Raw genomic sequence first — 144,179 nt, forward strand, 5'->3', positions numbered from 1 at the left:
TGTGTATTTTGGCCTCAGGACAATTAAAAGTCAGTTTCCCTATCTGACGGGGTACGACGTTGCCGTGTTAGACGGACTTACCTAACTAACAGTACCAAAACTATTGAATGCCAAACTTGTGCACTGATGCACATGTCACTTCGTACTTTTTACACCTCTGGAAATGTTTGTTATTCGCACGCATGTATTGGCGTTTGTCGCGTCACAAAACGCTGCCCATTATAAGCATTCCCTGTTAAAAACTTGGAGAAATCATCTGTCCACTGATGTGTGGCTTTTTTCTGTATGTCTTTTAGTTTGTGCGAAGCTGTTTCCTTAAACCCCAGATATACTAAACAAATGCACCTGTATTGGATGTCATTGTCTGTATGTCAGATAATAGTTAAAAGAACAAGAACAGTCTGTTCTTGTCTCTTTAGTGTGTCCATAAAAGTGTTTCTGTAAAGAGTAAGAACGAGTTTTGGTATAGTACTCGTCCGTGACATAGCTGAGTTATTAAGGAGAGAGAGCCAAGTATAAGTAAGCAAAATGAGTTATGGAACAGCGCTCGTCTTTTGAGCCTAAGAATCAGTATCATTAGAGTAATCAGCAGTTTGGTATAACGCTTCTGTCTCGCGAAGGAGTTAAGCCAGTGAGCCATAAAGTAAGGTCACAGTAAGACACTTATCTCACTAAGGTATAAAAGTTAAATAAATTTCTAACCTGTTTAAACACTACGCGTTTGAAATTCAGAATACTTTCTAGTCCAATAAAAACGCTTCTCGCTCAATTCACCTGTCCTATAAAACTGAGGAAGGCCTTTGCACCCTCTCACTTCTTTCAACTTTACGAAAGAGCCTGCGCACAAAAACCTTGTTGTTCAAGTACAGTCCGCAACTTACGCGAACCCGACAACACAATATCTTTTAAAATATAACATACATTATTAAATCTTCAGAAAATTTTTGACGAACATTGTTAAGGTACATCAGAGGACGCTTTCTCTTTCCTAACATCATGGGATCAACAGAGAACATTTGTATAGAGTGCACCAAATGTCACGAAGGGGCTATAACAGTGAATAACGTTTTTATTTATCATTAGCTTCCGTTGCCTTTTCACAGACTTTATAACATCTGTACGTACGTTGTGCCAAATATGACGTTAACGTACACTATGTGTTACCGCAGAGAGGAATTTAGAAGCCGGCCGAAGTGGCCGTGCGGTTAAAGGCGCTGCAGTCTGGAACCGCAAGACCGCTACGGTCGCAGGTTCGAATCCTGCCTCGGGCATGGATGTTTGTGATGTCCTTACGTTAGTTGGGTTTAACTAGTTCTAAGTTCTAGGGGACTAATGACCTCAGCAGTTGAGTCCCATAGTGCTCAGAGCCATTTGAACCATTTTTGAATTTAGAATTGTTTGACCGTACGTTAACCTAATGGACAGAGGGTATCGAACATGGATTACTGACTATGGCAGTTAATAGAAAACTGGAAGACTTTAATTTTGTGAGCAATGAAAGCAGCAAAGTTCACGTAAATGAAATACTAAACGGTCGCCAGCCCAGTTAGGCATAGTACCTTGAAACATTAAGTTTAAAGAAAAATGTTCGTGGATTGCTGAAGAGACTTTTCCATTAATGCTCCATTTAAACAGTGCAATTGTTTCACGCAACTAACGTACGAACTACGTAGTGGGTAGCAATAGATAGCTTTCTACACAAACCAGTAAACATAGAGAACTAAATAATTATTCACTCATAGTGATAAAAGTTACTATTGCAATCATTAATTAATTCAGTACTAAGTCAACATTAAGATGTTACTAAAGACACACTGGACTGAAATTAGTCATCGAAAGTTTCATAAAATTTCAAATTAAGTGCCTCTTTCATTACCTGTCAAGCAGGTGATTTAACTAGCATCATTTATACACTGTAGCACTGGAACTTTGCCACATTCAAAGTAGAAACAAATCACTGACTATTCAGAAACAGGATACTCGGTCCTTAGCACGTCCAGGATAGGACCATGCGTAGGTTCCATGATCAGGGCAATTTCAAAGCTCAAACACATACTTTTATCACTGAAATTATTATTGAAAAAACACACAGAAATATACTGGTCCATACTGAAATACGTATCTGATATCCTGAATTTAGCTGAGCAGTGGCGCAATAGTGGTTCCAAGCACGTGGCGGCGGTCTGGTCTCACTTCTTGCAGTTTAAGGCTCTTTTCAGATTTCATTTTGGCGACGTATCAATCATTTCAGAGCCATTCCATAATACAAGAGCACCATATTTCAGCCGGAACCACATCCGAGGCAATTTTGACATAAATCGGCTTCCCAATGCCTCACTTGGAACCTACAGGGTTGACTGTATAACTGCTAGCCACCGACTGCGTAATGTGCTCTCTCTCTCTTGCCGCCCAGATTGACCGCCAAATCCACCTTTTCCCGCGTGCCAAGCCTCTTCCGAAGCAAGGGGTTCCCTACACCTTTTCCTTTACATAATACAACTTTGCGTGCCTCAGCAATACAGATAGCAGTACCGTAGGTGCAACCACAACGGAGGGGTATCTATTGAGAGGCCAGACAGACGTGTGGTTCCTGTAGAGGGGCAGTAGCCTTTTCTGTAGTTACAGGGGCAACAGTCTGGATGATTGACTGATCTGGCCCTGTAACACTAACCAAAACGGCCTTGCTGTTTTGGTACTGCGAACGGCTGAAAGCAACGCGAAACTAAAGCCGTAATTTTTTCCGAGGGCATGCAGCTTTACTGTATGGTTAAATTATGATGGCGTCCTCTTGGGTAAAATATTCCGGAGGTAAAATAGTCCCCCATTCGGATCTCCGGGCGGGGACTACTCAAGAGGACATCGTTATCAGGAGAAAGAAAACTGGCATTCTACGGATCGGAGCGTGGAATGTCAGATCCCTTAATCGGGCAGTTAGGTTAGAAAATTTAAAAAGGGAAATGGAGAAGTTAAAGTTAGATATAGTGGGACTTAGTGAAGTTTGGTGGCAGGAGGAACAAGACTTCTGGTCAGGAGATTATGGGTTATAAATGCAAAATCAAATAGGGATAATGCAGGAGTAGGTTCAATTATGAATAAAAAAATAGAAGTGCGGGTAAGCTACTACAAACAGCATAGTGAACACATTATTGTGGCAAAGATAGACACGAAGCCCACGCCTACTATAGTAATACAAGTTTATATGCCAACTAGCTCTGCAGATGAAGAAGAAGTTGATGAAATGTATGTTGCGATAAAAGAAATTATTCAGATAGTGAAGGGAGAAGAAAATTTAATAGTCATGAGTGACTGGAATTCGACAGTAGGAAAAGGAAGAGAAACAAACGTAGTAGGTGAATATGGATTGGGGCTAAGAAATGAAAGAGGAAGCCGCCAGGTAGAATTTTGCACAGAGCATAACTTAATCATAGCTAACACTTGGTTCAAGAATCATGAAAGAAGGTTGTATACATGGAAGAACCCTCGAGATACTAAAAGGTCTCAGATAGATTATATATAGTGGTAAGACAGAGATTTATGAACCAGATTTAAAATTGTAAGACATTTTCAGGGGCAGATGTGGACTCTGACCACAATATATTAGTTATGAACTGTAGATTAAAACTGAAGAAACTGCAAAAAAGTGGGAATTTAAGGAGATGGGACCTGGATAAACTGAAAGAACCAGAGGTTGTACAGAGTTTCAGGGAGAGCATGAGGGAACAATTGACAAGAATGGGGGAAAGAAATACAGTAGCAGAAGAATGGGTAGCTTTGAGGAATGAAATAGTGAAGGCAGCAGAAGATCATGTAGGTAAACCATCGAGGGCTAGTAGAAATCCTTGGGTAACAGAAGAGATACTGAATTTAATTGATGAAAGGAGAAAATACAAAAATTCAGTAAGTGAAGCAGGCAAAAAGGATTACAAACCCCTCAAAAAAGAGATAGACAGGAAGTGCAAAATGGCTAAGCAGGGATGGCTAGAGGACAAATGTAAGGATGTAGAGGCTTATCTTACAAGGGGTAAGATAGATATTGACTACAGGAAAATTAAAGAGACCTTTGAAGAAAAGAGAACCACTTGCATGAATAGCAAGAGCTCAGATGGAAACCCACTTCGAAGCAAAGAAGGGAAAGTAGAAAGGTGGAAGTAGTATATAGAGAATCTATACAGGGGCGATGTTCTTGAGGACAATATTATGGAAATTGAAGAGGAGGTAGATGAAGATGAAATGGGAGATAAGATACTGCGTGAAAATTTTGACAGAGCACTGAAAGGCCTGAGTCGAAACAAGGCCCCGGGAGTAGACAACAATCCATAAGAACTACTGACAGCCTTGGGAGAGCCAGTCCTGACAAAACTCTATCATCTGGTGAGCAAGATATATGAGACATGCGAAATTCCCTCAGACTTCAAGAAGAATATAATAATTCCAATCCCAAAGAAAGCAGGTGTTGACAGATGCGAAAATTACCGAACTATCAGTTTAATAAGTCTCAGCTGCAAAATACTAACGCGAATTCTTTACAGACGAATGGAAAAACTGGTAGAAGCCGATCTCGGGGAGGATCAGTTTGGGTTCCGTAGAAATGTTGGAACACGTGAGGCAATACTGACGCTACAACTTGTTGTTGTTATTGTGGCCTTCAGTCCTGACACTGGTTTCATGCAGCTCTCCATGCTACTCTATCCTGTGCAAGCTTCTTCATCTCCCCGTACCTAATGCAGCCTACATCCTTCTGAATCTGCTTAGTGTATACATCTCTTGGTCTGCCTCTACGACTTTTACCCTCCACGCTGCCCTCCAGTACTAAATTGGCAATCCCTTGATGCCTCAGAACATGTCCTACCAACCGATCCCTTCTTCTAGTCAAATTGTGCCACAAACTCCTCTTCTCCCCAATTCTATTCAATACCTCCTCATTAGTTATGTGATCTACCCATCCAATCATCAGCATTCTTCTGTAGCATCACATTTCGAAAACTTCTATTCTCTTCTTGTCCAAACTATTTATCGTCCATGTTTCACTTCCATATAAGGCCACATTCCATGCAAATACTTTCAGAAATGACTTCCTGACGCTTAAATCTATACTCGATGTTAACAAATTTCTCTTCTTCAGAAACGTTTTCCTTGCCATTGACAGTCTACATTTTATATCCTCTCTACTTCGACCATCATCAGTTATTTTGCTCCCCAAGTTGCAAAACTCTTTTACTACTTTAAGTGTCTCATTTCCTAATCTAATTCCCTCAGCATCACCCGACTTAATTCGACTACATTCCATTATCGTCGTTTTGCTTTTGTTGATGTTCATCCAACCACTGCTTCCCTTTCATGTCCCAAGACACTGTCCATTCCGTACGGTTGCTCTTCCAAGTCCTTTGCTGTCCCTGACAGAATTACAATGTAATCGGCGCACCTCAAAGTTTCTATTTCGTCTCCATGGATTTTAATACCTGCTCCGAACTTTACTTTCGTTTCCTTTACTGCTTGCTTAATATACAGATTGAATAGCATCGGGGAGAGGGTACGACCCTGTCTCACTCCCATCCCAACCACTGCTTCCCTTTCATGTCCCTCGACGCTTATAACTGCCATCTGCTTTCCGTATAAATTGTAAATAGCATTTCACTCCCTGTATTTTACCCCAGCCACCTTCAGAATTTGAAAGAGAGTATTCCAGTCAACATTGTAAAAAGCTTTCTCTAGGTCTACAAATGCTAGAAACGTAGGTTTGCCTTTCCTTAATCTTTCTTCTAAGATAAGTCGTAGGGTCAGTACTGCCTCGCGTGTTCCAACATTTCTACGGAATCCAAAGTGATCTTCCCCGAGGTCGGCTTCTACCAGTTTTTCCATTCGTCTGTAAAGAATTCGCGTTAGTATTTTGCAGCTGTGACTTATTAAACTGATAGTTCGGTAATTTTCACGTCTGTCAACACCTGCTTTCTTTGGGATTGGAATTATTATATTCTTCTTGAAGTCTGAGGGAATTTCGCATGTCTCATACATCTTGCTCACCAGATGGTAGAGTTTTGTCAGGACTGGCTCTCCCAAGGCTGTCAGTAGTTATTACGGATTGTTGTCTACTCCCGGGGCCTTGTTTCGACTCAGGTCTTTCAGTGCTCTGTCAAACTCTTCACGCAGTATCATATCTCCCATTTCATCTTCATCTACCTCCTCTTCCATTTCCATAATATTGTCCTCAAGAACATCGCCCCTGTATAGACCCTCTATATACTCCTTCCACCTTTCTGATTTCCCTACTTTGCCTAGAACTGGGTTTCCATGTGAGCTCTTGATATTCATGCAAGTGGTTCTCTTTTCTCCAAAGCTCTTTTTAATTTTCCTGTAGTCAGTATCTTTCACACCCCTTGTAAGATAAGCCTCTACATCCTTACATTTGTCCTCTAGTCATCCCTGCTTAGCCATTTTGCACTTCCTGTCTATCTCTTTTTTGAGGGGTTTGTATTCCTTTTTGCCTGCTTCACTTACTGAATTTTTGTATTTTCTCCTTTCATCAATTAAATTTAGTATATCTTCTGTTACCCAAGGATTTCTACTAGCCCTCGTCTTTTTACCTACATGATCCTCTGCTGCCTTCACTATTTCATTCCTCGAAGTTACCCATTCTTCTTCTACTGTATTTCTTTCCCCCATTCCTGTCAATTGTTCCCTTATGCTCTCCCTGAAACTCTGTACAACCTCTGGTTCTTTCAGTTTATCCAGGTCCCATCTCCTTAAATTCGCACCTATTAGCAGTTTCTTCAGTTTTAATCTACAGTTCATAACCAATAGACTGTGGTCAGAGTACCTACGACTTGTCTTAGAAGAAAGATTAAGGAAAGGCAAACCTACGTTTATAGCATTTGTAGACTTAGAGAAAGCTTTTTACAATGTTGACTGGAATGCTCTCTTTCAAATTCTGAAGGTGGCTGGGGTAAAATACAGGGAGCGAAAGGCCATTTATAATTTGTACAGAAAGCAGATGGCAGTTACAAGAATCGAGGGACATGAAACGGAAGCAGTGGTTGGGAAGGGAGTGAGACAGGGTTGTAGCCTCTCCCCGACGCTATTCAATCTGTATATTGAGCAAGCAGTAAAGGAAACAAAAGAAAAGTTCGGAGCAGGTATCAAAATCCATGGAGAAGAAATAAAAACTCTGAGGTTCGCCGATTACATTGTAGTTCTGTCAGAGACAGCAAAAGGACTTGGAAGAGCAACCGTACGGAATGGACAGTGTCTTGAAATGAGGGTATAAGATGAACATCAACAAAAGCAAAACGACGATAATGGAATGTAGTCGAATTAAGTCGGGTGATGCTGAGGGAATTAGATTAGGAAATGAGACACTTAAAGTAGTGAAGGAGTTTTGCCATTTGGGGAGCAAAATAACTGATGATGGTTGAAGTAGAGAGGATATAAAATGTAGACTGGCAATGCCAAGGAAAGCGTTTCTGAAGAAGAGAAATTTGTTAACATCGAGTATTGATTTAAGTGTCAGGAAGTCGTTTCTGAAAGTATTTGTATGGAGTATAGCCATGTATGGAAGTGAAACATGAACGATAAATACACTCCTGGAAATGGAAAAAAGAACACATTGACACCGGTGTGTCAGACCCACCATACTTGCTCCGGACACTGCGAGAGGGCTGTACAAGCAATGATCACACGCACGGCACAGCGGACACACCAGGAACCGCGGTGTTGGCTGTCGAATGACGCTAGCTGCGCAGCATTTGTGCACCGCCGCCGTCAGTGTCAGCCAGTTTGCCGTGGGATACGGAGCTCCATCGCAGTCTTTAACACTGGTAGCATGCCGCGACAGCGTGGACGTGAACCGTATGTGCAGTTGACGGACTTTGAGCGAGGGCGTATAGTGGGCATGCGGGAGGCCGGGTGGACGTACCGCCGCATTGCTCAACACGTGGGGCGTGAGGTCTCCACAGTACATCGATGTTGTCGCCAGTGGTCGGCGGAAGGTGCACGTGCCCGTCGACCTGGGACCGGACCGCAGCGACGCACGGATGCACGCCAAGACCGTAGGATCCTACGCAGTGCCGTAGGAGACCGCACCGCCACTTCCCAGCAAATTAGGGACACTGTTGCTCCTGGGGTATCGGCGAGGACCATTCGCAACCGTCTCCATGAAGCTGGGCTACGGTCCCGCGCACCGTTAGTCCGTCTTCCGCTCACGCCCCAACATCGTGCAGCCCGCCTCCAGTGGTGTCGCGACAGGCGTGAATGGGGGGACGAATGGAGACGTGTCGTCTTCAGCGATGAGAGTCGCTTCTGCCTTGGTGCCAATGATGGTCGTATGCGTGTTTGGCGCCGTGCAGGTGAGCGCCACAATCAGGACTGCATACGACCGAGGCACACAGGGCCAACACCCGGCATCATGGTGTGGGGAGCGATCTCCTACACTGGCCGTACACCACTGGTGATCGTCGAGGGGACACTGAATAGTGCACGGTACATCCAAACCGTCATCGAACCCATCGTTCTACCATTCCTAGACCGGCAAGGGAACTTGCTGTTCCAACAGGACAATGCACGTCCGCATGTATCCCGTGCCACCCAACGTGCTCTAGAAGGTGTAAGTCAACCACCCTGGCCAGCAAGATCTCCGGATGTGTCCCCCATTGAGCATGTTTGGGACTGGATGAAGCGTCGTCTCACGCGGTCTGCACGTCCAGCACGAACGCTGGTCCAACTGAGGCGCCAGGTGCAAATGGCATGGCAAGCCGTTCCACAGGACTACATCCAGCATCTCTACGATCGTCTCCATGGGAGAATAGCAGCCTGCATTGCTGCGAAAGGTGGATATACACTGTACTAGTGCCGACATTGTGCATGCTCTGTTGCCTGTGCCTATGTGCCTGTGGTTCTGTCAGTGTGATCATGTGATGTATCTGACCCCAGGAATGTGTCAATAAAGTTTCCCCTTCCTGGGACAATGAATTCACGGTGTTCTTATTTCAATTTCCAGGAGTGTAGCTTACACAAGAAGAGAATAGAAGCTTTCGAAGTGTGGTGTGTTATATCCTAGCCAGTAATGCCACCCGAGCCCGCTGCCAAAAGGTTGGTAGCATCAAAGTCCGGACGTCGTCCGCATAAGCAGCGCCAGCGAGACAGGAAATCGCCGCAAGTCTGCGCGCGCCACCGCTGGCTTCTGGCTTCTTAAGCGCTGGAGTCGCGAGCGCTAGGACAGTTCTGTATTCGCCGCTCAGTTGTATACTCGCCACCGAATTGTGTACTTGCTAGTCAGTTGAGTGTTCATCGCTGCAGAGTTGTTGTTTGTCGTCAGCCGACGCTGACCTAGCCGCTCCGACTCGATCTAGACAGATTTCTGTAGACACGGAGTTCACTACTGTGTTAATAAAGATAAGTACCGACTTTTATTTAATCAGTGTTTGGGTTTTCATCTTTCTGTTCACTGTTCCAGCGGACCGGTCGGCCCGCTATTAAGTGTGGCGGTGACTTCGTAAGCCGTTTCTACAGCGAATTGCTTGTCGCTACGAACACCGCCACAAAACTGGCGACGAGGACTTCCGAACTCGTGTGCAGGGCTGGTTCAACTTGTTTCTGGTTATACTAATTATAGCGATAAAATTTTGGGGGCTGGTTTAATTTGTGTTCACTATGTCTGCCGACTTACAACAGTTGATCTTGTTACAGAGTCAGCAAATACAAAGTCTGGTGGAAGCAATCGCCAAACAAGCGGCTAATCCTCCAACACAAAAGGAACAAGCACAGGCAGCACCACCTTTCCGTGCTTTTGATGCATCACGAGAAGAATGGCGAGAATATTTCGCGCAGTTGCAGGCGCACATGACAGTCTACAAAATCACAGGTACTGAGCGGGAGCTTTATTTAATTTCCACTGCAGGCGTGGAAGTCTATCGACTACTTTGTAAGTTGTTCCCGGAATCCCAGCCAGAAGCTTTAGACTATGACGTTGTTGTTAACAAGCTTGCTGAGTATTTCGAGTCGCGAGTTCATGTGGCAGCAGCCAGATTCAAGTTCTTCAGATTAAAGAAACTGCCACATCAATCTAATAAACAGTGGTTAACAGATTTACGGGGCCTCACCCGTCAGTGCCGATTTAATTGTGTGTGTGGAGCTTCCTACAGTGATGTCATGTTATGAGACGCTATTACTCAAAACATTGCAGATTCTCGTATTCGTGCTGCTATCTTAAAGTTGCCTGACCCGTCATTAGAGACTGTGATGAACATCATTGTAGCCCAAGATACTTTTGACTATGCTGAGTGTGAGTTAGATCAGCCATGTATTTCTCAAATTGCCTGTGCTAAGCAAGTTATGTCACGCCCGCGGCCCCACCGGCAGAGTCAGACTTTAAACACTAGCCGGCCGCGTGTGCAAAATGATAGAGTTAAGTCTTGCCCTAAGTGTGTTCTTGCTCATCCTCGTGAACGTTGCCCGTTAAGAAACGCGGTTTGTCACTTTTGTCAAAGGAAAGGACACATCCAGACTGTTCGTTTGCGTAAACGCAGGAACAATTCTAGTGCTGCCCAGCCCATGGATATTCATGTTCTTCAAAGCCAGCCCGCCCAGAAGGTCGCGTTTAAAGACTCTTCCACGGTTCGTGTGGGTAATAAACTTGTTCGCAATACGCCACCCACCCAGCCCTCTGCTATGCGACCCAAGCGTAATTCAAACGCTGTAAAACGTAATGTACAAACTGCAAGTGAAGCGGGAGTTGTTGTTCCACCCGCCCAACCCACGAGTTATCGTAAGCAGGGAACACGCGCTAAACGCGCTGATTTTGTGTCTTCCGCCTCCACTGCACCGATCCAGAGACAGTGTAATAAACTATTTGTGAAGCTACGCATCCAGGATCAGACCTTCAATTTTCAATTAGACACTGGTGCGTCTGTGACTCTCATAAATAGTGCTACGTATGCGGCTATCGGCCGCCCTAAACTTTCAGCGGCAAAACATTCTTTGGCTACTTATAGTGGAGAACAAATTCCTGTGTTAGGTGTATGTAGCGTGCCAGCCACATTCCGTGGCAATACAAAAACAGTTTCATTCACAGTGCTCCGCGCTACAGACAGTGTAAACATTTTCGGATTAGACTGTTTTGACTTGTTTGGCCTGTCTATCCAAGACAATGTGTTGCAAATTAATGCTGTTGTTGTTCCTCAAGACAGCATAACCGATTTGTGTAAACGATACAGTGACATATTTAAAGACGAACTAGGTTGTGCTGCGAACTTTGCCGCTCATATTACGTTAAAAGATAATGCTCAGCCTCGATTTTTTCGTGCTCGTCCAGTGCCTCACGCCCTCCGGGCACCTGTAGAAGATGAACTTCGTCGTTGGCAAAACAACGGTGTTATTCAACCCGTTTCAGCGAGCCAGTGGGCTTCTCCCTTAGTTATTATAAAGAAACCGTCTGGCAAGTTACGTTTGTGTGCTGATTTTAAGTCGACAGTTAATCCTCAGACTGCCATTGATTCTTTTCCTTTGCCTAGACCGGACGAGGTGATGGATAAGTTAGGGGAAGCTCGTTTCTTTTCCAAAATTGATCTCCGTGAAGCATATTTGCAATTGCCCCTCGACGAGCAATCACAACAGTATTTTGTCATAAACACGTCGTTGGGGTTGTTCCGTTTTCTGCGTTTGCCTTTTGGTTGTGCGTCAGCTCCAGCTGTTTTTCAGCGTTTTTTGTCACAACTTCTGGCTAATGTGCCATCGTGTTGCAACTATTTAGACGATATTGTTGTGTCCGGTCGGACGCCTGCTGAACATTTCCGTAATTTGGAGTGTTTGTTTAAAGTGTTGTCTCAGGCAGGCCTACGTTGCAACATCGATAAATGTTCATTTTTCCTTACGGAGATGGAGTATCTGGGACATGTTATTAATGCTCAAGGCATTCATCCCTCCCAGTCACATTTAGCAGCTATTCGTGATTTGCCCGCCCCTCGCAATCTGCAGGAATTGCAAGCAGTTCTTGGCAAATTGACATATTATATTAGGTTTATACCTAATGCATCACAGATTGCTGCACCGTTGCATCGTCTCCGCCGTAAGAATGTTCCGTTTGTGTGGTCAGCTGATTGCCAATCAGCCTTTCAGCGGCTTAAAGAGGCTTTATTGAATGATCGTTGTCTGGTCCATTACGACCTTAACAAGCCTCTGGTGTTAGCTTGTGATGCCTCTTCTTTCGGCCTCGGTGCTGTGTTGTCTCACAGAGTCGGTAACACCGAACGCCCTATTGCGTTCGCATCTAAATTGCTAAACAAAGCTCAGTGTAATTATAGCCAATTGGACAAGGAAGCGTTGGCTATTGTGTTCGGTGTCAAAAAATTCCATCACTACTTCTATGGTAGACCATTCTATTTAGTAACAGATCACAAGCCCCTGACGTCACTGTTTCATCCGTCTAAACCAGTTCCTCAGCGGACAGCTCAGAGACTACAACGTTGGGCTCTTTTGTTATCACAATACCAGTATGAGATACTGTATCGCCCTACAGCTCAGCATGCAAACGCTGACGCGCTTTCTAGATTGCCAATTGCTGCGGATGATGTCTTCGATTCCTCTGACGACTCTTGCCATCAGATTGACGCCGATGAGCATCAATCCCTCCGGGATTTTCCGATTGATTATCGTCAGGTGGCACGTGAGACAGCTACGGATCCTCATCTGAGTTTACTATTACGTTTTGTTCAACGTGGTTGGCCGTCCAAGGCAAAGGACATATCGGATCCTGTGGTTCGTCGCTATTATCCGCAACGTCATCTGTTGTCTGTTTCGCACGGAGTTTTGCTGTTACGCACCGAGAATGACCAGCTTCGTGTAGTGGTTCCCCAAGTGCTCCAATCCAAGGTCCTCGACTTGTTGCATCAAGGTCATTGGGGAGTGGTCCGCACCAAGCAGCTTGCCCGCCGTCATTGTACATGGATCGGCATTGATAAGCAGATTACGCAGATGTCTACAGATTGTTCGACGTGTGCCGAACACCAAGCTGCTCCGCCTCAACGCTATTTTGAGTGGGCACGCCCTGCCGGTCCCTGGCAGCGAGTACATATTGATTTCGCTGGTCCATATTGGAATTCTCGTTGGCTCATCGTGATAGATGCATTTAGTAATTTTCCGTTTGTTGTGCCCATGCAGTCTACAACGTCTGCACAACCTATACAGGCGTTGACTTCAATTTTTTGTATTGAGGGTCTTCCAGAAGTTTTAGTGTCTGACAATGGTCCACAATTTACTTCTGCTGAATTTGCAAGTTTTTGTTCTGCCAATGGCATTCGCCATGTTCTTACTCCGCCGTTCCACCCTCAATCGAATGGTGCAGCGGAACGTTTTGTACGCACATTCAAGGATCATATGGACCGCCTTCGTGCTACGCACTCTCGTCAGCAGGCCCTCATCACGTTCCTGTCGTCGTACCGGACCACGCCACGCGACGGCCCTTCGCCTGCGGAGCTTCTCCACGGCCGTCGTCATCGCACCCTACTACGGTTGTTGCACCTCCCGGATCGACCCGCCGCTTCTGAGCATCGCACGCGTTTTCAGCGCAAAGACGCCGTTTTTTTTTCAGAGTTTATAACGGTCGCCGTCGTTGGGAACGTGGTACCGTGATAAAGTGTCCAGGGTCGCGGTTTTTATACTGTTCAAGGTGCTACTGGGGTGCACAGGAGGCATCAGAACCAGTTGCGCCGCGCTGGCCGCCCGGATTCTGCCGCTCGTTCTTTGTCCACAGATTTGGTCCGCGGCGGGTTCCAGCCGTGCCTTCCGACTTCGCTGCCGCCCCCAGGGCAGCAGCAGCAGCCGTCGCCGCTACCACGCCGACAGCCCGTCCCGTTGATGCCTCCCGCGCAGCTTCATCCGGGAGCGCCCCCGGTGGTCGCTCCGGCGCCTGCGGTCCCTCTTCAGTCGCCACCGCCTTCGGAGCTGATGGACGTCGACCCCTCAGCCGGGCCGCCTTCCCAAGCGGTGGCTGTGCAGCCTGTCCTGCAGCCGCTTTCCTTGGGCACCCCCAAGGAGTCTGACCCCGCAGCGCCTTGTCCGGCGCCCACTCAGCAGCCGTCGACGCAGCGTCAGGAGACGCTGCCTCTCTTCGTGGGTCCCGACGCCTCGTCGCGTCCAGTACCAGAAGCTGCGCCCGTGGTCACAGGCGTGCACCTTGACCTCGGTTTTCAGTCGGTGTTTCCCGAGGCCCCGCGCAGCCAATGCTGGGGTGCGGACCGGGGACTGCCACCGACAACAGTCTCCGCCCCGGTCTCTTCTGCTACGCCTGCGGCCAGACCCCTCCCCCGCCGTCGACGCTCGCCACGTCATTATTCAACGACGGTGCAGCGATTTGGGGGGGAGGAGTGTTATATCCTAGCCAGTAATGCCAACCGAGCCCGCTGCCAAAAGGTTGGCAGCATCAAAGTCCGGACGCCGTCCGCATAAGCAGCGCCAGCGAGACAGGAAATCGCCGCAAGTCTGCGCGCGCCACCGCTGGCTTCTGGCTTCTTAAGCGCTGGAGTCGCGAGCGCTAGGACAGTTCTGTATTCGCCGCTCAGTTGTATACTCGCCACCGAATTGTGTACTTGCTAGTCAGTTGAGTGTTCATCGCTGCAGAGTTGTTGTTTGTCGTCAGCCGACGCTGACCTAGCCGCTCCGACTCGATCTAGACAGATTTCTGTAGACACGGAGTTCACTACTGTGTTAATAAAGATAAGTACCGACTTTTATTTAATCAGTGTTTGGGTTTTCATCTTTCTGTTCACTGTTCCAGCGGACCGGTCGGCCCGCTATTAAGTGTGGCGGTGACTTCGTAAGCCGTTTCTACAGCGAATTGCTTGTCGCTACGAACACCGCCACAAAATGGTGCTACAGAAGAATGCTGAAGATTAGATGGGTAGATCACGTAACTAATGATGGGATATTGAATAGAATTGGGGAGAAGAGAAGTTTGTGGCACAATTTGACTTGAAGAAGGGATCGGTTGGTAGGACATGTCCTGAGGCATCAAGGGATCACAAATTTAGTACTGGAGGGCAGCGTGGAGGGTAAAAATCGTAGAGGGAGACCAAGAGAGGAACACACTAAGCAGATTCAGAAGGATGTAGGCTGCATTATGTACTGGGAGATGAAGAAGCTTGCACAGGATAGAGTAGCATGGAGAGCTGCATCAAACCAGTCTCAGGTCTGAAGACCACAACAACAACAATACAACATTCCTAAGTATGAACCAGTAATCGAAGTACAATTTCGTTTTTACGAGCATACATATTTTATGAACTTTCATTATTTTAAACATTATTAAATATTTACAGTATATACATCATAAACTTCCACTTCCCCTCTGACAATTCAAAGATCTTAACTAGTACAGAACAATCACTTCATAGTTGCATACACAGAATAACACTGTATAGACTAGTTACAGTCGATAATGGTGTTACAACTTGAAGACCAGGGATGAGAATTGCTTAGAATTGCGGTATCAGTCTCTGAAATAAGAGAAATGAGAAAAGAATAAATAAAATGGTTATTCACATTTATAAGCCGTTCGTGACTTTTGATCCACTCTGTCCACGAACAGAAATCTGGAAACCTTACTTGAGCAGGAGGTCATAGTAAACATTGAAATATGCGTGTGATATAAACCCGTATTTGTCTCTAGGCAATCTGTCTGTCTCTTCCCTGATTTCTTCGTAGTTTTCGATTTCTTTAATCAATTTTCAAACACTACCAGATGGCAGTAGTACATTTTTTTTTTTACTACTTATTTTCTCGACTCTACTACAGAAGTTCAACAGTATGCTCTCTTAAGTTAGTGCCGCGTCTACGTTTTCTGTGTTACACATTGATATGAGACATGTTTTATTTTATTATTCTATAGAGGACTGAATTTCACATGCCTAATTAGTTAGAAGTTTTAATTTATATTTTTAGATCTGCAGATGAGTGCCTCATAGGTCGAAATCGGCACTGAAAAAACGTCATTTTGACTCGAAATAAAAGTAATTTTTACGATAATGAAGGCTACTTCACTCGATAAAAATGTCTTAAATAGGTACATTACCGGCTATGACGCTCAGCCCAAGGCAGTTAGAGTGCAACGTTTCGTTCACCACGACGCGAAGGTAGTCGGGTGGCAAACCCATCGTCCCCGTTGCCATTTACTCCAGGAAGACATCGGTGACCGCCCCTATGGCCATTCTGGAGGGTCTGGAACGAGTAAAACGCCACTCTTCTACCCAGGATAGAACCTGGGAATCCCACAGCCGTAGTCTAGCACCCTACACACTAGATCACCATGACCACTTACTTCATAAAATGTGCTAGACTCCATACAGGAGTTTTAATCGTGCTGAAAAAAATCAGAAAAAGAATTAGTCACATAGTTTTTAACTTGATATGTGGGTAATACGATTTGAATGTTGTATCACTTCACCACCTAGTTCAGTTCCTGACTACTATGTCTACACGGAAATACTGAAATATTACATCGTAATCCACGAGAACTGTGAAGTCAGAGATCCTAATCACAAGGAAGATTTTGATGTGACGTTGGGCACTTATATCTCTGAGTGTATCCTTTTCATATCGTGAGCTGCTCGCGTAGAAAACTAGCTTGGGTGAAGGGGAGGTGAGCCAGCCACTGATCGGATCCGGGCTCTCTATCATCGTCCTTGGAAGTGTTAGCCCAGCCATTCCGGAGGTGATTTTTAGCTTTTTTCTACATCTTTTTAAAATGAACGTCGGACTTATTCCCAACGTCAAACTCAGAAACACAAGACGCAAGCACTAAAACGAGAAGAAGATTCTGTCGCCACACACACAAGTTCTGGATCCCAACGCGAAAAGTCTCATTAAATGGACATCCTATAGAGCGCGTTAATAGGTACAATTCAGATCGGATCCTTATGAGAGAGTTGTCAGCTAGCAGTAAATACAGTATGTTTCAAGTACGGCGCAAGCGTTGCGCGGGATCGAATTCGGAGAAGGCAAGCTGCTGCCGCCGCATACGCTCCGAGCCGTTCCTCAATCTTTGATGAACAGCGTATCGCCTTTACCTGAACTCGATTAACTGGGAAGGGCCTTGGAAAGAAATTGTAGAAAATGTTAGTGCCAGTTAGCACCTGGGACTGATGTGACACTTGCACTTGCTTGCAGAACTCACAGAGCAATCGAAATTAGAGGTCTGAAAATCGTCATTTAGTTAGATCGATAGTCTCGGCACTATGTAAAAACGGGAGTATACAGTTCTCTTGACGTAATACGAGACCTCACTCTTTTTATGGTGCCTTTGTCTCACATCTGCTCAGGGTCGGCATAGTTGTTTACCGTTTTGGGGCATGGTTAAGAGGTGGCCGGATGCCATTCCTATAGTGACGGCATGTAGTGTATTTCACGTGTAAGTGTGAGTAAGTTTTCTAAATTTTTGCGAATCGTCTAACTGAGGTGAGACTCGGGGACCAGTCCGTTATTGACCTAGATGGTTGCGGTAAACAGCCTAAGAACGACAAGCAGACTGGCCAGCACACCGACTCACGTCGTTAGTCTGCCAGGCGGATTCGATCAGCGGCCAGCACACTCCCCGTCTGGGAATCGACACATTAACAGGCACGACTATTGCCGCGAGTAATTAACGTAACACGAATTATTGGGCTAATGTCTGACCACCGAACTATAGCATTTGATAGAAATGTGGACAATGTACTGAAACGTTAATGCAAGCCAATGCAAGAGTACACACCAGCAGTTCACCAATGATATAATCATGCGATGTTTCTGCTGATGGCAATCACCTTATATTACTTATCAAAAAGCCGATATAAAGTGCTTGCCCAATGCAAGACATCCTCCATGTGAGTACTGAGACTGCAGCATGTGTGTGTATGTGTAAGAATGCTGTGGCAAGTCTACTTTGGAGATGTCAGCGCTCGCACAGAGTATCTACACATGCCATATTATTTTGACAACGCATATGCCGCGTGTAGACCGGGCATACGCTAAACATACGCTCCTCGTATGCCACACACACGCTATTTATACGTCACCGATACGCCGTACGTACACCGTACATATGCAACGCATGTGTCTCGCCGACACGATATGAAAGTATCACTACCTACTTTGTCTTTGTGGCACAGGGGCTGATGCCGAACACGTACCAACCGGGCGATGGTTCTCGCTTCTAGCTAAGAGCCACAGCCGCGCATCCACTGGACGTGATTCAACATGCAGCCAGACCGCTTCACAGCGTGTACAAGCCACCAAGAACACTTAAAACTTGAAACAACGTCTTTCAGTAAAAATGTTTAACCACTCGTCACATAACAATGTCATAAATTAATGATGCTTTAGGGGTTCCTGCTCTTACGCAAGTTAACAGTAATGCAATAATCGTGTTTATTGCCTTAATCATTTTATATTAAAACGAATGATGTCGTTTAAAGTTGCATATACACTGAAGAGCGAAAGAAACTGGCACACCTGTCTAATATGGGGTAGGGCCCCCACAAGCACACAGAAGTGCCGCAAGACGACGTGGCATTGACTCGACTAAAGTCTGACGTAGTGCTGGAGGGAATTTATACCAAGAATCTTGCAGGACTGTCCATAAATCCGTAAAGGTACGAGGGGGTGGAGATCTCTTCCGGACAGCATGTTGAAAGGCAACCCAGATATGCTCAATAATGTTCACGTATGAGGGATTTCGTGTCAGTGCAAGTGTTTAAACTCAAAAGAGTGCTCCTGGAGCCACCCTGTAGCTATTCTGGACGTGTGGGATGCAGCACTGTTCTGCTGGAATTGCTCAAGTCCGTCGGAATGCACAATGGACATAAATGGCTGGAGGTGATCAGACATGATACTTACGTACGTGTCACCTGTCAGAGTCGTATCTAGTGTCAGGGATCCAATATCACTCCAACTGCACACGCCCCACACCATTACAGAGCCTCCACCAACTTGAAAAATCCCCTGCTGAGATGCAGGGTCCACGGATTCATGAGGCTGTCTCCATAGCCGTACACGTCCATCAGCTCGATACAATTTGAAACGAGACTCGCCCGACCAGGCAACACGTTTCCAGTCATTAACAGCCCAATGTCGGTGTTGACGGGCCCAAGTGAAAAGTACAGCTTTGTGTTGTGCACTCATCAAGGGTACACGAGTGGGCCTTCGGCTCCGAAAGCTCCCATCGACGATGTTTCATTGAACGATTCGCACGCTGACACTTGTTGATGGGCCAGCAATGAAATCTGCAGCTGTTTGTGGGAGAGTTGCACTCGTGTCACGTTGAACGATTCGCTTCAGTCGTCATTGGTCCCGTTATTGCAGGATATTTTTCCGGCCGCAGCGATGTCGGAGATTTTATGTTTTACTGGGTTCCTGTAATTCACGGTACACTCTTGAAATGGTCGTACTGGAAAATCCCCACTTCATCACTACCTCGGAGATGCTGGGTCCCTTTGCTCGTGCGCCGACTGGTAACACCACGTTCAAACTCACTTAAATCTTGATAACCTGCCATTGTAGCAGCAGTAACCGATCTAACAACTGCGCCAGACAGTTGTTGTTTTATATAGGCGTTGCCGACCGCAGTGCCGTATTCTGCCTGTTTACGTATCTCTGTATTTGAATACGCGTGGCCGTCCGGAGTGGCCGTAAGGTTCTAGGCGCTACACTCTGGAATCGAGCGACCGCTACGGTCGCAGGTTCGAATCCTGCCTCGGGCATGGATGTGTATGATGTCCTTACGTTACTTAGGTTTAATTAGTTCTAAATTCTAGGCGACTGATGACCTCAGAAGTTAAGTCGCATAGTGCTCACAGCCATTTGAACCATTTTTGAATAGCATGCCTATATCAGTTTCTTTGGCGCCTCAGTTTGTATTTACAATTGTCGATAAAGCCGCTGTCAGGAAACCAAGGAATAGTATTGCTTACCTTGTGTGCGTGAGTTCCTATCATGGGGTATCAATTGTGCTGTCTTGCATACCCCCATGATGCTAAAGTCCGATCTCTGATAAGCCACAGAAGAGGAAAGCACCCCATATGATAATATATTAAAAAACTAGAAATCCGCCTCGACTACGAAAAAAGCACCTAGTGTTTACCTAGGTTTCGGCGTAGATAACTACACCTCCTTCAGAACAATAAAACCCACAAGTACCTAAAAAGACCTTTGTCAATTATTAAAAGAACATCATGGCTATACATTTTTAAACGAAAAAAGGGAAACACAAACAGTACATACGTATAAAGTCTAAACCGTTACTTAATGGTGTAACCTCCACCTCACACCGGCTTGTGTTCGATGGGCCACGGCCCGCCATACACTGCAGCTACAAATGGTCGCTCACTTACACGCTCGACCCGCTACCTATGCACATACGCAAGACAAGGGAAGTTGCTTGAATGCGCATGCGCATACTAATACGTGAAAGTCTATACATGGGTCATGGCCAAATAGCCCTTATATTCCCAACCATGGATCAACGTATTTCAAAAATAGAATGGATAGGATGAGTGATGAGCTACATAGGAGATGAAGCTTAAAAATAACCGCACACGGTTGCTATGCTAGGAAAGAAAAATGTATGAAGCTATCTATGATAACAGATAAAGATATAGGGATAAAACGTGAGGTGTTCAACGGGCTAAAATCATCTTCATCGTATAGAAAATGACGAAAAATGAAAAGATGAACAGCTTCACCAACCGCGCTCGTCAATCAGCACACGCATGTGAAAATACCCAGATCATCAGATTTACAAGTATGAAGAACAAATTAAAGGTGCGAAACCTTCAAAAAATTTTCTGATTCTTAGTAGGAGTTGGTCGTTAAGGATATTGTCTTTATCATGTTGCAGATGCTTAAAAATCTGCGTTTCTTCCAAAACATCCAGTTTTAAACCCTTAACCTCGGCATGAAGTAACTCGATATTAACTGGAGGGCTCGGCGCATGAGCCGTTTGCACGAGATGTTCCGCATAAGTAGAGCATTTAGTACCGTCACCGCTTCTAGTAGGCATATGCTCTTTATACCTGAGACTCCGAGCTCGTCCCGTTTGCCCGATGTAAAATTTTGGACAATCCCTGCATGTAATTTTATATACTCCTGATTGGTAAAGTTTATCGCTCTTATTGTGCAAGGAGTGGATTAAATTCCTATGTAAACTATTATTAGTAGAATAGGCGACTCTGAAATTATGGGCTCTGAGTAGACGCTCCAATTTGTAACTTATATTGCCTATGTAAGGGATAGATATCGTTGCCACTAGTTTGTCATCTAACGCATCCCCTAGGGTGGAAGACATTATATTATTTTTATTTATTTTCTTGTTATAGATCTGTCTTACCAACTGAGGCCTATAGCCATTATTTATAGCAATATTCTCAAGTGTGACCAGTTCAGTTTCTACCGCATCTGGTGCAAGAGGGATAGCTGTAACTCTGTGAATATTAGAGTGAAAAAAGGCCATCTTATCGGCGTACGGATGGGCAGAGTCTGCAGGTATAATATTGTCGGAAAACGTATTTTTCCGAAAAATATCAAATTTAATGCGGTTGTCAACCACAGTTAAAGTGAGGTCCAAAAAATTTAATGACCTAGTATCGGATTCTCGCTCAATCGTAAAACTGATATTATGGTGAAGCTCATTAAAAATCGAAAAAATATGGTCTACATCACTTTGAGAACCATCAATGATTAATAGAATGTCGTCAACATATCTTTTGTAAAGTTTTATTCTCCTAATAATCTTTCTGTCACTGGCAAAAAAATTAGACTCTAGGTAGTTCATAAAAATTTCTGATAAAATCCCAGCTAGGGGGCTCCCCATAGCCAAACCTGCTGGTTGTAAGTAAAATCTCCCATTAAATGTAAAGTAGTTGTGTTTTAAAACGATCCGTAGCAGTATCATCAAGTCATTGACCTCTTTATCCAAAAGTTTTTTATGGTGACGCAAATTGCACTCTAGTATTTCCAGTGTGTGGTCGACCGGTACATTAGTATATAAACTTGTTACATCAAACGATACTAGTTTAGAATCTTCAGAACAAGATACCTCGCGTAAAATGAATGGAATTTTTAACGGAATAGTTTTTACTAAAAACGAAATTTTCTTTAATCTTAGTATGCAAGTATTTCGCCAGCTTATGATAGGCACTTCCCGTACTGTCAACGATAGGGCGAATTGGGTGATTTAACTTATGAACTTTAAAGTGACTTCTCAATTTAGGGGGCTTGGGATTCATGTTTATCAGCCCCTTCTTTCGGAACTCTCCTATCAAACTTTTAGTATTTTGGATCCCAGCTCTAATTTCTTTTTGGAGAGTAATAGTGGGGTCTTTGTTAAGCATACCTATCCCGTTGTCATTGAAAAAAGCTTCGGTCTTGTCTACGTATTCTTGCTTTGTGGATATAACTACGGAGTTCCCCTTATCGGCTTTAGTGACAATAGCATCATTTTGTATTAGCTTGCGGTTAATATTCTTTAAAACCTTATTTGTGTTATCCTCTTTATGTGGACTGTGTGCGACCTTAGTCATAATTTTGTAGGCCTCATACGCCAATCGGGTTTGTTTCTCGTTAGGCATTTTGGCATAATCTAGACCGATTTTCAAGTCAACTATTGTGTCTTCTAGAACTTTCGGATTTGCGGTGCTAGGCTCGAAATGAAATTTTAATCCTTTAGAGAGGAGAGACTCCTCTTGGGGCGAAAATACAATTTCTGTCTTATTAATGACGCGGTCAAAGATTTTTTTAGGTTCAGCTGTAAAATTATTGTGAGTCATTTTGTTAGCACGTTCCTGCTTCTCAACTAAGTTAGCAATTTTTTTGTCATGTCTGTTAGCAATCTCTTTTATTTGTAGAGCCAACCACTCATTTGCCATAAACCAAAAAGCATCTATTTGAAAGTTAAAGTGAACAGAATAAAACTTCGAAATTTCTAAGTACATGATATATGCTCTTTCATTCAAAATATCCTTCTTGGCATATAAATCGGAGATTCTAGCATTAAATACCTGGCAGCGCATCTTCTTTCTAAGGACTGGCATTTTACTGCAGAATTTACCTAGGAAACCATCAATAAAACTTGGAGAGAGGTTGAGCACCCTACACTGTTTAATAAAGTCAATAGCCATGCTTGCCTTAGCTCTTTTCAGAATAACATCTAAGTATCTACTTGCTGCATCCGACACCTCGGCTGGTACGAATTTAAGAACCTTTTTCGCAGTCGAGGCGGGTTTCTAGTTTTTTAATATATTAACCAACGACTGCTGACTCGCTGCAATGTTGAAGGTTCCATATGATAATGCAAGTAAATGAAAGGAAATGCACTGATCTGACAGAGAATTATGACCACCGACCTACGATTTATATAAACCCGTCCAAGCGATACCAGCGGCACCTGTCGAGGAATGACTGCTAGTCAGACACACACACGGTTCATGTAGTAACAGTGAGGTGAGCGTGCTGGCCGTGTGTAGAATGAGGAACTCGCGCGATTTGCCTGATTTTGGCCCAGGGTAGGTTGTGATGATGCGGAGGTTCAGCACGTGCACTTCGGAAAGTACAGGACTTGTCGGGTTTCGAGGAGTGCTGTGGTGAGTGTTTTCAGCACATGGTGAAACCAAGATGAAACCACGAGCAGACATCGTGGGGTTGGGTGGGCACCCCTCATTACAGATGTCGGACGTTGCAGGTTTGGCACACTGCTAAAACAGGACAGGCGGCCAACTTTGGTGGAACTAACATCAGACTTTAATTCTAGGGAGAGCACAAGTGTGTCTGAACACACAGTGCACGGAACACTCCTAACGACGGGCCTCCGCAGCCGACGTCCCTTGCATGTGCCAAAGTTAACACCATGACATCGGCGACTACGACTTGAATGGACACATGACCGTCGGCACTGGAGGTTGGCGCAGTGGTAGAGTATTGCACGATCTGACGAATACCGATATCTTCTTCATCATGGCGACAGGAGGGCGTGAATCTGTCGTCTTTCAGGGAAACAGCTACTTGACACATGTACTGCAGGCGGAGACAAGCTGGCGGCATCTCCCTTACGCTCTGGGAAACATTCGTGGGTCCAGTGGACCTCGTCCAAGGCACCGTGACGGCCAAGGAGTATCGTAGACTGGTTGCAGACCACGTATACCCTTTCACGACGATAACACTGGCATTTTCAACAAGATAATGCGCCATGTCACAAAGGCAGGAGTGTGATGGAAGGGTTCAAGTAATACAGTGGTGAGTTCCAATTGATGCGCTGGCCCCTCAGCTCGCTAGATCTGAATCAGATCGAACACGTCTGGGATGTGACTGAACTTAGCGTTCGAGATCATCTCTCTCCTCCCTGGAATTTGTGTGAGCAAATGTTGCTCCAACTCCCACCAGCGACCTACGAAGGCCTCATTGCTTTGATTCCATGACGTGTCGCCGCAGTCATCCGTGCTAAAGGTGGACATACTGTCTGTTAGGTAGATGGTCATGGTGCTCTGGCTGATTAGTGTAATAATACCGTGCAATGGAAACACCTTGTTAACAATAATTAATAGGGGTGACCCAATGAAACATGCAATTATGGGTACAACACCGCGCACATCGACAAATTAATGAGAGGAAAGACGACGTCTGTGGTTTTTGGTATAAAAGGTTAACTCAATAAATCCAATAAATAGAGTGCTGTTAACCTGCGTTAAATCACGACATTGTTGTACGTACGAGTGTTTAAACATGTTTACTGAAAGAGGTCGTTTCAAGTGTTACGTGCTCGAGGTGCCTTGTGCACGCTGTGAGGTGGTGCGGTTGCATGCTGATTCACGACCAGTGGATGTACAACTGCGGCTCTTAGCTAGAAGCCTGTCACTTAGCGAGAAGCATCGCGTAACTGGTGCGCTACCTGCAACAGTCTGAGACGCAAAGGAGTCATGCATTTACAATGCGTGCTGCGTGACATACGTGCGGCATATGTACAGTATGTTGTATGCACGGCCTACACGTGGTATGTAAACACTTGTAACACTTCTGACACTAATGTAACTGAGTTTTCTCTTTTGATGCTAGTCAATTGTCAGGATGAGCATTACTGCAAAGGGTATTTGATTCTAAAGCATTATGTCAGAGTGGAAAACACTGAATAAATTACTTTTTCTCTCTTAACAACATGTGGGCAGGGTGGGTTCTTCCTTGGCTCGGGTATGAGGTAGAATGAAATAGCATTTCTACATAAGATAACTTTTATTGAAGATTTGTACAACGGTTTTCTTACTGGATTGACCTGGTTGGGAGAGTGGCAGCTGTGTTGTTTGCGAAGCCTTCATGCTGCGTGAGCGGCGGCGTCTGATTACGCCTGGCGGTGTGTATCTCGTGTCGCCGCCTCGTGAGGTGGCCCGTTTACTTATCGAGAACGAAGTCGTGAATCGGATGGTGATACCTTGGATGTGGCGTCCCAGTGTTTCTCTCTCTATGCGGCCGCGTGTGACAGTGTTGTGCGTCGGCCAGCGGAGCGGCGCGGCGGGGGAAGGTCAGTGTCCCGGACTCGAACAACGGACTCCAGCTTGCCAGTCTTCGGCTGTCAGATCTTCATCACCAGCTCACAGGTGACTGCTGATGTGAGGCCGTCTCCTTCCCTTCCTCACGAGTCACCCGGGTACGTAAAAATCAGTCTTCGAATACCTTCTAACTTCTGTCTTCTGGCGGCGAGGCTGCTGCTTGCTATTCCATTCCAGCGGCGGACTTGGTACTTCTGTGTACGATGTAGTCTCTTCCTGCATGACGGTCTTCAGCCCCGAAACTGAACTGAAAACTACTACTTTTGTCGGGCCCACTGCGTCTCGCGTATTTATTCACTTCAATTCACTGGAGGTGAACGACTTCACGGTCATTGCCTCTTCCGTCACGTCGAAAAGCTTCTCGAAGAATCTTCTTAACGTCGGTCATTGGCTCTTGGAATGTATGCGAGGGCCTTTGATCACATGTGACAATTGAGAGACACGTGAGCCGGTCGGGCGATGCCCTGACGGCTGAATCGACAGCTTCCGCTTATGTGGGGAGGGCGATAGCTTCTCCTGATTGCGCTGACTTTATGCTCAGTGGCTCTTCTGTCACTGCTGCTCTGTCCGCTGTTTGCCAGTGTGTAATTCTTCTAAACTAAACTAAGGTTTTCATTTATTTTCTAATTTGTTTACCTCTCTTAAGTACCACTCAACACACTATATGTGTGGCGTATTTGCATCGTAGGTTCGGCGTATTTGCGATATATATATATATATATATATATATATATATATATATGCGGTGTTTGCGGTTCCACAATGGCGTGGGATCGCATTGCAGTTAATCGTAAATTATCAGCCATCCATGTGTAGACACTCTGGCTTGGAGTGCTCGCACCTCAAAGCTAAACTTCCCATATTATCTTTACGCACATACGTCCAGCATTCTCAGTACTCACTTCGTGACTGTCTTGCATTGGGCAGGCACGTCACATCAGTACTTTGGTAGGCCTAAGTAGTAGAAAGTTTTTTATACTTTCTAGTTCCAGTGCCGCTTATCAAGGTAAGGGGATAGACCACGACAGAAATTTTTCTTTGAGCCTAATTTTTTATTCGCTTAAAATGTTCCTTCGGTAGTCCGTTTTTAAGATTCACTCATATAAAGTGAGCCATAAATGTTAACATATGTTAAAACCGCGATTTACTGCATGAGGTTTTGGCCCACCCGAGCGCTCGAATGTAGCCGACTTAATACTATAATAGTTACCGAAGGAATAGGGCTCCTCTTGGTTTCTGATGGTACTACAGAGGACATTAGTATCAAGTAAAATTTCTCTTCATAACACGATTCGTTTATGGTAAAGAGTGTGATATCACGTGTTCGTCTCGCATCTGCTTAACTTGTTATTTAGTTTGTTTCTGATACGAAGTAAAACGGGAGTGCTTGAAAATGAGAAACAAAAGTATTTATTTGGGCAAGAAAGGTCCGAAAACTAACCCCCAACGTGCAGAAGACGCTTAAATAGGAAAGCGGAAGCCACGTTAATGTAATATTTTCGTCAAAGTGAGAACGTTTCGCCACCGGCGAAAAAATGCCAACTGTACGGTGCTGATGAAACGTTTATTCAGGTTCAGTATCAAGAACACAATTCGGAACTTTACATACGTGTTTCTTTCAAAGCATTTTTCAAGGTGTCGGGAGCTATAATACAAGAAATATGCATGCAGTTTCGTTATACCTTTTTGTAATTTGTGAACTGGCATTTCTTCTAGTGTATAACGTAGGAGTTTACATTTTACATTTTAATTTCGATTTTTGGTGCACGTTTTTATACTGACTACCTTCGTTGTTGAAAACCAGTTCTGAAAATATCGAGAAGTGCTGCAACGGACAATGTCATCAGTTTCTACGCAGCTTTTGAAATGTCGTTCTAGGTGGAAAACTGTGGCATTTAGAGCTCCCACCAAACGCCCTCGCACCTCGCGAAGGCCTTTCGTCGACGTCGACGTCGTGTAGCGTTCTCTGGGTTGAATTGTTTTTATTTGAACAGTATAAGTAATATATTCTAAAGGGTGTATAATAAAGATCTATAGTCAGTTTATTAATTTGTCTGTTATTTTATTGAAAGACGTAATGAATGTCGTGATTCTTCAGTTTCTCCCTGGCCCAGGCGCGGAGCGTCCAGCATCCGTGCAGTTCCCGCTTGCTGGCGGCGTCTTCTTAGCACCTCTGCCTGTTCTCGACGTCATTTCGTGGTGGGATGTCTTCTTTCTCCTTTTAATCAGATTCAAAATGGGTTCCCGGGCCTTACTAAGGATGAACCGCTTCTCTTCTTTTAACCAGGACACCCAGAAAGAGAAGCACTCCATCCACTTCAACTTTCACGGTAAACTTGATGTTCTGGTTATGGATTTGAGAAGTATGAGGAAACCATTCAGCTTGACTCTGCCATGTGGCCATATTACAAAGGTGTCGTCAACATAGCGGAAGAAACAGGTAGGTTCCCACTGCGCCGAATCCAGGGCTTCCTCTTCGATATCTTCGATATGTTCCATGAACAAGTTGGCGACGACTGGTGAAAGTGGACTTCCCATGGCTACTCCTTCCGTCTGTTCGTAGTATCCACGGTTGAAGAGAAAGTATGTCGACGTCGGGAGGTGCCTAAAAAGATTGGTCGTCTCTGTGTCAAACTTCTGATCAATAAGTTGCAAAGATTACTGCAAAGGTACCCTCGTGAAGAGAGAGACAACATCGAGACTCACAAGGATGTCCGAATCAAGAATTCTGAACTTGTTAAGACGCCCGACGAAATCCACTGAGTTGCAAATATGATGTGGACTGTTTCCAACGTAAGAGCTAAGCATATCCTTCAGGTACTTTGCAAGCACCAGTTTGCTGACAATCGGGCGTAAAGGCACTCCCTCTTTGTGTGCCTTCGGGAGTCCGTCAAGTCTCGGGCTCTCCGTCGTAGCTTCTTTACAACATCGTCTGGCAAGCCGGATTGCCTGAGAAGAGCCATGGTCTTCATCTCTACTCTCTTGGTACGATCGGTGGTGGAGTGCTTCCCTTTCTGGATGTCTTGTTTAAAAGAGAAGACGGCGCATTGGACCATAGCATGTACCGTAAGAAGACACACACCGACCTTCACTTACATGCAAACAGCTGCCACCATCTAGCGTAGAGGAACAGCGTCTTCAAAACATTGGGTCACAGGGCCCACACCATGTCGGAAAATGAGAATCTTAACCAATAACTTGAACAACTGAGGCTACACAGAGAAGCAAATTCGGACAGCTCCACGTCCCACACCGATTGTTCAACGGGAGGGGACAGAAGAGGGACCTAAGCAGGATGGGGAATATCATTTATTCCGTTCTACGGCGCTTTATCGGGAAAAATAGGTCGATTACCTCAAAAAGATCATGTGAACACACTCTTCCGCCCACCAATTACGACACAGCCACTGCTTGGTAATGTCAAGAACGATTTACGACTACGGAAATCCGGAGTCTACCAGATTCCCTACAAATGTGGAATGGCTTGCATAAGTCAAATGGGGCATACTATCGACGATCGTTGCCAAGAACATCAACGGCAACCAGACTGCAGCAGCCGAACAAGTCGGCGGTTGCTGAACATTGCCTCTCGGAATCAAACAGAATGAATTACGGCCAGACCAAGATTCTGAAACAGACGTGCAAATACTGGGACTGTGTCATTAAAGAATCTATCGAGATTCAAGTGGGGAGTCGTCGATCAATCAAAATAGCGGTTACATCCTTAATAAGGTCCGGGAACCCGGTTTGAATCTGATTAAATGAAGAAAGAAGACATCCTACCAAGAAATGACGTCAAGAACAGGCAGCGATATTAAGAACACGCCGCCAGCAAGTGGCCCTTGGCGTGGACCGCGCGCGGCCTCATTTCTTCTGGACTGGGCATTGTGTAGCCCAAGTCTATCTGGAACGTAGGGTTTATCCAAAAGGGCATTTCCTGCCACTGCAGTGGAGTGTAGGTGGTGGTGGGCTTCTTGGTTGATGGTGTGAATCTCGGAGAGGAGTCGGTGGTGGTGAAACTTCCATGTTGACTTGTCTATTCGATCAGAGCAACAGGCCGCCCGTAGTAGTCGTGAATGTCATTCGGTCGTCCCAGCTGCTGAACGCGGGGGTTGTTGGAAGTGCTGGTGGTGTTATAAAACCGGCGCGCCGCTTGCTGAAAACGCTTCTTTACTAGGGTTTCTTCTGCAGCTTCAATGAAGAAGACGGTGAGGAAAGTCGTTTGGAACGTGGTAGACGCGTCTTTGAATCTTGTTTTGCAGTTGTTGGAGCTTCCGTATGTGCGAGTGGGCAACGGTGCCCCAGACTTCACACGCGTAATCCATGACTGGGAGGATGCAGGTGCGGTAGAGGCGCATACCTGTGTCGATTGGGAGCGAGGAGGTTGCGTTAAGCATGGGGTATAATGCTCCGGCCCTCTGAGACGTCTTCTGGTGGACGGCGGCGATGTGAGCCTTCCAGGTTAGATGGCGGTCGAGGAGGACTCCAAGGTAGGTGGCCGTAGATGTCCAGGTGATGGGCTGGTTACAAAGAACCAGTGGTTGCATATCAGGTGGGCGACGGCGGGTAAGTATGATCCCCTACGTCTTGGTGCCGTAGAAGCCAATCCTCCAGTCGGCAGCCCAATGCTCGAGGTCTTGCAGAGCGGATTGTAAGCGTCGGAGGACGGCATCAATGTTCCGATGTCGCGAGAAGAGTGCCGTGCCATTCGCGTAGATGGCGCGACTGACTCTCGGGGAAACTGGCAGGTCAGAGGTGTAGACGTTGTACAGGATCGGGCCAAGAACACTCCCTTGTGCTACTCCAGCGAGGACGTGGCGGACAGAGGACGTCGTAGTACCGACCCAGACGACAAAAGTACTCCCTTCGAGGTAGAAGGCAAGGAGGCGTAAGAAGCACGATGGGATGCCAAGATGGAACAGCTTGAAAAGAAGGCTGTGGTGCCAGACTGTGTCAAAGGCCTTAGACACATCCAGCAGGACAAGGCCGCAAAACTAGCGATTGTTGAAGGCCAGGGTTGCCTCCTCGACGACGTGGAGTAACTGCTGAGTAGTAGAGTGATGCTGCGGGAATCCGAACTGCTCCCGTGGAATGATGTTGTCCTGGTGAAGCAGTCGGCCGAATCTGGAGAGTAGGGTTCGCTCAAACACTTTACTCAACGTCGGAAGGAGGATGATGGGGCAATAATTCGCCGGTAAGGTCCTGTTTTTGCCCGGCTTCGGGACCGCTACTACGACAGCCGTCTTCCAAGCATCATGAAACCGCATTTGTTCAAAGATGTCGTTGAAGGGACCCACTATATACAAAATGGCTAGCCTGGGGAGCATGTGGAAGACTCTGCCATCAACGTTGTCATGTCCTGGGGCCTTCTTCTGGGGCAACCGTCTGATGTATTCAGGGACCTCCTGTTCAGACGTCGGCACAATGCTGACGTCCCCACGGTCTCCGTCGAGGAAGGCAGCAAGTCGGGTCTCGACAGTTCGAACGTTCTCCAGGTTGACTGGTTCCTCAAGCGGTCGGATCTTTGCCTCGAATGCCGTTGCTTTAGCTGCAAGTGTGGAGGCAGATCCGTCCGTGGTAGTGAGTGGCGGCTGTTATGGGCGATTCCTAGTGAGTGTACAGACAATCTCCCACATGTCAGCCCCAGGATCAGCTGAAGCAAACCTCTCCTCTCATTGGCGTGTTAGATGGGCAGCAAGTGCAGCCTTGATGGTGAGGCGAAAATGGTTGATTCGACGCTTCAGCTGAGGCTGGCGTGTTTCATGCCAAACTCTGTGGACCGCGAACGGGGCGGTTCGTGGACGCTCCGCGCCAGGGCGCGGACCGCGTTCAGAACAACTGGAGGGAAGGGGAGGGGAGCAAATAAAAGCCTGGCCCCGGCGCCTCGGCGGTCAGTTCATCAGCGCATCTCATGATGCCAACGTGGTCGCTTGACGAGATATTGTACCCATTGGACAGTAACACCCGGCTGTTCGTCCGTGAACTCTTTCGTCATCATAAATATCGGTTCCAAAATTGAGCATCAGCATGGTCTATTCTCTTAGAGGCAGCCACCAATTATTTTACAGCCTTTCACACTTGACAAGACATACCTTCATTTTTGGTGTCCATATTTGACGGTATTAAACTGAAAAATTGTACCTCCTTCTGCTTTAATTAACTCTAGCACAGTGGAAGAGGCGCTGGATCACACACGGTTTGAGGTAACGGGCGAGTTGTGACGCCCTGAAAAAATTCTAAGTTGAGAGTTGGCGGCTACCGCTGGGGCCGCTGGGCAAGCCGCGGCTCGTTAGCAACCGCGTGATGCCGCACAACGGCCAGGCAACGTGCTCCGTCGGCCACGTGGCTGGGAACTCCATGCTGACCCTGTGTCCATGAAGGAGATATGCAGGGAGTGCCAAAGATGGCATACTTCTTGAAACCTCAATGGCAGACATTTCACAGTTCGTATAGAAATTAATAGTAGCCAGAGGAATCACGATACCTTAAAAAGAAACGTGTACATTATGTAATATTTCTGGCTTATTCAGCCACCATATTAGGCCCCAGGAAGCTATTCCTAGGACAGTGGAGAGATGAAGCAATGTGGGATGAGGTACCGGTGACAGATGTTAGATTCGGTACCATTCCCGTGAGAAAGACCGCCTGCACGATGCTGTTGCTCTGTGATTGGCTGCTGTGTTCGGAGGTAGGGCGCCAAAACGTTAAACTTTAGTTGCTATTATTAATTAAACCTGTCATCCAAATTACTTCATTTTTTAAGTAAACATCTCTCAACAGCCAGCTATCAATCAGTCATTTCAAAATTATTAAAATCAAAGTATTACTATAACAAAAGACTGACGATATTACTGCCGATGCACTTCGGTGGCGTTCGGGTCACGCCTTGCTGGCTTGGCGCGCGAAATGTCTCGGGCAGTCCGGCTCTCCAGTTCTGACCGCTCCAGTAGACAGACATGTGGTCTGTTATAGCAGTATTTGTTTCGTGGAATTTTATTTACTACAGTTCCGACCGTCGCTAGGTACAGACATGTTGTCTGTAATAGTAGTATTTTATTCATGTAATTTTATTCTCCAGTTCTGACGTTTCCAGTAGACAGACATGTTGTCTGTGGCAGGATGCATTTCATGTTATTTTGGCCAGATATAATGACTGTGGAAAGATATGTTTAGTACGTTGTGATCAAGAATAGTTTCTCGTGTCTATATCAATAAAAACGCGAGTGGCATCCCAAATGAGTTATAGTTTATTCGTAGTAGCAGTTCCTTGCCAAGTTAATTTCAGCCTCAAGAAAAAGAATCCACGACCTGCGTGCTGTTTTCTGCGCTGGGGACATCATCATCATGAAGACAGCAAGTTAGGGGAGTGTACGAGAACTTAACGTATTCCACACAGGGCAGTGGAAACTACTAGGCACCTCACGTGCACTGCATGCACAGTACAAATGTGCTCAGTGACACGTCATCTGCAGTAATGCAGAGGAGATAAAGAAGGATGAAAGTATTAACACTATCTCACTTTTATTCCCCTTTTCTTGCCGTACATGGTATCCCTGGCGGGAAAATCTTCGATGGTTGAGTGCTTTGGAGATATGAGGCTTGGTTATTAGCGAGGACTGTGAACTGTGAAAAATTCTCCGAAAAATTCGTAACACCTAAACTGACTGTTCTGCTACTACATGACAATAGAAATGTGTAGGACCTGTTTCAAATTATTTTTGAACTGTGTTTGAACTCTTTTGAACTTTAGTTGAACTTTGATTTTTGATGCCACAGACACGTTTTTTATTCACGAGAACATAACGTCCGTGTATAGTAGATGCTGAAACTGTTAAAGTGCAGCCGGCCGCGGTGGTCTCGCGGTTCTAGGCGCGCAGTCCGGAACCGTGCGACTGCTACGGTCGCAGGTTCGAATCCTGCCACGGGCATGGATGTGTGTGATGTCCTTAGATTAGTTAGGTTTAACTAGTTCTAGGTTCTAGGGGACTAATGACCTCAGCAGTTGAGTCCCATAGTGCTCAGAGCCATTTGAACCATTTGTTAAAGTGCAAGTGACAGAAAATCAAATACGTGTGCACGGTCCGTGGGATTACGTTTTATTTTCATCGTGCTACGAGGCGACGCAGCGCAGCGCGGGGAGGCAGAGCCAGCGGCCGCAGTTCTCCGCGTCAGGTGCGAGGATCGGCAGCCAGCAGCGGGCGAGGTCAGTAGCAGCCGCTGAACAGGGTGTTCCAGCAGTACGACACTTCAGCTTCAGCAGCCAGAGCAGAGAAGGAGCTTCCCGACGGCAGCACGCAGAACAGCATCGAAGAGTAAGTGTTATCCTGGCACAAATAGCTAATTTCTGTAACGGACAGTAGAATAATATTGTAACTTCAAAGTCTAAAATTAATCCCTTTAAACATATTTGGCTAAAATTTGTAAATTATATTAAGTGTAAAATGTCTGACAAAATTGAAAAAAGATATCCTCTTAGAAGTAGGAAAAGGGATCAAGTAGATATTGTCGGTAATGATCCTTCAGATCAGCCACAAAACTTGCAAATAGATAACATTGTTGATGATCTATCAGATAATTTGCAAAGTTTAGATAATGAAACTGAAAATGTTTCGGAAAATGCTGATTCTGTGTTAAATGTTCGTACTGAAAATGTAGACACTGTCGCTCCTGACCACACCGACATAGTAGATTTGGATGATGACGTAAGACACACTGAATCTGACGTCAACACTGCAAATGAGCCAACAGTGGAGTCACACAGATTAAGTCATGGCACTGCTTCAGCTGAAACATTGCCAACAGTAGATAATGGGGAGATAGAAATCAGCAAGGAGCAAAATACGTTATCTGTCTTATAATTACTTTCAAAAGAAACTAACGAAAAAATAGATAAAATAGATAAAGGGCAAAATGACACTAAAGAAGAGATAAAAGCCGAGTTAAGAGAAACAAAAGGTGATGTTAGGAAAGCATATGCAGTAATGACTCAAATCAATGGCAATTTTGAGGCTTTAGAACAAAAGGTATGAAAACTTGGAGCTAAAACTGAAGCTTGTTCCAGTAAAATAGATCGAGAAACAAAAGAATGGGGTAAGAAATTAGAATTATGTAAGCTTGAGATAAATTAGAAGTTTGATTGTAAAATTAAAAAGCTGAATGATGATATGGGGGCTCAGGATTGTGTAACATCAACAATAAGTAGTAATGTTAGCCAAGTAATAAACGAGCAATGCAAGGCTGCTAAATAATGTAATGATAAACATGAACAGCAGTTAAGTGAGTTAGAAAACATCAAAGATGAGCAGCAGGTACTTAGTCGTGAGGTTTCACAAACAGGTGCTCATTGTAAAGGTACCACAGATGCGATTCAAGATAAATTGAAGGATTTGAGCAGGCAGTTAAGCAATTTCCTGACAAAAGTAAGGACAGAGTGTGTGTACATGCTAGTGATGTAACAAATCCCACTATTGTTTACCATCCTTTCTCTAGTAGAGGTAACATACATCCAGTTGATTTTATTAAACAGTTCGAGGGTACACTTCCTGAAAAATCTAACAGAACAACAAAAAATAAAAGCTGTGCCAAGTAGATTTCAGGGAGACGTAATATCATGGGGAACCGGGGTCAGTAACACATGTACCACATACAAGGAATTTGCACAAGCATTTACTGTTTTCTAGAAAGCACGGAGACATTTGGCTACTGGGTTACTGCTGTTCTGTTCCTTTGATATTTGTTTACTTAATTTGTTTATGTATCTAGTAATGTGTGTTAGAGAATGTTTATGGTCCAGCCGTAGGAATATTTATTAAATTTCAAGTTATTTAAATGTAAATCCAGTATATGGAATGTGAGTGTGCTTTGGCTTGGAGACATGATAGGAGCGCTACCGCCAATCACAGTGCTCGTTACTAAGGGAGGCTATTACCGATGTGAATGCAGGGGGAGTTGTGAACAGTGCGGCGCGAGGGACAGTCGCACAGGACACGAAGAGTCCTGCACAGTACGGCGCGACGGACGCACAGACGCGGGAAAGACTTGAAGAGTGGTTCAGTTTGCGTGCGGTCGCGGGAGATAGAAATATTTCGTAGTGCCGGCTTGTGCACTTGTGAGACTTCCGTGGCTTCTGCAGTGAAGACGTAGTATGTGTTTAGAAGTGAATGTTGTTGTTCATTCCTAATTACGTGAAGTAGGTATCTATTGTTTCCCTGTTATTGAACTTATATTTTATTTAATTGCCGACATCGACACCAATAAGTGTTTTACAGTAATAAAGGGCAGTCTTAAAGTTACTTCGGCTGTCGTACTCATAATTTAAAGTCGTTAAAATAGTACCTGCAGAATTTATTTAATTTCAATCTTTCATGTATAAATGTCTATGTTACGTTCAAAATTCGTAATTGCCGAGTGATAGGAACCTTCGACGATTGAATTGATGTGTATATTCATATTGTATACTCTAGACTCAGCAGTATTTGGCGTGTAATGCGGCAGCTACGTATCCCAGCCCCTAGACAACGAAACCAGCCGTAAACTTTTAATATTTCAACTTTGAGTCAGAGGGTGCGTAGCTGAGTGCCACCACCCCATTTCATTTTTAATTGAGAGCCCACAACGGCGGTATATACCTGTAGCATGTGCGTCTGCAACATGTCCTGACAAACTGGGACTTGGAAAAGTACTTAGTCTATGCTTCTAGCAATCACAGACTTATTAGAAAAGCATGTGTGTAGGGCAACAAAAGCGCAAACTGCCTAATCGACATGTACGAGTATGTCAAACAAAATCTTTAAGAAGCCGTAGTTTAACATATCGGCGCCTGTGATCCAGTCTGTCTGTAGCAACCATTAATACACAACAATCGGAGATATTAATATAAGTGCTCATCTGCAGGAATGGGCGTATTTAAATGTCCATATAAAGTGTTCAATGCTATTTTGGTTGATACATCTGCATTTTGATCTGGTCTAGCGATTTCCGGATTTGTTGTCCTACTAATGTGCCAGTTTCTGGATTTAGCGTCCTATCAGTTTTAATACGATGAAAACGGCATACTACCTCACTAAGTACTATATAATAAGAAATCAATATTGATCAATGTTAAACTTACACACTACTCTACAGTAATTCACCAGGAAGCACTTTATGCAGCAGAATTTTTAACTCGGAACAAAAAGGCGATTATGGATGCATTGGAAATTACAAAAAGAAAAATCCTAAGGAAGACTATAGGACTAGTTAAAGAGCAAACACTATACAGAAGACGTCGTAATAGTGAACTTCAGACCCATATTAAAAAAATTACTGATATAATTAAGACAAGAAGAATAACTATCTATGGCCACATCCAAAGGATGAATCCCAACAGACTGACAAAAAGACTGTTCACTTCAGTAAATTAAAAATGGATAAGACGCGGTGCAATTAAGTTTAAAGGGACATTGACGAACTACAAATTGTTCCACAAGATCTTCATGAATGACTGCTACTCAGAAAAAAATTATACGATTCCCAATGTTTCTATGAAAAACCCGAAAACAAGACAGGAGCCAAACCACTTGGAAAGAATGAAGCAGAAACAATCATCGACAGACGATGAGAGAAATGTGGAAGGAAAATAAAGGTAAACAGTTTAAGTAACCGTAGTCCATAGCGCCTCATAAGTAAAAGGAAGAGACGCGATTTAATATAACCAAACGTGGCCCGATTAATTTCATCGTTATTGTGTGCTCTTTTGAGTGGTGTTCTCAGTATTATAATACGTAGCACCAAATTCGACTAATGTTTTTATAAATAGACAAATGAATAATTGCGCGAAAGCAGGTAAATGCAACTGAAATCTACAAATATTATACTTTTGCAGAAAATGGTTGGGTAGAGCAAGATAATTAAGTATTCATATTACGCCGCGCGGGATTAGCCGAGCGGTCTCAGACGCTGCAGTCATGGACTGTGCGGCTGGTCCCGGCGGAGGTTCGAGTCCTCCCTCGGGCATGGGTGTGTGTGTTTGTCCTTAAGATACTTTAGGTTAAGTAGTGTGTAAGCTTAGGGACTGATGACCTTAGCAGTTAAGTCCCATAAGATTTCACACACATTTGAACATTTTATTCATATTACGTGTTGGAGTTCTGGCACATTCGTATAATAAGATGAAATTAAAATGTGCTATAATATTGATTGCTCACGATATTGTACACCAAAATAATCGTGTTAATAACTGACATCTTCACATTTCTCTGACAACTTGTTTGCGATCGTTACTACAACCATCTGGATGCTGCTAATTTTTATACATATTTTGAACAAATATTGATTTATGTGAGAGGTTATGACAACAACTGATTGTTCATCCGAGGAAAGAGGAAGGAGTCACGTGTGCCATGTCAGGAGAAAGTTTGGTAGCCCAAAGAAACAGCATTTGTTACTGTGTCCTGTACAGAATGACGTGGGTGTTTGTCGTGACTTCTACAATTAACGTCTTCCCCAAGTCATCGATTGGTGGTAACATGTATTGCACTGAAGGGTGAATATTAAGTGATCATCCATTCTTCTAACGTCCTCATCCGTTTAATGGTCAAACGTAGGAAATACCCTGTATTTTACTCTGATGAAGCAGGTCTCATAGACGAAATTCACCATTTCAGCCTTCATTTCATTTTCCTCCGTGTCGATGCTGTAATGGCCAATGAACATTTAGACACACGACTATGATCCGGTGACTGATTTTCCATAGGGTACACGTGAAGAGTGGAGCACTCAGCAGATAAGATATTTTTTTACACAAAGCCTAGAGTATATTACATTTTTGTTGATATGAAGTAAGATTTTGTTTTCTAATTCATTGACCTCTTTTCCGCAGGCTCTCCTTACACTTGTTTTTGGTTAGTTTCACTTTTATATGTCAGCGAGGCTTTGGCTTCGGTAGATCTGCTGTACAATTCTCTCTACTTACTTAGTAACTTTCAAATGTTATTACTGTATCATGGGGACCTTTCTCTATCCATCACTATCATGTAAGGTACCAACTATTCTCACGCGGAACGTATCTCACTCACTCTCGTGTTCATCTCAGACGTTTCCTTAATGTCCCCTTACGTGACGATATCAACACTAACACAGATCTAGCGTCAAATAATCATTGCACATACTCCATTTACAAATCGGATATCTCGAACACAAGTCAGTAGAAGACAATGGTAAACCACATCCGCTACAAACGTTGTGTGAGCATAGCAGGATCTCGCACATTGTCGAAAAATCTGGTAAAAAGTACATTAGCTTGCACTGGGGACGGAATGGCAAGGAAATCAGCCTTTTCCTTTTCGGGGGAAGCGTCCCGATATTTGCCTGGGTAACTTAAAAAACCTACGGGAAGGGAAACCAAAATTTCAGATGTTGAATATAGAACTGAAACCAAATTCCTCAGAATGTTATTCGAATGTGCTAACCACAGCATCACCCCGATCGGTGATATTTTGTTAAAAAAGCTCCACGTTTAGGAATATGTTTTCGCGCTCCACATAAGATCAAACAAACGTTCCATTCTAAATGCATCATTAGTATACTACATTTCATGGATAGCCTTTGAAGCATCAGACGACTATGGGTTGAAAGTTCATAATGTTTACGACACCAAGTTTTCAGAATCGAGCTGAGCTGGGCTCAGCGATTGTCCCCTTTCCCTGTTCCACTAGCGACAACAATAGTACAACGCTCCCCAATTGGTGCCGTCCTTTTGTTTAACGAGACACTCCGCCTCAAAGTCTGTTGTGTGCTGTGGCTCGGCGGATTAAAACTAAGAGTATTACGCGGTTTACTGGAAGTACTGCCGCCTAACCAATTTATGGGCCCACACACACACACGCTGCAGGCAGGTTACGATGAAAGAATGCCTTTGTTCACCATCCTGTAGTGATCCCACTGGAAACTTATTCCTCCTTTTTACGTCATACCGATAACTGCACTGGAATTAAATCTCAAATGAAAATGTGGTGAGTAAAGTCACGTGTATAGATAATGGCACCACAGGTTTGTTGAGTATCTCTTGTAGTCTGAAAAAGTACAAATAAATTTAATCTGTACTGTCGGCATTCTCAAATACCAATTAGTTTGCAAGGAAGAAGATATATCTTGCTAATTCTAAAATTGTCGTAGTTCTAAAATATAGGGAACAATTTTTATTACTTACCAGTTGATCTTTGCATGTACATAGTTCTCTCAAATACACTGTAATATCACAGCAAAATAACAGATTTATTTATTTTTCAGAACTAATGTTACTTACGATATCCTTGTTGAATTTGCAGTTAAAGGCTGCGGATATGGGTTAGATATTTTGAACGGAGCTTGCAACATCCCGAGAGCGGAAAGAAATCGAGCACGTCACTATCTTCGAATACATGGATATCATTTTGAACATGTCCCGCAGTAAATGTACAGTACGTAATTTTGTTGAATTTCGGATCCCTTCGTGTCGTTGCTTCTTGAAAAGAATTTATTTTCTGTTGCACTTGTAATCCCCATTCAACTACATAGCTCTGAAATAAAGAAATTTGAGAAAAAACTTTATTTAACCCTTTACTCTCGTTTTGATGCATACATTACATCCTCGGAGCGAGTACAGTTACTTTTGAATCACCCGTTATACACTGCCAATCCCGTAGCTTGCATCACTTTAAATGTAATCAGGTTTCCCTTTATTTTAAAGCTATGATTAGAGTTTGAACGTCTAAAAATTATGTGATAGGTCATTTAGTGTACCTTCAATCGAATGGTATTGCGGCGGGACGGAGTTGGTCTGTCGTTCTTTCGTCTCATTACTAGCTCTCTCTGAGTCACTTTCATCGAACAGTTCACCTACCTCTATATGTCTTCCTTCCGACGTCCCTTCACTGTGCAGTAGAAGGTACACGCTAGGCGGTGTAAAGCAGCGTTGATGAATCCACTACCTAATACCTACCACACAGAGGCCGCGAAACTCAAGTTGCAAATCAGTTCCTGTAAGTTCATTTTCACAGATTTCGGTCGGTAGGAGAATGCAGTTCAATTGCATTAAGCATTAGAAAATTCTATTAACGTCTTTTTATTCATAAGGAAGCACATGAAATGGCTATCAAGTCCGTATTTAATAATGCAAATGCTCTATCATTCCAAGTTCACCGTCTATACAACATATTTCACACGAGAAAAGCAGCCAGAATTTCTGCAAGTCCGACCCGATTAATTTTGCGATCCAGCAGTCACCGACCCACCACTATTAGCGAGTTGAACATTCCGTAATTTCAGTGGTCTTCTGTGGCAGAAGTGCTCGCCAAAGTGTATCATAAGGAACACAGAATATGCCATGAGTAATTGTCACTATGACAGAAAATTTCACACGTTCATTAAACTTCAACTAATTAATGCATAGCTATCACACTTTCATCAAAATGTTCGTAACTTAAACCGTTTTAGTCACGACACGTTCTATCTGAAATTACCTCACTAGCTCTTCATTTGACATACTATTTTCGCGGAGATTTCTAGCATGGTGTTACTCGGAAGCAGGTTAGCGAGCCGATGCTCCTCTCCTCTCTGCCTGTCTACCTATCTGCACGCGGGAACCGCTTAGTTCTGACTGGCTATTGATCTGAATGAACAACTAGAATGATCTTTCTTGCTTTAGCCAACCACTAATCAGATAGTCATCTACGTCATTACAATTTCTAATACAGAATATTGTTTAATAAAATAGAACGAAATGCAAAACACTCCTTAAATCAATACAGAAACTTATTCCGCTTCAGACTTTTATTCTGGCTGGCTGCACATATCGACAAACGTCATCAGCATCGTAGTTGAAACACAATTTTCCCACGGTTGAATTTTATAACGTTTTACTTAAAATCACATTAAGCTTTAACGTATGTCCCACATACACTCTCTCATTCATTTCCATGTTTTCACACAGTAAATTATAATTTTGAATGATTTTTTATACTACGTAATGCAGAGTAATTAAAGTTTTGAAAAGAAAATTATAATTAAGTGATTTTATACACTGAGATATTTGTTATGACTTCAGATGATAATTAAAGACATTTGGTTATTGTTGCTAACTGAGTTTTGAAACGTAAGTGTCGGTTTTAGGATGTTTAAGTAATTTTCTCAATCTCTGTAACTATAATTGATAAAAATCTGAAATTTTGACAGGATCTCTTCCTTAATAACATAAGATTGTGTACCAAGTTTGAACAACATCGGATGATAATTACTACGGTTTATTTAAGTTCGTAGGGGGTATGAATTTGGGTACCGACTGAATGTTACTTGAGACCTTTCACACGGCCGGTAGCGTCAGCTGGGCTTGCGCTGTGAGACAGAGTGAAGAAAAAACGTAGCCATCCTGAAGCCACCGTGCTACACGGCTGCGTGCCTTCCGACATCGAATGTTATCTCGGTATAGCTTGATACGTTACGCATCCCCTAACAACCTAAAATAACTCTTGAGTGCATTTGAGGTTCTTACAATGGCAATGTTACTACTGAACTTTGTAGTTACACCAACACATTTAACTATGGGGCTTCTAATGAAAGTTGTTCCTATTCACAAAAAAATATTTTCAAAAGAACAAAATATCAAAAATTACATTATAGTTTTCTACACTGTCACATCAAATGTCAGAGGTTTGGACTTGATAGCGAATAACAAAATTAATTTACACAATTTCCTTTTTTTCTTCAGAAATCATATTTTTCATACAAAATTCCTCATCTTAACATTTCCAAAAGAAGTTATTTATTATAAAACATTTACATTAGTAAATATTCAAATTTTCCTCGAAATTAAATTTTTCTTTGAAGAATTGCTTTACAAGTTTCTACATTGTTTTGAACAGAATCAAACATTTTACAAGTCGCTATGGTAGAGCTCATGAAATTTAGTATATTGCTTTTAATCGCTCTGGTGGCCGTCGTTTTTATATCTAAGCACTTTACAGTCCCTATGTTAGCATTCATGTAACCTAAAATTATATTTTTTAATCGCTTTGAGAAGCGTCCTTTATGCATATACATACACTCTACTTTTAGTTGAAACATATGGCATATAACTTTAGTTTTCACACCTACACTTGGGTTGCCTTGAAGGCACTTCACTGAGCTACATCGTCCAGCCCTCAGTCCTAGATCAGATTTCCTGTAGTCTTGTATCGGGTTCTTCAAATTTTCGTACCTGAAACGTACAGTATGTCTAAGTCTCCATTCTTAATGTCTGCACCCTAACTTTACACATATATATTTATCATAGTCCATAATTTTTTTTCTCTAATTCAAAGGAAAAACTTTACTAGGAATCTTTCAAAATTTTTGTGTACTGAAAGCTTAGTGCTTATTTTTTTTCACGAAACTTTTTCCCAAGACAACTCCATATTCATTGCACCTCTTGTATACAGTAGTTTCATATACTACAAATTATTTTCAGTAAAAATGAATTAACCATTATTAAAAAACACCAACAGTACCCAAATTGGCACTACTATGTTACTCTTTTTTCGACAAATCATTTTATACCATTCTTTGTGAGAGATTACTTAAGCAAGTTCCTACTGAAAGCACTACTTACTCCTAACAATTGAACAAACTTTTTCTCTATTAACCTTTTCTGTCAGAAAAAAATATTTCACGACTTTATATAAAATACGTTATTACACACATAGAATGCGAAATTACAAAAACTGTTGAATATATTTAAGCTCATTTCTGAAGCTCTCAAATACACATCAGATATATATTTCGTTTAGTTATTTCTAATAAGCACATTCCTTAATCTTTTACTACAGCCTCGTCCAATAATATTTATACATGTTTCAAAAAATTGCTTAGTCATCACCTTTTCTGTTCAGTACCACTTTCGTTCCACATTTATCCATGTTAGTTTTTTAGCCATCTATTTCCAAAACTTGTCCCTCTTATGCCTCTTTACCTTATTCTTTACTACAATAGGGAAGAAGAAAAGAAGATAGCAGAAGTTCTGAATGATGAAGAGTTAGGTTGACAATACGAAACGGAAAGGAAATAATATTCCCAGCAACTTGGTATGCCTGGTGTGCCTTAAACACCTGACGCACGCCCCCTGAGGCTTGTTATTTACTACTGTCGCCATTGTCATTTTGTATTTCACTCAAATTTGATAGTTCCTGTATTTTTTTAACATCAGAAGAATCTACTCCCTTCCTTTCGCCATATTCATTATACCCCTCAATATACTCTCTCGTCCTGCAATAACTTATGGGTATGTCACATTGTTCATCGGATACATATGGCCTTTTTCCAGTGAAAGGAATAACTATTGTTCATCCATGTACTACTATAACCGCTTCATCACTTCCAAAATCTACTTTTCCTTGCTAAGAAATCTGCAGCCACCAGCATTTCAACACTTAATCCATTTATTATCAAAAAAATTTGGTCGAGTTCTACCTCACCAATCCTGACCGGTCGCATAATTTCACGTTTAACTACTTCTTTACTTTTCCCTGTGGCTACCATAATATTTATGCCACTTTCTGGGATTATAACTACCTCTTTACTAGCAGGGAGAACATTTACAAAACCCTGTGACACTGCACATACATTGGAATCACTATCCAATAAACAAAGAACTTCTTCATTAAAAATCGTCACTTCAATTATAGGTTCTCCTGTAGTTTCTTCTCTGAATTCAGAATCTGGTTCTTCTAACAAATCCTGCACTACATCACGTCTATAGAAACCCACACCTCCTGTGGAAATTAGGCACATGCTTACTGGTGTTTTATTCTTTAACTGTGGCAGCTTTCATTAGTCTGTCCACTATTGATAAATCGGAATACTTCTTTAAATACTCCCCTTCTTTAATAATATCACCAGATTCTGCAACCCTCTAAGCGCTTCAGTGTGGAACCGCGTGACCGCTACGGTCGCAGGTTCGAATCCTGCCTCGGGCATGGATGTGTGTGATGTCCTTAGGTTAGTTAGGTTTAAGTAGTTCTGAGTTCTAGGGGACTGATGACCTCAGATGTTGAGTCCCATAGTGCTCAGAGCCATTTGAACCATTTTTCAGCAACCCTTCCTACGGTGTTGTCATAATTTTCAAAATTACTCCCTGCTTCCTCCTCTTCTGTTTCTTCTTCCTCATTATCCGAAACTACTCCATTTAATCTATACAAAACTTTCTCTCCCCTATTATTCTCTTCCTCCGGTACCTCCAATACCGTTTCCCCTATTATTGAGCTAATTCCACAGTTTATGGTAAGCCCCTCATCTGCTCTGCAGTGCTCGTTTACCTTCACATCCTGTTACTTTCTACTAACTGTTCCTCACTAACCTGGTTTCTTGAGTCACTGTTTTGATCTTTTCTCTCACAAAATTCGACTACATTTTCCTGAAAAACACAATTTTCCACAGTGTCCCTCTCCTGAGCAATATTTATCTTTACCACATCACCACCAAGATGTTCAGCTGGTGTTTTTCTTGCAAAAGGTTTTGCTGGCGGTACATGCATTACAGTATGTTTCAACCTCATGCTTATCATTCTTTGCTTAGGCCAATGGCGGATATCTGCTATAGGTGATGGTGGCAGGGAGAATGAAATTTCCATGCTATTTCTTATAAACGTTGCTAGGCAGCTTAAATGTACTTAATGAACAGCATCGCAAAAAACCCAGGAGTTGCTGTAATGTGTCATTACATCAGGCTACAGAAGAAAGGTTCCTTGACATCTTTAAATTTCCCTTGCTTATAATCCAAAGTGAAAGAAATAGAAGAAAGGCTGACTTACCTATGTACTCACGAAGAAGAACCTAGGGAATGCTAGACACAGTGAAGTTAACTAGTCCGTGGTGTAGTTTGCTGTGAAGCCTATGCATCTCTGGAGTATTTATAAAGCCATAACGGTTCGTCGAGGCTTTCAGTGAATAGTGGGAGCCCTGTTTTATCATTGCTTATGAGACAACCAATCAGACGAGTAAAAAGGTAAAAAGTGTCTCAAGGAACAGGAGTACGACGTGAGTCTCTATGTGTCAAGGTTAGGCTGGTGTGGTCTGCCCGAGTCTGGATGGCGAGTGCTGAGCGCGTCCAGAAATATAGGGGTAGCGAGAGAGCAACATAGAGGAAGTGGTTGGCAGTTTTTCCTGGAGCGGCTGGAAAGGAGAGAGTGCTTCGCAGCACAAGGTAAAGTGCTGAAGGGAACTCACCGCAGTTAATTTAAGGGTGGGAGGAAGACGTTGTGTTAGCTAGAGGACTGGAGGACTCATAGTTTTATTTTAAAGTGACTTGTTTCCAGAAGTGGTTCAGAGGTATCCTTCTTCTCTTTAAGCATTTTCAGTTACTTTAAATTGTCACTATATTCCATTGGACACAGAAATTTTTGTGTGTGCTGCAGATATAAGTGTATGGACAACAGGATTACCATTCCGTGTTAGTTACTAACTGCATTTACTATTATCATCCGGCGATGATGAAGCTGTAGTTCACCGATATTAATGCACAGATGGCGGGTCTTCGAAAAATGAACGGCTAGAGGCGCATAATCACTCATGTTAGGAAATTATATTTGCCTCATGGAACGAACATGTTAAAATACGCTGTCGAATCCATTGCTTTCGGTTACTGGTATGGAGAGGAGTGTTGGAGGTATTTTATTTAGACGGGGGTGGTGCGCTACAAGTTTCAAAAAATGTTCCAAAATTCAGACAATATCTTCTAAAATGAGAAAACCTGAGACTGTATTATCGAAGTTGCTGTAAATTCCTTGATTCCAATTGCAAGTTAAATCAGACAAATGTAAATTGTGATTGTAAATCGCTGGCTGCAACCTAGCACTCCCTATTCTTAAGATACTAAATGTTTCACCAAAATACTGTTTCAGTATTGTGTCACTTAAATGCTCAGTGAAAAGAAAACTCGTAGCTTGTATGGTCTGCGTCAAACGCAGGTATCTGTTTCAAAACAAATATATTTCAGTTTACGTACATGACAGAATGTTGACCAGACGGTTGTAATTAATGTGCAGCTACTCATGGAGGTCCAGTGTGGACTGTAATTATCGTTGGCAGCGAAACGTGGTAGATATAGTAATGAGTTAACGCGGAACTGATTTACGATGGAGAAAAATTAGTTCCCATTTTGGCTACCAGATGCTAATCTGGCGCTGTATAGCATCTCTTCGACGTCTCCGGTGCTCGTATGGAACAAATTGTGTAAGCGGCAGTTAATAATAAAATCAACATTGTGTCTTTCTCGCTTGTTCTGCCCACATCCCACTCCTAATCCATTACACGTGGAAACGTTTCTCAACCTCTTTGTTACATTCACAGCGCCAGATTTGCACCTGGGGGCTAAAATTTGAACTACCATTTTTTTCAGCTTAATTCCGTTCCTCATTAACGCATTCGAATGTCTACCAAGTTTGACTGCCGTACAATAATTACAGTCCACACTGGACCGCCATGAGTAACTGCACTTTAATTATAACCAGTCTGTACATGTCGTAACAGAGGTCCCCCGTACTTACGATTTTTTAGAAACTATTTGCTAGGAGTCAGGCACATTTGGATATCTATGTTGTCACACTCCTACTGAAAGTAAATCTAACATCTCGAACATTTATTACAGTTTAAATAAAAGGAACATTTTGTAATACAAGCACCACAATGCTGTAAAATTGAAAAGATCATTTTAGAAATATGACCATAAACATACATAATGATAAAATGTACATGACACTTGTGACGTCTACTAAAAAAACAGCAACAAAAAAAAAATGCGTGCTGCAAGTGTTATCTACACACTCTGTTCACAGCTCACATAATGGTATTATGGCGTGGTTCACTGTTTGTCACATAAAGCATTATCCTGCCTTATTCTTCTCCACAATTCCGTTCTGCCTCTTCAGTACATTTTCCGATATTACTTTCGCACTCAGAGCGATGAGTGCTGTTCTAGTTATGCATCGTTCCACTCGCTGAGCGGTCGATACGCGCACCGAAATTCAGTGTGCCATGGTAGCTACGCAACTCGCATTCGTGTCAGAACACAAACAACCCCTGAGCCACAAAACCGAGACAAGTACGTGAAGCAGCAATTCACATAACGCTTACAAGCTTCCCACGTTACTGCGATATTATAATGCTAGCAGCTAAAACATTAGGAATGGTGTGGCAAAAAAGTATTTATGTTTCAGTTACAGTCGTTTCCACAGCAATACACAATGCGCCATACACATTACTTGCAATCAAGCATTTCAGTCCTTTTTATAAGATTCGTCGTTTAATTTCTAACAAACATTTATGTTACAAGTTTTTCAGAGATAAGTAAATGTGAAACAATAAAAGTCTGAGTATAAACAATGCCTCCCACCAATTCTGAAATATACTCGTACATACATGATACATTTCAGAACTAAGTTGTACAGTTTATCATTATCAACAGTAGGTTATCTTTCTATGTTAAAAATATGGTGTGTATTATTATTACCTTGAATGATTATAACATTCAAACAGATTTATCGGTTAATAATCTCACAAAATATCTGTTGTTTTCAAGTAATTAAAGCTTAAAAATCATTAAATTTCAACCTTCGGTTACGTGATCGAAAACTTTCTGTTACTGGCCGAAGCTCTGGTGACAACACAGTCTAGGAGTAGGATGAAGCTATACCCGTGTTATAGGAATGTTAGCTAAAGTTCCTAGTGTCTTTTTGTACTGTTTCTGCAAGCAGTTTAGTTATTTGGTGATAGAAAAGGCATTTGCAACTCTTAAATAACAATGAAAAGGAAGTTAGTGGAGGATGATAGTGGAAACATTCAGAAAACTGATGCGCTTATGGTCTCTTCGTTCTTCAAAATAAGCCCAGCTTTTTTTTATGTTCCGGAAATAAAAATGATAAAAAATGCATTGCATGGCGACTGAGACAGAAGTACTGCGACAGAGCAATAAGTTGAAGAACTGTGTTAAAAGTGAGTAATTGCTGTCGTTCTTGTCTTCGACAACTTTACGCATTGCAGTTTTTCTGTTCCTCCAGGTTATTAATTTACACCACTTTATGTTTATAAAGTGTATTACAATTAAACCTTAAAGTACCTGTTGTTCTACTGCATACTTAAATGCTGATGAAACATTGTTATTTAAAAGTGCTTAAGCAGAACCAACTTTCATTTGATCGTATTGGCCTGATCTTATTACATTTACTTGTTGGTTCGAAGCATAGTTCAGTTTTTCACTTCGTCAAAATCGTTAGCTTTACAACATGTTCAATGGAGACCGTTTGAAGTAGCAAATTATTGGCTTCAACGTCTTGTTTGGGAAGAATAAAGTGGTCTCAGATTGTTAAATGGTTTCTCAGATCCTTCATAAAAAGAACTACATCAGGCATGAAATACAGTTTCTTAACACCTTCCTTGTGATTTATTTCAAATTGATCAGATGTAAAATGAAGGCAATAAATGTAAATTGATATTAAGATTTGGTACGACACACGATTTAAAGCTCTTATATAACTGTATTACGAATAAGGTAAACTTAGGAATAGGAATAAATATATAAAACAAAGTTACTCTGAAAGAGAATCAAACTTGTGAGCATTGCTTTAACAATTCGACACGCTACCAATTACGATACAACCACCAACCAGCTTACATGGCTTGTTTACTTACATTAAAAAGATCCTCCCAAAAATAAACACGTATAGTGAGCACTATGTCATTTGGATCTCTAAGAGAGAGTTACAACGACGTTTTATGTATCTCCTCAATCTTTGGAACACTTAAATATATTTTTCAGGCGTTTTTATATATTTTTTTGTACGATGTGGTACTACACAGCGTTTGTAGCCCATTTTCCGAAACGTAAGTTTCAAAACAAGATATCACTGTGAACGGGCTTCACAACAATAGGAGCAGCGTGCTTTTCAGTGACAACACAGAGATCACATGACTGAAACGGAGCGTTTTAGCGGGCTTTCAAAATATTCCGATTTCATTTCCATTTGTTATTAAAAAAACTGGAATCCATGAGGAAAAGAAGCATATTATGAGAATGAAATGAATAATTAGCAATTTAAGATGATCTCCAGAACACAGTCAAATACCGTATTCCAAGCCCAGCACTGTCCTCGCACTCTTAATCAGCGGGAAATAATCCCGGTCCGTCAATATTTATTAAGAGTTTTCATAGTTTTTCTAAATCCGTTAAGGCTGCGACCTATCCTTGCCACAGCAAGTCTTCAAATAAATGGGACTATCGCGTCTCCAAAATTGTTTTGTTAGCTTGATATTCGCTTGTTGTAGTTAGATAGCTTTTGGAAACTCTGTTCAATCTTTCCCACACCAGGGAGTCTGTGGGTGAAGTGTGTATGACACCCAGCTTCTTTAATGACTCCAGAGAGTGGCGAATATGGTTTACATTGATAAGTGTAAAAGTGATAGCTAGGGAAGACTCACATTTCTGGTGCGATTGACACTGTTTCTTATCAGTTATTGATAAAATAAGCTGGTAATACATTTAAAGTGCATTAAAAATATTAACTTTGAAATGTCTCTGTGAAGTCGTTTCATAAGACGCTTGTCGAATTCGGTACAACTTATTCACTTTACTACCTGATTTTAGCTCAATTCATGAACTCTTCCAGAAAGACTGAGCACTCAAATAAGGCCTATTGAATATTATATGTGTGTTTTAATGTGGGGTTTCGGTTTTGTTTTGTGGGAAACGCTGAGTTGGTCATCATCTGCTGGGAGATGATGTTGCTTCTCGTTCGAAGGAGAGCACAGGATGACCAACTTAGGTTTCCAATACCTGAACAGAGATGTTTACGCATCTTAATCGAAAACTGTGTCGTAGGTTGTTTTTGTGTGTGAGATTGGTGACGGAGGGTAGCTTCCGCTGCACGGGAAGCTAGATAATCTCGAAAGGAAAAGCGGCACTCTTCGGTGAACGCTTGGTGAGTACAGATCGCAGCTCTTAAGGGGGGTTTCAGGTGATAGGAAGCAGGTTGAGTTAGGACTTCATTATGTTTAACTGTTGAAATACTTACGAACTTCAGCTTAACTGAAGCGTGTGAAGCGAGTTATTATTCCAAATGTGTATTAATTATTATTAAATTGCTTTAAAAAGGCAATTTTTGGGTGCTTGTGTTAAAAGTGTGGAAGCTGCTTTTGTCTTTGTGTGTCGATTTTGTGCCACGTGTTTGGTAATCAATGAACCTTCTGGTCCACCACGGCACCGCAATAGGCTTTATTTTAACAGTTTGCTTGGTTAATGATCTATAATTTCTGCAAGAATATCTGTTCTTTCGTGCGCTTTCTACAAAGCAGCAGAACAGTTTGATTCGGAATGCACCACGGGCTCTAGTTCGTCCGTATGCAAGCAGCAGACGCAGTTAGTATGTTGAATAATTATCGCACAGCCTCGTGCATTGGTTAAAACTCTGTCCAGAACAGCGAATGCGTAGAATCGTAATGCGAATCTCACTGAGATATTTTTATGGTATGAACGCAAAGGAGATTATAGTATCATTGTCTCCTACCCCCGTTTTCTGTGTGTGTTCTTGCTGTAGTTAAATTGTGCTCTGTTATATTCTCAAGTAATTCTTATTTAAATGTTTCTAGTCAGGCACCAGTTACGTGTAGTTAGGATGTGCAGTCAATTACTTAGATACTATAAATAATCTACGTGAAAGATAAATTCTGTGGAGTTGATCTTACCCACTTTCTCCGATTTCCAATCCTGAATTAATCAAGCTGCTTCATGCACGACACGGAGTGCTGTTTTTCTGGCTACTTAAAGAAAATTTGCATACTTGTAATTAAATTATTAAAGTAATTAAACTAATAATTTTCCAGCTCCGTTTTTTTTTTCAAATGGTTAGGAAGGGCTTGGGCTGGTGGCAACCCTGAATTTCTGAATTTTTATCATTATTTGTGTGAGAGAAGCAGCTAGAAATGCGAGATAACGTATATGGCTCGATGAGAAACGTCGTAAACATAGTAATACGTTACACATGGCCGACCCTGGCCTAGGATGCGCTAGACTTGCGAACTTCTGAGAGATTAAGCTAGATTTAACAGTGTATTAATTTATGCAAAATTTTTTTTACAGCGCTCAAGCAACTTCTGTGTTGTTTGAGAGAGAGTATTTCTTTCGACGTTGTAAACGACGTTGTTTGCTTTTTATTGCATATATGTATGTTTTTTTAAATTTGGGATGTGTTAATATGTTATTTGTTTGCGTGTGACGAAATTAAGTGCAGGCCACGTCCAATTTGTGTTCTTTTTCAGTCACGTAATCGTGTGCTCTCTTGATTAGGCGACAGGTATGTTATTTTTGTATTGTGTGGATTTTTTTCTTGAACTATAAAACTATGGATACGCACAGCCATGTAAAAAATAGTAATCGGGATAATCAGGATGGCAGTAGCAACAGGATGAATGCAAATGATGAGCCTGTAGAACACGTGGAAAACACGATGCTGAACTCAATCGAACAAACGGAAGCAGTAAAAAGTCGCGTCGATCCATATTGTCACCAAGTACAAGACATGGAGGATCTAAATAGCAAACAGAATAAATCCAGTATGGAGAAGGAAGGTAATGAACGCACCAATAACCAGTTTAATAGTATGGGAGTAGACATGGGGGTGCCCTTACAAAATTTCATAGGGCAATTTGCCAAGATCGACGAGATTCATAAATCTATGATAGAGGCTAATCAACAGACACAAAATCGATTGGAGGTGAATGAGAAACGATTTGAAAAACTTGAAAATAATGTTGTGAATAATGTAAAGGAATTTCAGACTACATTACGTGAAGAAATAGCCGCAGAGATAGGGAATACGGTCACTGTTGTGGAGCGACATATCGGGCACGTGGAAAATGAACAACTAAGACTGAATAACGTGGTCGAACAGCAGGCGCTAATCATAACGGAGAAATTCCAGGCTTTGGAAATTCAGGCGGAAAGGGACCGCGCGGAGCTATTGTCTATGATGCAGCTAGCGGAACCGCCGTGTCCAGAGGCCATTAAGACCCAAGTGGACCTCTATAGCAGCACGATTAGTGCTCTGCAAGACGAGTTGGAGAAAAGCAAATAGGGAAACGCTTCTGAAGCCGAGGATATAAGAAACGAGCTCGCGAAGGTCGCAGAAATGGTAGGGAACTGTTCGGCGGCAGGTGCTAGGGAAAACACGGAAGAGGTGCGATCCTTGCTGAAGTTCCAACATGGACAATATTTAATAAACCAACAGCAAGCAGGAAGAACCCGTGATTTAGTTGAACGTATAGGGGATCTTGAAACACGTGTTGAACGTAGTCGAAAGGTGCCCGGACGCAATAAAACACACGAAAGTGCGGAGAAAGACTCTGAGCACGAGGACGGGTGGAAAAGAAGCGAAAACGAGGACGCAGGAAACTCATGGTGGCGAGCAATGAATCTACACGGACGTTCTCCGTGAAGAGAAAGGGGGCATGTGGATTTCAAACACTTTCTTTCGATGAGAAAGTTCGATGTGTTTAGCAACGCAAGTGATGGGATCCACCCCGTTGCTTGGACGCACCAATTTGTGTTTGTGTTGCCTCCGTCGTGGCCCAGCACACACAAAAGGGAATTTATGTGCAGTTTTCTAATAGGGAAACCTGCCGTAAGAATGAGAATCGTGGCGCGTAGTTGTGGCACAGTACGCGAATTCACGGCAGCTTTCCTTTCGGCCTACTGGTTAGAAGCCAGACAGGACAGGATAAAACATAAAATATTCATGATACCTTTCCTAAGAAACTCAGGTTTTACGAGCACAGCTCGGCTTTTTGATCATATGGTATAGGCGAATCAGTATCTGTATGAACCGTTTGGACCAGCAGAGCTGATCCGGGTTTGGTTAACTAAACTGCCGGCACATATGCACCATATCGTAATTGCTGCGAGATGCAAAGATGATGTGGAGGCTTTCAAAGGAATTCATCAGGAACTTGAGGACGACTCGGAAGCGTATACATCTAATTATGCAGGTGAACCCCGTAGTGAACAAGTACAAAAGTCGAATTGGGGCGCGAACGGAACCGATCACGGATTGATGATCGACAGAACAGAAACAATAATAACGGGTTGCAAAACCGTGGGGATAACTGGAAGAATGGGTTCAATAGGAACCGACAATTTGGTAATGAAAGAGTATACGGAAATCATGTTACGAATCCCGGAAACGGTGGAAATCGTGATCAAGAATCCAGAAATCAACCAGGCAGAGAACGCAATGCGAATAGGAACAGGGGTGCGCGAGTACCACCAGGGGTGCAAATTAGGCCGCCGAATCCCGCACACAATCACCAAATTGAAAATGAGAGGCAAGAATTTTGACACCAGCCTGGCGCGGAACGGAGCGAAACTGCAAATAGGATGGACACAAGTATTTTGTACTTGGGGAACGAAGACATACTGGACGATTTATTATGGGAGGTTCCAGGCAGAGAAGTGGCGGTAATTACGCCCGTTGTAACGATTTAAATTGGTGAATTGAAATTAAGATGCATTCTGGACACAGGGAGTCCATATTCAATTATTGACGAAGACACATTCACGCAGTGTGAGGAGTGGGGAAATTGGTCTATTCTTCCGGTGCGAGGGACAAGATTAAGGGGAGAGATTCACGGGAAAAGCGTGGAAATCAAACGGCGAGCTCGGATTAACTTCACACGAAGGATACGAGTTTGAATTGAATTTTTATATTGTACCGCTCATGCGGGTGGCGGTCATTCTGGGTGTAATGCTATTGTAAATATAATACTGCCATTAATCTGTATATTAAAAAAAATTTTTTTTGTTCCATAATAATTTTGAAAAATTAAGCAAATACTACAACAAGAGTAAGCTTTTGTTAAGTGTAGTTTATCTGTTTAAAATGACCTCTTTGACGTACGTGGAACAAATGTATTAAAAAAAAATTTGTAATTAATTATGTATTATTTCAAGCGCAACTGTACTTAATTAGGTCAATTTTGTATGTTATGTTGTCATGCAATTGTAAATGATTCACACATAGGGTTTCTGTAAGCAGAAGTGTAAATTGAAAAGGTGTTGGCATGCGAGTAGCATACAGTCGGTAGCTGCCCTGCAAGTGGGGAACACGCATTACGTTGGTCAAGCACTAGACGCCGCGAATTTACCTGCAAGACTGGGTTTTGGCCTCGGACGTGTTCTACGTGATTGGTGCAGTACGGCAATAAATTAATAGCTCAGAAATTAGCAATTTTATCGTCGCCACCAACAGGAAGACAGAGCTATGTACATCAAGAGCCGTACCTGCGCAGTGTTACTACGCAGCACCGCCTCACGCCACCTTCGACATCAGTAACAGGCAAAGTACTTTATTTAGAAGTGTATCACAGTATGAACCATCCATCATCAATCAGTGGAATATAAGTGTTAAATGTACCTTTGGGTTTAACTGTGATGTTCCTGTGTCATTTACCTCAGTAGGATCCTTACCTAAACGAATTTATTCCGAGTATCCTGATGTTTATTGAAGCCTGAATAATAGTAAATTACTGGCAATGGTACTGTTTTGCTAGTAAATTCTGAAAATCATTATTAAATACTAAAGTTTGCACTTATCAGTTTAAGGGCCAACGCCTTGCGTGACCATGAGGATTAGTTTTCAATAGCATTTCTGAAAGTAATGTACCATAATTGTTTAACTGTAACAATCTTAACAGTTATTGTTTGTGTTGTTTCTCCATGTCAAAGAAAGCCAGACAAATATTGGTGTTAGTAAAATGTTAACAAATAACAGTCCTATAGAAATGAAATTTAGTCGTGCTAAATAATAGTTTTGGTCATACGAATGTTAACTATAAGTTTAATATTTTTTTGCATCCTTGCTGAAACATATGTGTGTCTTCTTTTAAATGATTACTGAAGTATAGTGATAAATTCGATAAGTAACAGGAGGTGGGATTAATAGTACTTACTGCCAAGTGACCGTAGTAAATGGAAATTAAATGGTTGTGATTAAATTACATAGGAAGTGCGACATCATGTTTTTGTGAAGACAATGTGCACAATTTGGGCTGGCAGACGTTTTATTAAGCGAAACAGTTTATTGTAATAGCATGAGAGGCGGCAGACGCCCCCTCTCATATTTCTATCTTACTCTGAGTAATTCGATTTTCCTCTCTAATTGCATGCAGTGATTAGTTGCTATTCCTTCACATGCGGACTTCCCACACAGCGTCTCTCGTCAACTGGGTGGTCCGGTGACAGGCGGGCTCTGCTGATCTTGAAAGGGTTAAGCCGACGGTTGTGAGGGTGTCGAGTGACTGCTTTCCAGACGCCGACATTGTCATAAAAGCGGCGGAGACACGCCCGCAGAAGCCTGAAGGAGCGGCTGGGCTAGAGATTTCGTTACTTCGCAGAAATTTAGCGAAAACACTTTCTGGCGGGCTACCAGCGAGGCGTGGGAATGACTTGTGTTGCCAGGCAGTCTTGGCGGGAAAATTCCCGCGTTTTCTGCAAAATCGTAACTGTGATTGGCTTGTTCAGGGCATAGGTCCGTGACGTAGCAAAATCGGCGCAGAAATTGGCACCAAGAATCTCCATTGATGGAATGGTAGTGCTTTGGCAATAGAGTGGAATTTTCCACCGGTTTTCGAGTTGCTGATCGGAACGTTTAACCACGCCACCGTCGTGGGGGCGGGAATGTTATGTTTTCAGTTTGTATGGGTGCTCTTGTGGGAGGTCGGGACGGCTCTCGCTTTTCGGTCGGAGTAGGTTACAAGACTGAGCTCTCGCTGCTCTTGGCAGCCTGCCTTCCGTTGGCTGTCTAATATACTTTTATTTGGTTGTAACTGTTTAATTAAGTTGCTGAAGCTTCGACTTCAACGTAACTTTCCGAGTACAGTTGGCAATTGAGCGTTCTGCGTGGAAGCGGCCTATGTTGTCTGTCTTGGGTCGACAAGTACTAGTAATATTAGTGTGGGCCTGCACATTTAGTTGTTCATCCAGTATAGCGTCACGCACCATGTACAGTAGTGAGATCAGTCTCTACACAAATATCAAGGTAAATTATTTCCACGTCTAGATTAGATACACCAAGATTTTGTTATAATGATAGCCATAGATTGATAACTATAAAATTAAAATAAGAGTGTCAGAAATGACAGACCATCAATGTATCGTTATGTAAATTTATTAAAACATAAAAGGTCATGGGAAAAAGTTAGGCATAAGATTTTTGTCAGAATTGTGCAGATGACAGGAATCGCAGCAATGCAGAGGCCAGCCGAAGCCAAACCAAGAGGTCATTGGCTACCTGCAAGAAGGGGAGCGTCAGCGCGCCACCTGACGAGAAGGGCGCGGGAGTGTCTGGTCCTACAAGCTGACAGCCACCGGTCCGTATACCTGAGGGATTAGGCAGGGGCCAACCGTCGCCGGGCCACAAGTGAAAGTGAGGCTGGCCGTTGACACTGACACGCGAACAGCACGCAACAGCCAGCTTGCTTTCCGGACACGGCAGCCATTTGGAGGGATTCCCTGCAGCAGACCACGTTGTCGTGAGTACACGAAGAAGATCACATAAGGTGTCAGGACCTGCGCCTCATGTGCCTCAGGACAGAAAGGGAAGCTATATAATCACCTGTTTGAGTTCTTACCTCTCACTAGTATTGGCTGATCTGCATACACAAAGCAGTATCGTACCACAAACTCTAACAAATGAATTGTCTGATTTATAACTTCTCCTCTCACTTAGAGAGCAGGTGTAGCAATCGTCGCTCCTAGTTCGATTCTGTCTGGATGACCTCACACACTTGTGGAGTCACTCCACGTGCCATCATACCTCGTCGAACTGCAATATTGGGAAACGTAAAGTACTGTCCAGGGAGAGAACAGACCTGGACTAGTGATGTATTCCAATTAGTAGACCTCAGAGACAGTTACTCGACGTGAGGAGAGCCTATCACTACGTCTTCCTACCGTACTACCGTGATCATATGCGTGGGTATTGCTGCAATGTCAACAGCGTATTGCAGATGGTCCAGCACACCCTATTGCTGTTGCAACAACGTAGCAACAACACCCGACGTTTAGCCCTATGTGATGTCAGCACTGTTGCCCCATCCCAAAAGCCCCCCACCGATGCTCAAGCCATGGAACCACGTGCTTCAATGCATATGACTCAACATACCAAACCCCTCAGAGAAACTAATGAATTTGTGAAGTGCTTCGAATATTTCTAACAATGTGATTTAGTGCCTCATTCTCAGCACAGTCGTGAACATTGTGCAATGTGCAAGCACAACTTGATACCCCATGAATCTTGTTTTTTCTCTTAAATTTCTTTCTCTAGTGTTGTTTTTGTAATGTATGTTATACCTTGTATGTGTTGTGAATTTGCACTGTAATTTTTATGTAAGTGATAGAGTAGGGCGCACAAATTACAAATTACTGTATTGTTCTCTACACCATGTTTCTTTTTTTTTGTATTCTGAATTTTTTGTTGTGTGTATGCAAACAGTGTGACTGAAGTCCCCATAAACTGAAGCAGATACCACCACTGTCATTATGAATGGACCATTGTGTAAAGGTTATTCTTGCTGCAGGGAGACAGAATGAATCGGAGGTTGTAATTAGATTCTGAAAGCTAACAAAGAGATTGTTAACTTAACTGTTATCATGTGTGATTGAGTTCAGGTTAGTTTAATGATTGAGATTGTTGTAACATCTTGGGCATTTAATTGCGGAGCACTCCAACTCTGATTGTAAAGAAAAAAATTGCTCCATATTTGGCTCACGTGCCCAGGCCATGTTTAGAACGCGAATGTCTGTCTGAATCAGTGTTTGGAAGGGGCTCCTTGGGAATAGATGTGTGATGTAAGTGTTAGAGTTCCATATTAAGAAGGTGAAGTTGGCTACATCATAAATAATCCTCCCTCTATGAGCTGCATTTTTCAGTTGCAGTGAGTTTTTTATAGAGTGCAGCATGTGGAGTTAGTTTGCAAGATTGTACTTGGGCGATTGACTCACTGCCTTGCTCCTAAGTGAGCCAACCGCTCACCAATTACAATCTAAAATGGCGTAAGGGCTATGAGAGGTGGCAGACGCCCCCTCTTATATTTCTTTCTTACTCTGAGTAATTCGATTTTCCTCTCTAATTCCATGCGGTGACTAGGTGCTATTCCTTCACACGCGGACTTCGCACGCAGTGTCTCTCGTCAACCGGGTGGTCTGGTGACAGGCGGGCACTGCTGATCTTGAAAGGGTTAAGCCGACGGGTGTGAAGGTGTCGAGTGAATACTTTTCAGACGCTGACATTGTCATAATAGCGGTGGAGTCACGCCCACAGGGTCCTGAAGGAGCGGCTGGGCTAGAGACTCAGTTACTTCGCAAAAACGTACCGAAAACACATTCTGGCGGGCTACCAGCGAGGCGTGGGAATGACTTGTGTTGCCAGGCAGTCTTGGCGGGAAAATTCCCGCGTTTCCTGCAAAATCGTAACTGTGATTGGCTTGCTCAGCAAAATCGGCGCAGAAATTGGTGCCAAGTATCTCCATTGGTGGAATGGCAGTGCTTCGGCAATAGAGCGGAATTATCCGCCGGTTTTGGAGTTGCTGATTGGAACATTTAACCACAGCCACTGTTGTGGGAGCGGAAATGTTCTGTGTTCGGTTTGTATGGGTGCTCTTGTGGGAAGTCGGCTCTCGCTTTTCGGTCGGAGTAGGTTACAAGACTGAGCTCTCGCTGCTCTGGACAGCCTGCCTTCTGTTAGCTGTCTAATATACTTTTATTTGATTGTAACTCGTTAACGAAGTTGCTGAAGTTTCGACTTCAACATAACTTTCCGAGTACAGTTGGCAATTGAGCGTTCTGCGTAGAAGCGGCCTATGTTCTCTGTCTTGGTCAGTTTTGGCTAAAGTTGACTGTATCGGAGTTACTGTGTGACTTTGCTTGTTAAAATCACTGTACCGTCAGTGATTGTGTGGCGAGCCTTCTTGGTCTCCCTCAGAGGCGCATTTGTATTGATAGGAAGTCTTTAGTCTGGAACAACCAGACCAGGACTATTTGTTTCAGGCTATACTCGCGACATTATCATCACCAAGACGGGACTTCGAAGCAACCAACCATCGCTTCCGGTACGCCAGATCGTGTCCCTGCAGTTAAGAAGACAGATTGGTAATGTATGTCCGTAGCACCGGCAGACTAGGGAATTTTCACTGTGGTAATCAGAGCTCAGCAGAGCGCGCCTGTTCGTCTTTTCTAACTTTGTTCTGTCTTGGGTGTTAATTGTCTGAGTTATCACTACAGTAGCAGCAAGTAATGTTGAGTTGGCCGGGTGTTTCTCTTAAGATGTGAGTTGCAAGGAATTGGCTCCACATACCACTTCGTCATAAATGTCACAATCTAGTTTATGGGCAACTTCACCTTCACAGCATTTATTTGAGTATCCAGTTTGATGTATTGTAAATGTTTCATGTGTTTTGTTTATCATTTTGAGTTTATTCATAATAAATCAAATTGGTATTTTGGACAGAACTTTCATGCTGTTAATCGGTAGAGCAACCCTTTCATTTCTCACTACATCACTGAAACTTTCCTTTATTTAATTAATGTCTATCAAATTAAATTACTGCAGGTGCCAAACTCTTTTCTACTCCAGATGCAGTGTCGATTACAGTCAGTTCGCGTTTCTTCTTAATCCATGCGCAACAGCAAAATTAGGAGTTAGAAAAGGGGGACATAGAGCATCATTTCCATATGAAGATTCTGGAAGAATTTAATGTTAAATACACTGCTAGCCCCGGCACCTTGCAAGCAGGCTTTGTCTGATAAAAGGTTTCCAGAAGTAATTATTCTCACTGCTTTTCCTACAAATCGTATGATTCGGAGAAAAATAGTTCGATACCTTACCATTGCGTTGAACACGGTTAAAATCTCTCTCCGAGAGTCGATGGTTTGGAGTGTTTAGTGCTTCGTGATTTTGTGGTGGTGTTCCTGCTGCTACTTGCTACACAGTTCTGACATTCCGAATCGCGGATCTTCCGTCTTTACAGTGGTAGAACTTAAACGTTCTGGTACCGTATTGACGAGAACGTGTAAGAATCGTTGCACATGTCGCCGTGTGACTGGACTTTTGAGGCGGCGAAAGTCTAGAACGAAGGTCCAGAGACACGAATTTCTAGCAATTTAGGAGGTGTGAGTCAGTTATGGGACAATTAAAAAATAAACTGTTAGCTGTATTTAATAAAATTATAGATAAAGAAGTAGGCACGAGTACGCCAGTAACAACAACAGGGAATGTAATTGAGCAGGCGGAAATGGACAGTCAGACAGACAAACATACAAAGCAACAACAAAATATAGCAGGAGACAAAGAAAGGGATTATGACATCTGCGATATGTGGCGTCCATCAACCATTAAGAAAGAAAGAGTAGAGGAGGAAACTGTAGAAGAATCGGGCTATGTAACTGAGAAAGCCAAAATTGAAAGTAGTAGTGTATTGGACATTCACGACTTACTGAGAACATTAATTCAACAAAATAGTAACCTAGAAAAGAAAATCGGTACAAATTAGAGCACAAAATCAACAAATTAAGGAACAGAGTAACCAAATTAGTAAAGAGGGAGGATGTATCATTAAGAGAATTGATGGTATGGGCGATGTATTAAATATAGTTATAGGCGAAATTAAAGGAGTGAAAACCAGAATGCAAGGGGTCGAGGATAGAGTAACAACTGTAGAAAGTCAAGTCAAGGGAATTAATGTAAGTTTAGACTCCGAAATTGAACAAATTCAAGAGAATGTCAAACCCCTCATTAATGCGACTATAACCGAGCGGTTTGAAGAAATTAAATCTGTAGTACGTATCGAATGCCAAACAGATGTCTCAAATTTGAGAGAAACTGTTTGGAAGTCTGAAAAGCTGTTAGCAGAGAAAGTAGACAATTGTAAACAGAAGTGTAATAGCAACACCTCCAATATTCTCAGTCATATTAATGAGCTGGAAAAGAAAATACTGATGACCCCTAGTCATGTGGTAACTAAAGTAGAGTATCATACGTTACTGGAAGGGGAGGAAATATTCGATCCTTCCAACATACATAATGGGTGGCATCCATTAGACTTTCTGAAAAATTGTGAAAGAGTTTTCCCCGGAAATCTGAGTGACCAAGAGAAAATAAATTTGGTAATTAGTGCTATGACAGGAGACGCCAAAAGAGGGAGTCTCAATATAGAAACTGAACGTATGTCTGTTGATGAATTCAAACAGCAATTCATCAACGAATACTGGTCAACACAGAAGCAGGATTGCTTGTGGCGTGAGTTTATAATGGCTACAATGTATGACAACAGGGGCAGAATGTCTATGAAAGACTTCTGTGAGTCGTGGTACAAGAAAGTGATACATTTAAGGGGTCGCAGATCCGATTCCGAAATTGTCTGGGAGGTTTGGAAGAAGCTCCCGAAAGACTCGAAAAGATACATAGGAAGCAACCATCACAATTTCACGATCTTCCTAGAGCGCATTGAAGACGAAGACCACTCGAGAAATAACCGTGACAATCGACCGAATTATTCTAATAGGAATTATCGGAATGTAGACGATGATAACCGGGACGGACAAAATGATCGCGGGAGAAATTATGGCCCGCGAACACAAGAATTCAATGAAGAGGAAAACTAAGGCCCGCGTGGGTGGAGGGTCGTCGCCGCGCGGAAAGGCAATATAGACCCGATAGAGAAAAGTTTCAGCCGCTGGGTAGGCTGCGTATGCAAAGTAATGGAGAGCGCAGCCAGGCGGGCAGAGCGCTCACAACCCGCCAGTGGAACTCGACCGGCAAGCCGTCACTTGTCAACAGGGACTGGGCGAGAAACAGTACAGAGATACCTCACAGAACTACCTACCGCCATACCGCGTCACGAGGCGGAGCAGTTAACAGCTGTGCGTGACGACACGGGAGAGTTCGGTGAACTCGTAACCAGCAGGAATGATCCGGTACGCGTGAAAACAAAGCAGAATTGCAGTCAAGTAAATCGTGCTCATATCAGCACAGCAAATAAATATGAAACAAAAGATACGCAGAATAGTTTCCAAAGTGGAAATGGCGCGAAGAAACGAGTAATTTAGTCACAGGCTTAAAGCAATATGGATGGGAACAGGCGACGAAGGAAGAGTTAATGGAGGTTGAAGAAAAGGAAGACGAAAAGCAGTCCGTCCAAGAGGAGACGATGCTTGCTAATGTTACAAATGAGGAAATAATAGACACAGTGCAAAGATCGCGAGCAGTCGACATAAATTATAGGGAAAGAAATAAGGAGGAAAAGGTAGACGAGATATTTGAGTATGTTTTTGATGAAGATGACAATTTGCTAAGCGTGACTAAACTTGATATGGAAGCCACCCAATATCCTCACGATCGGAAAGTAAATGAAATTCGTGCATATAATGTAACAGGAGAAAATGAGAACATAAAGATCATCGAAATAGGGGAAGATTATACAAAGTTTGCAGTGAAAGTGGAGGTCCATGGGTCGTGTAATTCAGAGGATCACGTAAGAGACACAGCTTTGAAAAAAACTAGCCTGGCTGAAACAAGTAAATCAGATGCTATATTGTCAGACAAAGTATTGAAAATGAAAGAGGTTTAGAAACAGAAGAATTGGAAGACAATTTCAATCATGATAGATTAGGTGATGAACAGATCGCAAAGGAATTTGCAATCGGTAAAAGCAAGGAACCACCTGATATAGTACTGGTGCAGGGGCATGTCCCAAAAATCATTGCGAGTCCCACAGAGAAGAAACCATGCGATATTGACCAAAAACGAATAAGCAACATTTCTTGGGAAGACCTAATGGTTGAACAGGATCTGTTGTGGGAGGAGCAGGAAGGCTCCGATAAGAAGAGTACTAAACAAACTGTTATACCTGTTGATATTTACAACTGTAAAGTACAGGTTTTGCTAGACACTGGTTCTCAAATAAGTGCCATATCGAAATCATTTTTCGAATACATCAAAGACCAACCAGGGCTAGTCATTATGTCTGTGGTAGGGGTAAAAGTCATAGAAGCTACTGGGAAACCAAGCAAGCCTATCAAACATCAGATACTTTCTGAATATAGCATTAAAGGACAGACTTTCGAACACGATTTCCTAATAGTACCGGATCTAAGGTGGTACCAAGTGTCTTTGCAATGCGACGTGGACTGCACTGCGCAGTATAATGTAATTGGATTTGGAAGTAAATTGTTTTACTTTTCTTGTGTATGTGTAATTGAAAAGGACTGCATTGTGCAGCATAAAGTTGAAAATTTTCTTAAGTAGTTATTTGTTTATGAAGAGATTGGTAAATGGACTGCTTTAATTTTTTTTTATGTTGCAGCCGAATTTTCTTATGAAATATAATAAGGTTACTGAAATACAGTTGAAACTAAGGTATACATAAAGATCTGGTATATAACTGAAAGTTACGTGAAAAACAGTAGGTTAGTAAATTTCTTGGAATAAGATTACCTGATTGTTGCTGTAGGTAAAAATTTGTGTATTTAATAGTAAAGCTATGTGATGAAACTTCATTTGTAGTTGTTATGTTGGAATGTAAGTATAATAATTGGTACAGGTTCAGGATTTCTTGGTACACATCTAAATATTATTTTTCTGTAACATTACTGGTGAACACCAGAATTTATAAAAAAAAAACCATTTATTGCAACTGAAAAAAAATTTTTGTCCACTATTGCTTTCCGATATTTATGTATAAAATGTAATGTAATAAGTTTTAAAGAAGTGGCCCCTTTGTAGTCAATAGCATTTGGATGCTTTGCAAAGATTGTCTTGACAGAAATCATTACCAAAACAGGGGCATATGTAATGCTGTTGTAAATATAATACTGCCATTAATCTGTATATTTTCTTTTAAAAAAATTTTGTTTCATAATAATTTTGAAACATTAAGCAAATACTATAACGAGAGTAAGCTTTTGTTAAGTGTAGCTTATCTGTTTAGAATAACCTCTTTGACGTAGGTGGAATAAATGTATTAAAACATATTTTGTAAATAATTATGTAATATTTCAAGTACAACTGTAATTAATTATGTCAATTTTGTACGTATATGTTGTCATGCAATTGTAGATGGTTCATACTTAGGATTTTTGTAAGCAGAAGTGTAAATTGAAAAGGTGTAGGGATCATAGGTAGAACGGAACTCCGTTCTGTAGTGGTGAAATGGAAAAGATGGTGTGGCGCGCGAGTGAGAATTGGCGCGCGAGTAGCATACAGTCGGTAGCTGCCCTGCAAGTGGGGAACATGCATTACGATGGTCAAGCACTAGACGCCGCGAATTTACCTGCAAGACTGGGTTTTGGCCTCGGACGTGTTCTACGTGATTGGCGCAGTACGGCAATAAATTAATAGCTCAGAAATTTGCAATTTTATCGTCGCCACCAAGAGGAAGACAGAGCTATGTACATCAAGAGCCATACCTGCGCAATGTTACTACGCAGCACCGCCACACGCCACCTTCGACATCAGTAACAGGCAAAGTACTTTATTTAGAAGTGTATTACAGTATGAACCATCCATCAGCAATCTGTAGAATATAAGTGTTAAATGTACCTTTGTGTTTCACCGTGATGTTCCTATGTCATTTACCTCAGTAGGATCCTTACCTAAACGAATTTATTCCGAGTATCCTGATGTTTATTGAAGCCTGAATAATAGTAAATTACTGGCAATGGTACTGTTTTGCTAGTAAATTCTGAAAATCATTATTAAATACTAAAGTTTGCACGTATCAGTTTAAGGGCCAACGCCTTGCGTGACCATGAGGATAAGTAGCATTTCTGAAAGTAAAGTACCATAATTGTTTAACTGCAGCAATCTTAACAGTTATTGTTCGTGTTGTTTCTCCATGTCAAAGAAAGCCAGACACATATTGGTGTTAGTAAAATGTTAACAAATAACAGTCCTAAAGAACTGAAATTTAGTCGTGCTAAATAATAGTTCTGGTCATGTGAATTATAGGTATAAGTTAAATATTTTTTTGCATCCTTGCTGAAACATATGTGTGTCTTCTTTTAAATAATTACTGAAGTGTAGTGATAGATTCGATAAGTAGCAGGAAGTCGGATTAATAGTACTTTTTGCCAAGTGACCGTAGTAAATGGAAATTAAGTGGTTGTGTTTAAATTACGTAGGAAGTGTGACTTCATCTTTTTGTGTAGACACTGTGCCCGTTTTGGGCTGGCGGCCGTTTTATTAAGCGAAACAGTTTATAGTTATAGCAGGCTTTGTCTGATAAAAGGTTTCCAAACGTAATTATTCTCACTGCTTTTCCCACAAACTCTATGATTCGGAGAAAAATAGTTCGATACTTTACCATTGCGTTGAACACGGTTAAAATCTCTCTATGAGAGTCGATGGTTTGGTGTGTTAGTGTTGCGTGATTTTGTGGTGGTGTTCCTGCTGCTACTTGCTACACAGTTCTGACATTCCGAATCGCGGATCTTCCGTCTTTACAGTGGTAGAACATAAACGTTCTGGTACCGTATTGACGAGAGCGCGAAAGTACCTTTGCATAGGGACCGATTTTTTGTGTGCACGTGATGTAAGAATTAATGTCAGTGGTGGATTTATGACGGCGGAGGTTCATGGTAACCCCGTCAGTTTAAATTTTGATGAGCGCGTGCTGCGCAATGAGAGTGAAACGAGCTGCCTGAGATTTTCCGTTTGTACCGAATCGCAATCCGAACTCGAGTTCAACGTTACCCTGGTGGATGGACCGGTTTCGATGTTCTCTGAGCGATGTCAGGATGATAGTTTTGGCAATAATCTGAACGAAAGGATCTCCTGTTCCGAAAATGCGGATAGGGACTGTGAAGCTTTGCGTCGGATTATATCAAACCACGCAAGTGTATTTGTTGAAACACCAGGTGCAATAGAGGGTTTCAAATCATTTTGAGGTAGTGAAGAAGTGCTGTATATAAAAATGTAACTGTATATGTAATTGTTGTTTCTATCTAAAACTTATGTTGAAGGTAGCTTTTTTACAAGCAGGCTGTCGAGGCAGCAAGTGATACGGCAAGTAATGAGAAGAGAGGACAGGAGACTGCTAACCATGGTGACAGAGAGTTACAAATTTAAACTTGTTTTGTTATATTACTATGCCAGAGAACAGTTTATTGCAAATGAGTAAAAGAATGTAGTAGCTTTAGAGAATATATAAATGAGTTAAAATAATGACATGTGGTAACAACAATCTTTTTATGAACAGGAAGTTTTTTTATGTAAGATTTACCAGTGAAATAATGTAACACTTATATTTATGTTTAAAGGAGCGCAAATCAACAATGTCACTCGATACCAGGAACCAATGTCACCAGGCCCATAGGGAAAGGGCACACCACGAGCGTGGATAGTGGTGGTATTCAGAATCATGCATGTAGCGCAAATGTAGTAGATTAGTGGAAGTGTTCTGTGTAATTACAAGTAGACTTTGATTGTGCTTTGATGAAGATAGTAGTTAAAAGTGACTTGGATAGTAATTAAAAGTAGGTAGTAGGTGCTGGAATATCACTAATCAATATCCTTGTGTTGTCTACATCCCTTCAAAAAAGGTGATCACAACCATATTGACAGAACTCAAATATTTCTCTTTTATATTGTTGTTTTATTTGTGAATAATGTATATTTACTGAAATCGTGAAGTAAGACTTAACTGACGTGTGAGCACAAGCTCATGTGTGATTCACATTGTATAATTCACCTTATCTCTGATGAGGTACTCGTGTTTAAGCAAATCAGTGCATTACACACTTGACCAAATTTCTTTACTGGGAGCACTGAATAATTGGTTAACAACAAAAAAAAGTTTTAACGTGATAAATTGTAGACTTGTTATAAGATTTTTTTGTGCTTCGAGCTAGTAAACATTAAACTTCTAGTATATTAGAATCCTATATCATTATATTCGTATTTCCGACGAAATTGACAATCAGGGATCAAGACTTTATTGGAGTAGTTACTTGACAAATGTTACTATATGAAATCCTACTGGACCACTGAAGTTTCATATTTTAATGATATTGGTAAGGAACAATGTGAAATGATGGAGTTTCGAGACGGGAGTTATTGTATAAACATTTTACTGTTTGCCCAAATTTTTGTCAGTGCAAAATTGTTTGGGTGGAGCATACAGACGAGTGGCGCGGAAAGTGACAGTGAGAGCCCGGCAACGGAAGACAGCAGGGCCAGAGAACTTCCAGTCTGGCCAGCTGGTGGCCCGGCGCGCCTAGAGGAAGAGGGAGAGGGGCAGCTACCCCTACCTTCCCCTCCTTCCGCACACCGGGCCGGTGAATCAACCAGACGCAGTCCGTGCGCGCGCCATCCGCATAGCGGGACCAATGCAGCCTGTCCGGTGGCGTACACACAAATAGTGGATGACAGGCGCTGTGGAAAGATGGGGATGGTGCAAAATAGCCGATGTCCTCTGCTGCCTAGGATGGCGTGCAGAAGACCCATTTAGCGCCATCCTTGCGCGAGGACATCTTACCCACCACAATGTCACCTCGTAGTTCAGGAGTAGCCGCTCCTAGACTTTCGTGGCACAACATACTGGTCGATGCTGTGTGCTGCAGAGGGTGGCACAAACGAGAGCCAATCAGTGTCGCTCTCGTGTCAGAGCATCCACATGACCAAAACCAGCTGTAGCCACAAGAAAATTATCTAACAATGCCAATACTGAGGACGATATAACTGTCACAGGCGGAAGCTGCGACAACAAATAACCACTCGACGTTTCTCGTAGACGATAGAAGCTGGGCGAATTCTCACGGATGTTGCTCTGTAAGGAGAACAATGAAAGTCGTTGGAGTAACAGACAGTTGGACACACCACTGCGAGTTAGTTCGACAAGTTGCCTCCATCTCCATGTAAACACAAAGAAATGTGATTGTGCAGTGCAAATATCCGTATTGCGGCGGCGCGGTTCTTTCCGTCCCTTTACGACGGAACTGCACCTACCTGGGAACATTGTCCCAGCAGATCATCAGTAGGAAAGCCGAGTGAAACCTACTGTACTTCGACGTGAACCAGGCTGCAATTTAAGTCACTAATCTACGTTTCGGGAGAAAGTTTTCACACAAATGAAAGTTTGGAAATTTTGTCCTCAATTAATATATTCTGAAACTTAGGTGAACAAGTATCACTGCCAAGCCCGTGCTAGTCTTGACACAGTTACTCATAATCCCTTTCACTCACGTTAGCAAGTTTATGGTGTTGCATTTCCCGAAAACGTAATAGCTACAAAAATACTGATTGTTTTTGATTGATAATGCTCGCCAAATATTAAGTCTGTCGGTACCAAATTCAGTCAGTTTTTAGCCACCGACCTGCTCAATACGCCACGCGGAATATATGTCTTTTCTCGTCACAAAATTCACTTAAAAATTCCGAAATTTCTACACACACATCAGAATAATTATGCTGTTACTTTCCAACACTTTTGATGTATGAAACACTGCTAGATCCGGCAACTTATCGCTTACATCGAAACTGCTACTACACACGTCCGATCTGGTTGATGGCTAGCCTTCGACTCTTCTCTAGAATACCCTCAGTCTTCTCTACCAGCAGAGAAAGGCGCGCCGAGAATATTGCTTTACCATTGGTCAGTTTACTCAACAGCCAATAGCAAAGCAACATTCTCCCGCGTCAGTCCGCGCTTTTCATCAATAACCAATCGCAAAATATTAAACCTAACGACTGCACTTTCTACCGAGATCATTATCTAATATGCTGAAGTTTTGTTTATGCACAAAGTTATTTACTACTGTTATTTATACTTGAATTAACTCTCCCTTTACCATAAACTTACTTTGCAAATCTATTCTACAAAAATCCATACTTCTTCGAAATGTTCCCACACTAAATCCCACTACATAATTTGTTAAACAATTATCTTCATATTAACCTTAAACCACACTCACGCATCATTCATACTGCTAAAATATATTTATAACATTTTACATACACAAATAAAACATAATAACTCTTTATGAAAATACTGGGAAAGTTTATGAAAAACATTCTATTACTTTAGTGCACTCTAGTGGGCACAATCGAAACTAAAATCACAGTCCCACTATCCAATATTGTCCTCCATCGGCTGATACATCGCCTACATGCGCTTCCAGTTTCACATCACCATGTGCCACTATCCAGCTATGAGACACATCTCCCACTTAACCGCCTCCAAAGCAGGATCGTTATACGGCGCTACGCCTCAGTATGACAAGTAATTTTTGTAAACAAGTGTGCAATTTTTTTAGCATTTTCTGTCTCATCCAACGTTCTAATGAAAGAAAGACAGAGTGCTTTCACAAATTATTACTTAAACATTTTTTAGGAGTTTCCTTTTTAAGGAACCAAGGTTTCAAATGATGTATTTTACAAAGACACATTGTAATGTTGTTGCATTAATTTGTTCTGAAAGCGGTGTTGATATTCAAGACCATAAATGATTAATATTAAAATAAATTTCCAAATATAAACTGATTTATTTCTTTTTATTTAAATTCTCTTTTAATATTGATCATTGAAATTTCAGCATATTAAACTCGATTCATATCTAAACTGGTGCCTTATTTAGGATTGTGTAAATGTGAGTTTGTAATCTTGCGGAACACATCTAATAGGGAGCCAAGATTGGGAGACTACATACAACACTGCATTCGTAAAATAACACACGAAGAACGTTGAAACTTATGCAAGAGGAAATTAACCACAACCAACCGATTCAATTTTCAGCCAAAGAAGTTATGTTTGTAGCACAATCCTGTCCGTCATGTAATTGCCACACACTGGTATACTAAATACATACTAACTCTCTGTGAAATCTTCCCGAAAAGAATAGCTGAGGGCTACTTTGAGGATTACACCACATGCTTCACGTGGTCAACTTGGTTTACACAAAGAGTGTAACTCCACAATAATTCTGATGATTAAAATAAATTAGATCGAAAAGCAATTTACAAAAGAAAAACCTTGAACTGGTTACTATCGTCTTACTATTAACCCGATGGGTCAAAGAATTGTATAAGCACGTGGTACTGGTCTCACAAAGTACACCCCACGTGGGTTGAACATAAAGAAAAGTTGCTACATTGAAAAATATTGTCAAGACGAGACGTTATAATCTCACGCACATTCACATTGAAGATTGATGATCTTAGTTACAGTTACTGATCAACACGTGGTTCCACTTTACTCACAAAGTAGTGACAAAGCAAGTACCGGAAGATATTCTGAACTTGACAGTCGAATTACACTGCGTTGCAATTTAAGATAACATTAGATATTTCAGAGATAAAACTGAAATAAAGGTGATTAAATTTTCAGTTAGGCTGAACTTAAGAAATCCATTCTCCTACGGACTTAGCAGACAGGTGCTTAGCCGGAGATCTTACCACTTCAGACGCTCGCCGTGGACAGACTGACCTGGGCTCCTACCGAGCGTGCTTAACAGATACAAACGGATGTGACGAGAGAGGCAGCTTCCTATGCCAACATGACAAGGGACGGACAGGACCATACTAAGAATAGAAACATCTCTGCTTTTAGAAAGCGTAGCTACCTGTTTCGAAGTTGGTCCTACTGTTCTCTAGCAGACAGGCTTGTCTGCTACCATCAAGCATGCAACTAGAAATGCATTTGCTCATTCATCCTCTCACACAGAAGGGAAGGGGCATGACAGTATCTTATCATATACAGTATATAAAAGAAAGCGGATGTAGGTTCCGTATGAGACTGTGTGACATGATTTACATATAAACTGTGTTTTAAAGTGTAATACTGTGACAGATCGTTCTTGTTTATGTGTAAAAGTAACACGTTTCACTGCTCAGTCTCCTCCCAGATAGTCAGAAACACCACAGTCAATTTAGAAGAGGAATTTATGCCGTAAATGACAACAGATTTAAGAAATTAACATGGCAGGAATCCAACAGAGACCTTTCATCATGTTCCTTAAATTTTATGATACAGTCACACATTAGTATCACATTAGAACCTTGTTTTCATGCTCTACTCTTTCCATTATTTGTATACTATGTAATATTATGTCAAAATATTGTATATGTTTTCTTACGACTCTCATATGTTATACAAGATTACGTCGATGTACCATGTAATGTATTTTCATGAACTATTTTTCTTTATTATTATTTTGTATATTGTGTAACATTGTGCCTATGTAATGGGTTTTCTAGTACTATTGTTGTTTTAATTCGTATACTAGGTAACATTATTTTGATATCGTATATTATCAATTGAAGTGGTCCATTGCCTATAACTGCTTGTTTCATTACCGACCAAACAAGGTCAACAGAAAATTAAGTAAATTGGTACCACAAGTAGCTTTGCGTATAAATTTTAAAATTTATTTTCCTATTTTGGTTGTGGCAGTTTACGTATAACAGCTTGTATCATTGCCGACCGAATGAGGTCAGCATTAAATTCAATAAATTAGTACCACAAGTTAATTCACAATATAATGATTATAGCACAAGCTTGTAATTATACTTATGTTTCGGATTTTATGGTTACCTGAACTCATACGTTTTTGTTTATGAAATTTAAGAGACCAAAAGCTTGTTGGGTAACGTCATAACATGATAATAACGTTCACGGCACAGTCTTTTATTCGGGGGGGGGGGGGGAGGTTCGGTGTGGTGAAACGTCTCTGTGCTCTGTGAAGTCGTTACATAAGACGCTTGTCGAATTCGGTACAACTTATTCACTTTACTACCTGACTTTAGTTCAATTCATGAACTCTTCCAGAAAGACTGAGCACTCAAATAAGGCCTATTGAATATTATATATGTGTTTTAATGTGGGGTTTCGGTTTTGTTTTGTGGGAAACGCTGAGTTGGTCATCATCTGCTGGGAGATGATGTTGCTTCTCGTTCAAAGGAGAGCACAGGATGACCAACTTAGGTTTCCAATACCTGAACAGAGAGGTTTACTCATCTTAGTCGAAGGTTGTTTTTGTGTGTGAGGTTGGTGACGGAGGGTAGCTTCCGCTGCACTGGGAGCTAGGTAATCTCGAAAGGAAAAGCGGCACTCTTCACTGAACGCTTGATGAGTACGGATCGTAGCTCTTACGGGGGGTTTCAGGTGACAGGATGCAGGCTGAGTTAGGACTTCATTATGTTTAACTGTTGAAATACTTACGAACTTCAGCTTATCTGAAGCGTGTGAAGCGAGTTATTTTTCCAAATGTGCGTTAATTATATGGCTTTAAAAAGGCGATTTTTTGGTGCTTGTGTTAAAAGTGTGGAAGCTGCTTTTGTCTTTGTGTGTCGATTTTGTGCCACGTGTTTGGTAATCAATGAACCTTCTGGTCCACCACGGCACCACAATCGGCTTTATTTTAACAGTTTGCTTGGTTAATGATCTATAATTTCTGCAAGAATATCTGTTCTTTCGTGCGCTTTCTACAAAGGAGCAGAACAGTTTGATTCGGAATGCACCACGGGCTCTAGTTCGTCCGTATGCAAGCAGCAGACGCAGTTAGTATGTTGAATAATTATCGCACAGCCTCGTGCATTGGTTAAAACTCTGTCCAGAACAGCGAATGCGTAGAATCGTAATGCGAATCTCACTGAGATATTTTTATGGTATGAACGCAAAGGAGATTATAATATCATTGTCTCCTACCCCCGTTTTCTGTGTGTGTTCTTGCTGTAGTTAAATTGTGCTCTGTTATATTCTCAAGTAATTCTTATTTAAATGTTTCTAGTCAGGCACCAGTTACGTGTAGTTAGGATGTGCAGCCAAATACTTAGATACTATAAATAATCTACGTGAAAGATAAATTCTGTGGTGTTGATCTTACCCACTTTCTCCGATTTCCAATCCTGAATTAATCAAGCTGCTTCATGCACGACACGGAGTGCTGTTTTTCTGGCTACTTAAAGAAAATTTGAATACTTGTAATTAAATTATTAAAGTAATTAAACTAATAATTTTCCAGCTCCGTTTTTTTTTTCAAATGGTTAGGAAGGGCTTGGGCTGGTGGCAACCCTGAATTTCTGAATTTTTATCATTATTTGTGTGAGAGAAGCAGCTAGAAATGCGAGATAACGTATATGGGTCGATAAGAAACGACATAACATAGTAATACGTTACAACTTATAAAACAGTTGACGTCGCTACTATTGAAGAACTTAGCTGTATGATGAATGAAACTTATTTATTTACATAAACGTGAAGTTCCGTAGGATCAAATTCAGGAGCAAATATCCAAGGTCAGTGCATGAAATTACAACATAAAAGTAATAAGAGATATAAAGAAATGCTTATGAACTCGAAAAAAGTAAGTCCATAAGTTTAAGTAAACGCAATCAACAATACAATAAGAATCAGCTTAATTTTTCAAGGAACTTCTCGACAGAATAAAGGGAGTGAACCATGAGGAAACCCTTCAGTTTCGATTTGAAAGCGCGTGGATTACTGCTAAGATTTTTGAATTCGAGTGGTAGCTTATTGAAAATGGATGCCGCAGTATACTGCACACCTTTTTGCACAAGACTTAAGGATGCAGGTATGATTTCTGCCGAGTATTAACCGAGTGAAAGCTGCTTATTCTTGGGAATAAGCTAATACTGTTAACAAGAAATGGCAGTAATGAGAGGTCAATGTCTTAAATACCCAGACTCTTGAACAGGGGTCGACAAGAGGTTCGGGAACTTACACCACTTATTGCCCGAACCGCCCTTTTCTGAGCCAAAAATATCCTTTTAGAATGGGAAGAGTTAACCCAAAATATAATGCCATACGACATAAGCAAAAAATGGCAAATAGCTCTGAGCACTCTGGGACATAACATCTGAGGTCATCAGTCCCCCAGACTTAGAACTACTTAAACCTAACTAACAAAAGGACATCACATACATCCATGCCCAAGGCAGGATTCGAATCTGTGACCGTAGTAGTAGCGCGGTTCCCGACTTAAGCGCTTAGAACCGCTCGGTCACAACGGCCGGCAACGGCATAAGCGTATGAAAATAAGGAAGGTAGACTAATTTTCGTGTCGAACGATCACTCACTTCTTATACCGTTCGAACAGTAAAGATGGCAGTATTAAATCTTTGATCAAGATTCTGAACATGGGCATTTCCTATGCGCAGCCTGGTGAGCAGCATTTCCTTGCATCAGTGAGGTTGCCATGAAGTCTGGCACGTGTGTGGTCGATTTGAGTGACTGAAGTTTGTTTTCCACCAACTTCAGCCGTTCAGTTTCCCACTGATGCATAATTCGTCTATCAGATAATGAGATTACGGTATACTAGGGCACGTCACATTGGCGTATATCATTATGAGATGCTTTTTTGGCTGCTTTGTACGCTGTTTAGTTTCCCTATGATACCCTGTGTACAAGTACCCAGAAAAAGACCTTGCCACAGTGTTGGAGCCGCTGAAAGGAGTAATGGATTAGCTGAATCAAGTGATGAACTGGATGCATATGGTGGACCTCTTCTACCTCACTGAGCAAGTCAGAACAGACGAGAAACTTTGTATTGTGAGGCCGGTGAATCCATTACACTGTCGTCATAATGTCGTATCACTCCGCACCGTAATTTATATATTGTTTCAGAAGGCGAACTGCGAAAACCCTCTCAGTTAAAACAATGCCAATTACCTTGCCGCAGTGGTAACACCGGCTCCCGTCATATCACCGAAGTTAGGCGCTATCGTGCTTGGCTAGCACTTGGATGGGTAACTGTCTGGGCATGCTGAGTACTGTTGGCAAGCGGGGTACACTCAGCTCTTCTGAGGTCAGTTGAGGAGCTACTTGGCTGTGGAGTAGCGGCACCGGTCACGAAAAGCGGCAACGGCTGGGAGACAGGGTGTGCTGACCACATGCCCCTCCATATCCGTATCCGGTGAGGCCTAAGGCTCAGGATGACACGGCGGCCAGTCCGTACCGTTGGGCCGTCTAGGGCTCCTCCAATGTTTGTTTTGTTTTCGTTTTTATCAGGCAAGACAGCTGAGCAACCAATGCCATTCTCTTGCTGGGATCCACCTGTATAAACAGCAATAAAACTCTGATACATACTTGTAATTAAAAATGGTTATAGAAACGTACAAGTTTTCTTGTACTGCGTCGAGCTTAAAATAACTTTGGTCATCTGAAGACGAGAAGGTGCAGTTTGTTCCATCTCCGGAAGTATATTCAGAGGCCTGATACATCCAGATCTTTCAGAGAGTCCATAGCACGTATCCCAACCGGCTTGTTCACATGGGGCCTATTCCTGAAAATGCAGTCAAAGATGGAGGTTGACTGCCGCACTAAATGCCAATAACTGAAGCAGTGCTGAGATTCTCAGAGCCTATCGAGCCAGAAGAAGGCGGTGCTGAGTTCAGGGATGTGGTTCACCAGCCTCTTCACACAAACTCCAACGCCTTTCTGCTGAGGCGTTTCAAAATATTAAATGATATGAATCCCTCTGTTTGCAGGTCTTTGAGGAGTGGGAGCCAGGTTAACTTTTTGTCAAAGAATAGGGCCAAAAAGAGTAATTTTTTCTTGATGTGTAAAAATTTATCCCTCTCTGTGAGCTTTGGTTTGTTAAAACTTCGACGAGCACAATTGACATTGCCACACACAGTCTTCTCTGCCGAGAACCTAAAACTAGTTTTGTTGGCTCAAGATTCTAGCCTTCTGATGGTCAGCAGCAGTAGCCTCATTGTGTTGTAAGATCAGAGAAAGAATACAAGATTGAGAAGTCATCCTCAAAAAGAGCATTTATCAGGGTTCCTGACTGTGGAGGAGATGCCATTGATAATGAGTGCAAACAGTGTGACAAAGTACACTGCCTTGTGGAATGCCATTCTCTTGAACGTGGCAATCAGGCAAGTCATCAGCAACTTGGTACCGAAAGCAGTAATCCCCGAGGAAGGATTGGATAGGAAGTGGCAGACATCTACATAGTCCCCATCCATGAAGTTGGCGAAAGATGTTGTACCTCCAAATGGTGTTGTACGCTTTCTCGACGTCATAAAACACAACAATCAAGTGGTTTCGTGGTGAAAACCAATCTTGTATCGCCATCGCCAGTAGAATTAATTTGTCAAGGGCAGAACAGTAGTGCATGAAACGCCATTGGTATTAGGAGAGGTGGCACTGCGATTCACGAAGACAGGCGAGGCGGCTGGTGGCTAGGCGCTCGACAGTCCAACCTATACGAGTGGAGACGGCTACACTCCGGTATATGTTATGGTCGATAGATCCTTCTCTGGTTTCCATAATGGAATCACTATTACTTCGTTCAAAGTAGTGGGGTACTGCCCATCGAAAGAGACCTGATTGAAAAAAGATAGGAGCTTGCCTTTGGCTCCTGGACACAGATAATGGAGCATGGCATAATGAATCTGATGCAGTCCTGGATCATTGTCTTTGGCTGCAGACAGAGCTGATTCCAATTCCTACATGGGGCGTGGAAGATTGTAGACCTCCTCACTACACGTGAAGCAGTGGAGCCTCCTCACCTCCACATCTTATAGAACATAAGGAGTGTAGGAGTTTGTCTCGATGATGCAGTGATAGTAAACAAGTGTTCAACTAAAACCTGAACTATGTCTTTACGAGTGTCCACCAAGACTATTTCTCAACAAAGCTGTAAGGGGAGCTGCACTTCCGTTGCCATAAATCCGCATTATTGAGTCTGAAAGCTGCACAGCGGAAGTGAACCAACTAATGCAAGTCACGAATTCCGTCCAATAGTTCCTGTTCCATTCTTTTACCACTCGCCTCGCTTGTGTTCCCACAGACCTAAAGGCACGAATGTTTTCTGTAGTTGGATGGTGTTTGAATTTCCACAAAGCTGCACGCCTGGCTCTGATTGCCAAGTGACATTCATCATTGAACCAAGTGACAGGTCGTCATCTGAGGTGGTTGCTAGACTGCGGAATGGAATCTGCGGCAGATAGTTGGGCCACACAGGAGACACGATCCACCATCTCCTGGCCTTAATCTGATGTTCAGTTATGGCTTGCTGACTTTATGACAATCAATTTGCCCTTTGAACCATCACTCTCCGCGGTCTCTTGTCGACCATCACCCTAACAAGCAGACGAATCCAAACCAGAAAGTGAACACTGGAATGAAAATCTGTGGCCACTTGCCACTGAACCGAGTCTGCAATAGCTGGGGAGCAAAAACGATGGTCAGTAGCCAAAGAGTGGCCTGTTGGTCTCGAAAAGTGTTTCGTCTGACCAGATTTCAAAAGGCCGATATTCTCTCAATGGACAAGGCGCTCGATAATTCGATCCTTCGAGCAAGTGGTCGCTGAGCCCCACAGTACACTGTGTGCACTGAAGTCACCAACGAGGAGTATCGGGCTAGTAGATGCCCAGAAGAGTTCTATCAGTGCATCTGAATCCAAGAGATTATGAGGTGGAAGATATAAGGAACACAATGGGATTTTAATTGGTGTGACACCTTGGCTACAGTTCCTTGTATGGCCGTCGCCTAAGTCGGACAGAAGATGAGTGGCATCTGCCGTCGACGAAAACAGCTACTCCACCCTTAGCCCTATCTCCAGTAACATCATCGCACCTGTAAAGTTGTAGCCCTTTAACGCAGGTGTGCCGGTGACTTTAAAATGAATTTCTTTTACGTAGAAGGAAAACGGTCTTACTTGGCTGTAACACGTCAAATCATATCTGCGTATTGGCATTCTGTTTTACGAGCACAGAGAATAAATGACGCGCGACGAACGAGTGCGGGCAGAGTTGGTGCCGACGGCTAAGCTGTGGCCTGAAAGCGGCCTGGTTCCACGTAGTTTCTCGCGGGCCGAGCGTGACGGCAGCGTCCGGTAGCTGTGGAGTCGTTCAAACTGCGTTGTCCTTCTTTGTCAATACGCTGCGCGAACTGTGCTGACTATGGAGGAACACAAGGTATCAAATAAAAGAGTTTGATTACGAATTCAGTGGTGTACAGACGTAGTCTGGAAATGTCGTATGAGAGGAGATACAGAGACAAATGTATTTGAACACCAGCAATTCATTAAATAATTTATAACTTTTAAAGTATTTGCTAGACCAAAGAGCTCGAACACTCAGTTTGTAGCTCATGATAAGATGCATCGTCGGAACTACTTACATGTTCATTAAGCTTAATAATTAAGCTGCGAGAGACATTTTACTTGGAAAATTAATTAAAATTAGCGTATCTTTTGAATAACGACAGCTACATGGGCAGCATTACAGTTTACTCTCAACAAGGACCCATGTCCGGAAACGTCATCCAATGTCACTAAATAATGTCAAAGTTACAGGCGCCGACGCCTGTAAGTGGAGGTCTATGTATATACAGGGTAATTCCATGATGCTGTTACAAACTTTCGATGATGATCGAGAAGGATAAATGTATGGATTTGAGCTAAGGGTCCCTGTACCGTAAATGAACAACAAAGTTGTACGCGAAACCCGTTCTGATGCCTCTGACAACGTAATCCATCAGTCATGCACAGAGGCCCCGTCTACAGGCTGCGGCCGCACTGATCTACAGGTCTCAGGACGAAGCGAGTCCGTGACGTCACCGCACGAATCGAACGAGCACCACCTAGAGAGCAGAGACAAGGCCGCGGCGCGAAACTCATAGCAGGTCGTGACGTCACTCCAAGTGGGCCACCATTTTGTGTTTATAAGCGTCTGTGTATCTACACGTTTGTTGGATTCTAGTGCTACATTCGTGCTTAAAACTAGCGATTATAGTGTTTACTTATAGTGAATCTACTGTGAGCAATGTTTACAAATGTTGTGTACCACGGTGTTGTGGGAATTACGGAACTGGACCGAAAGTAATGTTGTTTTCCTTTCAGATGAACAATGTTTACAAATGTTGTGTACCACGGTGTTGTTGGAATTACGGAACTGGACCGAAAGTAATGTTGTTTTCCTTTCAGAAAGATTCGAATCTGCGTCGGAAATGGCTTTCAGCGATTCATCGGGTCAATTTGCAACCCACTCAGCACACGAAGGTATGTAAAAACTGTCTGCCTAGTACAATTTTTATTTTGTTTATGCTAGTGGAATATCTTAAATTTTCGCGACATTTGACTGAAATTGTGAGCAAAAGTTCGCAGTAAATAGTATTCGTTTTCAAGTGGCTTTATTTTGATTTTGATAACGAAATATAAATTTGTTGCTCGTTTACATTTTATTCGTGTTTAAATTTCTCTGCAATTTGTATTTTGTTACACATTACGGATACGTTTTATTCTCTTTTTGTGAGTGGGTGGTGTTTTTCATTCTCATATTAGTAAGCATGAGTGCTAACGAATGTTGAAACTGCTGATTTAATGTTTAAAAAGCGATCTCTCTGTATTAAGCATATCTATGTTGTTTTTGTATGTGTTAGTTTTTCCCGAGATTCGCCAACTCACAACCAAACAATCATCTTTCAACCTAACCTACACTTCAGGTTGCGCTGCAGAATAGGTGTCATCACAACCAGATTTCAGTGGCGTCCTGTATCACTTGAGCCGCCTCGCATAACAATATTCTCATCAATAACGCATCCAGTTACTTAATCTGTCCGGTATCTTAAATTTTCCAGTCGGTTAATTGACACGTCAAGTGTTGTTTAGCTCATACAGCACAGCTTGGTACAGAATTTTTAGTTGATATCTTCTTCACATACTTCTAGTTGGATGGTCATGACTTGTTCAACTTTGCGTTTGGTATGCACTTGCTTTGCAGTTATTCTTCTATCCAAACATGAAATTTGTGCTATATCAAGACCCTCATTCAGCGTTACCTGCAATGACACAGTTTTAATATGTGCTGGCACAATAACACACACAGTGAATTATTATTCTGCAGCTGTTTATATCTGATATACCATGACAATGAAGAAACTCTAAAGTTAAAATTACATAATAATTGCTATGTTAACATGTAGAATCCAACAGATCACTGAAATTTGGTGCCACTTAATCCATGATAGGGACTTCACTCTTATAGTTCCATAAATATCACAGTACTGCTGTAACACGAGCAGTTTACAGGTATATTCATCATATACTGATGCATGTTGAGGCGTGCTCCTAGTGCTTATAGTACCAATTAATAAAAGATGCAACATGCATGTTGTTGCAGATCATGCTACATTACTATTAGGCCTAAATGATTTATGTACTTCCACTAAGGTGTGACCTGCCAAGTAGATATTGGTGGAAAATGAATGAGTGTCCAGTGTTTTTTATTATCACATTCAGACACACCTCTCTAGGTCATGCTGTATACTTTACTGACTCACATTACTTTGTTGTAGGTTTGTGAACTTCACTTCACCGAATCTGACATCTGCCAGCATACGGAATGTTATGAGGAAGTGAAAGGCACAAAGCTTACTGTTAAGCTTTCAAGACCAAGGCTTAGAGAGGGTGCTGTTCCATCAGTGTTACCAGGCTGTCCAACCTATTTGTCTACCCCATCCACCAGCTCTCGAGAAAGTGCAGAGAAAACGCGAGCTAGAATAGACAATAAACGTCTTTCACAAGCAATTAATCGTTGTATAGTAACCAAAACAGAGTACGATTCGAGGAAGTTATTTTCTGCTTTTGGAGCATTTCTGCAGTGCTTAGAAAGGGAAACTATTCCCAGAGAGTGGACCATTGTTAGGAAAAGTGACTGTGTCCTATTTCTATTGCTTACTGTATTACCCACTCCATTTGTGTCTGTATCCGTTGTAGTGACAAATGAGTTGCAGTTGTCCGCTTATCAAAGTAACGCTGAGTTAAGAACGATAGGCAGTAGCAAAATATCAGACAAATTTTCAAACATCAGTGATTTGTTTACAGTATTAGACAAAGTGAAAGAATTAGTCACTGCAAAAGAAAATTCATTAAAAAGCCAGTGCCTTCTTATACAGGAGATTTTAAATGATATGTGCAGTTGTGTAGATGAAGAAAAACAGAAACAGATTGAATTCTTAAGTTGCTATGTAGCAATGACGAAACCTGTAGGTTCATTCCTCACTTTTCTGTATTTTGTTGTATCCTGCATTCTATGTCACCTCATGCCTACAAATTTTTCAGATCTTCTGGCAATCTTATTCCTTCTCATCCAAGAACTTTACAGATAATATCTTCCTCATATGGTAATGGTCCTCATAATAAACAAAATGAAGGTGCTATGCTCCTGAATATTAAGGAAATATTTAAATCTTTGCAGGAAAGTGATTGTACCATTTCTTTAATGATGGATAAAATTCATTTTAAAACTTATTTTTATTACAACGGAGGAAACATTGTGGGGGCAGCATTTGACAGCGGCAAGGCTGCTACTACAGCATATGTCTTTATGATACAATCATTGCTGTCTTCTTTTAAAGAAGTAGTGCATGTCCTTCCAGTGAGAAACATTGTAGCCGAAGAGTTATTTTTGTATGTAAAAAAAAAGTATATGGCCTTCATGACATTGGTTTCAAAGTTATTTGTGTAGTTATTGATAACAATGCTATCAATAGGAAATGTAAAGCACCTTTTAGCTTACCTCCACACTCAGTATAGTTCACCCACATGCAGTTAGTCCAGCTCAGCCACTATTTTTTGTAATTGATTCTGTCCACGTCCTTAAGTGTATGCATAATAATTGAGTTAATCAAAATGAGTCTCAAGTTTTGCTTAAATATCCACAATTTGATATAAGCGGTGAGGATTGTCAGATGTTAATGGCATCTTTTGGAGCATTGCGGCAGCTTCATAAGACTGAGTGTAATGGTCTACTTAAGCCCCTTTTATGGCCTTATTTTTAAGTCTCTTTGTCCATCTTCACTAGAGGAACAGAATGTGGTCCTTGTTTTGCAGGTATTCAAATAATATGCAGCTGAAGCCATCTCAACAACAGGGGAACAGGAAAACTTATTACATTACCAGACAACTGCTGAATTTATTAAAATTATACATACATGGTGGAAAATTGTAAATGTTAAGACAGTTCACAAAGGTGTTCGACTAAATTATCCCTTCCAGTGTCCTCTGTCTTTAAGCAATAATGATGAAAAATTAGTTTTTCTGGAAAAGTTTCTTGTGTGGCTCGATAGGTGGAAGGACTTAGGCCTGGAAAATAATGCCCTTTCAAAGGAAACCCATATAGCTCTGACACACACAACCTATGGTTTGAGTGAGATTTAGATGTTAGGACATTTATCAGATGTCACAGGAAATTTCTACTAAGTGTCACACATTCAGTTAAAACTCTATTTGGTCCAGTGAAAGCAGAGGAAGGTTCTGTAATCCATATTGGTGTAGTACCTTCAACTGAATGCACACAAATTGTCATTCGGTCCATATAGCCTGCATTTTTTGGAAAATTTGCTTCCAACAGTTTCGAATGTCAAAAAGTCATAAGTGTTTCCGTGCAGGCTATTCAGCCTTTGCAGGCTGTCCAGCACTAATGGCTAGTTTCAACCTCATCATTGTCAAATGTTATCAGATTGTGTACACATCCATCTGTGCACTTGACATTGGCCTAAGGTTGAGACTGGGTCAGTTTTTTCTAGTAAAGTATTTATGTTTTCCAGCTATTCTGTGCAAAAATATTTACATGTTCCTTTCAATTTGTTGAACCTATGCTGCCCAGGAAGAAGAAATCTGTTAAAGTAATTCTGTATTACACCTCATAAAGTTCATTATAACTATGTATGTAATTAGAGGCTATTATTTTGGCATGCAGACATATAAAACTTACAGTAGCATATTACAGTACTACATAGGGAAAGCCAAAAATAGATTGCTCCCATTTTCCTGAATCAGAATGACACCAGGATATTTCTTAATGTCGTTACTTCTCATAACAGTTGTTCATCTAAATTTTGATACAGGCTGTCTGTATTGTTGCATATGGGTAACAGTTATTGCTTTGCCTATATTATTTTACTGAGACAGTTATATTCTAGTAGTTGTATACCGTAGAGACAGGCTGGACAGTGAAGGGGGAGGCGTGTTTATAGCGATAAGAAGTGCAATAGTATCGAAGGAAATTGACGGAGATCCGAAATGTGAAATAATTTGGGTGAAAGTCATGGTTAAAGCAGGCTCAGACATGGTAATTGGATGCCTCTATAGGCCCCCTGGCTCAGCAGCTGTTGTGGCTGAGCACCTGAAGGATAATTTGGAAAATATTTCGAGTAGATTTCCCCACCATGTTATAGTTCTGGGTGGAGATTTTAATTTGCCGGATATAGACTGGGAGACAAACGTTCATAACGGGTGGCAGGGACAAAGAATACAGTGAAATTTTTAAAGTGCTTTATCTGAAAACTACCTTGAGCAGTTAAACAGAGAACCGACTCGTGGCGATAACATATTAGACCTTCTGATGACAAACAGACCCGAACTATTTGAAACAGTTAACGCAGAACAGGGAATCAGCGATCATAAAGCGGATACTGCATCGATGATTTCAGCCGTAAATAGAAATATTAAAAAACGTAGGAAGATTTTTCTGTTTAGCAAAAGTGACAAAAAGCAGATTTCACAGTACCTGTCGGCTCAACACAAAAGTTTTGTTTTAAGTACAGATAGTGTTGAGGATCAGTGGACAAAGTTCAAAACCATCGTACAATATGCGTTAGATGAGTATGTGCCAAGCAAGATCGTAAGAGATGGAAAAGAGCCACCGTGGTACAACAACCGAGTTAGAAAACTGCTGCGGAAGCAAAGGGAACTTCACAGCAGACATAAACATAGCCAACGCCTTGCAGACAAAGAAAAACTGCGCGAAGCGAAATGTAATGTGAGGAGGGCCATGCGAGAGGTGTTCAATGAATTCGAAAGTAAAGTTCTATGTACTGACTAGGCAGAAAATCGTAAGAAATTTTGGTCTTATGTCAAAGCGGTAGGTGGAGCAAAACAAAATGTCCAGACACTCTGTGACCAAAACGGTACTGAAACAGAGGATGAGAGACTAAAGGCCGAAATACTAAATGTCTTTTTCCAAAGCTGTTTCGCAGAGGAAGACTGCACTGTAGTTCCTTCTCTAGATTGTCGTACAGATTACAAGATAGATATCGAAATAGATGACGGAGGGATAGAGAAACAATTAAAATCGCTCAAAAGAGGAAAGGCCGCTGGACCTGATGGGATACCAGTTCGATCTTACATAGAGTACGCGAAGGAACTTGCCCCCCCCCCCCGCCCCCCCACCCCCCACCCTTCTTGCAGCGGTGTATCGTATGTCTCTAGAAGAGGGTAGCGTTCCAAAGGATTGGAAAAGGGCATAGGTCATCCCAGTTTTCAAGAAGGGACGTCGAACAGATGGGCAGAACTATAGACCTACATCTCTAACGTCGATCAGTTGTAGAATTTTGGAACACGTATTATGTTCGAGTATAATGACTTTTCTGGAAACTAGAAATCTACTCTGTAGGAATCAGCATGGGTTTCGAAAAAGACGATCGTGTGAAACCCAGCTCGCGCTATTCGTCCACGAGACTCAGAGGGCCATAGACACGGGTTCACAGGTATATGCCGTGTTTCTTTACTTCCGCAAGGCGTTCGATACAGTTCCCCACAGTCGTTTAATGAACTAAGTAAGAGCATATGGACTATCAGACCAATTGTGTGATTGGATTGAAGAGTTCCTAGATAATAGAACGCAGCATGTCATTCTCAATGGAGAGAAGTCATCCGAAGTAAGAGTGATTTCAGGTGTGCCGCAGGGGAGTGTCGTAGGACCGTTGCTGTTCACAATATACATAAATGACCTTGTGGATGACATCGGAAGTTCACTGAGGCTTTTTGCTGATGATGCTGTGGTATATCGAGAGGTTGTAACAATGGAAAATTGTTCTGAAATGCAGGAGGATCTGCAGCGAATTGACGCATGGTGCAGGGAATGGCAATTGAATCTCAATGTAGACAAGTGTAATGTGCTGCGAATACATAGAAAGAAAGATCCCATATCATTTAACTACAATATAGCAGATCAGCAACTGGAAGCAGTTAATTCCATAAATTATCTGGGAGTACGCATTAGGAGTGATTTAAAATGGAATGATCATATGAAGTTGATCGTCGGTAAAGCAGATGCCAGATTCATTGGAAGAATCCAAAGGAAATGCAATCCGAAAACAAAAGAAGTAGGTTACAGTACGCTTGTTCGCCCACTGCTTGAATTGATAGAAGAGATAGAGAAGATCCAACGGAGAGCAGCGCGCTCCGTTACAGAATCATTTAGTAATCGCGAAAGCGTTACGGAGATGATAGATAAACTCCAGTGGAAGACTCTGCAGGAGAGACGCTCAGTAGCTCGGTACGGGCTTTTGTTGAAGTTTCGAGAACATACCTTCACCGAGGAGTCAAGCAGTATATTGATCCCTCCTACGTATATCTCGCGAAGAGACCATGAGGATAAAATTAGAGAGATTAGAGCCCACACAGAGGCGTACCGACAATCCTTCTTTCCACGAACAATACGAGACTGGAATAGAAGGGAGAACCGATAGAGGTACTCAAGGTACCCTCCACCACACACCGTCAGGTGGCTTGCGGCGTATGGATGTAGATGTAGATGTAGTTGCGTATTCCACTCACAGTTTGGAATAGTTTAATATCAGACACAGTAGTAGGTCTCCATTCCCACATTTGCATGTCATCCAGACTGTGACCCTTAATTTGTTACTACTGTTACTGTTTTTTAAACTTTACTCATAGAAACTCTTTGCAGTGTGAGGCTGTGTGCCAGACTTGGAGCGCACATGCGTTTAATGTGCTAGAAAATTTCATAACAGCACACACTTTGGCACTGAGTGAAAAGTTTGTTCTTGAACTATCGTATTAGAGTAAACGGTCACAGCAGTCTCAAGTTAGTCACTGTCTTAGTTTTAAGAGACTCTCTTTTATTATAATTCAAAGTGAATATAGTTTCTGCTAGTAACTGTAGAATGTTGTGTTACAGAAAATCACCTCACAGCATTAAAGTACAGATTAGATGTCCCATACACTCAGTTCAATTGAAACTGTTTATTCTAAGATTTATGCAGCAGTAATAAAGTGAAAGAGTACTACAACTTCTTTTCTTAATGTGGTGTTTATATAGTAATTAAGGTAAAGTTCTTCCCATCTGTTTACATGGAGAGTATTTTTGCAAACATTAAGGAGTGTCGTGTTGCTGCATTTTATTTGAATGTCTAGGACGTTATATCATACACCATTCAGTTTAATTTGGAATCAATGTCAAATCATTACAGTTTTGATTTATGTCGTACATCTTTAGCTAATCCCAGAGTTAGTTCCTCTGATTTGTTTTGTTTACACAGAAGTTCATTACAAGGAGACTGGCCTGCTTCTAGCTTATGGCTGGGTTTTCAACAAATGTTGCGTAGCTGTGCAGTAACGATATAAAAGAATTGTTTCTGTTGTGTATCATGTATTCAACTGTAATGTGAGGTTGCTCTGATATGTCGTCATACTCACTATTACCATTACTTATTAGTTTCCAGTGGCTACCTACATTTTCCCTTTGTTGAATGTCCTTCAGTAGTGCATCATCCCAGTGGCACCTTTATATCATGGTGCATACATTTCAACAAATGTTTGTTGCTCTATTGCTCTGTCTCAGTTACTACATTTGTCAGCAACATAAGTCATCCTTAGTCACAATTATTAAATTTTTTAGACAGTAGGACTGGTAATGTAACCTGTTATATGTGTCTGACATGTTTTGCAACTGTGTCATTTTTCACGAAATGCAATATATCAGATGTGTGCAACGCTTGCTGCCTTTTAAGATGGAAATTGTGATGTATTTCTGTAATGGAACCAGGTTATGCCCTGGATTTTGTAACAGCTTTTTCAGGGAGAACATGTACATGCGTCTGACTTAAATAAATTATTGTTCATTACTTCTAGTGTTTTATACATCCTACATGAATTTAAACTGTTGATAATTTATATTATTTTAAGCATGCTGAGGACTACAGTTCTCATGTTACAATAATTTGTCAACATATTACAAAGAAATAAACTTGCTATAGTTACCAGCAGCCCGCATCTCGTGGTCGTGCGGTAGCGTTCTCGCTTCCCACGCCCGGGTTCCCGGGTTCGATTCCCGGCGGGGTCAGGGATTTTCTCTGCCTCGTGATGGCTGGGTGTTGTGTGCTGTTCTTAGGTTAGTTAGGTTTAAGTAGTTGTAAGTTCTAGGGGACTTATGACCACAGCAGTTGAGTCCCATAGTGCTCAGAGCCAGTTACCAGCAGTGATTTCTGATCTATCACTGGAGTTACTACAGTGCAAATGTAAATTGTAGTGTCTCTTGTCCTGAGGTTTAATACAATTCTTCGTATCATATACAGCATTCCTTTACTTGATAGGTTCCCGGGAATTACGCGGGATACTATTGTAAAAACCGCACAATATTTCAGCGAGACAACTGCCCGCCATTTTCAGGTGCCACTGTCGCGTCGCTGAGAAGCTCGCCAATGTATATGTTGGCTTTCTAGAACAGCGCAGGCGCCAGCGGGGGCATAACGTCATCAAAGACCAATCGTAGACGGCGTCGAATACTAGAGCACTCTGCTGGAGAAACGGGTCGCGGTTTGTGGAAGCGAGCCGCGGCGTGGGAAAATGCAGTCCGGATCGACGGGCCCCGTTCGCGCGCGCGAAGTGTTGGCGCGCGATTTAAACGTCTGAGCTAAGGCTTCCCATCTGCGTTGACTCGGTGCAATTGCTAATCTGCGGCTGACGATTCCTTAGTGCCGCCAACGCTGGCCTTCAGGTTTTGCTCTGGTGAAACCCCGTGTCTCTGTTTATTAGTTCACTGCTTAGACGTATTTCGATCGCCTCTTTGATGATGGAGTCCCAGTATGTGGAAGCATACGGGAGGATCTTGGTTTCTTCATAGTTCATGTCGGGTCCCGTGTCACGGCTGTGTTCAGCAACCGCAGATTTCTCTGGCTGACCCAACCTCGTGTGACGTTTATGTTCGTCGCGTCTGTCTTTAACTGTACGACATGTCTGGCCAATATAAGGCTTCCCACAGTGGCACGGGATTTTATATATTCCTGGTCTTCTCAGACCGAGTTTGTCTTTAACAGAGACCAGCAGTGACTGCACTCGTGCTGGACGCCGTAAAACGCATTTAATCCGGTATTTCTTGAAAATTCTGCCCATCTCAAAAGACACGCCATCGACATACGGTAGAAAAACAAACCCCATGCTGTTCTTGAGGCTTGGAGCGTGCTGGTCGAAATGCATCCCGGATCTACTTCTCGGAGGACCCGTTCTGGGCAAACACAGAGCGGTGACGGCTAAGCTCTGCCGATAAGCTGTTCTGATCTGAGATGGCTCTAGCCCTATGCACTAGCGTCCGTAATACACCGCTGTGCTGTGAGGGATGATGACAGCTTGTAGCTTGTAAATACAAGTCTGTGTGTGTACGGTTCCGGAACACACTGTGGCCCAAAGAACCGTCTCTTTTTTTACGAACCAAAACATCCAGAAACGGGAGCTCACCATCTTTCTCTACCTCCATGGTCGAACAGATGCTTGAATGGAGGGAGTGCAGATGTTCCAGAAAAGAAGTAAGCGTTGCTTTCCCATGCGACCATACCACAAACGTATCATCTATATATCTCCAACAACATCTGGGTTTCAAAACCGCCGTCTGAAGTGCTTTGACCTCGAAATCTTCCACAAAAAGTTAGCTACTATGGGAGACTGGGGGCTATCCATAGCAACACCGTCAGTCTGCTAAAAATACTGGTCGTTGAATAAAAAGTAAGTCGAGGTAATCACGTGTTTGAAAAGGTGTAAGATGTCCTTATCCAGCTTAGCTCCTATGAGTTGTGATGAGTCCATCGGAGGCACTCGTGTCAACATAGAAACCACATCGAAATTCACTAGTAAATCGGTAGATTCAAGGCGCAGATTCTTCAGTCGCCGTATAAAATCTTCTAAGTTTCGAATATGGTGTTCACGTTTCCCCACCATGGGACTCAGAAGAGAAGCCAGATGTTTAGCTAGGTGGATGTCGGGGCACCTGTATTACTGACGACAGGGCGAAGCGGAACATTCTCCTTATGTATCCTTAGCAGGCCATAAAATCGTGGCGGAACTGGTGCTCGTTCTCTTAAACTCTTTTTCAGATGGTCAGGAAGTAGGCTGGATTTGAGGAGAGCGGGTGTCTTCAGTTGTACGGCATCCATCGGATCTTTCTGGAGACGATGATACGCTGTATGCTGTTGTAAGTCCAGCAGCTTGCCAAAATAGAATGTAGCAGGCAGAAGAACATTGGCGTTACCCTTGGCAGCTGGTAAAATTACAACATCACTGTCTTCTTTTAAAGAACGGAGTGCTCTTCTTTGTTCAGTGGCAACATTCTGCTTGGGTGCAGGCATCCTGGATATTGATCTGCAAGCCTCTCACCTTATTTCTTCAGCAGCGTCATTCGGAAGTTTTAAAACACCTTGTTCAACGGCACTGCTGAACTCCTTGATGGGCAAAGCCTTGGGAGTAGGCGCAAAATTAAGTCCCTTTTCTGACACTGACATTGCAGCGTCACTCAGTGGTTTATCTGTGAGATTAAACACAGTCCGTCTGCTAAATATCTCTTCTTGCAGTGACCGGTGTGTAAGGCGTTGGAACTTAGAGGTTTGATGTGCTGTGATTTGCTGCCGCGCCCAGTCCGAAAGCGCCCAAGTGGAGCTGTCCACCCACTCCCAGGAATCCGCTGACAGACACGACGAGATCTTCAGATGAAGTGACAGCAGGCTTCTGGAGACCTGGTCTAATACTCATCTAGTATAACGGATTCTTTCTCTCACCAGTGCCCTGTTTGCTCGTTGTTAAATTCTCCTGGCCGCCACAGAGTCCACATAAAGGGTAAACTTGGCGAAAGTCGGTGCAGTTTGCTGGTGCCGACATGTCAGTAGGAACGCGGAGGGGAGCGCAACAGTCTATCCATTTTGTTGCGAAGTTTATCGAACTCACGTACTGTGTTAACCATCTCCTCCCCGTAGAGGTAACAGATGTGCTGTTTGAGGCTTTCCTGGCGATGCATCTGCTTGATAGGTTCCCGGGAATTACGCCGAACAATATTGTAAAAACCGCACAATATTTCAGCGAGGCAACTGCTCGCCATCTTCAGGTGCTATTGTCGCGTCGCTGAGATGCCCGCCAATTTACATGTTGGCTCTGTAGAACAGCGCGGGCTCCAGCGGGGGCATAACGTCATCGAAGACCAATCGTAGACGGCGTCGAATACTAGAACCCTCTGCTAGAGAAACTGGTCTCGGTTTGTGGAAGCGAGCCGCGGCGTGGGAAAATGCGGCCGGGAGCGACGGGCCCTGTTCGCACGCACGAGCTGTTGGTACCCGATTTAAGTATCTGAGCTAAGGTTTCCCATCTGTGTTGACTCGGTGCAGTTGCTAATCTGCGGCTGACGATTCCTTAGTGCCGCCAACGCTGGCTCCCAGGCTTTGCTCTGGTGAAACCCCGTGCCGCGGCACATCGTAGAAAGTGCTAAGAGCCTAAGAGATAAAATTATGCCTGTGGTAATTACTCGTATACTAAAAGGTGAACGCTCAGCAACCACAGACAAACGGACATGCAGCACAAGAACAAACCATTATCTGGCATGCGTTGTCTCCTATTTTGTTGACTGAACTCTCAGGTCTCGTGTTCTGTTTACAACTTATTTTACAGATGAACCAAATATGGGCGATTACTTACGAAGAGAATTGTTGATAAGATTTATGTCACTTGGTATCCACGACTGTGCTTTGAAAGACATTTATTTCACGACTTACCAAGGTGCCAACACAATCGATTATACGCCTCATAGGGTCAGAGTCGATGTTCCCTCGCCTAAGGAATAACAGAATATATGAATATACTTTGTCACATCGCCTGAATGAATTTGTGAGCGACCTTGGTGGAGCCCTCTGATTGGATTAAATAGTTCAAATACCTTAAACAACTGTCCATTTGGTTTTATTTTCAAGTAAGTTTCATTTTCTGAGTAGGATTCATAATGTCACAGATTTGCAAATCTATGAATTAAAGAGCTTTTGTATTTCGCCAATCAGATAAAAAACATTATGGTAAAAGAGGCATGTACAAGCCATGAAGACGCAATTCCTTCATCAAATTCCACAAAAACGTTTCTGCCACAGAAAGTACAGAAGTTAGCTTTGTGGGCAGGTGTCGATGATAATCTTACTCTAATGGACGAGTCGGAGAGATACTGAAATGGAAGAAAATTTGGCTTCTTACTGGAAAACGAGCGGGCAACATTTCCCAACCCTTCATAACACTGCCCAAAAAATATTGTGTATACAAGCATCTAGCTCTGCTTCTGAAAGAAATATTAGTTCTGCCGGTTTCATTCTCAACGCAAGGCGGTCACTTTTACTCCTGAGCAATGTTGATGTTCTTCTTTTTATTGATAGTAACTCTGAATGAAAAAGTAAGTTCAAACTCTTTTCGGACATTAAGTTTCGTTTTCCGTTTTTTATAGTGGTGTAAAATTTTTGTTTCTTGCTCATTTGTTGGGTCTGTATGATTTACGTACACCGCTTTTTCAAATTAGTTTTGAATTTTTGAAGTGAATTAAAGCTTAGATTATTTCCAAATTATTATTGAGCAGCAGGACCAATATTTGCAGCTGTATTTCATCCTCAACTTCTCAGTTTTAAAATTTAGTATTAGGCGTTTTGACTGTAATGGTTCACCGTCAGAACAAAAAATCCAGTGTCTTGTTACGAAAGTAACGCGCAAAGTCGTCATCACACACTCACTCTGGTCGTTAATCTCACAAATTTGAGCAATATATCTGTGAAAAAAAAAAAACATTTCAGTGAGGGCAGGTGACAGTGCGCAAGCTGCATAGTAACATTAGGCGTGTCGCTAGTCGCGTGCGTCCCCAAGCGCGTCCACCAAGCGCTGCCCACTCTGTCACGCAGTGTGGTGGGCTACGGAGTAGCCGTGAGCTCGGGAACTTGCTCTACTGTGGAATACATGTACTGGTACTGTTGTTGCTCAGATTGTAGGGTAACAAAGTTTGTTTACTGTCATATTAATTATATACATGAGCATACTGAGATCGTTATCTGCTTCTATAGTCAGATGAATTGCTTTATCATCGTTTCAGAAATGAACCACTTTCAGCTGTATATGAACCTTTATTTAAAGGAGCTCGTAACATTGAGAGCCCGATGCTTAATAAAACTCACTTCAAACCAGGAAGTGGTGGACAGCAACCGTCCAACCGCCAGAGCCACACTACTAGTCAACGTGCTCATGTGTGTCACGTTGGGCTTTGAAAGTTACTAGCCGAGAAATTTTACCTTTTTTTGTTCTTTTTATTTTGCTCTTTTCTTTGTAGGTTAGCGCCCATTCAACATGTCAGTTTTTCAGCTGCTGGGTCATCTACGACGTCCTGCTTATTGAAAGTAACAGTATTTTATTTTGAGACAGTTGAGTCCCCCTTCTTCCCATATCAAGGGCTTAATCTTTTACCGATGTGTGAATATTTCATATTGGTAGTCATAGAGCTAGACTCTTAGGGTAGGCATCCGGTTTTTTTATCTCAACATCGATTGTATGTTTCCTACAAGATGTGATCTGACATCACGAATCTAGTCGTGCTCCTGTAAACAAAAGTTCATATAGGGCTAAAATCAGTTTACTTCTCAAATATGGATTACTTCTGCTGCGGTTGCCCTCAACAAAATCTATTTTGCCTTTAGCACTGTTTCGACAAGTGATGATTTACTTATGTCAGATATACAGGACAAATTTAAGATATTTAATGTGGACACTCTTCGTCAGGGCCTTCTGCTGGGGCCTTTCCGGCTTGGTTGAACCTGGCAGTAGCTATGCTACTGCCAGCACAGACCTCAGCGTCATTAAGGCATGAAAATTCTCGCACCTGACACTAAAGGCGCCTACGATAAGACGGACAAGTAATATGAGATAGGAGAGGGGGAAACCAGTGAGACAGTTACCAACGCGGTGGCCATTTTGGAATCCATCGTCTTGGATGCAACTGGAAAGAGGTGTGATGTGACAGATCGAATATATGGAAAATTACACTAGAAAAATAATGGTGCCATTCATTTGAGAGCAGCTTTATTCATTCTCGGGCTATGTCCCATTTTGTAAAGAACAAGGTGAATGCTGGCGATAGCACACAAAGGGTACAGTAGAAGCTGTAGGAGTTGTCAGCACATTGTAAGGTGATTGTTACCTGTTTCGCCTATTCCTCTTGGATTTTAAGCAGCAGATGTAGCACAACGTGAGCGCAAGCGTAAGGAACAATCCACTTGCTGAAATTTTCAACGTGTATGATCTTCGCCATGTACACAACTGCCTTCATATGTCCCAACAGATATAAATCTAATGGACTTAAATCCCGGGAACGTGGTGGCTACTCTACTCAATCTCTACGACCTATCCATTTCAGGTGTTGCGACCGTAGAAAATATTAATTTTTATTCTTGCTTTTGTGACCATAATGAGAGTCCAGGCTCCATAGGCAAACAGCCAGCCGGCATTAAGAAATAGTTCACCAAGACGTAGGGACAAGATAAGTGGCGGAGGCTGCCAAGTATGGCTTGTTCATCCAATAACTTAGTGTTTGACTTCCTGCCAGAGGAAGCAGCATGAATCAAACTTGCACAATGGAAGATACAAACACCAGGGCGATAATACAGCAAGAGAGTGTGTCAGTCACGTGCGGGAAAGACTCGTGTGGAACCAAATTAAGTTGTGTGCAGCTAGAAACGAAAGTGTCGTGTGGAAACGAAGGCATTCTTGCGCAAGCCGATCACTTAGAAATGAAAGGGTCGTGTGAAACTAATTAACTCGTGTGCACTCAAGTACATGAGAAACGAAATAAAAAGCCAGGCAGCGGAGTAGCTAGAGGCAGAGATTCAGATGCAGATTCAGAGCCAGTGCCGGAAGTCTGGAGATGCCGCAGCAAGATCCCAGCGGGGCCGAGCACACCCGTAGCAACCGATACAGCTGATAAAGACTTCAACTACGAGAAGACAGTGATAGAATCTGGTGGACACTCAGGAACTGCAGGTCAAGTAGGATTTTTAGAGTTTCATTGGAATAGTGTCGAACAGAGGCTGTCAGTCTTTGTCTCAATTATTTAGAGAGATTTCAGTGCTAACCAAATAAAAGTGATTGCTTTGTACTTGTTTCTTATATGTAGCGGCAATTAGCTTTGAAGTTAGAAGTCCGAATAAATAGGGTGAATTTTACTAAGGGGTTTATGGCCCAACACCTCACGTAAGTATATGTGAGAATTAACTTGATGGAAACTAACCAATCTCTTCTGCCTATTCCAATTCTGTAACATATTTTCAGGAAATTTATTTGCTTCAAACCAAGGAGATTGTCTCCCTCTCATCTCCGATATAAAGGCTGACCGCAATTAATAACTAACGCATTGTCGTGATCGTCCCGATTGCGCTACGCAGTTCGCACTTACTTCATTCTGGTATAGTGAGGCTGTGCTGGGACGCTACATAAATAAATGGTGCCAGGTGTAGGGTAGTCTCGGAATTACGTGGAGTTTAAGGAAAGTAAGACAACAAAGATTTGCAGTTGTGTCACTGAGTCTCACCACAAGAAGAAGAAGCCGTTACGAGTAGCAGCGCTCAAGATTCACAAGCAGAGCCAAACAGAGCCAAGCAGAGCCAGAGCACCACCGAGCAGCGCAGAACATCGCAGGCAACATCAAGACATCTGAAAAAGGCAAGCCACTTAGACAACTTAAATATAAGGTCCCTTGTGCTTGTATACAATGACTTCCTCCAGTAGTGACAGAACAGGTATAAGTGCTAAAGATGCGTTACTTCTTGTTCCGAAAACATTTAAAGGCAACAAAAGAGAATTTCAAGAGTTCATTGAAAACGTGAATGCTGCATTTGAAGTCGTAAAAACTGAGGATGCAAAATTATTGTTTCAATATGTCAAATCAAAAATAACTTGCGTTGCTAGATCAAAATTATTAGTAAGAGAGAACACAAGTAATTGACCTGAAGTAATAAGCATTTTACAGGAAAATTATGCAGACAAAAGAACTATTGACTTTTACGAGTGCAAAATGTTCCAAGCTAGACAGCATAAAGGGGAATCAATTGCCTGTTGGGGAAATAGAATAGACGAGTTATCTAAATGGTTCAAGGTTGCCGTAGCATGAGTAACAAATAAGGAACAGTTGAAGGGTGCAATAGAATTGGTTTATACTCTAGGCCGTGCATGTTTTATTCAAGAGTTAGCGAATTAAAGAATACAGACGATTGTACGCAGTCGAAGCAAAATCATTAATTTAAGTGAGGCTGTAGAACTCGGGCAACCAGAAGAAAGTGCAATCATGTCAGTGAGAAAAAAGAATCAAAAGTCAATGGAAATAAGCGGGCAGAATTATCAAAGACACCAACCAAAGCAGATGAAATGTTACAATTGTGGTAAAGTGGGGCACATATCCAAGCACTGCAACAGAAATACCAAAGTAAGATGGATGCAGACACCCAGCAGGGCAGAAGAAGCACGGAAATTTCAAAATTATTGTTACCATTGTGATGAACCAGGGCATACGGATGCGAACTGTAATAAAACTATTATATGCGAAAAATGCCAGAGGCGTGGGCATAGGGAGAAAGACTGTCGAACTCCTAAATGTTATCAGTGTAATAAATATGGGCATTTAGCATGGCAGTGTAGAGCGAAAATAGAAAAGTTCCGAGGAAAAGGGACGGGAAACGAAAGCGGTGATACGGGCAGCAGTCAGCCGTAGCCACCGTTATATGGCCCAAGGTGAGGGCAGAAGCTGCGAAGCTGAAATGATGTAATGATGCCTAATTGCAAGGAATTGGGTAAAGAATTGATGCTTTTATAGATACAGGAGCCCACATCAGTTTAATCAAAGAAGAAGTGATAGATAGTGGAATGCTGGTGAATAAGGACGAGGTACGGACGTTAAAAGGAGTAACGCAGGATACGACGAACACGTTGGGTACTGTGACGTTGAATTTACGAGTAGCTGGAAGGGTTTTAGGCGAGCATACTTTCCATGGGTTCAGAAAAGTCACAGATGTCCCGCATAGTGGTTTGGTAAGTAGAGATTTCCTACAAAAACAGAGAGCAGTCATTGATTATGGCGATAGCCGACTAGAAATAAATGGGAGGAGTATTACGTTGATCACAGCACCTGCAGGCGAGTTAGCAAAGGGACAGAGAAAATACGAAAGTTTAATGTACCGACGGGAACACGGCAAGGCCGTCAGAAAGATAAGAGTAAGCTGAACGAGTTACATGAAAGGAAATATTGGAACAGAGAGTTAAAGGGACAGCGCGTTATCAGTAGTAGTAACGGACTGATACCACGGTCAAGTGAGGCAGGGACACACACGTTGTCTCACGGCCAGGCAAGTGAAGGTCGCGACTGCACGGAAACATTGGTCCCAGACAAGAAAAGGTTATGAGAATCCGATTATTAGAGCGTAAGATGATTTCGGAAAGCGAAGAGATTATAGTACAGAAACAAGGAGTAATGAAGGGTGTATACATTCCGGAAGCTCTTGTACGAAATACACAAGGTACGTGTATTATTAGTGTGCTGAATATGAATGAAGTAGAATGTGATGTTAGGTCAGTGTGTTTAGTTAATGAATCCTTACACGAAGAAGCAGTACTAAGAAGAGTAACAGAAACGCCGGAACAGGCACCGGATTCCAAGAATCGTATAGCACAGGTCAGAGATGCTTTGCTGACAGAACACTTAAATGAGGAAGAAAAATATGAGGTAGAGAAATTGTGTAGTGCATATTGAGATATATTTCACTTAAAAGACGATAAATTATCATATACGGAGACAGCAAAGCATGTACTTCCACTATTACCCGAGCATACAGGCAAAGTTGTAAATGTCAGACCATATCGTATACCAGAATGCCAGAAAAAGGTATTACGTGAGCAGACAGAAAAAATGTTGGCAGACGATATCATCATAGAAAGTCAAAGTCCGTGGAATCCTCCAGCATTGTTAGTTGAGTAAAAAGTAGAGCTCAGTGGGAAACGAAAATAGAGGTTGGTGGTTGATTATCGTAAGGTAAATGAGATTTCAGATATTTCCGAATATATCGGAGATCCTAGACAAGTCTGGGAAGGCTAAATATTTTTCCACTCTAGATTTGGCCAGTGGATATCACCAGATTTTAATGAATCCGTAGGACAGGGAGAAAACAGAATTTAGTGCAAATTACCAACACTATGAGTACAAGAGGCTGCCTATGGGATTGAAAGGGGCATCAGGCAAATTTCAAAGACTAATGAATGTTGCATTGTCAGGTTTACAGGGAACAAAATACCTAGTATATTTAGACGATATTATATGCTATGGAAGCTCTTTAAGAGAACACAATAATAAATTGCGAGAGAGTTTTGATCGACTTAGGGAACACCGGCTGAAATTGCAGCCAGACAATTGTGAATTTCTGCGAAAGGCGGTAATATTTGTGGGACATAAAATAACCGATAACGGCGTACAGCCAGAAGAGCGAAATGTAGAAAAAGTAAAGAAATTCCCAGTACCGAAGACAAAGAAAGAATTAAAAGGGTATTTAGGGTTAGCTGGATATTATCGCAAATTCATAAAAGATTTCAGTAGAATAGCAGCTCCTTTGCATAAATTAATAAAAGATAATGAGAAATATGAATTGGGAAGGCCACAACAAGAAGTGTATGAAACACTGAAGGAGAAGTTGATAAATCCTCCAATACTACAGTACCCTAATTTTGAAAAACCTTTTGTGATTACAACAGATGCATCTGGAATAGGAATTAGTGCTGTTATATCTCAAGGCAAAGTTGGGAGCGACATACCAATATCGCACGCATCTAGGTCACTGAATAAAGCAGAAAAAAGTTATTCAGCTACTGAGCTGCAACGTTTATGGGCAACAAAACAGTTTAGACCATATGAGTACGGAAGGAAGTTCACATTAGTCACACATCACAAACCATTGACATGGATTTTTAGTGTAAAAGACCCATCCTCACGTTTTTTAAAATGGATACAAAAACTAAAAGAATATTCATACGACATTATATACAAACCAGGCAGCCTGAATGCTAACGCAGATGCATGAAGTAGAATACCTCGACAAGATGAAGAGGCCCACGTAAAGGAAAAGCCAGTAAGAGTGGTAACATAGACTAACGAGTCAGATAACGAACCAGCAGATCTAAGTGAGGAACAGAAAGCCGAAATATTGAAAGAAGTACACGACAATCCATTGGGTGGACATCAAGGGGGGATACACTGAACGCTAGACAGGTTAGCAAGGTACCGTTCGTGGAAGGGAATGAAAAGAGATGTAGAGGACTGCATCAGGATATGTGGTAAATGTCAGCGAAGTAAATTTACTCAGAGCAAGACCAAAATGCCATTCGTAATTACAGATACAGCGGAAAACACGTTTGACAAATGTTATATGGAGGTAATCGGTCCATTAGATGTAACTGCTCAAGGCAACAGATGTATTTTAACTTTTCAAGATGATCTGAGTAAGTTTATCGTAGCAATTCCATTAGAGAGACAAGACGCAGATACAGTAGCAGAAAAGTTTGTAGAAGAAGTTGTCTTAAGGTATGGTATTACTCCAGTGCTGTTGACAGACAATGGTTCAAATTTTTTAAGTCAAGTATTTAAAAGAATATGTAAATTATTGAGAATACAGACGGTACAGACAACCGATTTCCACCCCCAAACGAACGGAGGTTTAGAGAGGATACATCGGACTTTAGTGCAGTATTTGAGACACTTTATAAAGGAAGGTCACAGCAATTGGGATAAGTGGATTTCTTACAGTGTTTTTGTTTTCAATACTACCCCCCATAGCAGTACAGGATATACCCCTTGTAAGGTGTCAGGCAAATTCAACACCTTCCATGAAAACCCTGACATGATAGGCAAATTCAGTAGTATGTCACATAGCTCCGAATAAATCGTGACATTAAATTAACCAAAGTAATACGAGTAACGAGTGAGCAAATGGAATACCACAGACTAACACAAGAATGCCTAAATGCATGTCGTACCTTCCTACCGTGAGACAGACGCAGTTCCGAGGGGAGAAACGAGAACAGAAGCAGAGAGCAGAACCGTGTAAAGTTGGAAGGCCCTACGATAAGGGACGGACGGACACCCACGTCGCCAGCTAACTGCTAGGACCACACCACCCACAAGTTTTTAGCGTGAGACTTTTTCGCGTCTCTGTTACGTTAGGACCACCCCCCAGCTTATGTTAAAAGCTACAGCCCACCAGAAGAACAGTATAGATCTTACGATAACACAAAAAGGACTACACCACCCACAAGTTTTAGCGTGAGACTTTTTCGCGTCTCTGTTACGTTAGGACCACCCCCCAGCCCATGTTAAAAGATAGAGCCCTCCAGAAGAACAGTATAGATCTTATGATAACGCTAAAAGGACCACACCAGCTGCAAGTTTTAGCCTGAGACTTTTTCGCGTCTCTGTTACGTTGCAAACTTTAAAAAACATTGCCCCACCACGAAAAGTATAACGTTTCTCATTGGATAGACAGAATTTTTGTAGGCGGAGCTTAAGGTTAACATTGAGACCCTGATTGGTCAGATGAAAACACAGCCAGATAGTTTTTTTAAAGCAACTTCTGTAAATTGTAGTAAGGAGAACTTAGGAGAGGAGTTGCTTCCGAGAGGGCGAGCTGGACGGAGCTGTGCTGCCCGCCGGCCCCTGACGAACACCGACAAGGTAATGAACGCACGCGATGCCACATTTTTGAGCACACAAGGCTTCACTCAGAACTGCAGAAGTCTCATCTGTTACATCCCCTTTCTGCGTAATACTAGTTTCGATCGCCAATTAAAGCTCATGGTGTTCACATTTGGCACTTGAAGTAAAAATCTGAAATGCGATGATTTTTCTGTTATATAGTTATTCAGAAGCCACATCAGCCACTGTAATTTACGACAAGTTAGATAAGTAATTAAAGATAATTGAGGGTCACTGTAGACCATTTTGATGGATTATTAAGAAATAGTCCACCAGGACGTAGGGGCAAGATAAGCGGCGGAGGCTGCCAAGTATGGCTTGTTCATCAAATAACTTAGTGTTTGACTTCCTGCCGGAGGAAGCAGCATGAATCAAACTTGCGTAATGGAAGACGCAAACACCAGGGCGATAATATAGCAAGAGAGTGTGTCAGTCACGTGCGGAAAAGACTCGTGTGGAACCAAATTAAGTTGTGTGCAGCTAGAAATGAAAGTATCGTGTCTAACCGAAGTCATTCTTGCGCAAGCCGACCAATTAGAAACTAGAGTGTCGTGTGGAACCATAGGCATTCTTGTGCAATCCGATCACTTAGAAATGAAAGGGTCGTGTGAAACAAATTAACTCGTGTGCACCCAAGAACATGAGAAACGAAATAAAAGGCCAGGCAGCGGAGTAGCTAGAGGCAGAGATTCAGATGCAGATTCAGACCCAGTGCCGGAAGTTTGGAGATTCTGCAGCGAGATGCCAGTGGGGCCGAGCAGGCCCATAGCAGCCGATACAGCTGGTAAAGACTTCAACTACGAGAAGACGGTGATAGACTCTGGTAGACACTCAGGAACTGCAGGTCAAGTAGGATTTTTAGAGTTTCATTGGAATAGTGTTGAACAGAGGCTGTCAGTCTTTGTCTCAATTATTTAGAGAGATTTCAGAGCTAACCAAATAAAAGTGATTGCTTTGTACTTGTTTCTTATATGTAGCGGCAATTAGCTTTGAAGTAACAAGTCCGAATAAATACGGTGAATTTTACTAAGGGGTTTATGGTCCAACACCTCACATAAGTATATGTGAGAATACACTTGGTAGAAAGTAACCAATCCCTTCTGCCTATTGCAATTCTTTAACCTATTTTCAGGAAGTTTATTTGCTTCAAATCAAGGAGATTCTCTCCCTCTCATCTCCGATATAAAGGTTGACAGAAATTTATAACTAACGCATTGCCGTGAACGTCCCGATTGCGCTACACAGTTCGCACTTACTTCATTCTGGTATAGTGGGGCTGCGCCAGGATGCGACACAGGGAAACAGGATATCTAAGTATGACTGGATAGCTAGCAGGTAATGAGATGAGACACTATCATGTTAAAAGAAACTTGGAAATGTCTAACAGCTGCAGCTAAGGGACTGATGTTTGAGTAGCCTAAATGCAGAAGGGTCCAACAACACGAAACCTCATATTCCGCATCAAATTACCTTCGATTCGCCAACTGTTTATTGTGCTCTCCGTTCACAAATGGTTCAAATGGCTCTGAGCACTATGGGACTTAACATCTCAGGTCATCAGTCCCCTAGAACTTAGAACTACTTAAACATAACTAACCTAAGGACATCACACCCATCCATGCCCGAAGCAGGATTCGAACCTGCGACCGTAGCAGTCGTGCGGTTCCAGACTGAAGTGCCTAGAACCGCATGGCCACCGTGGCCGGCTCTCTGTTCTCAAAGAAATTAGTTTCACCCATAACAGACCGATGACCTCAGCAGTTTGGTTCCTTCGGATTCAAATATTTCACCCGTAAATAGTATGTCATACGGGAAACAACAGTTTTCGTCAATACCGTATGTCACATGTAGTGCAACTTGTACCTGACTACCTGGATCGTTTTCATTTGGTAAGGGTACAATTTATGTGTGGTCGCTATATTTATAAAGTGATGCACGGCGGTGCCACTTCCCTTAGAGGTGCAACGCGTACGGCGCAAAACGATGCCAGAATAGCGACTGGAGCTGCTTCATTTGTAGCCATTTTGGATTGTACAGCTTTCGGTTTATTTGCGGCAGAGACTGTTTCACGGAATTTCGAGAGAAGTATCATCACCGCACTGTAGATAATGGGTAGTCTATCTGTGTGTTGTATGTTGAAATTTGTTGCGGCAACTCAGGCGTTCCTCGTCCTAGATATTAGGGCGATCTGATATCATTCGTCGTGTTGTAACATCATCAGCTTTCTCGTCACCTGTAGCGAATAAACTACAGTGATGACTAGATGAAGAATAAAGCTCTGTTCAGCCGAAAGGCATCGCCATTTCTCTCGTGCAACTCTCTGTTTAATGCGTCAGATGACCGTCTTTCAATCTGAATGTTACGAATTTCATCCACCAATACGGCTTCCAAAATGGCGGCCATTTCGGTAACACAGCCTCATAGGTTTCGCATTCTCCTATCTTATACCAAATGACTCAAAATTTCCGATTATCTAACTGTTTTTGTTCCACACTAATGGACCATCCTGTACTTCAAAAACATGCTGCAGGAAGAACATGAGGAGAAGTGGCAGGAAAATGTCTCTAATCTGCCTAGATTTGGAGTAGAAATTTTGTGTCACAGGCTGAACGTCCATCCGGGAGCATTAGTTTTACTCAAAAAATGGTTCAAATGGCTCTGAGCACTATGGGACTTAACATCTGAGGACATAAGTTCCCTAGAACTTAGAACTAATTAAACCTAGCTAACCTAAGGACATCACACACATCCATCCATGCCCGAGGCAGGGTTCGAACCTGCGACCACGCGGTTCCAGACTGAAGCGCCTATAACCGCTCGGCCACAGCTGCCGGGTAGTTTTGCTCGTGTATAGTGTTGTTACAAGGGCTGTCAGAGTATATAAGGGGCGTGAACAGCGTGAGATGTCGAGTGATCACTTTGAAGGGTATAGAGATTCCACATAGACAGCGTTATCAGCACCTGGCAGAGATTGAAAAGAGACTAAAAATGGGTCTCCATTATACTACCTTGTTGAATAGTTCATTATGTAGATCTGTGTTGCATTCGAATGTGACAGTGGCCGTCCCACGAGTAGGCTCCTGCTTGTACCACAAGCCAAACTTTTGCATTTGGAGTGTGTCGTAATGAGGAAGCATGGCTGCGCATGAATGGGAGCCATTGTGTTCAAAGACGAATCTTGGTTCTGCACTACCTCGGATGACCATCCAAGGGAAGAATGTCGACGATCTGGTGATAGGCACCACTCTCCTGGTGTTTTGGAGAGAGGCAGCGGGATTACCCCTGCATTACGGGGAGGGGGGGCATCGGGTGACTTCACATCGCGGCTGGTAGTAATTGGCGGTCCTCTAACGGCACAACGGTAGGTCACAAACATCCTGTGTCTTCATGTGTTACCTGTCATATGACAGTATCGTGGTTACAGTTCTTCAAGTGGTTAATACACGTGTCTCTATGAACTGTCTGTGTGGTAAGGTATTCCGGTTGCCAACAAGATCCGACCTATCACCTATAGAACTTGTGTGTTACCAGCTGGGACCTCACCTCCATCCAAGTGCCAGTATCCAGGAAACGAAGGATTAGTTACAGCAGCTGTGGGCCAGCTTGTTTCAGTGGAGGACACAATGGCTGTATGACGCCCTGCGCAAGCGAGTGAATGGCTAGAGCGTGTGCAACGTAGTTATGACACGTTATTGCAAATTTAACTCTCTTTTGTAATAGCAGGTAGACATGTGTATTCTAATATGCTCTGCATTGTTGACAGATGCCCAGTGACGGCATGCACTGTTGCCAGATTTCTGACAAAGGCCAATTGCCCTATGTATGAAATGACAGAGAAATTTAAATTTTGGCGGAAAATTCAAAACGCAACATGATTTTCAAAATAGTCGCGGTTCTGCTACATACCCATGATATCACTGTCGAAATAGGGCATTTATCCTAAGCATAAATTGCTCGGAAATTAAAAAATCCAAGGTACCATGTGGTCATGTTGGTGTAAGTGGGGTTCTTGTGCCAAGTATAGACCTGGAACGCTGGGATGGCTCTATGACATCAGAATCTAAGATCGCTGACGAGAAATAGGTGCACAACCTGCATTGTTGGAAGATTTCCTGTAGGTTTCACCTAAGACAAAAAGGGTTTGTTTCCCATGCAGATCCAAACCTATCTGCTAGGCAGTGGATGACAGTCTGATGACCTACTTAACATATTTACCCAAAGCTGTTCTTCACTCAGATTAGTTGTTCTAGGTATAGAATTCAAGATGGCTATCAGGTTTGCCCCTAAAATTACTCACCACCTGCCCCAAATTAAAGTCCAGCTATCCATGGTTTAAACAATTACCAAGGCCCTCCGGCATTACAGCTTAAACATGAAGTTTGAAGCTAACTTCTCTAATGCTTCATTCCTCCTAGGGTGTCGCTACCGCCTCACAGTCCACTACACCATCAGCAGAGAGTTGCACCAATGTCAGTCAGCAGCATTTGCACTGAGCCCTGCACGGCTAGATCGGGCCAAGAGCATTGAGTCCCACTCAGTCCGAGGTCATCCCACTGCTATCACCCACATGTGATAGCTCCGACCACAGCTACACCACATACATTCTGTATTCAAAGTGGAGGTGGAGGATAGAAGTTTGGTCTCCGGCAGCATATTCGTCCTCGCACAAAAAAATTATGTGTAAGATGGATGGTGGCTATTTCACCAGTAATAACATAGCCAATCACCACAGAGAAATCTTTCTTTTACTTTATTATTAATTCATACCCCTCCCTCCACTCCATTTGGGTGGGGCTGAGCTGGCAGTAGTATAAATAACCCTCTCTTCAGCCAGCAGAACTTAACACTAACTTAGCTGCTAAAAAAAGAAAAATCAAGGAGACATATGCACTATGAATTTTAAATTATCTGAAAAGGTGATGTGTATGGAAGAAAGACAAATAATATAATCGTGGTCTCATGAATTGTTAAAAAGCAGTGCTAAAAATGTGGACAGACAGCACAGTTAAAAACACTTGAGAAACACTTGAAGAACACGAAACACTTAAAAGAAAAAGAACTTGAAAAACATTGAACACAACAGAAGATACACTAATCATTAAAAATGATGTGCCGTGCAATTTTACTACAACTAGAGAAGGACCTGCCCTGGGACAGCAGACTGTAGATGAAAAGAAGGGTAGTTATAGAGGGAGACAGGAGAGTGGTGGTGATGAGAACTAAGGACTGCTAAGAGGTGGTGACGAAACGAAGATGGGTGTGGGGGACAAGGACGAGTGGTAAATGGTATTAGGATCTATAGACTGGAAAGGAAAATAGGGTGGCGGCAACAAGGAAGGGAAAAAGAAAGAGGTGTGATATGGGGAGAGGAGGATGGAGCCCTTGGGGGAGGGAGGGAGGGAGGGTGGAAGTGGATAGGATAGGGTGGATTCAGAGTCGTAACTATGGGCAGATGTTGGGGTGTAGTTCATGGTCCACGAGAGAGGGAGACGGTTGAAATTTCTTTGGCAGAGGACATGGAGAGTGTGCAGATGGTGTGTAGGTAGAGGCGCAGCAGCACACTAGGATTGGGAAGGAGACAGGACACAATAGGACAGTTGGAGTCAAGTTTACAGATGGTGTAAGTTATTGGGAGGTGTTCAATGTGAGTGAGGAGAGGTGAAAATTTTATGAGTTGAAATAGGATTCTTGTGGGGGGATGTAAGCAGATGCAGAGAGCGAGGGGGAGAGCATGGCGTTTGAGGATCTGGAGAGACTTATAGCACTTAGGAGGGGAGGATATCCATGCAACATTTGCATAGCAAGGGATGGAGCTGATCAAGTTTTTTATGTGTGAAGGACAGTGGAGGTGTGGCCAGTTAGTAGCTTTAGTAGTTTTGGTCTATTGAGGGCTCTCTGTTGGATGATTAGTAGGTGAGGTTTCCACATTAGTTGTCGGTCGAAGGTTAGTACAACTACAAGGTACTTTAATGTGTTGGTTAGCTGGATGGTACAGTTATAAATGGTGAGGCAAAAGTCAGGGAGACGGAACTTGTGGATGGTGCATCCTATAGTTATTTCCTGGGTTTTGGAGAGTTTAATCTTAAGGAGCCATTGGCTACACGAGGAGATAGATTGATTGAGATGGATTTAGAGGGATCGTTGGAGTTTATGGAGCTTAGGAAAGAGGGTGAGGGAAGTGGTGTCATCAGTATACTGAAGGTGGTGGATGCGAGGAGGTGGTTTGGGAATATTGGCAGAGTATAAGAGGTAAGGCAGAGGGGATTGTTGGGGGGGGGGGGTGAGAATGGAACATTGGGGCACTGCTACAGTGGAGTGGTTGTTACAGGAACTGGTGTTGTAAGCAGTGACATAGGATGGACGATTGGAGAGGAAAACTGCAATAAAGTGGACGTAGTTGATAGGAAGTGCAAAAGTCTGTAGTTTAAAAAGGAAACCAGAATGCCTTACACAATCATATGCTTTCTTCAGATCAAGGGAGTCGAAGATGGCAGACTTACGGTTGTTGAGCTGTTGGGCCAGGAGATGGGTGAGGCTCAGTAGTTGATCATAAACAGGGAAGGAGGGACAGAAGCCACGCTGGGTAACAGAAAGCAGATGGTGTTGGTGAAGATGGCAGTTGATGCATTAGGAGAGTATGGGTTTCAAGAGTTTGTTAAACGCTGGGGTGCGACATATGGGGCAGAACGAGGAGGTATCAGTATCAGTGGGAAGTTTGTCTGGTTTGAGAAAAAATTGGATTTTGGAGGTTTTGCATAGATCAGGTGAGTATCCTGTGGAGAGGATTGTGGTGTACAAGGATGCAAGGATAATCAGAAAGGGGGCAGGGCATTCTTCGAGGAGGTGATAGGTAATATGGCCGTGGACAGGGGATGTGTTGCGTTATCTGTGAAGTAATTATTTTATGTCCTGTGTCGTAATCTGGGTGTTTAATAATGTTTCTGATCTGTTGATCGAGTACCGGAAGCTGGGAGCCAGGAGTGAGACTGTGGTATCTTGCATTAGTGAACGGGAGGGAATTGGGAGCAGGCAACGTGAGGGTCGTCAGGAACGGAGAAGATGTCAGAGAGATAGGATGCAAAGTGATTGGCTTTACTCAGGTCGTCAGGTAAGAGAGGGATGTTGTGAAGGATCGGGTAATAGGGGGTAGAATGCCTAACAGCAAGTCAGTGGAATTCTTTGCAGTACTTGGACGTGCATGTCTGGCAACAGTCTCGGGAATTTTTTGGCATTTTTTAAAATTTCTAATGAGCCACTCTATCTATCGAAGGTGTGTGGTTGTATGTCGGTCACGAGTCCGCAGGAAGGAGTTATACTAGCGACGGGAATCGCAGAGAAGGAGTACGGCTTGTGGTGAGAGAGCGGGACGATCGGGATATTTTTTTATTGCTTCCTGTTGAAGGAGCGCTGTGGAATGGAGGATATCAACGGATTGTCAGAGACATCTTCTTTTTTCTTTATTGTTATTTCATCCACCCACGACCCATTTGGGCGGGGGGGGGGGGGTGTAGTGGGAGTGGAGGATTGGCCGTCAGCGGTAAGGCAACCCGCTCTTCAGCCAATTGACAGTTAAATTTAATTATATGTGAAGAAAATAAGAAACAGATAGGGGAGATATTTAAATTGAAGTTAACACTTTTCTGAGTGGAAAAATAAAATCGAAATTTCTAGATATACGAGGTGCATGACCTCTTACACCGTTACGTAAAAACAGTAATAATAAAAGGTAAAACGACATACATTAAGCACACGTTTAAAAACACTTATATCTTGATGCCGAGACACTGATATTTAATAGAAGTGCGTGTCGGTGACAAAGAACCGGAAGGACACGCCGAGAGATAGGAAGTCTGTTGTTGAAGTGGGATATGATGGCCGGTGAGGAAGGTGGGAGTGTGCTGGTATAAGGATGCAGGACTGGTGCATAGCAGTGAAGCGTTTAACGAGTGACTGCTGGAACACGAGGCGGTAAAGCAGAGGGAGAAATGATGACACTAACAGTTGGAAAAAGAGGGGGGTGCGGACAAGAGCCATGAAATACACCTACAAACCTTCAAGGAACAACGTTTGAGAATGAAAGACAGTTATACCTATTTACAACTCGAATTGTAGCTATTAAAAACACAGAAAATACATATGTTGAGAAAGCGTGATATCTGATATGAGAGCAGTACACGACTTTTGGAGACAAAAAACTGAGCTGCCATCACCAGCAGAGCCTTGCGCTATCTACTGGAAGTAATACGTATCCAGAAACCTCCAGCAACAGTCATTTAACGAAAATAACGCGAGAAAGTGCTAGCTGGCCGCATAGTGTGCGTACTGTTCATGTGCCGCCCCCACCTCGGCGCTGCACTCCCGAGTTAGCGGGCAGAGAGACGTCAGATCCTCCGTCAGCTACATCGGGCCGTATACGCTGACAACGGCGCTATTATTAGCCGGGTTCAGTTAGTTAGTTATTTAGTTGGCTGCGTGTTCCATTGATCAATCGCACGGTACGGTAGCAGTTATGATGTGGAACGTGTCAAGTTATGATTCGATTTGCGGAATATATTCATCACCGTAGCTGAACGACTAGGGATAATAATTCGAACTATCTAAGTTTCACTTCAATTTCATGCTGAAATCAAGGAATAATGGACCTAAATAAATGATATTTGTGTCTAAAGGAGCCTAAAGTCCCTCTCGAGGTGTAGTCTTATGTCTGTTACACCGAATTTGGTACTGACAATAATGAATCTTGTGCAGAAAACAGCGAATAGAACACGAGATGATCAATTTTACGCCCAAACCAGAGAATTTCCACGTCACGACCCTAGCAGGATGTCTGTGATTACGTTCGAATCTGTTATCATCCACTCCAGAAATAATAATACCAGTGCCTTCCTCAACCGTAGACCTACTAGACATTTACCAAGAAAGTAAGTCCTCCGTACACTACTTCCATTCTTTATGAAGTTAAAGAACGGTTCCAGCTATCGACTATATAGCAAAGAACGATTCCAGTTATCGACTATATAGCAAAGAACGATTCCAGTTACCCACTATACAGCAAAGGAATTGTCGTTATATATAGTTGACGCACCAGTTATAGAACCAATGCTGTCAAAACAAATTACTGTACAGAAATAAACGTGTTAAAGAGAGCAACGTGTGTACGTAGCAGTATGCAACTAATACTGTACTAACACACCGATCTTGGCCTCATAACAACTGTCAAGCACACAGTGTCATTATCCAAGAACCACTCCAACAAATCTGAGTCTTCCATACACTTCTTCTTTGCTTTTCGAAGTCAAAGAACGATTCAAGTCAGCCAATATATGATGTTGTTGTTGTGTTCTTCAGTCCAGAGACTGGTTTGACGCAGCTCTCCATGCTACTCTATCCTGCGCAAGCTTCTTCATTACCCAGTACCTACTGCAATCTACGTCCTTTTGAATCGGCTTAGTGTAGTCATTTCTTGGTCTCCGTCTACGATTTTTACCCCCCGCGCTGCCCTGCAGTACTAAATTTGTGATCCCTTGATGACTCAGAACATGTCCTACCAACCGATCCCTTCTTCTAGTCAAGTTGTGCCACAAACTCCTCTTCTCCCTAATTCTATTCAATACCTCATCATTAGTTATGTGATCTACCCATCTAATCTTCAGCATTCTTCTGTAGCACCGCGTTTCGAAAGCTTCTATTCTCTTCTAGTCAAAACTATATATCGTCCATGTTTCACTTCCATACATGGCTACACTCCATACAAATACTTTCAGAAACGACTTCCTGGCACTTAAATCTATACTGGATGTTAACAAATTTCTCTTCTTCAGAAGCGTTTTCCTTGCCATTGTTAGTCTACATTTTATATCCTCTCTACTTCGACCATTGTCAGTTATTTTGCTCCCCAAGTACCTCAACACATTTACTACTTTAAGTGTCTCACTTCCTAATCGAATTCCCTTAGCATCACCCGATTTAATTCCATTATCCACGTTTTCCTTTTGTTGATGTTCATCTTATATCCTCCATTCAAGACACTGTCCATTCTGTTCAACTGCTCTTCCATGTCCGATGCTGCCTCTGACAGAATTACAATGTCATCGGCGAACCTCAAAGTTTTTATTTCTTCTCCATGGATTTCAATTATTACTCCGAATTTTTCCTTTTTTCCTTTACTGCTTGCTCAATATACAGATTGAATAACATCGGGGATAGGCTACAACCCTGTCTCACTCCCTTCCCAACCACTGCTTCCCTTTCATGCCCCTCGACATTTAAAACTACCATCTAGTTTCTGTACAAATTGTAAATAGCCTTTCGTTCCCTGTATTCTACCTCTGCCACCTTCAGAATTTGAAAGAGATTATTCCAGCCAACATTATCAAAAGGTTTCTCTAAATCTACAAATGTTAGAAACGTAGGTTTGCCTTTCCGTAATCTATCTTCTAAGATAAGTCGTAGGGTCAGTATTGTCTCACGTGTTCCAACATTTTACGGAATCCAAACTGATCTTCCCCGAGGTAGGCTTCTAGCAGTTTTTCCATTCGCCTGTGAAGAATTCATGTTAGTATTTTGCAGCCGTGACTTACGAAACTTATAGTTCGGTAATTTTCACATCTGTCATCACCTGCTTTCTTTGGGATTGGAATTATTATAATCTTGTTGAAGTCTGATGGTATTTCGCCTGTCTCATACATCTTGCTCGCCAGATGTTAGAGTTTTGTGAGGGCTGGCTCGCTCTCCCAAGGCAATCAGTAGTTCTAATGGAAAGTTGTCTAGTCCCGGGGCTTTGTTTCGACTTAGGTCTTTCAGTGCTCTGTCAAGCTCTTCACGCAGTATCATATCTCCCATTTCATCTTCATCTACATCTTCTTCCATTTCCATAATATTGTCCTAAAGTACATCGCCTTTGTATAAACCCTTTGTATACTCCTTCCACCTTTCTGCTTTCCCTTCTTTGCTTAGAACTGGGTTTCCGTTTGAGCTCTTGATATTCATACAAGTGGTTGTCTTTTCTCCAAAGGCCTCTTTAATTTTGCTGTAGGCAGTATCTATCTTACCCCTAGTGATATATGTCTCTACATCCTTACATTTGTCCTCTAGCTATCCCTGCTTAGCCATTTTCCATTTCCTGTCTATCTAATTTTTGAGACGTTTGTATTCCCTATTGCCCGCTTCATTTATTGCATTTTTATATTTTCTCCTTCCATCAATTAAATTCAATATATCTTCTGTTACCCAAGTGTTTCTACTAGCCCTCGTCTTTTTACCTACTTGTTCCTCTGATGCCTTCACTATTTCATCTCTCAAAGCTATCAATCCTTCTTCTATCTGATCTCTTTCCCCCATTCTTGTCGATCGTTCCCTAATGCTCTCCCTGAAACTCTGTACAACCTCTGGTTCTGTCAGTTTATCCAGGTCGTATCGCCTTAAATTCCCACCTTTTTGCAGTTTCCTCGGTTTTTATCTATTGTTCATAACCAATAGATTGTGGTCAGAGTCCACATCTGCCCCTGTAAATATCTTACAATTTAAAGCACGGTTCCTAAATCTCTGTCTTAGTATTATATAATCGGTCAGAAACCTTCCAGTATCTCCAGGCCTTTTCCATGTATACAACCTTCTTTCATGATTCTTGAACCAAGTGTTGGCTACGATTAAGTGACGTTCTCTGAAAAATTCTACCAGGCGGCTTCCTCTTTCATTCCTTATCCCCATTCCATACTCACCTACTACTTTTCCTTCCCTTCCTTTTCCTATTACCGTACTCCTGTCACCCATGACTATTAAATTTTCGTCTCCCTTCACTATCCGAATAATTTATTTTATCTCATCATACATTTCATCAATCTCTTCGTCATCTGCAGAGCTAGTTGGCATATAAACTTGTACTACTGTGGTAGGCGTGGGCTTCGTCTGTATTTTGGCCACAATAGTGCGTTCACTATGCTGCTTGTAGTAGCTTACCCGTATTCCTATCTTGTTATTCATGATTAAATCTACTCCTGCATTGACCTTATTTGATTTTGTATTTCTAACCCTTTATTCACCTGACAAAAAGTCTTTTTCCTCCTGCCACCGAACTTCAGTAATTCCCACTATATCTAACTTTAACCTGTACATTTCCCTTTTTAAATTTTCTAACCTAACTGTCCGATTAAGGGATACGACATTCCATGCTCCGATCCGTAGAATGCCAGTTTTCTTTCTCCTGAAAACGACGTTCTCCTAAGTAGTCCCAGCTCGGAAATCTGAATTGGGGGACTCTTTGACCTCCGGAATATTTTACCCAAGAGGACGCCATCATCATTTAACCATACAGTAAAGCTGCATGTCGTCGGGTAAAATTACAGCTGTAGTTTCCCCTTGCTTTCAACTGTTCGCAGTACCAGCACAGCAAGGCCGTTTTGGTTAGTGTTACAAGACCAGATCAATCAATCATCCAGACTGTTGCACCTTCAGGAAGCACACGTTTGTCTGGCCTCTCAACTAATACCCCTCCGTTGTTGTTGGTACAAGTGGTTCAAATGGCTCTGAGCACTATGGGACTTAACATCTGAGGTAATCAGTCCCCTAGACCTAGAACTACTTAAACCTAAGGACATCACACACATCCATACCCGAGGCAGGATTCAAACCTACGTCTGGAGCAGCAGCGCGGTTCCGGACTGAAGGGCAGACCCGGGGCAAAAAATGGAAACAAATAATTTTTATTTTTTTGTTTCATTAAAATCTACGGAGTCTCCTGAACATTCTGATATATTATTTATTTGGTGGAAATATTTTCTTGTTGGTATTATCGTCCTTTACTGTACATCTGCATTGTCAGTTTTCCTCCTCGCGACTTACATTGATTCATTTGAACGGTCATGTTTCCGAAACTATTTGCTGTAGAAGGCTGTGGTTTTGCTGTTTTGTAGTTGACAGTCTGCTCTACACGATAGATTGTTTCCATAGCTCTTTGTTTGAATGGCGCGAAGTGTTTCGTTAATAACTTACTGTTTAGTGGGTTTTAGTTCACGCAGCAAGCAGATATTGACAGCATTTTGCAGAAGAAAAATGACAAAGCCACGCGGAATATTCAAGAAGCGGAGAAACAAAGGTAACAGGTTTTACCGAAAATGTGTAGCTGATGAAGCTTGTTTGAGTATATCACAAGGAACTACAAGCGACAGCAGTGACAAGAAAAGTGCAGTGCCTACACCCTCTCCCCCCACTGCTTCAAAAAGCAAAATTGACTTCAGAGTTTATGAAGACTCAGAGTAGAAAAAGACATGGATATGAATATAATTGAGGAGTTGGGTATTTTGGCTCGTTTTCTAAGTGAAGCAGTGAGTTGTGGTGGTGCAGTAACACTGTCTGAAGATGAATCAGACAGGAAAGGAATTGTTCGTCATTTACGTATTTCCTGTCACAACTGTGAATTCTCTAAATCGTTTTACACATCAAGCAAGTGCAAAAACAACCTGTATACTAATAACGTAAGATTAGTATATGGACTGAGGTGCATTGGGAAGTGTCGGGCAGCTGTGAAATTATTGTGCAGCATCATGAATTTGCCAGGGCCTCCTACAGAGTATGAACACTACACAAATGTCGTTGGTGATTGTACAAAGGAAGTGGCTACAGATTCCATGATATCTGCAACAAAAGAAGCAGTGGAAGCAAATGATGGTTGCACTGATATCAGTATTGCCTTTGATGGTTCCAGGCAGAGACGAGGACACAAATCTAAGAATGGAGTTGCTACGGCAACAAGTGTTGACACAGGAAAAGTCCTGGATCTTGAGATTTTGACAAAATATTGTCAAAGAAGCACATGTGCTGGCCTTGGATAGAGAGAGAGTAGAAGTCCATAAGCCAAAGTGTGGAGAAATTACGAAAGAATAAGTGGAGGGATGGAAGTGGCTGCTGCCATAAATACTTTTCAACGATCTGAGGAAGAAAGGGGAGTTAGGTACACTCAGTTCCTGGGAGTTGGAGACAGCAAGTCTTTCAAAGCACTAGTGTACAGCAAACCTTACAGTGTGCCCACAACTAAACTAGAGGATGTAGGGCATGTGAAAAAGAGAATGGGTGCACGTCTCAGACAGTTGAAAATAATACTGGGCAAACCAATGCTATCAGATGTTAAAACAATAAAAGGTCCTAGCAGACTGACTGACAGGGTGATAGAACAGTTTCAAGATTATTATGGCAAAGCTATCAGAGATAACACCAATGATTTGCACAAGATGGTGAGAGCTATCATAACATTTCAACTGATAACAACCCCGAACATTGTTTGTGTCCTCCTCCTCCTGAGACATGCTGCAAATATAGAAATTCTGAAGCTGAAGGATCGCTGGCAGATTTTAAGCATAAAAACAGTCTGCCTCAAGGAGTAATGGAGGCTCTGAAGCCTATATTTAGAGATCTGGCCCATCCAGATCTGTTGAAAAGGTGTTTGCATGGATAATCACAAAACGTCAACGAATCTTTCAATAATCTTCTCTGGACTCGCGTACCAAAAAGTGTATTTGTTGAGATGCAGACCCTACACTTACGAACGTATGACACTGTAATCACATTTAATAATGGATGTAGTGGCAGACTGAGAGTACTTGAGAAGCTGGGAGAGATCTTGGGGAAGCATACAGTGGAAGGTCTTCACAACGTTACATCGGAAGAGTGAAAAAAGCTGAGGTTTCAGCAAAACATGTGACCAAAGAGGCAAGGAACAGGAGAAGGCAGCTGCTACTTGATAGAACTGGTGGTGAAGATGACCTAGAATATGGAGCAGGGTGTTTTTAATGCCATCATGTAACAAAAATGGTTCAAATGGCTCTGAAGACTATGCGACTTAACTTCTGACGTCATCAGTCGCCTAGAACTTAGAACTAATTAAACCTAACTAACCTACGGACATCACACACATCCATGCCCGAGGCAGGATTCGAACCTGCGACCGTAGCGGTCGCTCGGCTCCAGACTCTAGCGCCTAGAACTACGCGGCCACTCCGGCCGGCACACATCATGTAACAATAAAGGTAAGAAATTTCTTATGAAAACTTTAAACGTCCTTTTCTCAGTTTATACATTTTTCACTACAAATGCCCAGTTTTCTCATAAACTATTCATCCTTTGCACTGAAACTTTTACAGGGTTTTACAGATCCTACACAACTATCCAGTAAGCCATTGATCTACAACCAAGGATATACGTTCAGCTCAGCTATTTTTACGTATATTTACGTTAACAAATTGTTTGCAAAAGTACAGGCATTGAGTAAATATTTTGTAAGACCTTTTGTTTTGACGCAAAACCCTCCATCGCAGATCAGTAGAATAAAGAGTCAGTAGTTAATATATGACAGAAATTCCAAATCCGTATCTACAACAGTCTCTGAGATAATGGGTCATTAACATTGGTGAATTAACATGGGCGAGATAGGGGCCCGGGTCTCTTCTGAAGCGTTTAGAACCGCTTGGCCACAACGGCCGGCGCTGGCGTTTTGGTTGCACCTACGGTACGGCTATCCGTATCGCTGAGGCACACAAGCCTCCCCACCAACGGCAAGGTCCAAATCTAACGATTTGTTGTTAGATATCGTTATTCCACTAGTTATAAAACCAGTGCAATGAAAGTGAAGTAATTGACAAAAAAAGACGGTTGCAGGGCAACAGCGTTTGCTGTCTGATCTTCAACACTATTCTGGAATAACGTTGTGAACAAGAACACCCAGAAAAACATTTACGTTGAGCTGACAAAACCTCATCAAATGCTGTCAGAGACTTAGAGACGTTACAGCTACGAAACTGATCGACTCGCTATATATCCAAGATGTGACAGAGGAATGATATACTTCTCACCATCATACTTGTGTGTTCGTTTGATGGACTCTAACGCATAGAGCGGATGCCAGTTATTTTTCAGTTTTGCTTCAGGAAGGAGAAATTTTACTTTGAAATTGTTTTTCCAGCAGTTTGTATATAACCTGAAGCAATAGTTGCTTTTCTGACGTTTTAGTTTGTAGCTTAGCAGATGTAGCATGAAAGTCTTGTACTTGAAAGTGCGCAAGTAGGTCTAGATGTGACAGAGTAGCCATTTTGATTTGGACTGCTAGTGTGCTACATCTGAATATGTGTAAGAGACAGATTTATAAATTAAACGTTTCTATAGGATTTCTAAGTCACTTCTTAATAATTTTAAGGGTGCTTGTACTGGCAAATGTGCTGTAATAGTTTATACAGATATGTACGTCGATTTGACTCGATTGGTAGAATAGTTTGTAGTAATAGTTAAACTAAATTAAACTCCGCCGGAACAGGCCATGAAGGCCCAACGGTATTGACCGGCCGCCGTTTCATTCTCAGCCCACAGGTGTCACTAGATGCGAATATGGATGGGCAAGTTGTCAGCACGCCGCTCTCCCGACCGTACGTCAATTTATGAGACCATTGTAATAGCAATAGTCTCAATAAATTCAAACAGTTCGCCCCACGGTGACTTCAGTAATGTAGAGTCATAATATAGACTACAATCGGTCCCCAACTAGCTATAGTACAATATTCATAACCATATCTTCCCAGATAACTGTACCACAGTTCCCGCACAGTCTTCTTGTGGGTCACGTCATTATTTTTTAAGCAACAATGATTTTCGCTGTAGGTGCCCGCAGCTTGGTGAGCGGGAAATTTGATATCGATGTAGACGAGACGCTGAACTACAACTAGCATTCCTACAAACATAATTCAATTTACGGTCCAGATTGGCACTTGATTTTTAAATGTTTTCTAATACAACTCATCTATCATTTCCAGCATATCTCTATACACTACTCATCCTTTGCATCCAGGCTTAATAGCCCCCAAACATATACGCTGAGGTGACAAAAGTCATGGGATTCTTTCTAATACGTTATCGGCCATTCGTTTACCCATGGTAGTGTAGCAACTCGACGTGGTATGTATTCAACAAATTGTTGGAAGTCTCCTGCAGAAATAATGAGGGATGGTGCCTCTAAAGTTGTCCGTAATTAAGAAAGTGTGCAGGATTTTGTGCACGAACAGACCTTCCGATTCTGCTCTATAAATTTTCGATGGGCTTCATGTCGGGCAATCTGGGTGGCCAAATCATTCGTTCAAACTGTCCAGAATATTCTTCAAACCAAACAGTTCAGCTGGACCAGAGGACCCAGTCCATTCCATGTAAACACGCCATACACTTTATAGGAAACCACCACCAGCTTGCACAGTGCCTTCTCTACGCCACACTCGAACCCTACCATCAGCTCTTACCAACTGAAGTCGGAACTCATCTGACTAGGTCACGGTTTTCCTATATGGTCACGAGCCCAGAAGAGGCGCCTCTGTTAGTGTACGCACTCACATCGGTCTTCCGCTTCCATGGCCCATCAACACCAGATTTCACCACACTGTCCCAACGGATACGTTCCTCGAGCGCCCCACATTGATTTCTGCGGTTATTTCACCTAACGTGGCTTGTCTGTTAGCACTGAGAACTCTACGCCAACGCTACTACTCTCAATCGTTAAGTGAAGGCCGTCGGCCACTGCGTTGCCCACGGTGAGAGATAACTCCTGAAATTTGGTGTACTTGGCACACTACCGACACTGTGAATCTCAGAATACTGAATTCCCTAACGATTTCCGAAATGGAATGTCCCGTGCATCTAGCTCCAGCTCCCATTCCGCATTCAAAGTGTGTTAATTCGAATCTTGCGGTCATAACAGCGTCGGACACATTTTCACATGTATCACCTGAGTACAAATAACACCTCCATCAACTCACTGCCTTGTGTACGTGATACTACCACTATATGTGTACGGTACATGTATGTCCATCGACTCTTATCACTTCAGTGTGCTGTAGTAGCATGCGGAACTTTTTCAAGTCGAGCTCCCTGATACTCTGCAGCTGGACAGACTCAGCTGTTTTCAGACTTTGAGTTTCCACCATTTCCAGCGTCTGCACCGTTATCATTGCATAGTGCACCAATGCATGTGGTGCTGCTCTCTGCAACGTTAATTGAGCTTCTGTAGGATTATCATCAGATTAAGAATTATTTGTAGTGTTAATGTATGAAACTCCACGAGGGATAGCCTCCCCCCTCCCACAAACACCTTGTATCATTCTCCGGTTCATATCTTAATTCCAGTCTGTTCGATACGTATAATTCCAGTTATATGAAGTACATGATTATGATTCACAACAGCACATTGTATAAGGTACATATAAGATGGGTATACTGTATGTAGGATCAACCATAAGCCGCAAGAGGTGTTATCAGCTTGGATTTTGGAGTGTATGTAAGAAACCTTCAACCATGAATATACATTTTGCTTCGTTTAATAATAATAAAAAGAAAATGAAGATGAAGTGGCATGGGATTCTGCCTATTGTGCTAACCCGCAGTAGTACATGGGAACAGGCAGCCCATGATCGTAGTTGCTTGTATAAATGTACTGAAGACCATTTCAGAATGTTGTAACCTGAACTGGATGTTCGCCATAGGAGTCATATATGGAGTACGTTTCGTTGAAAACATATCTTATACATACTTCACTGAAGCGCCAAAGAAACTAGTATAGGTATTCGTATTCAAATACAGAGATATGTAAACAGACAGAATACAGTGCTTCGGTCGGCAACGATTATATAAGACGTAAAGTATCTGGCCCAGTTGTTAGATAGGTTACTCCTGCTACAATTGTAGGTTACCAAGATTTAAATGAGACTGAACGTGGTGTTATAGTCGGATCACGAGCGGTGGGACACAGTATCTCCGAAGTAGCGATGAACTGTGGATTTTCTGTACGACCATTTCACGAATGTACCGTGCAGAAGGCAGTAGAGGATCAGACAGTAAAAGTTGGGGCCTAATAGAAATCCTTTTGGTAATATAAAAGATATTGAACTTAATACATGAAAGGAGAAAATTTAAAAATGCAATAAACTTAAACGGCGAAAGGGATTAAAACAGTGTATAAAATGAGATCTACAGGAAGTGCAAAATGGCTAAGCAGGAATGGCTAGAGGACAAATGTAAGGATGCAGAAGCATACATCACTATGGGTAAGGTAGATGCTGCCTACAGGAACATTAAAGGAACCTTTGGAGAATGGAGAACAACCTGCATGAATATCAAGAGTTCAGATGGAAAACCAGTCCTAAGCAAAGAAGGGAAAGCAGAAAGCTGAGAGGAGTATATAGAGAGTCTGTACAAGAGAGATGTACCGCAGGACAGTAGTATAGAAATGGAAGAGGACGTAGATGAAGATGAGAAGGGAGATATGATACTGAGTGAAGAATTTGACACAGCAGACTTAAGTAAAAACAATGCCCTAGGAGTAGTGAACATTCCGTTGAGGCTACTGATAGTCTTCGGAGAGCCAGCCATGACGAAACTCTTACATTTGGCGAGTAAGATGTATGAGACAGGCGAAATACCCTCGGACTTCGGAAGAATATAATAACATCAATTCGAAGGAAAGGAAGTGCTGACAGGTGTGAAATTACCGAAGTATCACTGTAAAGAGTCACGATTGTGAAATACTAACACGAATCGTTTATAGATGAATGGAAAAAGTGGTATAAGCCGACCTCGGGAAAGATCAGTTTGGATTCCGGAGAAATGTAGGAACACACGAGGCAAACTAACTCTACGACTTCTCATAGAAGATGGTTAAGGAAAGGCACACGTACGGTTATAGCATTTGTAGACTTAGAGAAAGTTTTTGACAGTGTTGACTGAAATACTCTCTTCCAAATTCTAAAGGTGCCAGTGGTAAAACACAGGAAGCGAAAGGCTATTTACAGTTTGTACAGAAACCAGATGGCTGCTGTCGAGGGGCACGAAAGGCAAGCAGTGGCTGACAAGGGAGTGAGACAGGGTTGTAGCCAATCCCTGATGTAATTCAATTTGTGTATTGAGCAAGCAGTAAAGGAAACCAAAGAAAAATTTGAAGTAGGAATTAAAGTCCAGACAGAAAAAATAAAAACCTTGAGGTTTGAGGATGCCATTGTAATTCTGTCAGAGACAGTAAAGGACTTGGAAGAGCAGTTGAACGGAATGAATAGTGAGTTAAAAGGAGGATACAAGATGAACAAAAGCAAAACGAGGATAATAGAGCGTAGTCGAATTAAAACAGTTGATGCTGAGGGAATTAGATTACGAAATTGGTCAAGTAATGGTATTTCGGAAGCAAAATAACTGATGATGGTCAAAGTAAGGAGGATATAAAATGTAGATTGGCAATAGCAAGAAAAGCATTTTTGAAGAAGAGAAATTTGTTATTGTTGAGTATAGATTTAAGGGACAGGAAGCCCCTTCTGAGAGCATTTGTATGAAGTGTAGCCATGTAACGAAGTGAAATATGGACGATAAACAGTTTAGACAAGAAGAGAAGAGAAACTTTTGAAATGTGGTGTGTGAGTTAACGATCATTGCGCTCTCATTTAAATATATGGCCGGAAGAGTCGGCCTACAGGAATTTTGTAACGAACCCTTTCATCCAGGACCGCGTGCCATAAAGGGCGCTGATTTATCGCGAGATGGGGAAACTCACAGGCGTCTATTGTCTATTGAGGACTAAGCACTGTAGTGTGCGAGTGAGACAGACGGGAACCTATGTCATCGGTAAACCCAGTAAAAGGCTTTTGTGGCCCAGAAGACATAGCAGTGTGAAATATGGCGGACCTAAGATCGGTTATAATCGGAAATATTTATGGAAACTATTTAATTGTGTTGTAATGCAAAGAATGATGCCACAGTAATTTTAATATGCCATCCACCATGAATTTTCATGGTGGTCCCAATAAAACGTGAATATTGATCATATCTGTAATAGTTTAGGATTTACTGTTGAAGTGAAATTAAGAATTTTTGTAATGAAGACCTGAATGCTAAAATTAGAACACTTTCGTCGATCTTAACTATCAACATTTCAAGTAGTAGCGCATCAATTCAGTGACAAATGTTGTAAATGCCAACTCTGTAACTTTATTTGTTTAAAAGATATAGTAAATTTAGATTACTAGTCTTTACAGTTAAGCATCAGATCGTCATTTCCTCCACACAAAACACATTGAACGATGACAGGATGATACCTTATTGAATCATTAGGTAATATTATATTCGTAGTAAAAATTTGTGCATAATAGTTACCTTTCTTCTGTGTTTATTTATCATAAAGCACATTGGCCGTAGCATTCAAAGCTAAGATTAAAACTGAATTGATTATATATAAAAGAATTTAACGTCTATTATATAATGGATATTATTGTTACTTTATTTAGAACATGAAATTGGTCAAGCTGTGATTATTTAACTATGTTAAAATGTAAAATAATGGAGAATAAGCTGTAGCCAATCATATGGACGGCTTCAGGAAATGGAACTGCCCTAGTCAGTTGAGTGACGATGTTCGGAACGCGGTCGGAGACGGGCAGAGAGGAACAGTTCTGGTCTCTACACCAAAGAGGACAGTTCGGCTGGAGACACCAAAGGGTACAGTGCTTGTGGAGACGCGAAAGTGGATGGTCGGTCTTTAGGCACCTAGGAAGTGAAATGACTTAGAAAATTTCGCGATGTGTGGTATCGGGGGTCTTAGCCTCCGAGCGATGAGCAGCCGCGCGCCTGGTGTGAACTCTTAACCTTTCGCATGGTTCACGAGGTGGAGTATCGAACTTGTAATTGGCGATGAGATTGTGAATGATCGAGCTGTGTCAAATGGTTATGCGCTCGAGTGTGACAGTAACTCTAAATACGACCACTTTCGCTATTAGTTTGCTTTACGGATAAAAATTATTCTAACCAAATCGCAACTTTGTGGCCTACATAATTTATGGGTCGTTAATTTAGTTCCCAATATTATTATTACTGTTATTATATGTTATGTTAACATTGTATTTCGCAAACTTGCCATCAGCCAGACAATTTAACCAAAGGCTCACAAATGTCTAATTTAGGACGTGTAATGCGACACGTGCTCTTCAACCCATAAACGAGATAAGCCAACACATTTCAATGAAGAGGAACCTCATGCGAGCCCGAATATCTTCGGGATGTTAACTCGCAATTGGGGCTCGTCCGGGATAGGAACTTGGAAAGTGTTAGTTGAGGGTGAAATATGTCAATAGAAAATCAACCAGGCCAAAACAGAAATAAATCAAAGTAATAAAGTGATGAAAAATATTTATAAGCTAAGAAATATGTAAATGACAATTATAGTAAGTAAGTAAAATGTTAAGAAAAATGTTTTATAAAATTTATTTAAGTTCTTTGCATATCGATGGTGACAGTGAAGTAACCACACCAAGCTCTTTGTTGGCGGGAGAGCCATCACATTGATACATAGGGAACGTGGCGAGAAGCGCGCAGCATTGTTTATAGAACATTCTTGAGTCAACTTTTGTGCAGTGAAGTTGTGTGTAGAGACAGAGCGGTGTGCGTGTTCGCCACCAGTTATATATTATTTGAAGAATGCTATAATTATATAATTGTTAATTATTTATGAATTATTAAAAATCGGCGTAATGAAGACATCAAAGGTATTTAAACACTAACTGCATACTGTAAGTTCGTTGTTACATTTTTAATCTGTTTATGTAAACGATCAACAAACTACAGTTTTATAAATTGAATCATTATAAAGAGTTAAAATTTACATTCAATCATTTCCAGAATAGATCAGTTTATCTCAGTCAATATCGTATTATTTTTAATTGAACCCAGTAACCACAAGATTTAACTTCTGTTGAGTTTTCTCAATTATTTTATTTAATAATGACATTGAATTTTGCACCAGTAACCTCAATCAAAACAGCAAATGAATAATAAGTACAGTCTTAGCTCACCTATTTGCAATCCTTGTAAATGAATGCCAACCCAGATAATTATCAACAATAGATCAGAGTGAGTATATTCAGACATGCAGTGAGATGACGTTATCCAGAGGCGACCCAGTAAAATAAATGTAAGGAAAATATATATGTATGTTTTCAGGTTCACTTCGTAGACAACCACTACTAAGGGCCACGGCGTAAGCTTATGTGTTAACGTCGAAATAATCTTCTTTTGATCAGTCACATTAATATTGTTACCAATAAAGGCACAAGGTGTACAACATTGTGTACGCTAAAGACTATCATATCAGACACGTTGTCAAAAGCAAGTCCAGACAGGAAAGCTGCAAGGCACAAAAAGTTGAATCATCTTTCTTTCTTTCAGTAGACGGAAAGAAATTACTTTATTCTAGACAGGAAGATTATCGTCTAAACGCATTAAGATCAAGCTTTATTTCTTTTATTTATTCGACGGCAAGCTTTCACTTGGCGATATTCGAACGGTACGAATCCTTAGAGAATCTACTGTGTAAGTGTGGATATACTGACTTTCAAATATTTTTTGCTAAGCTAATATTAAGTGGCGGAACGCGTTTACTAATGTGTGTACATTTATTTACAGCGCATCGGCAATTCTGTTTGCCTTTTTGTTGACTCTGCTTTGTAAAGTGATTTATTGTGGTGCACAGATTTAATTACCGACCATGCCGCGCCGAACCATTACACGTACCTTTCACGACAGGAGCGTAGAAAATACAGACCAAAAATTTTTTCAGCAGCAGTTAATAATCCTGCTCGTAATGACACCAGTAGTGAAATGTCAGACAATCAGACGTCCGGGAGTGCAAATAATTTGCAATCCAGTGACGAACACATGAATATAGCTATGCCATCAGACAATGTGACAACAACGAAAAACGATATACTTTTAAATAGAGTAGAAGGTACACAGCTACAGAATACTCGTAATCGCAATAACGAAGACGCCACAATGCAGTCAAACAACGTGACAACATTGCACGGTGCAACATGTACAAATACAACAGATGGTACACAGCTACTAAATCCGGTTAGCAGACACGGTGGTTACTATAACGAAAATTCCGAAATCAAGGGAGACGTGATGAATGAATCGGATACCAATGTACCAACAGACGGTATCTCAGGAACCAATACACAGTAACATTCATCTGAAAATGTTCAAATGAACACAGATGCACAACTTTCAACAACCAACATAGAAACAAACACAGATCAATCCAAAACGCATCCAATGATGGCAATTTTGCTACAGCTCAAACTACAAATGAACAAACAAGAAAAATAGTCACAAAAACTAGACAAGCAGTCACAAGACATGAATCAAAAACTAGACAAAATGTCACAAGAATCAAAGGACACAAAAAAAAAAAGAAATTAAAGGAGATATTAAAGCAGTCGCTAAAAATGTTCACAGACAAAGGAAGAATTACATGATAAGTTTAAGGAACTCTCAAAAATACAGGATGAACTCGCTCGTAGTCTACGTGAAAACTTTGCCAAACAAAACGCTCAGATTGACGAACGTTTTAATAATCACATAGAAAATGGCTTGATACGTCACTGCAAATTGGTGTTATCACAAGACAAAGAAACGATAGAATTATTACACATAGTCACTAAACAGCGATAGGAAGATAAAAGAAAACTGTTTGCCCAAGGAAAAACGTATGTAGATAATAACACTGCATCAGTTTCGGAAGAAATTGAAAGTGTTAAATAGAGCACTAGTCCAATGTGAGAAACTCTCACTGAGATACAAATGAACACAAAAGAGGCAAAAAAGCCGACAACAAACATAGACACTGAAATACAGAATGTCAAGGACAAACTTTCTGATGGCATTGAAACACTTACAGAATAGAGCAGATACAAATTGTACAAAATCCAGAACCTTTCAAAGCAGACTTAAAGAAAGTGACTAAAAGAAATCGTAAGTTACAAAAAGAACTCACAGAGAAAATGGATGAGCTCACTACGAGAATGGATATGTTAGGCACTACAACGATACCACATGAGATAACACTACACCAAATGATACTCCACCAGTCCCACTTCAACAGATTTCTGAAAGTTAGAGTGTACACAGTCAGAAAGTGCAACAGACAATTTCAGATTTAGAATCACATAACAACTTGTTACACCAAATAACTGATTCATTACAGTAAGTAATAGCTGAAACATATGAAACGGTTCCAAACAATCCGTACCAACAAAACGCACGTTATCATGATATGTCACAGGTGCACAATGCACACAACGTAGGTAGACTACAGAGAGAAAGGCATTTAGATCACGAACAAAGACACACAAACCCATTCACACACCATTGTGATAACAGTTACACATACAGAAATGATGGTTTCGACCACAAACATTTTCTATCAATTAGGAAGTTCAAAACGTTCAAGAATGACAGACTGGATACGTTGCATTCCAATCGTCATGGCCAGTACAACACAAATTGGAATTCATTAGTAGTTTCCTTGAAGGTGAATGAGACCAATTGCAAGGTAATGTCATTCACTAGAAGCATTTCAAGAAGCATTTTTGTCAGCATATTGATCAGACACAACCCAAAGCAGTATTAAAGGTCAGTTAATTAGTCCGCCAAACTTTGAGCATACCAACTTTCACACCAAAACACAAGTCTCTGAATACATGGTAGAGCAAAACCAGTACTTAAATGAACCGTACAGCCAATCTGCACTAATAGAATAGGGAATTTTTAAATTTCTAAGATCATTGAAGGTTTCATTACTAACAAATCAACAGATAGACAACATTTCTGCATTTAGGAAACTATTGCAACTATTAGAAGCACACCAATCTGATTATGCGTTTGTCAATAAAAATTTTTCAAGACAAAACGCAAATCAGCCAAACAAAGATAATTTTGAACAGTCACAGTTTGTGAACAACAATCGTAAGAAACGCTTCCGCAGTGAAGGGGAAAATTTTGTTTCAGATTACACACAGGACTATAGTGAAACGCAATATAGTAACAATGCGAGTTTGAATACACAGCAGCAACGAAGCCAGCAGCATAGCACGGCAGAGATACTGCAGAACCATCCAAAAGGGGTAATTTTCACATGACTCAGCCTCCAAGAAACACACCAGCTGTAACTCATTCTATGGCGCCATAGCAAAGAAACCAGTACGTGCAAAAATTGCAGTCCCAGAAACTTTTTTATATATATGTAAACATGGATACAAATATGTTTACATATAGAACATTTTTTGTTTAAAAGAAAGTAATGTAATCACTAATGTTCAATGAAAACATGTAACAGTATACCTGTATAAGGTACTCGCATACTGATAAACAGTATCTGTAATATTTTTTTTGAAATGAGAATCAATTTTATTCAGAAAATGTCAGACAACGATTATGACTATGCAAGAATGTAACAAGTAGGGACTTTTGAGTCTTATATATAAAATATTTAATATGTGAGATATATTTTGGTCAAGAAATCTTAAATGGGAAACACGTAATTGACTATATTATGACTTTGAATTTTATGTCAAATTCACTCAACGTGATATTTTTTGCAAACATAGAGTGAAGATAATTCAGAACTTGTTTTTTAAACATAGAGTGTGGATAATTTTTTTTTGCTAGTCAAATTACGGTATCAACCATGTTTGTGTAACCTTTCCCAAAATAATTTTACTGGAACCTTGAATGCTGTGCATCCCCATGGTTATGGAGCACAACTAAACTGCAACAAATTCAATTATGGACCAGGCTACTTCTACCTGCAATATTTTTCTCCAATGATTGTGTGTGCATACCAAGATGCACACCACAATTACTGCTTTACTACATTGGGTATATGCATACCTAGATGTTCACCATAACTGTTAATGGACCTATCAAAATGGAACCAATATCTGGTGCAGCGACGAGAACACAGGTTATTCGATGTTATACTTAGTGTCTGAGTACACTACAATTTTTTTAATGAGACGACTGAACTATATTGCTATACCTGGAGTTGTGCTACGTGAGTGAAAGAGGTGGACTTTCGAGTGCAATCACAGACAATCACCAGTGCTATGACCATGTTATTCAATCCATTTACTACCCTCCTTTATAATGGTACTAACTGATGCCAATATGGGCATTAAAAATATTCTCATTAATAATTTGTATATATATATATATATATATATATATATATATATAAAAGAAATAATTTTTGCAACTGTCAGTTTAAAAACGCACATTTTGAATGAGTCGAAGCTATTTTGCAATTTTTCGTAATGCATCTCAAATTCTAGCTAGGTTGACAATTTTTTCACTATATTATTAATTCTCAAATTTTATTTCCACATGTTATTATACGTTTACCCCCAAATTGGTATTATTGATGACTACTTTCCGTAAATTATCATCTTTGCTTAGATATAAGAGATACTTTGAAATTGATTACTACTTTTCATAAATACACATCTTTGTGTAGATGTATGAGATACTTTCAAATGTTACTGTACATACAAATGCTTATAATTGTTTTTATTACTGGTTCATTTGATACTCTTTTTCAATATATCTTAAATAGTTAAATTTTCTTCTCGCTGGAAATGCATATACTCCTATTTACATCTATAGTACTATAAATTTTTTTCCTTGTTTTGTTACCGCAAGATATGACATTTCTGTGTCTTTATATATTGTAATTGCTTTACTATTTGTATATATATATATATATATATATATATATATATATGTCGATGTATAATTGTTTTGTTTTGTAAATATTATTTGTATTTTTACGCTGGGTCTGGCCTAGGGAAAACTATGCTATCGAACGATTAGATCGATAGGTCGTGTGGAGAACCAAAGTGTTTAGGATCTTTGGTAGTGTTAACTCTGTCGCGTGGAGCGCGGGAAGAGGGGGAGTCTGCCTGGAGTAGCGAGTGGAGCAGGTGTGTTGTGTGACGCTCCCGCGAGTTGCCGCGCTTTCGGGGTTTGGCAGCATGTAATTGCGCTCGACTTGCTATGATAGTTTCTGACACGGTGTCACGGACGGGAAGCATTAGCTGGTGCACATCAAGAGCCCGTTTCGCCTGGTGACCGTGTCGAGAAGGAGGCGCGCCAACATCCAGCTTCTGCAACAGCGATGGCCGACAATGAGTGACTGTCGCCACCTTCTCGATCGACGGCTTCAAACCTTCAATCAACCAACAAGGAAGACTGGAAGCACGTAAAGTTTTAAAACTGTATGGCGACCTTAGCCTTTAAAACTGTTCAAATCACAAAATTACAGCAATGTAGCATGAACCTTTGTTGCTCATTGTCCCAATTGCATTACCAAGCAGGGTCCCTTCCTTTTCCGAAATGAGCCCGAGTGTCGTTGAAATTCAAACGCCAGCATCATTCGATTTCACTGCTTTAATTTCAAAGTTCAGTTAAGGTATTCATAGCTGGCTACAATATTTAGGTTACACAAGCACAAATTAAGAGTGTGAGTTTTGTTACCATATTTTAGTTACCTGTGACTGCAGCTCAGCTTGGTATGTACTAAATTTTACTATTGTTAATTGTTCAGAATCATTTAATTCAAGTTCAAAGTTAAATCTCTTATTTCTAAATTGCGTAGATTCAAGTATCTTTTGAAATGATTGTTGAGGTAGTCCAAGACTAACCGTATTTTACTGAATTTCGAGGTGCTTCAGAAAGAAAGCTCACTATTAACTTCAGTCACTAAATTAACTTTCGATTTTCCGGTTTTATTAATTCTTTTGCTAAATTAAGTCAGAGTGTAGCGAAATTTATTACCTCTGACAAACTTTCAGTTTTCACACTACACGTGTCAACCTTCAGTTGCCACGCTTCTAGTGCTAATTATATGTGTAATAACCTTTCTTTTTTCAGTTACTATAGTAATTGTCCTTAGGACTGGCGACCGTAATTTCCCCCAAATCTCAAATATCTAATTACCGCTAGTTAATTGTTAACGTAACGGCCGCACATTTACTTTCTTTATTAGCTTTACCCCTTTTCAAAATTAATTTCCACCAGTTTCATTTGCATTTTTCCTTTCATTTAGATGTAACCCTTTCCTCCCTCTTTACCGACAAATTGACTTCAGTGACGATTGCTTTTTCCCAAATTTCCATTAGGTACACGCGGTTTAATGTTTCACTGTCATTGAGGTCGATAAGTGAGGGGGAGGTTACAATGTCAAGTCCAACTGACTTAATGACGAATTAAAATTTAAAAAAACCCAGTGGCAAGTTATGAAGTATGTCATTAGAAAATCAACCAGACGAAAACACAAATAATTCAAAGTAATAAACTGATGAAAAATATTTATAAGCTAAGAAATATGTAAATAACAAATATAGTGTGTAAGAAAAATGTTAAGAAAAAAGTTTTGTAAAATTTATTTAAGTTCTTTGCATATCGATGGTGACAGTGAAGTATCCACATCAAGCTCTTTGTTGGTAGGAGACCCTGTGCACTGATATATAGGGAGCATGGCGAGAAGCGTGCAGCATTGTAAACTGCATATTGTAAGTTCGTTGTTACATTTTTAATCTGTTTATGTAAACGATCCACAAACTAAAGTTTTATAAATCTAATCATTATAAAGAGTTAAAAATTTATATTGAATCATTTCCAGAATAGATCAGTTTATCTCAGTCAACATCGTATTATTTTTCATTGAACCCAGTAACTACAAGATTTAACTTCTGTTGAGTTTTCTAAAGTTTTTTAATTTAATAATGACATTGAATTTTCCACCAGTAACTTCAATGAGAAAAGCAAATGAATAATAAGCACAGTATTAGATCACATATTTTCAATCCTAATAAATGAATGCCAACCGAAATAATTATCAACAATAGATCAGAGTGAGTATATTCAGACATGCAGTCAGATGACGTTATCCAGAGGCGACCAAGTAAAATAAAAGGTAAGGAAGAAATATATGTATGTTTTCAGGTTCACTTCGTAGGCAACCACTACTAAGGGCCACGGCGTAAGTTTATGCGTTCATGTCGAAATAATCTTTTGATCAGTCACATTAATATTGTTACCAATAAAGGCACAAGGCGTAAAACATTTTGTACACTAAAAATTATCAGATCAGACACGTTGTCAAAAGCAAGTACAGACAGGAAAGCTCCAAGGCACAAAAGTTGAATTCTCTTTCTGTCTTTCATTAGACGGAAAGTAAGTTAAATTATTTTATTCTTGGCGGGAAGGTTATCGTCTAAACGCGTTAAGTTCAAGCATTATTCCCTTTAGTTATTCGACGGGAAGGTTTCAAGGGATAAGAAACTTGTAAAGTGTTGGAACTGGATTGGATTTGCGATAGTGTTAGTTGTGAAATCTAGGTCCCAAGTCTGTGGCAGTTTAGGCCATTTGCGTGAGGGCTCTGGGCTACGAATTTTGGAACAGTTGTGTGCACCGAGTTTTCTGAGTGGTTAGGAGTGATAAAAAAGTGACACGGAAGAAGAGCTGACATCAAAAGCACGGGTATCTAGCTAGCAGTCGCATCTTCCACGGCGATTCATCGTGCAGCGGCGGTTGCAGTACCACATCAGAGGATACGAGATCTTCAGCATCTGCTTCAACTGCAACATCGGGAGCAATGGCAGAAGGATCCAGCACGACAAAGCTAAGTACCTGCGCTGATAGCAAGATTGTGTATGATTGTGTAGTTCAATCGCCAATAATAGACGTCGCTAATGTTAAGCAGTCGGCCAGTTCGTGTGGGTCCGAATATACTAGCGAGCCGCTTAGCCCGAAGTGGGAGTGGGAGAGCGTGATCGGGGTGAATTTAGTAAGGCAAGTAGTCCGGAATCAAGCAAGGGAGATGAATTTGTGGGAGACATGATGTCGCAATTAATGCAAATAAGAGGATTGGGATCCAAAAATGATTCTGTTGAAACTGATATGGTTGACGTAAATTTAAAAGCTGATTCTGTTAAAACCGATATGATTAATGTAAATTTAAAAACTGATACGGTTCTATTCCAAATAGCTTCGGTTGTGAAAGACGAAGTACGTAAAATGGCTAGTGGAGTCGAGGAATTGGTAGACGGAAAATTTGAAACAATTCGGGATGAAATGTGCAAAATTTCCGATGAAAAAAATTGATTCATATGGCTCTGAGCACTATGGGACTTAACGGCTATGGTCATCAGTCCCCTAGAACTTAGAACTACTTAAACCTAACTAACCTAAGGACATCACACAACACACAGTCATCACGAGGCAGAGAAAATCCCTGACCCCGCCGGGAATCGAACCCGGAAACCCGGGCGCGGGAAGCGAGAACGCTACGGCACGACCACGAGCTGCGGACAAATTTCCGATGAAGCTGGGAAAGTTTAGTCTAAGGTAGATCAAGCGGAGAAAAAATTCAGTGATAATGTGGAGAAGTTGCAGGCAGATCTGGGAGGCAACGTAAGAAATTGTATGAGTAGGTTAAGATTCTCTAATGGCTGAGACGACAGAGGGTACCAGCAACTTATCCGTTCGAATAGGTAAAGAGAGAAAGAAGTAGATAAAATAAAGGAAAAAGTAGAATCTGGCACTCAAACTGAAAACTGTGAAGTTAAAAAGCAAATCAATGAAATAAAAATCGAACTGAATTCCTTAGCTGCACATCGAACCTCTGGAGCGATCAGTGTTCCATGGATGAACTCGGGATCGGTCAAATGTTTTGCAGACGACGGGAAATATCACGCAGTAAATTTTCTAGCAGCATGCAGCTATGGTTTTATTAAGGGAATGTCCAACTACGCGGAAATAAAATTCGTGAAAAGACATTTGGAAGGTGAGCCGCAGTCTTGGTCAAATATACACAGTGATACGTTCACTACCTACGAAATATTTGAAAGCAGTTTCCTGGACAAGTTCTGGAGTGAAGCGAAGCAAACGCGACTCCAAAATGAGTTTCTGAACGGGCCAATATTTAAATACGGGAACGGGTCGATGCAAGAATTTTGTTAACGGGAACTTGCAAGATTAATGCATCTGAAACGTCCATTGGGAGTGCTGAAATTACGACGTTTAAAACGCGGTTACCGGAAAATTTGCAGTGAAATCTAGTGCACTGTCTTAGCAACTCAATGGAAAAATTTTTGGACTTTGTACAAAAATCGGCGTTGAAATTTAAACCACAAAGTAAGCAGACAAATAGTTGTCAGAGTGGAAATCATAACTACAGTCCGAGTAACTACTATGAAAGACATCTGGGAAGTTATCAATGGAACGCAAACGGCAGTTTTGATAAGGGAAATGGTAACAGGAACACATCCGATGATAAACAATGATAAATTTCAAAGGGGTAATGGGAATGGATACTTTAATGACAGCTACCAAGAACATAGATTTGAGGGACCGGCACCTGCCGAAATGAACCAGCGTAATGGGAGATCGGGAAACTAAGTTTCGCATCATCTCAGATCCGAGATGGCAAAATAAACCGGCGATGAATAGGACGCGAGTGAACGGAAATGTGATAGATGTTAATAAATCTGCAGAAAGGCCTCAGAATATTGAAATTAAAGTAGTAATAGGTGAGAATCGAGTAAGTAAATTTTCAAATCAGATCGTACTTAAAAGGCGTAATCAAAAGGTAACGAAAGATAACGATAATGGCGATAACGACGATTTGTATGAATGTGAGACGAAAGAGTGTGTGAATGTTAATGCAATGAAAGATTCTATGTGTCAAAAGGAGGCTGAAGTAGAGCTGAATTTGGTGGAGTTAGATGGTACAGAAAATTCTGAAGAGGTACTAACCAGTGGTAACGATTATAACGATCAAGGTGATGATGCTTCAGGTGATACTCAAAGTTGTTGAGGACCTTAATAAGGGCGGCATAGCATTAGTCTCGTCAGCCGTTGATGAATTTGTGTGCGTGTCGCCGGATATTGGAGAATTATTTTTGAAGGAAGGTTATAATGATATTTTATTTTCTGAAGTTACGAAAGTATAAGCTGCTGGCATTGATACTTCAGAGAAAGGAATATATGCGTATTTTTCTACTAATGGAGGTGAACCCGAAATTATGGATGGATCTGTCGATTTCGAATGTTAGTTTGAGAATGAATGTGGATCTGAATTTGATGCGCTATCTGAAATTAATGTGGCGCTGGAGCGTGTAGGAGAGGAAACGCTATTATGTTCAGGTTTCAATCAAAACGCAGGGGAATTTAATGGTACTATCGAGTCTGAAATTGCACAACGATGTAGCTATAATATATGAGATGCAACGGCAGATGATGTTGAAACTATGAACGGTTCTTATATTGGTGATTTGTCGACAGAGGTGAATGAGATTTTATGTAGCTAGTTGTGCGATGTACCAGTGGCTGCTAAAAGTACTGTTTGTGAAGGTGTATGTAATGACTTGGAAGTAAAAAGTAATGCTTTATTTCACGAGAATTAAGTTGTATATACTAATCTCGATAATTTTAAGGGATAACAGAGTGAGTTCGATTTTAATATAGAAACTTATATTTGGACAGAATGGTATCTTAAGGAGGAATGTGATTTTAATGTAACTGATTGGCGATGGTATGGTAGAACATTATGATCGTTATTGCCTAATTTGGGGACTCGAGAAAAGTTTAAGATAGCGAGAGGTGTAGAAGGGGAAAAAATGAAATGGAGGCGAAAGACACATTTAATGAATTATTTTGGGACGAGTGATAAATTGAGAGTTGGATCGAACAGGATATGTGTACTCTAGAGATGAAAGAGAAGGGGAAAGTAGGTTAAGATACAGGGTGTTTCAAAAATGACCGGTATATTTGAAACGGCAATAAAAACTAAACGAGCAGCGAAAGAAATACACCGTTTGCTGCAATATGCTTGGGACAACAGTACATTTTCAGGCAGACAAACTTTCGAAATTACGGTAGTTACAATTTTCAACAACAGATGGCGCTGCAAGTGATGTGAAAGATATAGAAGACAACGCAGTCTGTGGGTGCGCCATTCTGTACGTCGTCTTTCTGCTGTAAGCGTGTGCTCTTCACAACGTGCAAGTGTGCTGTAGACAATATGGTTTATTCCTTAGAACAGAGGATTTTTCCGGTGTTGGAATTCCACCGCCTAGAACACAGTGTTGTTGCAACAAGACGAAGTTTTCAACGGAGGTTTAATGTAACCAAAGGTCCGAAAAGCGATACAATAAAGGATCTGTTTGAAAAATTTCAACGGACTGGGAACGTTGCGGATGAACGTGCTGGAAAGGCAGGGCGACCGCGTACGGCCACCACAGAGGGCAACGCGCAGTTAGTGCAGCAGGTGATCCAACAGCGGCCTCGGGTTTCCGTTCGCCGTGTTGCAGCTGCGGTCCAAATGACGCCAACGTCCACGTATCGTCTCATGCGCCAGAGTTTACACCTCTATCCATACAAAATTCAAACGCGGCAACCCCTCAGCGCCGCTACCATTGCTGCACGAGAGACATTCGCTAACGATATAGTGTACAGGATTGATGACGGCGATATGCATGTGGGCAGCATTTGGTTTACTGACGAAGCTTATTTTTACTTGGACGGCTTCGTCAATAAACAGAACTGGCGCATATGGGGAACCGAAAAACCCCATGTTGCAGTCCCATCGTCCCTGCATCCTCAAAAAGTACTGGTCTGGGCCGCCATTTCTTCCAAAGGAATCATTGGCCCATTTTTCAGATCCGAAACGATTACTGCATCACGCTATCTGGACATTCTTCGTGAATTTGTGGCGGTACAAACTGCCTTAGACGACACTGCGAACACCTCGTGGTTTATGCAAGATGGTGCCCGGACACATCGCACGGCCGACGTCTTTAATTTCCTGAATGAATATTTCGATGATCGTGTGATTGCTTTGGGCTATCCGAAACATACAGGAGGCGGCGTGGATTGGCCTGCCTATTCGCCAGACATGAACCCCTGTGACTTCTTTCTGTGGGGACACTTGAAAGACCAGGTGTACCGCCAGAATCCAGAAACAATTGAACAGCTGAAGCAGTACATCTCATCTGCATGTGAAGCCATTCCGCCAGACACGTTGTCAAAGGTTTCGGGTAATTTCATTCAGAGACTACGCCATATTATTGCTACGCATGGTGGATATGTGGAAGATATCGCACTATAGAGTTTCCCAGACCGCAGCGCCATCTGTTGTTGAAAATTGTAACTTCTGAAATTTCGAAAGTTTGTCTGCCTGAAAATGTACTGTTGTCCCAAGCATATTGCAACAAACGGTGTATTTCTATCGCTGCTCGTTTAGTTTTTATTGCCGTTTCAAATATACCGGTCATTTTTGAAACACCCTGTATAAGTGTAGCTGTGTTTAGATTGTAAGATTATTTGGTGGGGTGATTGTCAACGCTTTACTCCAGTATTTATTGTATCTCGTTTGTTGTTTCGTCGCATAAGCATTTTTTTGTGGCACAAGGTCCGTGCAATTATAAAGAGATAGCTTATACGCACATCTTGGTGTGAGGAGGTCAGATAACTCAATTACTGAGAAGTTTAAGATGGCAAGAGGTTGTTGCGGAGTCGGTGTGTCGCACCCAGATAGCAGAGATGAATCCGGGACCCACAGCGACGTATTTTGTCAAGAGGGCGAGCAAGTTCGAGAACCTCGAGGGGCAGTGCAGAGTGATACAGCGGTATTTGGTGACATTCGTTTATTCAGATAATTTGCAGTACTGGAGGGGTGAAGCGTAGTGTCGGCGTGAGCCCCGCGAGACCAGCCGGCTCCCCAGACGCCGCTGCTGCCGCCCCGCTGCAAGTCGGCCGCGCTCTCCCGGTCGTCGCCCGCCGATGGACTGGCACTTTGGGCTGTACTGCACTGCTGCCCGCGATTGCGGAGACTGCTACATTCCCTGGTCCCTACCGGCCACAGACCCGTTTGGCCTGCTCTGTCCAACCGTGGGATGAAGGTGGGTGTACTGGTCACCCGTGGCATTCGGGCTGCCGCTGCTCCCAGGACTGGATCGGGCTCTGGATACTGTGCCGCAACCTGCCGCTAGCGGTGCTTGCCGGATAGCAAGACGTGCCACCATCTCTGCAGCTGTTGCAGCGCTGCTGCGCCTCCCGCAGCGTACGCTTCGCCCGGACCCCCGTATGTAAGGTGCGAAGCGAACATGGCCCGTAGACTCGAGTGGAACCCAGCCCCTCCTGCACCTGCTGCAGACCGCTGTCACTGTCCTCTTTCAGGCAGACCGTGTCGTCTCCAAATTCCTTTCTGCCATTCCGTCCCGCCCGGTGTTGTGTCCCCGAAGGTGGAATGTAGCCCAAACGAGCACATAGAAAACAGAATACAAGTTTATGCTGAATACTTACATTGCTGCCAGACTGGTCCCTATAAGCGAAGACGAGGACAGGTCCATCCCGTCTCTCGACTGACCTGGCACACTCTAACCCAATATCAGTTTTTCCCTCGCTTCTAACGTAGTGTCAACGAGAGACAGAAACTATGGTATAGATAAATTCCCACACGTCAGCTACTTACAAATGGCCACTCTCGGCTCTGGCGTAGGTCTCTGCCTCATACATCGCAATAACTTAAAGCAACACTGCAGTTTTCTGCCTCGTTGTTGCTCTACTCAAAACAAATTGTGCGTGCAATACTGCCGTCGCAGCTCCGTGTCCGCTAGTGCCATGTTTACCTGGCCTGGCCCGCTGGCTGTTGACTGTATCCACACTCTGCCAGCTGCCCCAGATTTCATCGCCTAACCGTGCCCTCATTGAGTTTTGACAAAATTTCCCTTTCCTTCGACTAGGACTAATACTAGCGCAGCACACCTCTCTCCTTACAACAAGATTCGGTCCGAATCGAGATATAACAGATGTGGTCTGTGGCTGCGTAAACATACCTTGTTCACGAAACTTACATTCTATACACCAAAACTTAACGAGAACATCAAAGCACTAACTGTACAACGGTACATTCTTTACCCTGGTTACCCATGCCATAGGCTACTGATGTGTTTGCACCTCCTCTACTCGAGCACGTTTCCACATTCTCCACAATGCTCTACTGAAGGAAAATAGAAAAACAGCACACCCTGTGGCTGAAATACTCACTGTCATTATTCTGTCGCTCCGATGCTGTTGCAACTTTCGAATGTGTTCCAATACTTTATTAACCGTGATGTATCCTTCCTGTACATTAATAAAGGAATGCAACGTTTCCAAAAACTCTGTGTTTAATCTGGAGTTTGAATATGTCAGATTCTGCACTGGTAATATCTCTAGAACCCCTTCCGGATAAAACAACGTTCCATGTGATAAAGCTAAAGCTTTTTCAGCCGTACGTGTTGCTGGAAGGCGGAAATCCTCCCTCACAATCTCACAAACCATACCATTTATAATTGTTCAATTTTCCCATAGTTGCAACTTCCTTATTTTATCCGCTCTCTTATCGATATAACAAGTGACCATCACCCATATCGCCGTAAATACCGAATATAACCAATGCCTCCCTACCTTCTGGAAGTGGGAATGTGTCGCTAACATCTCTTTCTCACTACCTGAGCCATTCGTAATCCCCAGGAACAATTCAAACTTCGCATGCACTACTATCCGTAAAAACTGGTCGATTAGGGCAAATCATCACTCGTCCCTGCGTACAATTCTCCAACTCTGACAATGGTAGTACTCCGTGAGTTTCTCTGTTCGCTGAAATAAAAAGTACGTCTCGTGTCGTGATCTGAACCCATTGAGAGATCTCCTTCCATTTCACTGGGTATGGATGAATAGTGTAACACTCATAACGTGAGTCAACTCCGACTACCGGACAATTGACATCGATGTAAACTCGCACCGCATCCGTCCTCAGCTGTACCAACGACAAATGAAAGAATATTGACATAGTGGCCTGTTACTTCCACTACATGCTCTATATCTGGTGGGAATTGCTTCTTTGCTAATTGTAATCCTCTAAAAAGATCGTCTGGCGAGATTAACACTGGACTAAGATGCCCGTTTACCACATGATATACTGCTTCCTGTAACATCGTAACTTCTGTACGTGTGTCACTTAATCGGTCGGCTAATGCCCTGAGCAACCTGGCAATAGCCAACTTACCATCCAATATGTTTAATTGTTTCTGCAGCATCTCCAAATCGCTATTTATTACTTCCCGTGTCTCTCCCGCGTATCGAGTCAACTCTTAGGCTAAGGTTCGTACGAGCTTGGGGTTATTCAAGACTCTCGTTTCTAGGCTTGACAAGCATGTTGCGTGCCACTCTACGGTTCCTCTAACCTCACTGGTCACTTGTTCCACCTGCATTACTGATTGATTCAGTGCCCAGACATCATCGTCATCCGCTGTACTGAACACTGTTTTCAATATCTTTCCCCCTCCATTTATCCAACACCTCTTGCGCCTTGTTACCACCTGTGGCGTACTCTCCCCTAAACGAGACAATTGCTCCCTACGTTTACTATAAGCCAACTGTAATTCTTGATACTCCCCTTGTACTTGTATTAATATGTGATTCCTCTCCCCCACGGTATACAATTTCGAGATTCAGTCCTGCAATTTTCGTATTTCATTCCTGATCTTCCATACTTCTATTGCTGTCCTTAGCGACAACTTATGATTTGTTACTAATATATCTTGCTGCCGTGAATACAGTACCCCTGACTGCAAGGTCTGGATCATTAAGTTTCCTTTAATTTACATCTATGGTCACAAACTGTTAACAAAAAGTTTGTGACCATAGACGTAAGTTAAAGGAAGCTTATTATATATACAGGTCACTGTTTTATTCGCGACAGTATCGCAGCTTGTGGAATCTGGATCATTATCCACAGATGTCCGGCTCCACTGCTGTGACCACAGATCATCATCCCCATGGCTATCATTCTGCACGTCCACATATGTTCTGACCCTGCGAAGAAAATTAACGATACATGCCTGTACCACCCCTTTTCCACTACAAATTACTGCAACATCATACGACATCCTCAAAAATTCCCGTTAGTTCACTCTGCCAATAAAAAAAGTCTCTCCATAAAATGACAAAAAACCTAGAAAAACTCAACTATTATCGGACCCACCAAAACGCTAGAAAAAGAGAGAAAAAAAAACCACACACACAAAAAACGCAAATTATCCCTTGATACAAAAACACAAAATGTAAACATGCCATAAATATTACACATACAGTAATTTACTCCCTCCGTGACCGTAATGTGTACGGAATGTTATGCGTCCGCTGTTGTTCTTCCGCCGAGACCGTCTTCCTCCGCTTGCTTTGCCTAGCATCTGCAGTCGGGTCACTTCCTTGTAACTGAGGCAATCCGTCCACCATTCCCTTAAAAGGCTTTACCCTACTCACGTTGATAATGGATGTTTTTGTAGGCAGCTGCACTTGAGCATTCACAGGCGAAGTCATCTTCACGACCTGGTATGGTCCGTGGTACTTCGTAGAATGTTTTCGTCTTTCCCTTAGGTGTATATGGATTCGTGATTAATACCCGTTGACCTACCCTGGACTGTGGTAAAGGTCCCAACCACCTATTCGGTTCTTCCTGTCTCTCTAATGCTTTCGTACTGGCCTTCTGTACCCTCTTCCAGACATCCTGTATTGTCCGTGAAAATTCTCTCACTGCATGCCCTTTCGCTCGCGATTTCGGACATAGAACGTCAAATGGCGATGGCATCTTTCTTCCATAGACCACCTCGAACGGTGACATTCCGACCCTTGAATGTATTTTAGTGTTATAACTCGATACCACATATGTAAGACAAACGTCCCAGTTATCATGGTTTCCATTCAAATAATTACTTACCATTTTCGAAATTGTCCAATGTACTATCTCCATTCTCCCATTCGCCTGCAGATGAAATGTATTGGTCTGTAATTTTTTAATTCTCAATAGACGACACAACTGTGACATTAATTCGGACATGAAGTTCGTTCCCTGATCTATAATTATACATCAGGCACCCCAAACTTCAGTAACCAGTTATTGACTAAAGCTTGTGCTACCATACTTGCCTCTTTGTCTGGTATTGCGACCATGGCGAGAAACCGGGAAAAGTGATCAATTATAGCTGAAATGTAACGATTCCCTGCCGGTGTTTTGTTGAACGACCCGCAAATATCGAGCCCGATAAACTCGAGCGGTTTCGAAGCCTTTGGTAATCATTGGAATGGAATTCTTGCATGCACCACATTCCCTTGCTGTGCACACGGCACGCAATTTGCTATGTATTGTTCCACATCCCTTCTCTGAGTGCGCCACCAAATTCGTTCTGCTACTCGCCTTTCTGTTACTCGACGACCACCATGCCTCAAAAGCACATGAACATGGCCCTGCTTTAAGACTTCCTCTCTCAAACTCTTTGTACCACTACCCGTGGTCCGCACCTGGTAACTCTACACAACAAATTTCTCTCCACAATGAAATGTGGTTGAGTTCTAAACTGTGGCACTCCTCATCCTCTGCTTGTGCCCTTTGCCATTCCGCGACACTCTTACCCAGTACTTCCAATGTATCTAATTTGCGACTTAATTCATCTGCATTCCCGTGTTTCTTCCCTGGATTATGAATTACTTCAAAGTCAAATTCACTTAATTTTAGAACCCATCTGTTAACCGACTAGAAGGATCCTTGAGTCCCAGTAACCATCTCATCGCTGCATGATCCGTCATGGCCTTAAACTTCCTACCATAAAGGGAACAATGAAAATACATTATTACACATCATACAGCCAACACCTCCTTTTCCGTTGTGGAATAATTAAGCTCTGCCCTATTTAACTGTCTAGAAGCATACGCCACCGGATGCTCCTGTCCATTCACCATTTTCCCCAAAACATATCCTACTGCGCCATTTGAAGCGTCACATGGTAAGATGAAGTCTTCTTCAAAATTCGGAAACACCAATACCGGACCAGAAACACACCTCATCTTTAATTTATCGAAAACTTCCTGACATTCCTCCGTCCACTGAAATTTAACCCCTTTCTTTAAAAGCTTTGTTAACGGCTCGGATATTTTCTAACATTCTGCGTGGTGTCTGTGTGTTCTATATCGTGTCTCCCTACCACTTTCGCGCAACGACGCTCTGAGCGTGTTTTTTAGGGAATTGACTAGTTTGAACCTGGGACCTGTTGCAGGTAAGGAGACGTCAGACCACACATGACATGTAGAGTTCAGAAGAGTTCAGTGAGACTAGCGATGATATAACCAAACACTTAATGATTTCAGCGTCAGCTCCACTGCACTCCCTGTAAAAGAATCTTAATACTAACTAAATTTAGTGGAAGGGGTTCAAGGCTTTCCTATTTTTAGTTAGCTGGTAAAATAACGTCGAAAAAGCAGTTAAGTTTACCGTTGGAAATTTTATTCTACTCACAAAACACTGTTTATAAATTGCACTATTGATAAAAGGAAATGTTTTAATACAGGATGGTAAAAACCAACTGCGTTCAACAAAAATGTGAACGAATATTCCCTGAATGGGTTTCCAAGTCCTACAATGGATCGAAGGATGACCTATGCCATATCACATCTATAATCTAGGTTTACATTAAGTTTCATAAAAGAGAAAACTATCAAAACGGTCTACAGTGATCCTCAATTATCTTTAATTACTTATCTAACTTGTCGTAAATTACAGTGGCTGATGTGGCTTCTCAATAATTATATAACAGAAAAATCATCGCGTTTCATATTTTTACTTCAAGTGCCAAATGTGAACACCATGAGCTTTAATTGGCGATCGAAACTAGTATTACGCAGAAAGGGGTGTAACAGATGGGACTTCTGCAGTTCTGAGTGAAGCCTTATGCGCTGTTATGCGGCATCGCGTGCGTTCATTACCTTGTCGGTGTTCGTCAGGGGTCGACGGGCAGCACAGCTCCGTCCAGCTCGCCCTCTCGGAAGCAACTCCTCTCCTAACTTCTCCTTACTGCAATTTACCGAAGTTGGTTTAAAAAAAAACTATCTGGCTGTGTTTTCATCTGACCAATCAGGGTCTCAATGTGAACCTTAAGCTCCGCCTACAAAAATCCTGTCTATCCAATGAGAAACTTTATACTTTTCGTGGTGGGGCACTGTTTTTAAAGTTTGCAACGTAACAGAGACGCGAAAAAGTCTCACGCTAAAACTTGCAGCTGGTGTGGTCCTTTAGTGTCATCGTAAGATCTATACTGTTCTTCTGGAGGGCTCTATCTTTTAACATGGGCTGGGGGGTGGTCTTAACGTAACAGAGACGCGAAAAAGTCTCACGCTAAAACTTGCGGGTGGTGTAGCCCTTTTTGTGTTATCGTAAGATCTATACTGTTCTTCTGGAGGGCTCTAGCTTTTAACATTGGCTGGGGGGTGGTCCTGACGTAACAGAGACGTGAAAAAGTCTCACGCTAAAACTTGCGGGTGGTGTGGTCCTAGCGGCTAGCTGGCGACGTGGGTGTCCGTCTGTCCCTTATCGTAGGGCCTTCCAGCTTAACACGGTTCTGCTCTCGGCTTCTGTTCTCGTTTCTCCCCTCGGAACTGCGTCTGTCTCACGTTGGGAAGGTATGACATGGATTTAGGCTTTCTTATGTTAGTTTGTGGTATTCCATTTGCTCACTCGTTACTCGTATTACTTTTGTTAATTTAATGTCACGATTTATACGGAGCTATATGACATACTACTGGATTTGCTTATCATATCAGGTTTTTCATGGAAGGTGTTGGTTTTGCGTGACACCTTACAATTTTAGCAAAATCGTTTACAGATTTACGATAATATAACCCAATATATGATTGTAATGGCTTCGTTGTACGTGGTGTCAGAAAATTTTGAACTGCCTCTGTTAATCGAGGATCTGTTTGAACCCCTTGTTTACTGATTACATGACCTAAATATTTGACTTGCGTCTGCGCAAAATTATATTTTTGTAAACTTAAAGTTAACCGAGCCGACTGCAATCTTCTAAAGACTTCTCTTAAATGCGATACGTGTTATGATATATCCTTCGAAAATACTTCAATGTCATCTAAGTAAACCATACACGGTTTTGGTTTCAATCCCCTTAAAATCCCATCTAATAATCCCTGAAAAGTTGCCGATGCATTCTTCAACCCGAACGGCATACGTTTATAGTGATAGTGTCCCCCAGGAACATTAAAAGATGTCTTTGCCCTATCCTCTGGCGCTACTTCCAACTAATGTTATCCACTCCGTAAATTCATCGTCGTAAAATACTTACATTGTCCCAGATTGTCCAATGTGTCCGTGATATTCGGAATCGGTTATGCGTCTGAAATGGTTTCCTCATTCAGAAGCCTATAATCACAACAAAACCTATATTTCCTTGTACCATCCACCAACTTCTTAGGTACGAGAACTACATTGCTTGGATATGGACTATCGCTACGCTCTATGATTCCATCCCGTAGTTGTTGTTCTATAAACTCCTGTAGTAAGGGTTGCATAGGACGGGCTATCCTATATGGTTTCCTAAACACTGGTATATTATCCCCTTTTCGTATGTGATGCTTCAAAATCGGTGTTGCCAGTAACCCAACCTCTGTTCCTAATAAATCGCTAAATGTCAATAACAATTCCTCCAACACGACCGTGTCGTCTCGCGGAAAATGTAATTTTCCCCTTAATCACACTGCATCGACGTTTTGCATATGGCTCGCCTCTAAATCCTCCGTATAGAGGTCATCTTCATCAAAAAACCCCAACGTGGACAATAACAACGCATTCGAAAGCTAAAGTCCGTTCTGCTGAAATTCTCTCTACTTACAGGAACCCTATTATCTCCTTCCACATAATTTGCGTGAGCTAAACTCCTCCGCACAGAACAGTGCGCATTATCCAACTCCTCGTTACTAGAAAGTGGCTCCACCATGTACAACGTCTCCTTTGATAAGTCTGTATTTATCGAAACCCAAACTACCTTCCCTGTACTTGCCGGT

This window comes from Schistocerca piceifrons, chromosome X, assembly GCF_021461385.2.
Source record: "Schistocerca piceifrons isolate TAMUIC-IGC-003096 chromosome X, iqSchPice1.1, whole genome shotgun sequence".
In the NCBI taxonomy this organism is placed as follows: Eukaryota; Metazoa; Arthropoda; class Insecta; order Orthoptera; family Acrididae; genus Schistocerca; species Schistocerca piceifrons.